The sequence below is a fragment of the Pholcus phalangioides genome, unplaced genomic scaffold (assembly GCF_987345545.1).
Source record: "Pholcus phalangioides strain wild (caught in Gottingen) unplaced genomic scaffold, Ppha-v1.0 ptg000009l_1, whole genome shotgun sequence".
NCBI classification, from domain to species: Eukaryota; Metazoa; Arthropoda; class Arachnida; order Araneae; family Pholcidae; genus Pholcus; species Pholcus phalangioides.
This window is the reverse complement of record NW_028301602.1, coordinates 39,977,305-40,099,200: the sequence shown is the minus strand read 5'-3', so window position 1 is coordinate 40,099,200 and position 121,896 is coordinate 39,977,305. Positions and strand designations below refer to the sequence as shown.

The following is a 121,896-nucleotide window of genomic DNA, read 5'->3' as shown; positions in this document are numbered from 1 at the left end:
CCACGGAAGAAAATGAAGAAAGGGGCCATGACATGTGGTTCGGAGGGCTGCAGAGAGCTGAGAAGAAAAATTAAGGTGTGAATAAATAAAGCTTTTATATTAGTGACTATACACTTAGAAGAAGAATCCAACAAAACCACCCGTAAAACCAGGGCCGTCTTAGGGCATGGACCCACCTGGGCTTCACTGCCTACATTTTACAGTAGGTTCCCTAGGATGGGGGTTTTCGCGATCCCCCGGCTAGATTTTTCACAGAACCCCCCCCCCCCATATTAAATTTATAAAGTGAAAAAACAAAAAATGATGAAAACCATATCAGGCCCCTTGCTGTAGCTCTGTCAGTCCCACTCTTGTGAGAGGTCATGCCCGGGGATCTCATGTCCATAAGTGATATTTTTTATAGTACAATAAATTTTGAAAGTAAGTAGAAAATATGTAGGCTGTTTTTATTTCCGGCTAAGTATGGGACTACCATAGCATCACTTTGCCTAGGGGCCCATGATGTTGAGACGGTCCTGAACAGAACTCAGACTAACGGGGAGCTCAATAAATTTTAGGCCAGTGGTCTAGAGGCCAATCTTCTTTACAAAATTTTCGTTCAGTATAAATTCACTGAAAAAATCAATTCAATACGTATAAAGGATCTTGCTTCTAGATGAGAGTTCAATACCCTGGGTAAGACAGGGGAGGGACGAGAAAAAAGATATGGTTCAAAGGGGGCCACGGACAAAAAAGGTTAAGAAACAAACACTGCTTTAAACTACCATATTTCAACCTGAGCACCCCTACCTTTCATCCGTTTAGATGAAGCCCGAGCTGAAAAGGGCGCTCATATTGAAATGTGGTTGTTTTATGCTACGCAATAACATTAATTATAACAATATTCATAAACATTAATTATAAATTGTTTACGTTGAATTTTACGTGTTATATCGAGTTTTTAGTTTGACAGCGCTACATGTGAAAGAAATTTGAATTTTGTTTTTAATTTATCCCCCAAAAAAAAACTCTAGGCCTTGATAAGTATTTTACTGCAAACGGCACTTATTTATGTCAATTAGCTGATTCGTTATTGATTTTTAAAATGTGTCCAGAACTTGTCCGCCGAAATGTTAATTCGAACCAGGAAATGACTCTGATGCACTCAGATACCCATGAGCACATCAAGCAGATTCCGATCTGATCTCAATGGTATTCAAATCATCTTAAGGGGGTGAATGATCTTGTAGACATCGAATAAAAATCGAGAAGAAAAAAAACATTGGTTTTTCTTTCTCTATTACTATTACTTGCATCAAAAAACCCACTGTAATAATATTAATAATGACGAAAACTTGGACGGCAGATGCTGATGATTGGAAAGGTCGTTGTTTTATTATCTATGATTAATATTAAAATAAATAAATCCCGTGGCTATTTTTGGTTGAGCGTATCTTAGTGTCTGGAATTCTCTTAGTTTAATGAATAAGATTGTTCTAACGTCTTTCTCATTTGATAATGCCCTGCTTCCAGCGAAACCAGCCATCGTCGTTATTAGGAATCATTGAGGTAGAGGTTGGATCGGGTAACCTGAGGAAAATTATATTAATTTTCACAGATGTGAAAGAGTGATAATAGATGCGTGAAATGATGGATTATTGATTTAAAAAAAAAAATTTCCTCCCGGTAATGGTTGAGTGGTCATATATATAGATACAAAAATGTTCAGTTTTGGCAATTTTTCTGTATCTGATTCACAGTAAGTAGTTTTTTTTTTTACTATTCATTTTTAATACTACGAATTCAAAGAGAAAATAAATGTGGGGATTTCCTACCGATGCAATAAATGGATATAAAAAAAAATAAAATACACAAATTTTTTAAATTTTTATTCAAAAATTAAATTATTCAAATATTTTAATTACTTAAATTTAGTTATTCCGGCTAAGGAACAACTTGGAAGAGATACGTTTTTTGAGTGCCTCTTGGATTTTTGGCATTTACTCAAAAAAGATTATGAAAGTTTAAGCAACGTGTTGAATCTAGACCTTCTTCTATGTAAACGTAAGCATCTATGTATGTGAACTTGGAAAATTGTGTGTATGTGATTTTTTTCCTTCTCCCTTTACATGTAATACATATGTGTATTTTTGATTTCCATTTAAAACCTTGATGACTGGAACTATTTAGTTAGGGGCCGTTCAAGTATTACGTCATCATCGATGGGGGGTTTCCGATTTGCTGACTTTTGATGACAAGGGGGGAGAGGGGGTTTGGATAATGACGTCAGCAACCACCCTTTATGAAAATATGAGTTAGGATTCAGAGGGGCAGAGCTGATGACGAAACTTTGCTGACGGGGGGGGGGGGGGGTCAAAAATGGCTAAAAATTTGCTTACGTAATACTTGAACGGCCCCTTACGTCACGATCTGATACTTCTGCTTGCCACCAACATGTATTACGAAACTTGATTTATTTCTATTTTTTTTCTTTGCCTCAATTCACTTTACTTTGTGTGCGTGCGTGTGTGATACTTCATGAAACTACATTTGTGTATTATACGTGTTTCGCGTGTTTGTGTATTTTTTGTTTTGTTTGCTTTTAGTTTTTGCATATTGACATGTTCAAACTGAATAATTTCTTGTAATCACCAACATGGTCCACGTGACGCCATGGTGATTCGAACAGTTATTGATGTACAATTATGTTATGATTCAGAGAAAAATAATAAAAGAACAGAATTAAAAGTGTAAATTAAATTAATGTTAATGCTAATTTGAAAATGTACGCATGTATCAAAAAGTAACAGACGATTTCCAAAATCCTTAGCAAAATAAATTTTTGCCTTTCAGCGAATGAAATTCTATTTCAAAATTGTATTTACCATTCGTTTCTATAAACATACAGGAAAATAACTGAATTTTTTTTTAATGCATCGGTTTAGATAATAATTTATTGTTCATTGATTGTAGCTTATCAGCTACAACAGCGTTTCTCAATCTTTCTGAACCCAAGGACGAACATATGATCAATTCAACGGACCACCAACTCCAGTATGAATAGTGTGACTGGGTGTCCAGTATTTTACGGGACATTTCACTTTTTTGTCTTTCCCTACTTTATTTATTTTTTATAAAAATGACCCTTTTTTTAATGAAGCTTATTCAAATTTATGATCTTTACTAAAATCGTGAATTAGAGACAACATTCATAATTCTTTTAAATTATATTATGACTATAAATATTCATCTCACATATTTGTCGTGTTCAACGTTTTTTCCCCTTAATTACATTGCAATTCACTGCGAGTTCCAGCGTTGTTTCATTTTCCGCTCATTTGTAATTTTCAGCATTTTCAACAATAATTATTGATTTTTGTCGGACTTACGGTAACGTTTTTGGTGACGATTTTGGCGATGCCCCCTTATTTTCCCAATTCCAGTTTTTCGTATTTTCTCAGTGAAACATTATCCCCGAGTCATAATGATTGTTAGTTCTTTCGTGAAATACATTTTTGTTTAATGCGATATTCGCAACAGTTCATTATTACCAAGGTTTCGACAGCTGGTTGATGCGAAGATGAATCGAGGAAAGAAAATTCAACTGACCTTGCGGGGAATCGAACCCACATCCACTCACCGGGTGAGCACCACTAGGCTACAAAGCCAATGAAGCCTCTTTTGTTAGAGTTCGTGTTGCGCTGAACGGGGCCGTACATGGACAACCAGACCTAACTCAGGCAAAAGCTCACATTTTCAGACATTGCCACCATATAGCAACTTGGGGGCCGTTCAAGTATTACGTCAGCAAATTTTTAGTCAATTTGACCCCATCCCCTTGTCATCAAAAGTCAGCAAGACGAATACCATCTAAAGCGGAGCACACTCTGATTTAGCTGGTGTTGGCAAAAACCCCGACTCCTTGTCAGCAAACGTTCTTCCCCTCTGCCTCCACCTCCTAATGCATATTGGTGGGATCAGAGATGTACAGGGGGGACCATCAGAAACTTATTTTTGTGATGCAAAAAAAAATATTTTTTTTAAATTGAAATTTCAGAAGAAAATATCTTTAATATGTTTTTATAATCAATTTCTGTTAATTTCAAAGCATATGGAATGGATCGAATATTTTATTAGGCTCATTACTACAATGTGGGAAATTTTTGAGGATTTGCAGTTTTGGATAACGAAAAACACAACCAAATGGGAGAAATAATTCCACCAACCTAACTTACGGTTAGGCCAGAAATGAAAACCAATGTAGAGGCGGTATAATGTTTAATGAAATCTGAAATTGTGTAATGGTTATTATGGAAATTCCGTAGAGGAATGTGTAAGAGGTACATGTATGGTTAAGTGGTAGTGGTTATATGAACTGGTAGAAATGTTTCGTGTACTGGCAAAAAAATCCCACTGACCGGCCTGAATCTGCGGACCATCGGTTGAAGAACACTGTTCTAAAAGGCCCATCTTATCTGATCGGATAAAGTGAACCAAATCTTCTTTTCCGAAATAAATTCGTAATAATGAGGCATTTCTGGAGACTACTACTACTAAGTTAACCGTACATACACCTCGTACACATTCCTGTGCGGAATTTCTAACGAATCACTACATGCCAGAACGGGTTGTGTGGGTATGCATATGGTGGCCCTAACGTATTTATATTGTCAGATTTGTGCTTGTATCGTTTTCTTGCCCCGATACTGCCATCTGGCTTTCATACTTCGAAGTGAAAATAATAAATACTTGAAATTTCATATTATGTTAGCATCGTGTTGAAGGCCTACTCTCTGAGGAGAGAAATTTTTGGATACCATAAAAAGTGTTTGTAGTCAACTTTGGCAACGGTATGAAACAGGGGTGCACAACCTTTTCAGTTCGCGGTCTAGATATACGATTTATGCCGCTCACGGGCCAGGAACTTGTACTTATATGTTCGGATGACCATATGACATTCGTGTGTGTGTGTGTGATTTCGTCCTTTCAACTTTTTTATGAAATGTCCCATTTTACTTTTTTCCAACGAGGCTTAGGGGCCGTATTAATACTATCGATGGGGGGAGAGGGGTTTCCGATTTTCTGACTTTTGATGACAAGAAGGGGGAGGGGTTGGATGATGCTTACGTCATCAGCCACCCTTTATGAAAATATGAGTTAGGATTCAGAGGGGCAGAGCTGATGACGAAATTTTGCTGACAAGGGGAAGGAGGGGTCAGTGTTTTGCTGACTTTTGCTGACAAGGGGGGGAGGGGGTCAAAAATGGCTAAAAATTTACTTACGTAATACTTGAACGGCCCCTTATTTGAATTTCTAAAATCAAGAATCAAAATTATTTTCATGACGTGGTAATTATGACTCACTATAAATATTTTAGTTTTATAATCAAAAAAATATATTCACCTCACGTATTTGTCAAGCACATACATTTTTAGTGAATTAAATTTCTACTCATTGCAACTTTCTTAGGCCTTTAATTCCGGCTATTGGCAATTTTTCAGCAATTTTAGCGATAATTGGCAAATTTACTTGCCTCTGACAGTTTTTTTTTTCTTCTTGAATCTGAAATCGACAGCTTCACTTGCATTTGAATTTTTTTTTTGTCGGTTTCTCGTATTTTTGCGAAGGAAATATTATCAACATAATATTTCCTTCCTAATAAAAAAATATTAAGTACTTTTTTTAGATTACTTTTCCTGGGTCGGACAAATGCGGCCCTTGGCGTGCCGGAGGTTGTGCACCCCCCCTCATATAAATGATCATAAAACACAAAACTGTCAAATCCTTGTTATCTCGATTGAAACCATCCACACAGCTTCAGGGTTAGAGGTCTTTTCCAGAGGAAAAAAATAACCATAGAAACGAATGTTGGTGAGCCATGTTGTTCATTGTTATTGTTTTGGTGCATGCTACCACCAATTATTCCGTCGGAACAGCACCGATGAGCCGATGAGATATACTAATGAACTTTCGTTACGGTTCGTGATCGTATTCACTTAAAATACCCATGAACATGTATAGAAAAAGAGAAGAAAACAATAAATGAACGAACAAAATTTCTAGAACTTTCGAATCAGATCTCTTAGATCAGTTGGTAAGCTTCACGTGTTTGAAAACAAAGGAATATAAAAGTGTTATCTACTGATGGCAAGATAACTCTAGAGATGCACTACGTATACACAGGCTTAAAAACAACACCTGTCTCATTAACTTACCTATACATCATCTAAGGAAAGAAATTAATTTTCAGATACAACGCATGAATTGTATAAATTAGATTCATGCTCATATCAGCAGAGGGTCACTGGAAATAATAATTGTGAAATGAAGAGATAAGTCCCGTAGTATGGAAAAAACAGCTTTTCAAAACATACAGCGGAAAAAAGGTGAAAAGTCCTAGACACGTTATAAAAATTAATTAAAAAATCAATTGACATAAAATGTTGTGGTTTGCAAGAAAATACTACATAGCGTCGAGTTTTTTCTACCCCTTTCAGACCCTGGTACCACAAACGTGTGTGTAGCTTTTCTCACATTCCTTTTTCCTCAGGAAGTCAACTCCAGACCTAAAGGAGTATGCACGTTTTGAGTTAGAAACATTAAACTTTTAAGGCTTTCATTAGAGGTCAGCCCTTTAATTTGATCTTTCAGGTGGGTGGGACGAGTTTAGCATGGCTTCCAGGAGAAAGTGCCTCGGGGGAAAAGGTGGTTCATTGCATAAAACTCAGCAATAAAATTCTGGGAAAAATTGTATGTAAAGATGAATATACCCTGCATCATCTAAACTGAAAAATATTGAACAAAAATAATTATTTATTCACAAAAAAAAATAGAAAAAAATAAAGATTTTCAGACACTTATGTTTTTTTGGCATAGATTTTCTTGAATTAAAAAAATGCCAAAATATTTTGAAATATCTGTAAAAGGAATGCTCTGTTCTGAAAGGGTTAAATAATAAAAATGTTTGAAATTTCACTCACAGATGGCTCTGTATCCCCCCCCCCCAAAAAAAAGTTGACGTATCACATGAAATGTGGCACAAAGAGTATATAATTACTGTTTATTACGATTTGTATTACATAAAACTAATCACATACCAATACGAGCACTCTTTTCAGCTCGGACTACACCTAAGCGAGTGAAAGGGTGCTCATATTTAAATGTGGTGGTTCTAGTTAACGTAAATCGTTATAAACATTAGTTAGGTATCGCATGTGTTATGTCGAGTTCTTTATGGTTGGTTCATCGCATCCTTGAGTGAAATTTTGAACTTTTTTATTATCCATTAAAAAAAAAAAAACTCTCTACCTCCTTGTGAGATGAGGATTTTGGTGTAAAATTGTGTCCTAAATTTCTCGTCCACTGTGAGTGCAATATGATTTGCGCCTTTCCTGAATAAACTTTTATTTTACGTTATTTCCACTTTTATTCTTGTATTCAACAAAGAAATATGTACTAGAAGTCCTTGTGCTAAACACGCAAAACGAATAGCTCAATTCTGAATACTTTCAATGCAAGTGAATTATTTAATAGTTCTTTTAATTTTTATAAGTTATATGGCTATATCCGTAATTAAATTTTTTATGAGTGTTTTTAAAAACGAAACTAATGTATGCTCGATAAGCTTTCTTCCGAAATCATATTAAAAAAAACAACTTATTGCAAGAAATATATTTGTTGTTTAGTTTCATTATGATAAATTTCAAGGATTTAAATAATTTTGTCTAAATTTTTTTTTGTATTTAAAAATTAACAAACCCTTTGGAAAGAGAAGAGAAGCAAAAACAACACTAGCATTCGAAAATAATAGAAGATCGAAGAAATTGCTCTTAAGACGTTTTTTCTTCTTCAAAATTCACCACTTTAGGAAATTAAAATTCTGTGAAACGTGATAAAACTCCTAGAGATTTATAGAATTCTCCTCATACGAACCAATGACATAAATATGGATTAGTTTTTCTTATTGGAAATGAAATTCTCTGCAAAATGCACATTATGATTTTTGATTAGCTTAAAAAAGAGTTTCTGAAAAATTCACGGTATTCACCCAACTTAACTTCGAGTCGCCAATACGAGCCGATCTCCCCTTTAAAGAATCTTGCCAACAGGCCTACAACGGTACAATTATTCAATTATTGCACTTCACTAATAGTTATAAAAATCGATGGCAGATGGCAGCACTGCGAATAACAAACATTACACAGTAAAAAACGTTACGCGTTATGTTCACATTACGTACATGCACATTCCAACATGTACCAATTCGTTAGAAATTCCGCAGATGAATGTGAACGAGGTGCATGTGGGGTTTAGTAGTAGTAACCCACCTTAAGAGTTTAAAATCCTATGGAACAGAGCATGAAATTTTCCCCTCATAAAATAGTTTTATAAAAATTGATGAACATAGCAAATGCAAATAAAAACAAACACAATAAAGTCATTAAATAACTTTTTTCTAGAAAACCTTAAATAAATGGAAAATTAAAGGACAATTATAATTTGAATACTTCACCAGGAATAAATACGCTGTTTTGACATGAGAATAATTGTTTTTTTCGGAAATTATTAGTGAACTCCTAATTCGAATGCTTAATATACATACACACACACTGTGTCTCACGAATAGTGTTTGAAAAAATATCCTACTGTTTATTCTGAAATTGAAATAAAATATGAAAAAATGTCAGCAAAAAGACTGAAATCGAACTGCGATTTTTTTTTCTCTCCCGTAAAATTATGCACAGTTGAGAGAAAATATAAAATCCAAAATTTTATACGGCCTTCAATCAAAAAATGCCAAATTGTGACAATTTGTACCTTCAGCGACCATACCAAAAGCAATTTACCACATAACAATCCAGTGAAAATTCTTGAATCATGGAATAAAGATTCTGCGATGATTAAAATCCATTATAACCATTATGCTTGATACTACTGTAGAACCTCTCGATAACGAACACCCAAGGGACCACAAATTTTGTCCGGTAAAGTATAGTGACCACTAACTCACAGTAAAATAATTGAGTCCTGCCGACTAATTCAAGAAAGTGTCCGTCAACCGGACGTGTGTCCGGTATGGGAGGTTCCGCTGTAATTAAAAAATGTTCAAGTCTCAAAAAGTAAAACCCATGGAAAAATGAAATCGGGAATTTGAAATATCCTATATCTGAAGGAATTTTCATTGAAATTTTTCGGGATGAATATTTTTCAGTAGATTACACAGAAGCTGTGAAATTTTTGACACATTCTTTTTGTTCGAGAGCCGTACATAAAAATGACAAATTTTATACTTCGTGCAATTGTAGTGTTGGCTTCATTACAGTAGATTTTTCTTATTATACTGATATTTTTCATCAGCTTTTTAATTAACGATAAAAAATCAAATTTTTTTCTCAAACGCTTTCGGGAAAACACCTCGTTGACTATCGAAAACCCGTCCTTTCGAACGGATCGGATAGGACTACATATTTATCCCATGAAATCGTTCTCTTATCTATAAAATACACTTGCAGAGCGGAAAAAAGACAAAGAAAAAGGAAAAAACCATATCAGCCACATGAACAAAAAATTTTACATAGTTGCAGTTTTTAACACATTTTCGTCGTCCAGCTGCTATTATTCTACTTTTATCAATGTCAGGGCTTTTCACCTGATAAAATAACGTTTATGTTTGCTGAGTATTCCCCTTTTGTTGATCTTTATTTGATCACATGTTTCCTACACAGACAGTCTCTTTGAGGTTCAAGCCCTTGCGTTTTTTATTACATATCACGACAGGTTCTACAACACTTTACACTGTGCGTCATTTGCTTAATACCAACACTTTTCGTTAAATCGTAATCATTTCCATTTTATAACTCTTCTGTAATAGCTCATGATCAGTCATTAGATAGAAAATCATGCATATATTCGGTTATAGTGATGCTTCTGTATCAGATTCACAGTGAGTAGCTTCCTATTCTTCTTTTTTTTTTAATTTAAATCTCATCAAGTTCACAATTCAAAACTAAGTTAGTAATTCAAAGACAATTATTAAAAAAATTATGTTAATAATGAATCGGGGAGTGAAAATTTGAATAAATATTTTCATAACATTTTTATTTGACTTTTTCAAAGTATTTATAACTGCTATTTAGAAAGGGGTTATGGTAAATAAGAAAAAATATTTGCAAATTATTAGAAACACATATACTATCCGTTAAACATTTATATGTAAAATATGTTTTAAACCGTATGTTGCTTTATATACTGACGTTTTTCTCTATAAATTAATTGTCTTTGATAACTAATATACAGGTGATTCAAAAGCCAGTTAACGTTTCAAAGTTCAATAACACATGGGATAATGTACATAAAGGGATAATTTTTTTTATCCCTTTACGTGCATTAATTATTTAGTTGAAACCTTAAATAAATAATTACGAAAATGGTCAACAGATGACACTTCATCCGATAACAAAAGGGGGAATTGCCATCAAAATGTATCTGTTAGCACAGATTAATTAATATATAGATAAAAAAAATCGGCCCCCATTTTTGTTACTATTTTCTAAAGCTCTCAATAAAACCCCCCATATCGTTTTCCAGCATGCGTTGCAATTTTTATCCCTCTACGTTCATTATTCCGCGAATTACTGAACTTTCAATATTAAATTACTTTTCTATCAACCTGCATATTATTAATGTTAATTGCACAATCACATTATAGAAACCATTTTTTTTTCTCTGTAAAGAGAGTGGCAACGCCTTTCCGTGTGAAACTTGTAGTTTTTCCTCAAATGTACATTTATTTATTTCTTTTTTGCAATAGGGTTACTAAAAATTCATGTTTCTCACGTGTTAAAATTTTTTATTTATTTCCATGTATGCATGCAGACATAAGGATAATAAAAAAATTGAATAACTTTGGAACTTTTTTAGCACTTTCAAATATATATTGCCGGTGCATATTACATAACATGCAAAGTTACTGCGTGCATTTTACGTAGAGTAAGTATAATGGTCACGACAAAATACGTATATCCAAAAAAAAAAAGAAAAAATACTAATAAGGATAAAATCAGTACATAATCACGACGGTTGGTATTCGGTTAGTAATCATGAAATTATTTAAATATTTCCCTGCACTTATTAAAATTACAAAAAAATGAGTCTTGATGTCTTTTTATGATTATAATTATGGAAATAATCTGCGACAAGTTATTTCCTGGTAATTTTCATTGAAATATACAGTTTTGACTCTGTATATTTGTAATAGAAGTGCATTCACAGTTATTACTTTTTATTCCATGCTTCAATATTTCTCTTTTTCTCCTATTTGTTTCTTTATTGTCAATTCTATTCCTCGTTCTATCTTTCTACAGAAGCTGAGAGAGGCCCTAAAAATATTTGGGCCCCAGAACGTTTTTGGGTCTCTGAAACTTGTTAAGACGGCCCTGGAAGAATACAAGTGCAATGCAATAGAAATTCCATCGATTTATTTGTTTTCCGTGAGCATGAAATACCTAAAATAACGCATGAGTATGAAAGAGTTGTCACCATTCGAGTTCTACGAATTTTTTCAGTTATACAGTTTACCATTTTGGACTCAAACCAATTTTTTTCGTGGTCAAGGTCACCATTGAGAGGATATTGGCAAAATATATAACATCAAAAACATATCGGGTTTCACATTCCAAATAGTTCTAGGTAATCCTTCTTATGCCATAAATCAATAGAAAAATTATTCCAGTGCCTGCATCCTTGAAGATGAGCATCTTTTCTCCCTCTATTTTCGTTCAGACGATGGCACAACGTAATTGAAAAAGTTACGCATTTTTCAACAACGAGATTGACATACGTCAGTGTGACTCAAATTTATGCAATATCAAAACTGAATCTTTATGAACTGTCAATATGAATAGAATATATTCAGGGCCTTACATTATTTTCTGAATGAAATTATTGGATAGATATTATACTAATTATATTTGCTGGGTGACAAAATGGCCCATGTTATGCAGTATCTACGTACCCGCTATATGGTGGTCGAGTGGTCATAGTGACGGACTCGCATCGCGAGGACCCGGGTTCGAACCCCGCCGTGATCTGCCGGTTAGAAAGTCTCGCCACACAGAGAGCAACAGACCTACGAACAGCACCAATTCAATCATAACACATTACTCATTTCACTTCTGAAATATAGATGACAGCACTGAAAAATCAAACACAATACTACATATGCACTCAGACTGTTAGGTACACACACAGTTACACCTCCGGCACAACTCACTAGGTAGTAAATCGCGCCCATAAATGGTGATAGACCTGAGTTGAGTGTGCTCGGTTTGAAAGAAAGTATCTACACAAATGCTTGGTTTTATTGAATATTGCTATAAACCAAAATTACACGTTTGAGTGATTATAATACAATATATATAATATGGACAATACGCATATCAGTACACATTGAAAATTATGTACGCTAAATGCCCTCTTTTATTTAGTTCGATGGTGATTACTTCGAGGTGATTTGGGAAGACCTTTACACCTGATATCCAAACATCCTGTGATCCTGTGAAATAGCTCATATTTCAAGGCTGGTGGTAGTCTTCGTTGAATTCGTGATTTACATCACCTACAAATTACGCGCAAATTTTTTTCTCATTCCCCCTAACCACAGTTGGCTACAGTGCAGTTTTCCAACGTCAATGCGTGAATGCTTGCCGGTCTTTCATTTAAAATACTGCCAGCACTGCCTGCTCTCTTCACATGGAGCAGGCAGACCTTCAATACAATATTTTCACAACACCCAAAATTCAGGCTTGCCATGTTCACTTTAGAACATGGAAGACAGATTACAGCAAAATAAGCACAATTCTGACAACTTAAATATTTTTTACCTACTTGGCAAAAGTTCCCACCTTTTTCCTCTTCTTGAACCCTCATAGCAAGAGAGATTTGTTGCCCGCTTCCGCTCTTTAGGGCCTCACATACATCTAGAACGCAGATTCCGGCATTTAACAATTTGAAGTTTTTTAACAGCTGGTTGATGCGAAGATTAAATTTAGGAAAGAAAGAAAATTCAACTGCCCTGGTAGGAGGAATTGAACCCACATCGTCTCACTTGCTGGGTGAGAGCCCTAGACCACAAGACTACAAAGGCAACAGACATCAATATTTCCTTAGAGCTCGTGTGCAGTTCACCTTCGCATTAAAAACTCGTATGAATAGCGGGGAGTGACATTTTCCTTGAATTTACAAATTCGTTAGAAATTCCCCAGTGGAATGTTTACAAGGTGCATGTGCAGTCAAGTAATAGGTAATGACCAGAAAGAACGTATTGAGAAACTGTCAAATGTTAAAATTTTATTGGGCAAATGAAATAACCAAGTGACAAATCGATAATAATCATTTGGAGAATCAGAAAACCAAACAGAATCTTACATTTCTCTGTAATTCCGGAATGATAAAAGTTTGCAACCTTTCGAAATAGGAATCAACATGCGCAGCTGCTCCGACGTCAGAAACTCAATCTGGCCTCGAAGTCTCACTAAAAAGTAATATCTGTATTGAGGATGGTATGTGAGCCGAAGTTTATTTTTCTCAAACTATTACTTATACAACGTCCATTATATGTATGCTTACATATACAATACACGTACAAAATATAACATATTTAGAATTTATAATTGTTGTATATCCATTATTTTTTCCTCAAAAAAAAAAAGTTTTTCGAACATTTTTATAGATATTTTTGTTCCAAAAACCACCATTGAACGGGGAAAAAAAAACAAAAATTAAAAACGAGAAAAACAATCAGCACTGAAAAATTGAAAACTTGTTATGATCAGCTGAACACAAAAATAAACCGCATCTTTATATGAAGCACCACATAATTACTTCGAGGAAACATGCAACTTGAATTGAAGACAACATGATTCTACTTGGAGTTATTTACCGAATTTTCAGTAACGGACGAAATATGTCCATGAAAAACGGCAATAGCAGATAAGAAAAATTTTATTCCTCAAAATTATTTCTTGCTTTTAAAAATAGAAGAAATGCCACCAAATCAAGAAAATGATGTAAAATATATTTTAACATACCGTAACCGGATAAACTTTGTTTTACAAATGACGACTTGAAAAGAGACTTTTATCTGGTCAACTTCTTCTAACTATTAATTCGTATTTATTAGCGTAAAAGAAAACTAAATTTGAGATCCATTTATAGATATTTCCTGTATAACGATAAATTTAAATTTTTGGGGAAAAAATTAAATTTTAAATGAAATTGAGGTAATTAAATTTCAATATTTTGCCTCGTTTGATAAGCCAAACAGTTTTTTTCCTAATTTTAATCAATTTTTATTCAGTTATATTGCCATGCTACTTTAACATTCAGGGTGTTATTAAAACATTTTTTTCTCTTTTTTTTTTAAAATTTACAAAAAAATAAACATTGGAGTTACATAAAACATTGTGTTGATTTTTATGGGTATCTTTTTCAGCTGCCTCGTTGGGAATTCTGTTTGTTGTGGCATTTGTATTTGTATTTGTATAAAATGTATTTGTATAAAACACAGCATGTACAATCAGAAATATATATGCACAAAATTCAAAATAAATCAATAGTTAAATAATATTTTTAATGATTTTTTTACCCCAGCACAGTTTTTGAGCTTTTAGGACCATGTTAAAGGATATAAGACGCTCTAATGGATTAGTTTCTTTTATTTTTATTATATATCATCTCTAAAGATTTTATTGAAACTTCTGTCCGCATCAGAGCAGATTCACCATTTGACTGTTCTGACGCCGTATGATCGAGTTTAAACTTATAAAATTATATGGGGCTACTTTTTTATCGAGTCTATACTGTCCTACCATAACCTGCTACTACTACTAAACCGCATATACCTCGTCCATATTCCTCTACGGAAATTCTAACGAATGAGTGCATATCGCAATGTGCGTGTGTGTGTGTTGTGAACGTAACTTGGTGTTTTTCTACGAGTACTTTATATGTGTTGCTTGTCAAGTGCTATTCCAAATTCCAAAGTCTTGGATCCAAATTCGGAAGCAGATGAATTGGTTGTTTATTTTTTGCTTGTGGCATGCGTAAAATTTTTTTAAATGTTGTAGGCCTGATTGCTTTCTGTGGATCAATAGAACAAGCTAAAGACATTACTTACTCACTTGTCCCAAACATCAACACCACCATGATATATACTTAATATACGCATGTAAAAATGTCTCTTTCTGTATCAACGAAAAATTATTTTCAGCAAAAAAAAGTTCTTAAATATGACAAAAAAGTAAAATAATTACGATTTTTTTGTGTTTAAATAATATATGAAAGATTATTTATACTAGAAATGACTTGGGACGTTTTTAAGAAATTAATACTGTTTACATGAGAAGATATTGATACATAATAAGAATCGGATAAGCAGGGAATGAATCTATAGAAAAATAGCTTGCACGCATGATAAAATAACCCGATATCGATGTAATTGAATAAAAATGTATTCAAAATAAAATAAATTGCATTATGATAGTGCAACCAATTAGGACCTGACACTGTCCGACAAAAAATGTTCAAATCAACCCGCACCTAACTTCATTTTCTTACACGGCCGAGAACCTCTATTGACATTCCCTCCCCCCCCATCACCACAACCCATCTGCTTCTTGGACCTTCATCACACAATCTGCTAGAGACAAAAGAAAGCGTTTCACTTTTTGTGATGAATTTCCGCTCCCTCAAAAAAATTCATTCTTATGTCCGTTTCACTGTTATGTCACTATAGACGTTTCACTTCAAAAATTATAGGCTTCCAACAAAGCTTTTGGTTGAAGAGAGAGGAAAGAAAACAGAAAAAACTTGTTTAAATTTATTCCACTGGCATTTGGGTGCAATATCATGTCCTTGATCGTAGAGTGGTAAAAGAAATTCAAATTTCTGTTTATAACATTTCTAAGAATTTCAGTTAAAAACAATGTGACATCAACTGGGAATAATGGAAGGTGTTTACGTGTTTACCTTTTTTTTTCAAGGTGAAGATTCAAGCCACAATAGATTGATTTCGATGATATTTCAATGGTTACCGGAGCAGCTGCAATACATAATTTTTTTTTATTGATAGATGCCTATAATCGTCAGTTTAACCAAAAAACAAGAGATTATGTCGTTCTTCTTTATATAATTTACAGTCATGTTTACACCGATAGAAATCCGCATGTTCCTCACCAAAAATAGAGGAAATTTTAAATACGATCATGGGATAAGGATAATCGTAACTTTCCTAAAACAACAGAATCTTCTTTTTCCATAGAGAGTAGAGATGAACAGAAATATATACTGTTCTCATTCTTTTTCTTTTCTAGTTTATGTAATTAGATGTTTTGGCTTTATTTGGTCATCGAGAAATGACCATTTCTCCATGTCAGAAATGAAACAATCTCCATGATTGTGACCCTGGTTATTCCTTTTTTTACAATTTGCCTTTTTTTTTAATGCTTCATTTTCTAGAATTATCTACGGTGTTTGTTTCGTTTATAATAAAAACTGTAAATATCCCAATTAGGGATGAGTTGATGAGTCATGTCAAACAGGGAAAGTAAAAGTGATTGAGAGAAAATATTCTTCACGAACTTTCTAAAGGAATTCTTTTTGTTTATGATAACTTTTAAAGGATATTTATAGAATAGAATAAGAAAATTATGGAAAATTTAATTTGGAGAAGAATTAGAATGATTTTCGTAATTAAAAAAACGCGGAAAATTTATTTTTTGTGTAAAGTTTACCGTGCTTATACATAATTGCCTTCGATGAAAACATAAATTATAAGGATTGACCGCAATTCATTATTTGATCGATTGCAACATTTGAAAAGACATCATATTAGTTCTATTTTGCAGAATATTTTAGAACAGATGGAAATAAATAATACGCAATTAGGAGTTGCGTATATTTGTATCAATAAATTATATTTATTAAATTAATAAATATTTAACTTTACCAATTATATAATTTTTATTAAATATTAGTTAAATAATAATTGAATATTTTTTATATAAGTATCCAGTATAAATATCAACAAAATACAGTAATAAAGGTTATTAACAAAACGTAATTTTGCATTGAATATGCAGTTACGGTTACATCAAATTTACATTTAATTTCATGCCATTTCCAGTTTTTCAAGGAATCTGTGAAGACGTGTGTCAATCATACAATTATTTATTCATTCATTGACCCTTACAGCTGCAATCCAGAGATATCTCGTTTAACTTGATCCGCTTTGTTTTGGAAATCCCGAAGTATCTCGGGTTCTTTAAATAAATACATAAATAAAAAACGCTCTTAATTCGTCAATCCCGGAGCCCAGATACCGTTGTAAGCTTTCTTCTCATGATAACATGTTTTTCTTCGCTCCCCCATTCTGCCAATCAACTGCCAGTGGGCGGATTCAGCCAACACCACCTATAGAACAAGGCCTCCGCACGACGCTCGTGACGTCACTGAATAAGGTCATCTCACCTATAGTCATTGGATACAGTAAAAAAAAGTAAAGACGGCGCATGCATCGGCCTGCTATATCCAATGGCTATAAGTAAGATGACCTTCTTCAGTGACGTCACAAGCTTCGTGCAGAGGCCTTCTTCTGAAGGTGGTGTTAAAATTCATCTTTTGTTCACAAGTCTGATTATAGAAGGGAAGAGAAAGGATGTTTTTCCTTTCCTTCGAGGTAGTATAGGATTACTACATACAGCAAAAATAACAGGAAAAACTATCGGGGTTTTTTGCTCTTCTTTATTTTCTTTCTATTATTGTGTTGGGGGGAAAGGAAAACATTTATCATCTCAAGCGATCGAAAAAATATATTGAAAATATGTGACAATTTCTAGATGGTTTAGTGATTTCGACTGTGGCAGTTGTAACGTTAATCAGGAAAAATTTTTAAAAACGCTTAAAGGGCTAATATACTAATCGAGTCATATGGACGGCTCGGAAGCCAATCAGTGTAAGTCAATTCTCTGAAAATGACTTTCGTGTTGCAAGTGCCTTTTCAATGTCAAAACTTTCAGTTGCTAAAGCATTCAAGTAGCGTTCTTCATATTGCCACAGCCGATAGTGCCACTTATACTGGACCACGGAATAAAATTATCTTCTGGAAAATACTTTTCTGGAAGATCATTTTTAATGTTTATTGTTCCATATTCTGGCCGACTTCTGAGCCACTCCATATGAAGTCGATTCGTTCCTTCGAAAAATATTGTTATAGAAAAAATATTTTCAATGTAGAAAAATTTAATGAAAATTTGACAGCGTCTGAAAAAATGCAGTTTTGTAGAATTCGTTGAAAGTTCATCATTATCAAGGTTATGAGAATTAGAATTTCAACGTATTTTGCTCCAGATGAAGTTCGTAGCATAAACAGTCATTAATTCAATAGATTCGGTACGCCCTAAGAAAATGCATCTACCTCAATCAGTCAGTCAGACAGTCATTAATACATAAACTGAAGGAACACGCACGTAAATTTATGTATTATGTCATTAATACGTAAATTTACTGAAGAATTCAGTGACAGAATATAAATGATGAAAAAAATTAGTATAATACTTACCTTTCTGTATGATTAAATTGAAAGAATAAATTGATTCAAAAAACTATATGCAGTATCACAGGAAGTTTTTTCTAGGAGTTATAAATGCATGGAAAGCTACCTTTTTTATCGTGTATTTCTTATGTAGTAGTTCTCAGCGTACAATGTCTGGCGTAAGTGCTGAAAATACGCTTATCCTGAGAACATAATATAAAATATCTCAAAAAATTACAGAAATATTTCAGAAAATGTATTGGATTTCTTTCTTTTATACAGTGTTGTGATTAAACCACACGTCTTGTAAACACCACAATGTTTAAAAAAAAAAAGAACAATGCCCCACACGTAGTCAGTTGCCTCTTCGGGGCAATGGCTGAAATTGTGTATCAGCCTGGGTTTTATTCGGTTCAAAAGTAAAAAAAAAGTCAGTTGCTTTAAATTTTAAATAATTTTACCCAGCACAACAGATGAAGGTAATGATATAACATTCGTTTTTCTTCAAACTAATAAATTAATATGAAATTGTATTTGATTATACGCTTAGAAGTCAATTTAATACGACAGAATCATGTTGTATAATCCATTTCTTGTTCAAAAAATAAAAACCGTTACGTAAAACTAAATGTCAAACATAAATCTCTCTTGGATAAAAAATTTTTGTCACGATAGGAGTGGAACTTGACCTTCATTTTTTTCTGTCTTATTATTACTTCCTGTACGTCATGGAACCTTTTTACAAGTTGAGCATAAGAGAGGACATTACTTTTGCACGAAAAAAAAAAAAAAAAGATGTCGCATTTCGAAGTTCACAGGTTTTTCCTGACGCTTAAATGAGAAAATGCATAGTAATTAGTCAACGGTCATAGTAAGAATGTGACTTCTTTGTAACATTTTGAAAGAGATTTACATCATCATGATCAGAGCATCATACCTTTATTTTTCATCTCGCTGGGCTTTACATCCTTTTTTACCTCTGTGTGCTCTCTCTCTCTCTCTCCCTCTCTCTCTCTTCTTTTCGCAAGGCCCTAATAGTCTTTCTTTCACTAGCCTTACCAACTTCTCCATCAGAATGAACGTTAATATCGTTGGTTTTTTTTTCCAATTGACTAGAATTTGACGTCATATCGTGACGTTTATTTTCGTTGATTTCTTTTATAGCTTAAGATTTTTCTTTTCGCTCTCTCTTGATGATGTCAAAGGTGCTAACCGGCCTTGCATTAACCGCGGTTGCGCGTGTAGGAGAGTATATATATATAACACCTGAAGGCAAAGCTTTCGATATAAGTTAACTGGAGGGTTTTCAGAAAAGACTCCGTGTTTCCATCGTTTCTTTTTAGTCTACGGAGATATTGTATCAATAGGTTACTGTTATAATCTCGAATATCATCTTGAGACATAGGCGACCTCTTTAGCCCGCTGTTCGTAATTTCACATAAGAACCCTTGAAACAATCATCACAGGTAAGTGACTATTTTTTTTCTCAGATTTATTTTAGAAAAACAATACTATTACTTCATTATTATTCCGTGTATCATGACATTAATGATTCGAATAAGAAATAGAACTGAAGTGGGCCAAAAAGGGGGAACGATTACCGATTAATTAGATTTAGTATATACGATAATGTAATATTCTGTTTTTTTATCTTGTAATAACTATTACCATAAGAATTTTTAACGGCTGTGTTTAGTTTTCGCATATCATGCTGATTATGGCCCACGGATTTGGACATAAGTATAATTGCTGTACGAGTCCACCGTATATTTAGCGATTCATTTATTCATCTTATGTTTATTTCTCATTTGCTAATACAATAATTTGGTAATTATCATGCATTCGGTTAGCCTGCTTTTTCTTCCCTTATCCTTGACCCTCAGTAGAGAGAGAGAAATAATATGTCAATCATTTAGTAAATATAGTTATGATAAAATATAATATCGCAGTAATTTTTCTATTATGTAGATTGTTATAGAGCAAAAGATTGTATAGCTTCTTTTTCTGCTTTGAAGGAAAATTTAAAAAAAAAAACAATTTTTTAACTTTCCTGTGAACGTTTTTAGAAAATTAATTCATGATATAATCATTCAGTTAAAAACTAAAATTGCTTTTTTTCTTGCATTGTTGTTCAATTGTCCCCCGAAGCTGGTATTTCCTCTATTCTCTAGAAACTTTTATGGCAATGTTTATGTACCCCTGAAATAATTGTTCGATCGGATCAGACAGATAGATCGAAGAGTTTCCTGGCGGTCAATTCGAAACAATGAACTGTCATCTCGTAAACTCCGGTATGATAGGATAAACGCAATTACAAATGCTTATTGTCTTTCGAACTTTCGATTTCATTGAGTCTTCAAATATTTATCAGAGCTAAGAAGGAATTAAAGTAATAGTTGTTTTAAGTATAATTTATGTATTTTTCATAACGCATCGTTTTATGTCTGTTTGATGACTGATAGTACAAAATTGTAACTGATAACGAAGGAACCCCATAAAGAAGGGTTTTCGTTAGACGTTGAATAAACGTTCGAAAAATGTTGTCAAACGTTATCAGTTTCACGTATTCCTCTTTTTGGGAATGATAAAGAGAAATTGAAAATTAAGAAAATTAAGTTTTCTTCCTTTATGAATCAGTTCCATTGCATATAATTTATTTTATTTCGTCCGATTATGAACTAATTTTAATGCATTAATTTTATCCTCTTTGATGTAACAGTTCTGAATTTGAATCTTAATACGAATGCAGGCCAGATTCCGATTTGAATTGGTTTTTTTTTATTTCCCCTTCTGATTCTTCAGTTTAGAGATGTCAACCAAAAAATCATTGAAAAAAAATCCTATATGTTTTATCGATTCACCCATATCCATAGAAAAACATTAAAATTAAAAACAAAAAATTTGAATTTTGTCTTTCCTTAAAAAAAGTGATAATTTAAAAATTTAAATTTATTGTATAAGTGCTGATCTCACGCCTTCAGGGGAAAACAATCAAGTGCTTGCATGAACGAAAAACATATTTTTCCAATTAAAAACCGATTTTCCGAATTGGGAAGATTGGCCGTTAACAGAATTTGTTTTCTTTTGAATATAAATTTTTTTTCATATTTTTAGTAAACGTTTATTTTCCCTGAAAATGAGTAGGGATGAATTTAAAATTATATAAAGCTCTTACATGACTAAAAATAGAAAATAATTAATACAAACAATTACGTAATGAAATATTCATACCCCAAGAAAAAAGTATCTCGTACTTTCTGAATGTTTTCAGAAATTCGCAGAAATTCAACAAAATAGTTGTGAACTGTTTCTTAGTGGATTAGGAATAACTTTTGAATCACAAAATTTAAAAATCATCAACTAAGAAAGCAAAAAACAGTAAAACTAAGAAATAAGTGAATTAAAAGTAAGGCTTGTCAGTATCACTTTGCAACTAGTAAAACTTGGTACAGGTGAATCGAATCTTTTTCGGGTGTTTTCTCGTTGATTTCGGAAATATATAGATTCATGTCGTGATCATTACTTACTCATCATTGGTTTTGATATTATAAGAAAATTAAAAACAGTTACATTGTTATGCTATGTATGTAACTGTGTGGAAGCTTTGTAAGCTAGATGAATAATCTTTGTAGCTTTTGTGGAGAATCTGTGATTAATTCGCGTGACAACAGAACAACAGCTTTGCATTTTTTTTCTCTAAATGAATCTTTGAATGTTCAGCTTCATAATGTGCAAACTCGTATTGCCGATACTACTTGTATAAATTTCTGATTTTGATCATACTTTTTGGAATAAGTTGCAGGAACAAAAAACAAGAAATACTACATAACATTTACACATTTATATATATCTTAACATTACAAAAAAGAAAATTGCTATGTTTTCCTTTTTAACAATTAAATTGATGGAATAATAACCAACAGAAAATAAAAACTTGAGTCTATGGTCCCGTGTATATTTGAATATGCATAACAAATGCATAGTCAAAAATCCCATTACACCAATTTTTTTCTCAACTTTCTTGTTTTTTTTGAAAGCATATCTTTTAGTGTCATTTTGATACAAAATACGCCTATATAAGTACAATACTCTTGTGTAGAAACAATATATTTCTTATCGGTGTCATTTTCTGAGAGCTGCTGAAATTTCTCGGGCTCAGAGATTTATAAAATCGTACCAAGTTGAGGGAAGTGTAAATAAAATTCAAGGTAACAACTATTCAACTTTGCTGAGCAAGATTTGATCTGTTTGTTGATAACATCAAAAAATCAAGGCAAGCTTTATACTGTATTTTATCCTAATTAGCATTTTAGCTAATTAAAAAATTCACTCTAATTAATTAGATTGCTTTGGTGATGTGTTGTTTAAATTTAAAATATGTTAATAGCACCAATTTACAACCGTTTCTGTAGAAAAAAAATTTTCAATACATTTTTAGGAGGTGAACCATAAAGGGTTAAAGGTTGAGAAAGAAATGGATGCGAATCTTCTAAGACCATCTTTCATCACTTAAATAGCGCACGTTGCATAAGAGTTACGCTTACGTTGTTGCGATCGGATAATATTATTTAAAATGGGGACGGATTTCTCTCTCTCTCTCTCCCGTTTTACTACCAACGGAAAAGTTGCCCGCCGAATAAATCGAAAAACGATAGGTAATAAAATTCGTAAGCATTACGTAGAAAATAGAGTAACGTCATTGCGAAACTCCCACCCCTTCGCCTATTTCTACTAAAGAGGCTAGTTAGTCTATATAAAAAGAATGTTCTAGTGCCTAGACTAGAGGATGGGGGAAAAAATAACAAAAAACAAATGCGCAATAAATAAGTACGTAAAACTGACGCCAGATGTTTTTTTTTTTCTTTTTCTTCGAGTTGGTTTTCCAAGAGGTGAAGGTTATTCAGTCTGGGACGAGGAACGAAAAATATAAGAAAAAAGGTAGAAAGAGAGAGAAAAACAAAACAGTGTAACTGGTGACCTCCATCTTTGCAAAGAAAGAGAAAGAGACGCGAACTGAATCCCAAAGTAGCATCACAAAATCTAAAAGCTATCCCAGACTGACCATGGCCTGGTGCCTTCCTGCTTATTACCAGCGTGAATTTCTGTACGGCATACGAGATGGTGATGACAGGTGAAATTGGTGATGATCCAAACTCTTAAAAAAAAACTCTTTTCGATGACCGAATTCTACAGCTTAGTTATCACAGTATCTTGATAATAGTGGTTGAACATTTTGCGTAATTGAATCTTGATCAACCTCAATAAAGTAAAAGACTAATGGTGAAATCATTATTTTGTTTGAATAAATAAATACAGGGTGAAAACTAAAATTCGCTTCAACTGAAATGACTCATAAACCGTTAGTTATAGAAACATACCTGCAATCAGAAAAGTATCCAGATCACGTGCTTACTTTAGTCGTTTCTTTTACTGGGGGTCGTATATGGATACCGAGATTAAACAATTCAATTTTTTATACTTCCCCACGTCCACTAATTCTCAACTGAAAAGTTGCTGCCCTGTCTTTGTGGAGCCCGTCGAAAAAGTTCCCTGTTTTCAAGTACAGCATTAGCTGAGATGGATATTTAAATTCAAAATAACTGAACATGAGGGAAATAACAGTATGTATTAAGGGAAAAGCGTGTTCCCATGCTGTTCTTTCCCTCATTTCAGTGGTTTCTGAATTCGAATATCTCGGCTAATATTGCGCTTAGAAGCATGGAATGGAATATTTTTATCGTCGGTCTGAGAAGTAACAGAGAAACAACTTACCGATTATTGGAAGTTAGTGGATACTGGGGACGTATGAAAAATTGGATTTCGTATCTCGGTACATGTACGCCTTTTGTGAAATGAATGGCATATTCAAAATTAGCACGTTATTTTTATTATTTTTCTAAAAGTATGTTTCTGTAGGGGGTCATTCAAGTATTACGTCAGCATCGGGGGGGGGGGGGTCGGATTTGCTGACTTTTGGTGACGGGGGGGGGGTTGAAGGTTGCTTACGTCATCAACCACCCTTTTTTGAAGATATGAAATATTCTATGCTGCTGACGAAATTTTGCTGACAGGGGGGGGGGGGGGTCAAAAATGGCCAAAAATCTGCTTACGTAATACTTGAATGGCCCCTAATCAACTGTTCACAAGTTGTTTGAGGTGAAACGGACTCAAGTTTCTTCCCCTTATCAAAAAAAAAAGTATTTTCGGTTTCGAGCAGCAATGGTGATTGAATGATTGGAACAGCACTCAATGGGTACCATAGCCACGAATATCAATGGCCTTTAATTATGCTGAGGTCATTTTTCGGTCAGAATGGTTCATTCGCTTGAATCCCATCCCCAAAGGCCACACAGCTAGAAACAATAGAATGTTTTCTTCTTCTTCTAGAAAGTTCACCGAAAAGGACCTTTTCCCTTGAGTTTGTTGATATTCGACGTGGAATAAACAGGGCAAAAATTTTTAGGTTATCATCTTTGTCCGTATATATATGTATCATTCAGCAAGACAAAGTTTCATTATATGTTCGTGAATGACGGAGAAAAAAAAATCTCCAGATAAAAAGAAAAATAGGACTTTTCCCTTGTTTATCGTTTTTTTCGTAGTGAATTCAGGTCAAGATGAGATTTTTTCGTAATTTTAGTTTGTGATGATGCTGGGACCTCTAATTTGTCAAATTTAGTTGCTATTTTACTTTGTGGACTTCCGATTTTTGTTCATTAATTTATCTACTCCCAACGGTAAGGCAATCCTACTAGTATTTATTTACGAGCTTATTTTGCTATTATATACCTCTTAGTATATTTTTATTTCCTAACTTCATGAATTTTTGTTCATGTTTCGAAATACTTTAGTCTGTAATTGATTTCATCAAATAAAAAAAATGACTGTAAAAAACAGAAATTTAAATATTTGTTTCTTTCAGATTAATTTTAGTTAATTATTATTAAAAAATTAAAACTTACTCGAAAATAATTAAGTAGTTTGGATAAAAAATTATGACCCATTTTGGATATTTCTAAAAATGCAAAAATGTAAAAGTCTCGACTAGAATTTTTGGTTTTCCTGTGTTATTTTTGATAATTTAAATCATGCGCGTTATGTTCCACTGCAAGTTAGACATTGAGCTTGAATAACTCAAGTGGACATTGAAAATAACTGAGGAAGTTTATTCCTGAACTAAAATTGATGTTATCTCATAATCATTTGTAGCTTTTATCATGTATCAATTTTTTTTTCGAATAATCGCACGAATTACTAGTAGCTAACACGAATTATTCCAAGATACCGAGATTTTTGCTTTCTCTCACATTAGAATATTTTTCGATACATTTCTTAGCATTTATGCTTTATGCATTATGCTTTATAAACGTTATTATTACCCTAATAGTATCACGTATAATTATTATCGATGGCCATAACCAAGAATGACTCATTTTGATGAGGACATTAGCTTGAATCGAAATAATTAGACTTTGCAAGAGAAAAAAAATTTAGCATGTGTGCTGAAAATTACTATAGACTAGATAGGTATGCACGTCACGTGACTGACCAGAACCCTGAATAGGTAAGTTGGTTACGTGATAATTGTATTCCTTCTCTACGTTTTCCTTTAACTCTATATCAGTAAATCATTTGTGTGTCGAGTTCGTATAAAACTGGGTTAAAGGTCTGTCCATTTTTCTTTTCTTCATATAATTGAATACATGGAGAAATAAACATTCAATCTGTGTCAGTTCTAGAACTTTCTCTGACTTTCGTCAAACGTTACATAAATAGCATGTATTATTAAAAAAACAACTTATTCACTTCTTTATTCTTTCTTACGTTTCAGTGATCTTGTAAAATGTGTAAATATGCAAGTGGGTGTGAGTACTGTACGTTTGATGGGAATTTTTGACGACTACGGGGGAAAAAATCCATCTGATACACACAAAAAACACACAAAATAAGAAATATTCCCATTCAAAATGCTTTCAGTACGTTGACGTCGGTTATTACCAAATAAAAAATTTCTAACTTCCTGGTAATTCTATTGTGTTCCTTAAATTTAGGTTCAAAAACATTTTTGCTCCCGATGGTCAGTGTAAAATCTCAAAAATATCTGTAATTACTGTTACATCAGGAAAACGAAATGCTTAATATTTTGCCTGCATATGCAGGCATAATATATATATAAGAGGAAGCAACTGAGGAGTATACAAAACAAAATTATACGGCGCTTTACGATTTCAAGAACATCAACCTCCGCTGTTTTGTTTTTCTCCATTCTATTCAAATTTGCATTCAGAAGAATGAACAAAAGAAAAATGAGATTATACCAACGTTTTTGAAACGCTTTCCAAATATTACTCAATAAATCACCTGCGGAACATGCAACTAAGATAAATTGCCGTACTATTTTTTCCGTTTAAAATTTTGCTGGCATATAAAAAAGAAAACTGTTTTCAAAAATAATTTATAAGTAATTGTAAGTAATTTCTAAGTATTAATAATACTTGAATATATTTTAGGAAAACACGCGTAAATTATTCAGAAAATGCATTCCAGTGAATAATAAAGTTGATTTACGCGTATTTGCAGTTATAATTACTTTTTGGTTAAATCAGGTCGTCTCAACTTCTCAGACATTGCCGGACAAAAAAAAAACGTCCATGAAACTCAAGGGCCAAAAAGTTATACTGCGGTATGTAGATTCACATAGTGGCGTCTTATCGGGTGTGTCAAATGGGGGTCCAGAGTAAGCAACGGGAATTTTATTCATTTTGAGATTATTTTTTCACTAATTATGTGAGTTTCTTTAAATTCTGAAATCACTTTACCTTTAAATATGGATCTTCATTAATTATGAAACGATTTCTTTTCGTAATTCTAGTAATATTTTTCAATAATTATGAAAATGAAAATTTCAATGTAATTCTGGAAATTGTTTCATTAATGAGAGGATTTCGTTTTAATAGTTCTGTAATTATTATTTTTTCATTAGTTCTAGAATAATTTCTTTCAATAATTCTGGAAATTTTTAAATTAATTATGAAATCATTTATTTTTCAAAAATTGTGAAACAACTCTTCTCATTAATTCTAAAATCAATTTTGACATTATTTCTCATTAATCCTGAAATTATTTATTTCATCAGTTCTAAAAATGTTTTTAAAACTAATTTTAAAATTATGTACTTGTTTCACCGATTCTGGAATAAATTTTTCCGTTGAGGTTTTTTTCCAGTATTTCTATGAATTCTGCAACTTTTTTTTGATAAAATGATCGTCACGTATTCCCAAGGGATCCGCATGATCCGTCCAGGGAAGAATGACTAAGAAGAATTTCCGTTGGCGGGCCACGTGAGACTCGCGGGCAATGCGTTGAGGACTCCAGGGTTAAAGCGTCAACCTTCGCGTTGGAAGGTCAGAAATTCCTGTATACTCGATCTCTCAAGGGAATTGTTCGAGGAAGTTACCAAGACATCCATGCCCAAAGCAGAACTCAAACCCAGACCTTCCCAGCCAAGGATCGGCACGCTATACACCCGACCAACAAAACGAATTGTGGAACCTGCTTCAATTTGTCGTGAAATAACCGTGTTGGTAACCTAAATAGAATACCTCTGAAGCAAAAAAAAAAAAAAAAAAAAGAATTAAAATTAATAATTAATCAAACCTTGGAATTTGATTATAATAATTTTATTGCAATTTATAATCCATGAAAGTATTTCGAAACACGTTTGTGTAACTTAAATGAGTAGCACTATGTGGAAGACCCGTACAGACTCATTTTAATATATGTTAGTAGTGATTCTTGGTGCTAAACGATTTTTATTTGCATAATGATCCCGATATATCCCGTGCAACTGCTAATATATGTATAGTTAAAAACAGTATTAAGATATCAGATTTTTTTTCTATCGGTGACATTCTGTGAAAATTATCTCATTATTTTATTCTATTCTAAGCAACCTTGACCATGTCAAGGACGTTTTATGTGTGTCATATGAGCTCTAGAGCGAGAATCCGTTATTTACAGTAAACTTTTTCCCCCCGTCGCATCTTCTGGTTCAAATACTACAGTAATCGTTTCAAGTGTAGTTGCCCCTCTTAAAAAAACCAAGAGTTTTTTCTCTATTATATGATCATCAGTTATCGTGCAAGTTACTCTGGTGAGAGCTGTTTGGCTTGAGAATGATTTTTATGTTCAAAACAAAAACATGTATGACGTACACAAACATGATAACAAATACATAGAACGCGAAACATTATTGCGACAAAAACTGTTTTTCTTCAGATTTGAAACTGCTATTTTGCTGCAAGTTCTTTTTTTCTCCCTTTTTAGTCTCTGAATTCCAAAAATGCGAGTCAGAAATGCCCTTCAACTCCTTTAAGATACGCATTGGTATGTGTGTGTGTGTGTATATATATATATATATATATATTTGTGTACAAACCGTGCGATTATGTGGAAAACTCTAATCAGTAGAAATCACATACTCATCACAACTCTGTCTGGAATCATTCTGGAAGAGTGTTTGTTTGAAAACAAATCGATCTTTCTCTGATAGTAGGCAAACAGCGAGAAAAAAGAGAATTTTTCGAAATACACTGCGTAAATAGAGAAGTTAACATTTTATTAACATCAATTCGCGTTTTTTATAACATTATTTACATACGTTCCTATTAAAAATACTTTCAGTAATTCGAATTTTCCCATATAAGTATTTTTTCACCTATGCGTTGCTTGCGTTTCTAAAAACATAATTTTTTTTTAAATTTTTTAACGCTTGAGATACTTACATTTATTTTCCAAAAACATAATCTACGAGAAATTAAATATGAAAATTTTTCATGGAATGAGCGTACGGAAAGGAGGGGTTTTGGGTTCAAATCCCTTCCTCGAGCAGAGATTGTGACGTTATTTTTTAGTGAAAAACGCAATCCCGGGGTCTTGCGGAAAGTCCTGCGTACCCCTATGGCCTCTCACATCTTGCAACGGAGACCTTGGATCATTGGCGGACCCCCAAGCCTTAATTTTTACGGATCCTCTTATACCGAATGTATAGTGTGATAGAACAAAAAATGATAATAATCATCCCGGTCTTCCGTGCTGAAGATTTGTCAGCCTTATGCTTGTGGGGCTACGACATTAACATACTACACTCAATTGTCAGTTAATTAAATTGTATTTTTCAACTCTTCAAAACTCGTTTCGAGTGTATTAAGACAACGTATTCTCATCGTATAGTATATATTCCCGACACAATCTCATATTCTATCAAGAAATATATGCTCGTAGAATACGAGAAGGCCGTGATTACATGAAATCTAAACGCTAAGCGTATTTTCATATATTCAAAGATGCGGCGCTTTCATTTGAGAATTATCATTATTATTATTTACAACGGTGCTTATGCCGAGAAATACTGCAATTTTAATCCATTATTTTTACTAGTTACATGACCGAAATAGATTTACGTTAAAAAAAAAATAGAGATGATTCAAATACTACATTAATGGCAAATTTATTCATTTAAGTTTGTGGTTCTTTCAAACATAGTGATTATAAATATTTTATTGTTATTATTATTTTTCCACATTGAAAAACGAATTTCACCTTTAATTCCAGACATTTCTCAGAAGAAGACGGTGAAGAAGCCCAGTCAATTCTTACAAATATGACTATTGAACAAGAAATCGAGGAAACTGTAGCATCGCATAAACTTGTACCTTTCGATTCGAAGGTTCTTACAGAAGAACTCAAGCAAAGAGCGAAAATTGAACTTCACGAGACTGAAGAGAAGAAGAAAGAGTATCTGAAGGAACTGAAAAATTTACTTAAAGGTAATTACTGATATCGTCTCAAATACAAGAATGCATTATTTGATAAAAGGAAATACAGTATTTCGAATATATATATATATATATATATATATATATTTCATATCTAGCATCTAAAACATCACAATCGCTAACATCTATCTCTACTTCATGGCATAGCAAGTAAACGCCTTTATATATAGACTATACAAATAAAGAGCTGACAACAACTTGAATAGTTGATGGAATTGTCCAATCTGTGGCAGTACTGCACACTTTGATATCTGTAGTAATAATACAGAACGCCCTCAGAGTCGAGGATAACTTCGAGGTAATAGTGGTGACCGCGACCTTCATTGCTATGGGGCGCCGGAATTCTCAGCCCATATCTCCATAGGTGATATTCCCTGTAATAAATTCCAAGATTGACGACGAAGCAAACTTTTCCTTTAGTAATATGCTGTGAAAAGTTTTTAGTCTCGTTTAAAAGGCGCCAAATTGAGAAGAAAAAAAAATTTTTTAGGAAGAGACGACATAGACGTAAGTCGAGGGGATGTAAGTGAGGGTTTTACCGTAGTGGTATATGATGTGGCACGCACAAGTAAGTACGAAATCGCGTGATTTGATTCCTATGCAAAAGAGTGCTCTGGAAAATGAAATCTTCAAATGCAAGCCGTATACACGTACAAATGAAACAACAGGCAAAACGCCCAACAAGGTGGCTGAATGTTTGACAAAATACATTAAGATCAAGTGACATCCTGAGTTTCTAGGTGAATGGTAATTTTGACATCATAGAAAACTGTAAACATGACCTTTCCAGCCAAAACAGATGAGTTTGCTTCATTTGCTCTTGGTGACGCTGACGGTATATACGAGACTCGTCCTCCTCGTGTCTGGTTCGACATGATGACAGCAGGATTCATCACTGGTTGCAAATATACACGTTGTACGCCCTCATACACTGCTTGCATTTAGCAAAGCATTTTGTTTGTTGGAGAACCTTCTTTGTATAGAAACTGATTACTCTACTTGTACTTGCTTGAAGGCATCCAGCACACACACACACTGCAAAAGCCGAAACTACAAACGAAAACTTACTCTATCCCCCAGGCTTGTATACATTTTGCCGAAAGCCTACCGTAACTTGGAATGAAAAAAAGAGTAAACCCATCGCCCTAGGCACCACGCCCCCTCCCAACCCTATCCTAGTCGTGGCCCCATGGGCGGAGATACGATGGGCCCCCCCCCCCAGCATCAAAGGTGAAGTCGACAGATCTAATGCATATATGTACAGATGAATCAACATCATCATCATCATCTTGCCCCCCACCAGCAATAATGACCGTGCCCCCCCCCCAGACTTCCAAGTCTATCTCCGCCTATGCGTGGCCCTACCACCACTGTTACTTACACGGGTGTCGGAAGCGTTTGGAACCTCTAAATGTTCTTCTTGAGCTCTATAAAGGAAATTTTGATTCCTGAATCAATTCTGAATGATTGGACCCTTGCTCCAGATTACTGTGAGCAGCAACTCCGGTTCCGACGCAACTGGTTACTTATATTCTCTACTCAGCTGACCACTGGCGTACACAAAGGGGGGTTTTGGGGTTCTAACCAACCCCCCCCCCTTCCCCCAAGCCGAGATTATAGTGTTATTTTGGAGGGGAAAACGTAAACCCCAACCCGGGGGTTACGAAACGTAAAGGAGAAAAAAATTGTTCTCTCCCTGAGAAAATTCTGCGTACGCATATATGCAGCTGACTCATTTCTCAGATTATTGACCGCGTTCTTTGCTGTCACTACAGGCACCAAACAATGTGGTGCTGCCATCTCTTGGTCAGATATTTACATGTTTATCTATATTTGATTTGAATAGCCCTGATACGTCACTTTTCGTCTTCATAACAGTTTATTCTGCTATTATTTTCATGGCACTCAACATCTCCACTGCGATATCGATGCAATATAAGTATATTCAACGAAATTTTCTCATTTGTTTTCAGAAGAGAAAGATCTTTTTCCTTGCTTAGACGACAACTTTCTCCTGGCTTTCCTACGAGCAAGGAAATTCGATTTGAAGAAGGCTTTTACTTTAGTCAAGCATTTCTACTCTACCAGGAAGAAATATTGGGAAGTTTACGATGATTTCGATTTCTCAACAGTTAAACATATGATGGATCTCAATCTCGTTGGATTCCTTCCTTACAGAGATGCAGATGGCAGTTTGATCCTAATCATACAAGCTGGTAAGAGCAATGATAAACATCATTCCATAAACTTAACATTACACTGAAACATTCGTAAATTTGTATGAGAAACGTATAAGTTCTTACCCGAATTAAAATAGGAATATTTTCCATGTGCAGGTCAATGGAACCCTATGGATGCGAACATGACACTAGTGATGCGAACCCTCACATCAGGACTCGTTCAGGCAATCACCTCAGAAGCAACTCAGATCGCAGGCTTCAAAGTCATTGTCGATTTTAAGGGTTTTGGAATGAAGCAACTCACCAGTATAGGAACCAGTTACTTATGGCTTTTTGCTGAAGCACTACAGGTAAATCTAACAAGGGTTTTTTTCTTCCATAAGCTGATACTGTATACAGGGCCTGTTTCTTGTATGTTCGGACCCTGGACAATTTCGGGAATGGGGGGGGGGGGGGGCCTTAAACATGTGTATGTAGTCTTCTTTGAGGCAAACGCATACGCGGGGGGGGGGGGGCATGCGGATTCTACCTAAGATACAAAAGGCAGCCAATTATGGGACTCTGAAAATTTGTGGGTCCTGAGCTGTTACTCTGTTTGCCTATGCTAGAAACAGGCCCTGACTGTATATTACACTGTAAGTTCTACGTTATGAAATAGTGGATATAATTTTCAGACAAAAGATAAATTATTTACCACAAATAAAAGATTCGAATTTACAAGTGCATCCCCTTAATTTTTGGTATTTTACGAACATATTGGTTTCAATGTATTGATAGTTGTGGTTTATGTTGCTTCTAGAACTGTTTTCCTGGAAGATTTCGAGGAGTTCATATCGTCAATGAAGGACCTCTCTTCACTTACATATGGGCAGTTCTCAAGGCTGTGCTTACCAAGAAACTGAAAGAAAGAGTAAGTGTCATTGAAATATCGAATGTTCTTCTAAATTGTTGATCCATCGTTGATGAAGATTCAATCAATTATCTTGTAAACATAAGTGCTGAAACTGTGGGGCTAAGATGTTTGAGCACCCCCCCCCCCCATAATGAACTTTGAGAGGGACCTGACCACCCTCCCATAAAATAATGAATGTACAATGCAATGCAACGCCCCCCCCCCTTCTCTTTCGCATGGGCTTGAGTCCCGTATATACAAGACGACTTACAATTTTGAACCCCCCTAAATATTTTCATCATGTCGGTGCCTCTGCTTGTCAATCGATTGGTTTCTACAAGTGGCTGTTACCAAACCAATGGTTGATAAATCGTTCTTTCGGTGAGCTGTTGATTAAGGAAATGCCGCTCTTATGCGGCCTTATCAGCGGAAGTGTATACTCGAAAGTCTGGAGGGGCACGATGATGCAAATTCATATATATGCATATACATTAGATCAGTCAGCTCCACCTTTCACGCTCGGGGGGAAGGGACATGTGTGGCCCCAAGAGCAATCCCTGACAAAAATGCTCCACCCGAGCTTAAGGGTTGCAAAAACCGTCCTTTTTTTTATGCCATTTCAAGCGTCCTTCTATGTTTTTGGAAAATTAGCCCTTTTGTCCTCCTTTTCAGTTTTCCGGAATTATTTCTCTGGGGAAATTTTTTTTCTCTTTGAAACATATATTTCTTCATTAGTTGAGTGTTTTCTTCCCCCAGCACGCATTCACCAACAGACGCCGAAGTTCCCATGTTTTTTCAGTTTCTGCTTTGTTTTTAGCAGTTCTGTTCAAATTATTTAAAAAATTATTGTTGTGGCCTGTTTTATTGTTCAGAATAGTGGCGCCATCTACTGTAAAAAATTTGGATACGTGACGTCACTAAGCGTCACTCCATTTCAGTTTTCGAGGCTGGTAACCCAACTCGAGCTAAGTTTGTGGATCCAAATAGATTTGCTTCCTCTACACTTCTATTAGTGCTGCCATCTATCTGTCAAATTATAATAATAAAGGGGCAATAAGTATTTCTACATACCGTATTCAAAATGCTATATATTAAAAATTTATTAACCGTCTTTTCTACAGCATTTCAACTCAATAATTTATTGTGAATTAAAGCATTGCCAAACAATTGTTTATTGTTTTGCAAATGCCAAATTAATAATAACAAATATGTATTTTTTCAAGCAGTGTAATATTGATCTCGACTTTCTTATTTCAGTTCTTTTTCCATGGCCGCAACATGAAAAGATTACACAAGCACATCATTCCAACTGTTCTACCAGAAGAGTACGGAGGTGACCTTGGCCCATGGAGTAACAGCGTCTGGGCAGAAAAGATGGAAGAATACGAGGATCACATATATGACACTTACATGAAGTACGGGTACAAGAAGAAGTGAAATCCATCAACTTGGAAAAACTTTTTTCATTCCGAATCTGGAAAGCTGGACTTTAGATTCGAGATTAATTAGAACTCATCGAGGCAGTAAACCTCGTTGTCTTGTGGCCGTGTATTACCTCAATTAGTTACTCCACTGAGCAATTAAGAAGGAAGGACTCCACAGAGAGAAGAGAAAACGTTAATATAGTGAATTTATGGTATACGAAAAATATATATAGGAACTTCATCCAAGATTGTGGATCCTAGACCGAGATATTTCGTACCATAGAATTTAACACTACAACGACGGAAGCGGTCATTTTGGCCGCAAACGTACTTGTAATGACATGCGAATATACCCGAACGGTTTATCTCAGGTACTTCAATATTCCATGACTTTTCTCATCTCGTTGAGGCTCTTAAATCCCTAAAGTATGGATATTCTAGGTTTCTTAGTTTTGTGGTAAAATGAAGCTCTGCCTAGAACGACAGTAGCGGTCATTTTGATCGCTATAGAGATATTTAACTATTATGATTGCAAAACATGATGAAATGGAATGGACTGTCTTCTAATACAAACGTTAAAATTGAGAGAACAAATGTTCTATCAGGGTGTTTCTCAAGTATCTATTTCGTACCTATTTGGTAGCATTGGAAGGTATACTTTTAAAAAAGCTAGTCGTCATCTTCGCGCGCTTCTACTGCATTGCATTCACTGGTACAATGTCGCACGACGAAAATAATATTTATTTTTCACTATTTTACCCATGGACAAGGCTCTAGCCCTGGGGCCGAGACGATCCGTATCATTTTTTTCTGGTTTTTCTTACACTATAAATTCTCTATAGAGGGGCTGTGGGTGGCCCCACCAATAATCCCAGTCTAGAGGCTCTGCTGAATGATGTGGGGAGCCAATATTTCACCCTGTATCATGCTTTCAACTGAGCAAAACAATAGCAGAGAAAATCGGTCTTGAGTATTATGCACTCATAAAGTTGACGTCGCAGACAAATGAAATTTCTGCCAGAAATTATGAAATTTTATTACTCTGCTAAAATGAGTGTCGTTGAAGTTTTCGACAAAATAAATTAATTCAGTGCACAATGCGATCGACATCGAAAAACGGTCTTATGTATTGTATTTTACATTGCTCAGGATTTGGCGGCTATTTAGTGTTTTTTTTTTTTTTTTTTCATTCTGCATATACAATTTATTCGCAAATTAATAGTTGATTTTTTTTCCTACCGTCGCTCTAAGCAATTCCCGTCGTTCTAGTGTTAAACATTTGCAATGTAAAAAAAACGAAGTTGGTTGTATGCTCACAGACTAGAACCTTGTCAGCCCTGAATATATGGCCCATGTAGATGAAAAGTTTTACAATGTGCAAGTAACTCCTCAGAATTGTTCATTAGATAAGTGCAAAAACGTACGTTCATATAATTACGTGCGTTTTTTATTCCCGTCTGAATATTTGTCTTTTTTTGGCTCCCACATCATGATTCGTTCAAAAATATTCACTGCTCTCTTGAGAAAATTGCGATTGAAAAAATTTAATTTTTCCTGCTTCGAAATGGATCTTATAATCTGTTGTATAATTAAGTAAAAGGGTGCATAGATGAACGTTACGGTTATCACTCACAGATGTGCTGTGAGTGCTGTCTGTTTGTATATATTTACGTATGTATTTATATGCCTGATTTTTCTCATCAAATGCCAAAAATATTTATTTATTTTTATTACTCTATTTTATCTGCTTTATCTAAGCGGATGTGTATGTATACTACTTGTTTCTGTGAAAACAAATAAACATTTTGTTTTTTACCAAAACGTATGTTGGGAAAAAATACTTGTGTTATATTTATTTATCTCTCGTATAAAACACTACACCTTGTTAATGTCGTCATGTGCAATAGTATCTGCTTCTAAATTTTAACAGTTGTTGTTAGCGTGTGGTAAACTAATGCTAGTAAAATGCGCAGAATATGGCCCTCCTTGATTTTTTGAAATTATAATCGAAATTAATATAGACCAGAATCGAACTGATTCTTGTCCATTTTCTTTGTGATTACAATTTGAAAAAAAGCCATGGGACCTTGAACCTTCACTCGTATATCGGGGTGACGTAAATGAGACTAATACCACCTTCATCATCGCTCTGCCAATTAAATGCAGTAGTGCATTGAAGCCATGGCTGGTATAACAGAATAGGGATGATGAAAATTCAAGAGTCATCTCACACCCTCTCTAAAAAAAAATGGCGAAATATTTAGAAATTTGGCTGGAAGTACATCTTCTCACCCCTGGAGTTACCAACCACTTCCACAGGAAATAATGGATATCGTATATTGATGGTGATTGATGCTAACTAATTATATGAGATAATATGATTTACGCTATATCAATATGATAACGAAGATAAAAATAATGATGATGATGAATATTTAACTTGAGGTTAAATAGGGAATATAATATGTGTAAGTCATGAAGTGTTCACAATGACATATGCAGCGTATCAATTCTGACAGTAGCAGAAGGGAAAAATTAGCCATATAATACAAGTACATGTTTAAGACCGGTAACATTAGGTCTGGACGTCTCGAGAAAATTTTTAGGCTTTTTGAGTCTGAAAGTATCAGTGATATTACAATAGAAGATTTCATGAAGATGTTCGTAGTCAGAGTTGTGAAGAGAATCATAGCAGTTTTTGGAGATCATTTTGCCATAATCCATTTTTTTTTATTGTTTCAATCATGATATGTTCAATCTGTGTATATGCTTATTTCTGGTGAACCAGGAAAACCTGGTAAAACTTCGGAGTGTTACGTTTCGGATACGTCCAAGAGCAATAATATTGGGATTTCTAGCATACATTCAGACAGGAGCTGCGTAAAGTAATGTAGGACGTATGATCAGTTTATACAAGATGAGTTAGAGTTTGTTGATAGAAAGGGGCATATGAAACCTGAAAATTTTTGCTAAGGGCACCTCTGGCTTGTTTGGCTTTTTTAATAACCGCAGAACAGTGATGGGCGAACGAAATACGCTTATTGAAAGTTACACCAAGATACATATGTGTATCAGATGAATGAATAATGTTTCCTTGCATATTTATAAATGCATTTGGGGGAAGCTCAATTTTTCCAGTTGCCCCGATGAAAACAGTTTCCTAAAATTCATTTGGGACGAGTTCGAAGACACCCACTCTTCAATTTTTTGATCATCTCTTGAAGATTTGATAAGGCTTTCGTTGCCTTTTTATCTGCACAAACTATGGAACTATCATCAGCATAAAAAAGTGGTGGCAATTCCTTTTGGTGCCACTGGGAAATCATACACGTACAAATTATGAAGCAGAGGGCCAAGGACACTACCCCGAGCAATTGAGGCTCTGATAAGTCTAGGATTAGATGTCGTATTGTTTGTCTGGACTCGAAAAATACGCGAGTCAAGATATAGAAAAGCTATAAGATACTTTCTGCGCGTTGTACTAATGTTATTTCAGCTTACACAAACAAAAACCGTTAAAATTTTGAGGTACACTTAACAATTTAATTAATATTATTTCTTATAAAATATATATTAATTTCATACAACATTCGATTTTCTTATGCGGCACATTAATGAGAAATCGGTTGCCAATTTAAATCGAAGAATGAAAACAGTTGTTTTGTTTATTTGATAGGTGACAGCAGGAGCTCTTGTTTAATGATGTTTCCTGCATGTAATATAATATTGTACTGTATACGTATTTTCAATATTTTGTAGAAGGCACATTTTTACTGTTAAAATTGTGTTTAACACGTTTATTAGTTATGGATAAGATTAAAAAGAAAGTCACAATTTTTTCACGGTGAATAAGTGTGAAAACATTTAGAGTCTGAGAATGAAGAAAAATGCTCCCTGTACACAGAGTTTTTGTTGAGCAGACAGACATTTCCTACTATCTGCTTAGCAAATATTGTATAAGATAGCATTTCTCCAGATGTCGGAATTCTGTATGCAGAGAAACAACAGGTCAGTGCAGGTGAGAGAGAATGTGTCCACTATCCGGAAAGCAACAGGATCCTCGTTTTCTACCGTAATTGTTTTTTTTTTATGCCACCGAAATAAATAAAAAAATTATTCATACACACACACAGCTCAGCCTGGTTTTTTGAGGAGGCTGATGTTTCGTATTTTTTTTATATTTCATAGATGGCAGCAGGGGCTCCAGTATAACGATATTATTTATTATTTACGTACCCAATATGCGAACGAAAGCATTAAAGTAGGGTTACGAGATATATATATTCCTAAAGTTGGACATGAGAACTCATGCGCACTCATTTTTGGCTGTTTTAGTAGCACGTGTTCACAATAGAAATCGCCGCTACACCAACAATCAACGACGATATTTTTCAATCGAAACAGAACTGCTTTTAATATGTATGCATTTTTATGGTGCTTTCCAATGGAAGTTATTTATTAATTTTCAGACTTGGGGTGTTGCTTCACCTATTTCGTTTGTTTCTGAATTGAAGAAGGAAGAGATTGATTATTTAACAAATTACACCATGACCGTCTAAACACCTGGGCCCGCCAGGCATGGCCACGGAGTGGGTGCTTCTCGGAGGCATAGGAGCACTCCACGATAATGAGATCAGATGCTATGATTAATAGCATGTGTCGCTTTGCAAAAATACCTCATTTTTCCACTTGGAAATTCGAGAAATTGACAAGGGGCACATAATTTTAGGGTCCTCCGATTAGGGCGTTTCCCAAGGCCCCCTTCGGAGGCTAATTTATAGTTTTCTTGCCTGTGGGCTACACCAATTCTGTCACCCTTCACCCATTCTAGTCTATTTTCCTTGACCCCTCTCATTCCTACAAAGTAGCCCCCTTAGCCCCACCCCACCTCCACTGTGCAAATATGTCTATGCGTCTAAGTCACTCTTTTGGTCGTTCACCCACCAGGTCACCCTTTTCGTTGTTCACCTACCAAATCATTCTTTTGGTTGCTCACGTGCTTGCACACTCTCTAGGTCCAGTGAAGTTTCCAATGTAAAACTTCTCGCGGAACAATTGATGATAATGAAGCTTTGACGTCACTGAAGTCGCCCATTTCACCTGTAGTCATTGGATATAGCAGGCCGATGTATGCGAAATCTTCACCTTTTTCGCAGTATATTCAATGACTACAGGTGAAATGGTTGACTTCAGTGACGTCACAAGCTTCTCGAGGAGGCTTTCTGCTATAGAAGGTGCTGGTAGGCCGTCTCATTCTAAGGTGTATATGCATCCTCGAATGTTCGATAGCACATATTGAAGCAAATATGTTTGAAAAATATGATAATGCATTTGTTTTTGGCAATGGGGGGGGGGGGGTTTCGAATGGTGATTACGTAAGCACTAGCTTATGAAAATATGAAATTGGGAAACGATATCCCAATCCTTCTAATTTACATACATACCAAGTACCTGGTACTTGGAATCATTTGGAGGGGGCCTCACAACATCCCTTGACCTGGGGAGCACCCCCGGATTCTGAAGCAAGTATGCAGCAGTCCTGGAATATGAAATCATTCCTCGGAAATAAACTTGATGAAGCATAACACATTAACACGGCACATCCCGACATAGACCAATTCGCTAGAAGTTTCACAGAGGAATGTTTACGAGATGCATGTGGATGGCATAACATAAGGTTCAGTGCGTGCTTAAGCTAACTAAATTCAAATCAGTGCAACTTATATTCATAAATAATCATGTGTTGTTCCCCCACAATAAGTTGTTAGTTTTGGATACCTTTCAGCCCGGACACCCTATATTACTGACCCAGGGGTAGCTGGATTAGAACGAGATAACTCGTTCCAACAAGAAAGTGGTCAGTCATATGCTAATCTTTTTCCCGTATCCACTGGATCACGAATTATTTCTTTCTGTGAATATTGATGATAAAGGGGTAGTCGGTAAGACAAACCTAGTGATTCGGTTCATAAAGCTGCTATTGGGATACGTTTTTCATGAGTTACAGTACATTCACGGAAGAATTTGTATGATCATCAACGATAAACATAAATTAAGAAATCGAAATCTAGTTTTATTTCACAGGACAAATCATCTGCAAATCAACTTAAATAACGACGGACGTACGTAAGATTAACCAAAAGATCGGTTCTATCAACGGAAATTTCTAATGCTAATTTTTTTGTTTGTTTTGGTCGATGTCCAAATTGTCCGATCGAAATGGGTGTAGGCAGACAGGAGATCCAATCACATGGCCGGTACGGCGGGCTTCTTCTTCTTGGCGGCCGTCTTCTTCTTCTTGCTGGCTTTCTTCTTGGCCTTGGTCTTCTTCTTGGACTTCTTAGCGGAAGCCTTCTTCTTTTTCTTGGCGGCAGAAGCCTTCGCCTTGGCCTGGGCCTTCGGGACTTTTGCAGCAGCAGGTTTAGTGACTGGTTTCGCGATCTTCGGGCCCGGAGCGACGACGATGTTACCTTGCTTCTGGGCTTCTCCGGCCGAGGACATTTTGATGATCTTCGGATCCATGATATTATGTCTCACTGCTTGGCGCTCGATTCCTGAAAGCGAATGGCTGATGAGACAGAGAGAGAGAGAGAGAGAGTTTTCTTCTCAAGCTTTTGATGAAGAGCTCCAACAGCCGATACTATTGAATGAATGAGACGATTTTAGAACGTCTGTTTATCTAGAATAACTTTCTTTCCCGGAGATCGAGATCACGTTCTCACGTTAATTCGTAATCCAGAGATCTCAGCCTTTTCAATGGACGCTGCGTTTCCATGATGACTTTAAATGAAAATTCGACAAAATGATTCCTGTATAGATGCCGGAACCAGATTGCTCAGGCTATTTGAACCCCCCCCCCCTCCCCCAATGGATTTTGTCAGGGGACTGAGCTCTCCAACCAAGAACTAATGAATTTACAATGCAACACACCATTCCATCTCCTACGTATGGGCTTGAGCCCCGTATATACGGGTCGAATAGAGATTTTCAGCCCCATCCCCGAAGTGTTTTCTTCATATCGGTGCCTCTGTCAACAAGTCTATTCAAGCGCGGATCCAGAGAGGGACGATCGCCCCTACTAATAGCCGAATAATATGTAGCAAATTTTTCTGCCCCGTAAAATACGGGATGATCTACACTATAAGTCGCATCTTCGACGTATTGCTCTGCATCCGCTTGTCTACGCTTCATTCGTTGCTCTGCCTTCATTCCATTCGTAGCTGAAGTTGACAGCCTTTGCTCCATTGGCAGCTGAAGATATCTGCTTTGGCTTCGTTTTGCAGCTGATGATGTGTGCCTTCACTCAGACGATTGAATCCAGTGTGTGTGTGGGGGAAGGGGGGGATACAAACGATCGCCCTTCCCAAGATCCGAATAATATGGGAAAATTTGTCTCTCCTGTAAATACGGGATGATTTGGAGAACTTACATAATTCAGTGCCACATCATCCTGTATCCTAAGTCTATTGAATAATTTGTATTAGGGTTGCCTTTTCGAATTTCCCGGTATTGATTTCGGTGTAATTATTATGCGATTCCAAATCACTACTGTACATGACACCTCGTAAGCATTCTATAAATTTCTAATAAATGGATACATGCCGTGTGTGCATGTGTATATATATATACGCACTCGGCAAACGTTTCGGGTCCTATTACCCGAATATCCCAAATATTTCCCCTCAATCTGTTCCGGGCGGCAAAATATAGGGTAGCGCAAATTTTTGGTTCAAACTCAAACACCGTCTAAACTCATCGAATTTTACAGTACTAAGCGGGAGTGAAAAAGTCGCTTGCCCTTCTTAAAAAAATCCTAGTTATCGCCCTGCGTCGTCCTAATGTATTTATGCTGTTAGAGTTGTTTGTTCCGTCTTAGACTGATGCCGCCACCTGTCTTGAAGTGAAATGAATGGTTTGCAATTCCCGACTCAGCCCTTAGGGGTAAACGGAGTAATGGAAAGCGACTCTGCAAGTACAAACTGGTAGGGCGAGACAGGTAAAAAAGCCTGAATCCAGAACCAGCGTTTAGCGTTTCGAGGTAGGTGCCGCTCTCTTAATGTGCCTCGGTCTGCCCTCGCGTACAATACTAATAATATACAAATAAGGTTGCCAGACTCCAATTAAAAAGCCACGTGAAAACTTCGTAGAAATGGGAAAATCATACAACACAAACTTGTGTGAGGTGACGAAAAAAAAATATTACAATGACTAAATGTCATTGTTTTAATTGCATTTAAATTTATTTTTTTTTAATATAAAAATCACGTTTGAGATAAAATGCTCACAAAATAAAAGTTTTCTAAAACGAAAAACCGATGTATGTATATGTTTTATATCAGCAGACCTCTACCCACCCAATGCTTTCATTGCTTGTTATACAGAGTGTCTCAGCACCAGGTTTACAAACTTCAGTGGTGGTTCCGGGCGTTTGATTCATTTCTACCTGTTCGATCGCCAAATCTATCACTCCTTGATTCCTTTTCGCGGAGTCCCCAGACTTGTATGACACCACTGTTGACAGTACTACTACTACTATTAAACCTCACATGCACCTCGTTCACATTCCTCTGCGGAATTTCCAACGAATTGACACATGCTGGAATGTGCGTGTACGTGTTGTGAATGTAACGTGCAGTTTGTTTCTGCGTAATGCTTGTTTTGTGTAGTGCTGGCATCTGCCATCAATTTTTCTAACTATGAGTGAAGGGTAATGATTGACTAATTGTTTCGTTGTGGCATTTGCTCTCTCTGTAGCGAGAAAATTTGGTGCGGGGGAGGGTTCGGATCGCAATCGTATTTCAAACTTAAGAACCACAGAAAACCAACTTCGGCCGACCCGTTGACAGCACTGAGAAACTTGTTGCCTGCATTGCAGGGAAGTCCTGGACATGGCCAGAATTTTCCAGAATGTTCGAAATTCAATGCATCTGTGATGTGAGACCCGTATACAGCTTGTGGATGACACTTCGACCTCTGTTACGTTTTTGATGCACATTTATAAACGCATGTTCACTTATGTGGTGTCCTTTCCCTTCTGGTGTTTTCTGTGCACCCCCTACAACATCAAGGAAGCATGGACGGAGATACTGGCGGAGGGGCATGAGGGGGCGTTGCCCCTCAGTCAAAAGTGAAGCGTACTGATCTAATGTATATGCATATATATGAATTGACATAATCATCATCATGCCCCCCACCCAGACTTTCACGGCTATATCCACCTCTCCACCTATGCAAAGCAGCATTTCCAACCATGCATTGTTGTATGATTCCGAGTCATCTAGGCGTACCCTACCCCTCCTAGAAGTGTGTAAACCTGGTGCTGAGACACCGTGCATATTTTACTAATGCTGCACACTGGTGTAAAATTAATGATCCTTAATTAGCTGTTACTATATTTGTACAGGGTTCATAGCTATCAGCTAGCACCACACTTTACTGGTGAATCGTTGATTCCAGAGGCCTACTTCCAATTAAAAAGAAGTATGAAGATAACGTGTGGACCTCAGATACGTCATTGATATTGCAAGGGTTGGGAAAAACTTGATTAATATGATTGAGAAACGTGAATGGAAAGGGTTGTAATAAATGAAAAGTTGTTGCCCTGTCACTCCTGAGGCCAACAAAAGAAATTTCACGTTTCTAAGTGCAATATTCGCCGAGATATTCATTTTCAAAAAACAGAGAAAAATTGAAGGAAAAACCCAACAATAAACTAACGAGAAATGCCCCCCCCCCCCAATTTTCTCTGTTTTTGAAGTCAAATATCCCAGCGAATATTGCTTAGAAACGCCGAATTTTTTGTTTGCGTTCATAGTACAACCCCTTGCAATATCAATGAAGTATCTTCATACCTTCATACTTTTTTGCTAACTGGAAGTACGATGCTAGAATCAACGGTTCCCAGTAAATAGTTGTGGCAGTTGTCAGCTAGGCACTTAGTATATTTTCCGCCGAATTTCTGCAACTAATTTTTGATATGCCAAATTGAACCGAATTTTTTTCCTAATCATCCTCCTCATCCCACGACAATGCATCTCCCCAATCACGTAGGAGCTTGAACAAGTTGTAATGTTTTAAAAAGAGGTTAAAGGGAGAAATTTATGCCCCCTCTGGGAGGCGCTTGGGGTACCAGACCCACCTTCTACCCCCCTCCCCCCCTCTCCTCGCACTCCTAGTTGCGTCTCTGCACGGACCAGAGGTTGAAGAACACCTGGTGTAGGATGTGAACATTTCAGTAGCATCCTAATACGCAGGGTTATCAAACCTGTATCTAATTCCCGTTTCCTCGCATGGAAAAATGAGGCACGTGCCCAGGGCCCAAGAATTGGCTGGTTTTTTTTTTTGTTTTTTTTATTTATTTAAGGCACAGCTCACGTGTCCTCCTTCCTCTGAGTACACCTCTGCCTCAAAGAGGACTACATAAAAGAGCCCTCACCCCCGCCCTCCAAAAAAAAAAATTCAAAGTTTTCACCATTGCTCAGCATCGGAAGGAAAGCACTCACATGGCAATTCTAGCATATACTTTAACTAAGACTAGCATAATGTGAATTATCAAATGCAATCTGAATCGGTGGATTTGACGAGGACCCACCGAGACCTGTGAGCAAATAAAATCAGTCACAAGCAGGAGGCACTTACTCGTGGGTGCTTCAACTAGTTGGAGATACCTGATATATTGCGTATTTGGAGTGAGAATGATCTTTTTCCCCACCAATGACGTCAGCGAAAGTAGGCTGAACATTTCGGGCCATTGACCACGAAGATGTAATAAATGAAGTTCAAGGGCGTATAATTGGTCTCTACCTTCTTTTCTTTTCTTTTTTGGGTGACTATTTTGGAACTACTGACCGAGTTTTTTTTTTTCTCAGGAAGAACTCGCGCGTCCTGAAACAAGAAGCTCGGCTCTTTCAGTTCCTTCGAAGTTAGTCTAGTCTTCAGAGATAGGGAGGAGAGAGGAAAAATAACGTGTACGCAACCATACTCTTTTTAAATATGGCTGCCAGATTTCCTGGTATTAGAAGTCTCGGTAAGTTCAGATATATATATTATTCATTCATTTATTTTTTTGAAGAACTCTGCCAATCACAATACCCCGAGTCAAGCGAACTTGAAGTAATTGGTAACGATTCGATTACCAAAGTATAATCAATAAGAATTAGAAATTAGAATTAGAATTAGAATCAATAAGAATTGTTTCGTCGAGCAGAGCAGTATATGTCTCTTGAATTATATAGCAGTATATGTTACGTTAAATATAAATGTGATAAATCACTTATTATACATAATAAACGGGTAATTATGCATACTTAGCAATCGTCTGGGTAAGTTTTATATATTTATTACTGATAAAATTGTTTCTTTTACCGACGATTATGCACAATAACTAAGTATCGTTGGTAAATTTGATAAATACTTGAAATTTATTGCCTTTATCTATGATTATGGGTAACACCCTAGTTTAATTGGTGAATATCAAATTGTTTTAACTATGAAAAAAATTCCAATTAAGTCTAGTATGTGTAAGGAATATAGTCGAACCCTGATATAATGGTAACACATTTTACGATCGTAACGCGATATAATGATACAATACGTGTATGAATTATTTGAATTGTCATGTATAGTATATCATATAGTATTTATCAACGACGCGATGCTTAGGTATTATGAATAATCACGGGTAAAAGTAATTTGTTTAGTACTTAATAAATTTACCAACGACGCTTGAGTACTATGCACAATCGCACGGTAAAAGCGATAAATTTAGGGAAATTTATCAAACTTACCAAGATTTTTGTCGAATATGCGAATATGCATAATAACCGCATTCATCACATTTACCACTCTGATTTTTTAGCTGGGAAAGTTGTTGAAGATGAATACTTTGCAGCGAGTCACAGACTGGTCACAATTACATCCCCGAAGTCAAACACTATTACCGAAGTTAGTAAATGCAATACAATACTCATCAATGAGTATTAAATTAATTAGCAATGCGATGCTCATCAATGATAATTCACCAAATCTGCAACTCTAAATTAATATTAATTAATTTATATTAACTCTATCTATCTATCTAATGAAATATCTGGTTTTTGTCAGTTGCCCTTTTAATGCATAATATATACACACACACACACACACACACACACAACACACACACACACAACACACACACACACACACACACACACACACACACACACACACACACACACACACACACACACACACAACACACACACACACACAATGAAAAACTTCAAAAGTCAGAGTATAGCGCCAAAAAAGGCTGCTTTATACACATAACTCGAAATCATAAAATAGATATCATGAAAAGGCGAAAAAATTAGAAGGAATTGAAAAATTGGAAATAGTAGGAAAAATTGAGAAATAAATGGAACAATGAGGAGGGCGTTATCAAGGGGGACCCCCCCCCCTCCACATTGTTCCAAACTGCAAAAATGTATCTAATGATGGTAAGCCTAATAGGCATAAAATTACCATCAGTTCCCCCAACATTTTTGCGATAAACAAGCTTTGGAAGTCAAATATGAGAATACACAATTACAACCAAAAGAAAACATGAAAATCATCGATCTCATATGATTTTCATGGTTTTTTTTGGTTATAATTCCTTCTAATTTTTTCGCCTTTTCATAATATATATTTTATATATACATATGTACAAATACAAATACAATACAAATACAACGCCACAACAGGCAAATTGCCCAACGAGGTGGCTGACTTAAGAACATCATGGATCCCCGAGCCCCTACCTACTACTGCTACACCACACATGCACCCCCCCTCCCGCGGAACCAACCAACGAATCGGTACATGCGGGAATGTGCGTGTACGTGTAGTGCAACCTGACGTAAAGTTTGTTTCTGTGTAAGTGTAGTGCTGTCATCTGCCCCCAGTTTTACTAACTATGAGTGAAGTGTTATGATTGAATGATTTATCGTTGTAGGACTGTTGCTCTCTGTGGCGAGACTTTTTAACGGGGAGATCGGCTCGCATTTGCGCCTTGAAGTTGGGAACCACAGAAAACCAACTTCAGCCGACCACCACTGTGGGGTTCGAACCCGGATCCTCGCATCACGAGTCCGGCACTATAACCACTCGACCACCACAGCGGCCCACTCGACCACCACAGCGGCATATATATAGTTCTATTGATTCTTTCTATTAATTTCAACCCACGAGTGAAATGTGTTTTCTCTCCTCCAAAACCAGTGCTTTATTAATAATTAATAATTATTTATTACATACATAACCAATGTTTACATTTGAAGCGTATTTGCAGAGATTTCAGGGAATGTGAACGTTTTTAAGGACCTGATTGTGGCCATCGTCGGCCATCAATGTTAAAAATGCCTTTATTTGACTATGATTATTTTAGATGATACCCCGGAGTGAATCGATAGGTGAGATCGATGATAACCAAAGCCCGAAGTGTGGCCAATTCGTGACTGGGCCGGCCATTTCGCGAATCGGCAAAGAGTTATGGCCAAAGTCCAAATTGCAGAAATGATTCGGACTTTTGCCGGCCATTCCGCGAAATGGCCGGAGTGGTCGAAGATCCCTGTGAAAATGTCAGACGACCCGGTAGAAGCCAATTTTTTTCGTGTGTAATCGCCAACGTGTGATACATGTCTATATAAATCAGCTGCATTACATTAGCTCCATGTGACGAGAGAGAAAGAGAGAAAAATAAGTGAAATTTGAGAGAAAAAAATGATTATCGCATCGTGACTGCGGTTCGATGGGTTGCCATAATTAACGTGGACATAATTATCGCGAAAAAATACGCCAATGTGACTATGATCTCGAATCATGTCTTTTGTTATCTTTCGCCGGGGATCACCAACACTTCGCGTTCCTTGCTTCATTATTTTACGTCGTGTCCCCAGTGATGGTAGCAAGCTTACCCGGTATTCAAGAGGGTCTGGGTTCCAATTCCGGCGGAGAAAAGATGACTTTCCTTTCTGAGTTCACCTCAGCTAAACGTCCAGAAAATATCTGTTTCTTTGCCACTCTACAGTGTTTGCTATTTCGATTCGACTACACATTGATTCCAAAAATGCTTGTTTAAGTGTGTTATATCAACTCTTAAAGTTTTTTCTCATGAATTTAGAATCACCCTGTACTTCGAAATTTTAATTCATTACACCTTCCAAATTTTTACACGTTCCAGTTTTTTCAGAGAAAGTTTTGAGTCTTCCTCAAGTAAAATCAAATTTTCGTAAGTCGGGTACGATTTTGCATACAAATACATATAAGTATTATTTAATTAGGACCAAAAATTTAGGAAGAACATATCTCTCTTTCTTAATATGGGTGTATGTTCCTAATACTTCATAAAATTCAACTTGCCTTATAATTTCAATGCGATCCTTGAAAAAAGCTGTTCCTTCAAATCTTTGCGAATCCGAGTCGCGTGTTAAACACCTTGGATGCTCGATAAAGCATCTTTTCCCATGAACCAAACTCATTGGTTCATCGAAAGAAATAAACTTTTGTTTTCGAGAGAAAAGAAAACAACTTTCACTCAAAAATGATAGACACCGTACAAGCCTTGGAATCAGATTTCTAAATCACGGAAAATATTTATGCACTGTATAACCCAGTGGTTCTTAACCTTTGGCCATATCAGCCTTTTATGGGGCTTGAATATTGTAAGGGGAACATGGACGAATGTTACATGAACAATACTAGATACGTATTCAGACTGTTAGGTGCGCACACACACACACGTGCGCACTCAGACTCTTAGGTGCCCACACACACTTACAGACACTTCCAGCGCAACTCAATCGGTAGTAAACTGTCTATGGAAATAGACCGGAGTTATGCTCAGTTTGGAAGAAAAAAAGATCTGGTACTATGTTTTTAAATAATGTAAGTATGTAAATATGCAAGATGTTACTTCCAGCTGAGTTTGGGCTCCCAGAACATCACTTTGCCCTGGGACATGGTCCGCACAAGGGAGGGGCTGACAGGATTCTAGCCCCGGGGTCGTGATAATTCTCATCATTTTTTTGCTTTTTTACGCTAGAAATTAATTATAGAAAGGGCCCGATAAAAGTCTGACCGGGGGCCCCGCAAAATATCTCAGTCTAGGGGCCCTGCACCAGCAGACCTATTTCTCCCGTATAATTCTGCTATAGGGAGAAACGATCTGTATCCATGCCTGGACCCAGGGTTGCAGTGATCGATCTTATTTATAAAATTTTAGCTTATTAATTGAGTTTTGATTAGACTCATTTCTATAAGTGGAAAAGATCTTGATCTTGGATGAAGGTGATGGAGAAGAGGGGGGGAAGAGGATTGACGCTATTGATTGACGTTAATTGAGACTTCTGTAGCTAGGATTTTCCGTGTGCAAAGCAGTGCCGTCCTAAGGCATGGGGCCCATCCGGCACGGCCCAGGAGCCTCAAGAGAAAAGGGGCCTCACAAAATGAGATCTGGTTGAGATTCCTGAGAATTTTCCTGGAAGGGCCTCAGAAAAATCACTTGGCTCGGGGGGGGGGGGGCCATGATGCTCTTAAGACGGCCCTGGTGCGAAGCACATTTTGACCGTGCACTGCAGGCCCGTCATTTAGGGGGGGGCAGGAGGGGCCGTTGCCCCCCCCCCCGCCTTTGAAAATACACTACAAATGGTATATATATATTCTCAACATTTGCCTGCTGTGGCGTTGTATTTGTATATGTATGCGTACCGTTAGTACATGCTCTTTGCCCCCCCCCCCCGGCAAAAGTTTGACCCCCTCCCTAGAAAAAGTTGAAATGACGGCCCTGGCGCACTCCGCATCTTTGTTGAACACAAACCCTTCCATATAAAATATAGACCCATACGGTGTATGGCCTATAATTCTACATTAATATTTTTTTAATGGAGATCGTTTATTTATTATTATTAAACATACGGTACTTTAAAATCACGTTTTCTCCCCTAAATTCATTCAGTGATGCGGAAAAACTGTTTTCGTCCCACTTTTCTTTCAGAAGTTTCTTACATTATTTCATCGTCATCAAATTGTAATAGTCGCGTTGTGTGTGAGAGAGAATGGCATATATATAAAGACATTTCTTACCTACACCACACAAACAGGTTTGGAAAGTTCATTCTGCGATTTTCTCTTTTCCGCATGACCTATTCAATAAACATTATTTGCTATTCACAACTCTTTCTTGCTTTACAGAAATGCTCGTGTTAATACGTTAAAATAATAAAATGATAAATCCGGAAAAGACTACATGCAGATGAACAGAAATGGCGTGTGCCAATTCTGCCACGCACATATGATGTTTATTATGCGAAAGCATTGTTTAACTCACTTACTAAAATAGAATAGCGAAATGCATTTACTTATAAAGACAATTCGAAAATCTATTTCCTGTTTCCTATTTTCGATTATTAATGTTAAGTGAAATTCAGTTTTATTCATTCGAGGTCGCCATGCAATCGGGTATCAAAAATTAAGATATCGAAAGAAATTACCTTCATAAATTTGTGCTTAATTAATTTCTGTTATTTAAATAATTCTTGAAGTGTAGTTACTCGAAATTTTTTTAGAAGACATTCCTCGTGCCTTCCCTACATCAAATATCGATCTTGTGCACGCTCCTGTTCCCTAGCGAAGCCTATAGAGTTTAGATAGTAGAGGTAGTTGACCCCAAAATTATTTTCGTACTAAGCCGCAAAATATTCATGTGAAAATCTCCAAGCCTATCGAGGTGGGGTCGTCTTAAGAGCATAGGCCGCCGGGCAAAGTGATTTTTTTCTGAAGACCCCACTCACTAAAAATGCCTTCTTACCAATTTACATGCTTGATATGGAAAATTTTACCCAGATCTCATTATCTTGAGGCCCTCTCTGCACTTGAGGCTCTGGGGCCGTGCCCAGGTAGGCTCATGCATTAAGACGGCACTGCCCTGAGGGCCAATTAGATCTGCTCTAAAATATTATCCTACCTAAAGCGATTTATAAATATTTAACAATATAGGAAGTGAAATTACATAAAAAACATTATATGAAATAAAAGGACAAAAATATACAAAAAATATTGATTGACGGTCATCAAGACTTCTCTGCAGCTAGAATTTTCCGTGTGCGGAAGCACATTTTGACTGCACTCCTGAATCTTTGTTCAACATAAACCCTTTTAGCCGTGGACCCCACATCCTTAAGCGGGGTGCTCAGGCTGAGCTCCACGGTGAGCTCCAAAACGAGATATTTTTAAGGATCCCTGTATAGTTAGTTTGTAGTACCTCTACGTGGTCGTGTGTGTATCGTGTTGGACTCTCATTTTGGGGGAAGTCTAGGTTCGAACCCCGTTGGCGCACCGTAAGTGGTGGTTGACTGAAGTTGGTTTACTGTGGTTTTCCAACTTCAAGGCGTGAATGCGAGCCGATCTTCCGTTCAAAAAAGTCTCTCCGGAGAGAATAGACAAGGCCTTGGACATGATGCTATCTCCTATGAAAAATTCAAGCCTTTATAATCTTCATTTAAAAATATTGAGGGAAAATGTCAGCACCAGCAAGAACGCGATACAAGCACAACTCTGAAAAAATAAATACGTTACGGGGCCTCACGTACATTCCGGCATATACCGATTCCTTAGAAATTTTTCAGAGGAATGCGTCCGATTAATACAAGTAAGTTATAAGTAGTAGTGAATTTATTGTGTGAAAGAACAAACAATAATAAGAATTGTCCTTGCTGGAGTCCTGTCAGCCAAACCCTTATGGTGGGCAGGGCCGTCTTAAGAGCATGATGGGCATCCGGACCAAGTGGTTTAACTGAGTCCCTACCTGGTAAATTCTAGAAAATGTTTACCCGATCTCCTTTTTGTGAGGCGCCCGGGCCGTGCCCGGGTTCGCCCATGCGTTTGGACGGCACTGATAGTGGAGGAGGGTCATGGCCATAGCCGAAGAAGATAAGATAAAAAAAACAGGATTTAGTTTAGTATAGCTCTCCAGAGGCGGATTTAACGGCGTGCGCGTGCCCGGGGCCCCAACTCCTAAAGGGCCCGAAAAAAACTCAAACTTCACACTTTTTTCCAATTTAAGGGGCCCATTATTTTCTTTTGTGCCTCGGGCGACTTTAATCAGCCACTCTCTCTCCCTTGCCCAGGACCATACTGGCAGGACCATGAGAGCAGTATTGGTCCCAGGGCCGTCTCAAGAGTATCATGGGCCCCCGGGCCAAGTGGTTTTTCGGAGGCCCTACCTGGTAAATCCTAGAAAATTTCAACCGGATCTCATTTTTGTGAGGCCCTCTTCTATTGAGGCCCCCGGACCGTGCCCGGGTGGGCCCATGCGTTAAGACGGCACTGATTGGTCCCCGTGCAAACAGATTTTTCTGAGCGTCCCCACCTGACTAGAATTATTGGTTGCAAATTTACAATCACGGTATCTCATTGTCACGACCTCCGATGTAAAATTGCTAGCTGCTTAATGAAGACGGATAAACAACTCAGACTCAGTTATGACATTTAAAAAATCAATTAGCAATAAATTAGTTATCAATTTGTATTCTCTGAATAACAATCAACTGAAACAAAAATCGTAATTTGAAATTCGAATTTTAATTTAATTTTCTATTTAATATTTGTTTTGATCCAAATTAATTTTTTTTGGAAGATATTTTCGTAGTTTCAATTTTTAATTTCTATAACTCCAGTATACGATAAGAGATGACGCTCTAACACCGTACATATGGTAGCTGTAGGTCACGGTCGTCTTGATTGGTGTGTTGTTTATGTGTATAATAGCTGTGGAAATTAGACAGTATGGTGAGAAGTCTTGCATTTCTTATGATATTGAATCGGAATTTAAGAGCGTATTATATTTGAATTGTTGTATTAAGTGAGTTTAATTGTTTACTATTCCTAAATCTTCGTTTTGAAGAAATAAAAAAAAACGCGATTTCTTTAATCATTCAATTAAAGGTAAATTAATTAAAAAAATAAAGAGATAATCATTGTGGATAAAAATAATAACCATACCTCTTGTGCTATTGTTTGATCAACTTGCATCATTTATATATAATTATGATGTTGAGTATCGTGTTTCAATAGTGTAAGTTTGCGAATGCTGAAATGTTTTATGGTTTGACCCTGGACAGATCATTACGTCAAGGGTCACTATTATGGATATTTGCATTGATTTCCCCCCCACCCATTTTATTGTGTTAGTTTTTCCCTATCCATGCTTTATCTTCTATCCGATTTTTATGTTTGTGTATAAATAAATAAATTTAATGAAATCAGTGTAATTATTCTCTCTCTTTCTTCAGTTAAAATCATGGACACATTTTGCAAACTTCTTGGTGGAGGTACAGATATCAATAACGTATGTGACAATGCTTCTCTCACCGATGAACTCATGGAGAAAGCCGAGAAGGAGTTGATGGAAAAGCCATCTTGGCGTGATAGAGATATCCAAGCTTTGAGAGATATGATTTCAGGTAACCTATTCAAATTTCAATCAACCTTTATCAGTGTGTCATTCACAACATGTTAATCACGCAGGTCGCAGATCTTACAATTCACTAACAGCCTTATCCTCATGCTCACTTTGGACATCTGATGTTTCATGATTAATTTGGAAGATTCATTTCATGATTTCATGATTCATTATAAAGAAAACTGACGCTCTTCCAAGATGTCATTTGGGTTTGAACACTCCGGCCATCTAACAAAAAAGCCTTGTACACGTGATGGTGTCATTTTCACTCTACTGGTATTTTAATATACAGGGAGGAAAAAGTAGAATAGGCACGGTAGCCCAGGTCGATAAGATATTCGCCTAAAGTACCAAAGGATGCTTAGAGGTGTCACGAGTTTGATACCTGGTTCGTCCTTGTCAGAAAACTTTTCTGACACGGGTACAACAAAAATGGCGACTTGACCGCAGCAAAAAATTGCTACCACAGGGAGTCCCCCATCAAGAGGTTAGCGCACCAACCTCTTGATGAGTATAAAAAACAAGTCTGCCGTTCGGAATCGACAACAAAATTGTAGGGTCCAGTCTAATTAGCCCTTGTGTGCAGAAAATGACTGTGGTGTGACAAAAATGATGAAATGAAAAAGTAGAATGACATCATAAATTGGTCAAACATGTGTAAACAACAAGCTTGAAAGGTACTGAAAATAAGATGGCCCAGATGCATTTGTTCCTCAAGTGGTGGTAAGACGAACAATGTGTAGGGTCGAGATGATCTCACCACACCAATTAAGCGTTGAGCAGATGTCAAGTTAGCGTGGTTTCATTTGATCTTACCCTCCCAATTTTTAAACATAATTGATGTCATGCACATGTAGGCCTACTTATAGATATAGGCAAACGATTCTCCATTCCATCATCTATAAATTAACAAAAAAAAAAAAATTATTTGAATTTTCAACGAAAAATTTCAGAATAATCTTTAATTCTGGTGAAAAAAGTGTAAGTGTATAAAAATATCTGTTATTTGCGAATAAGCAGTGCGATTGTCAGAAGTTAGGAAAACTTTCATTTTTTTAACATAAAAATTTCAGGTCTTATTCAACCATCTCCCGCTCAAAAATGTCAGATATCACCCATGCTTATTTGTGACTTTCCTAGTCCATAGATCAAGTTCGTTTTTTCTAAAAAAGTGAAAAATGACCCTATCACTAAGGTATGAAAAAGTATTTTCAACCACCAAATGACAAAAAACGAGAACGAATTGTTGAAATATAATGAGAAAAATGGCGTGAAAATTCATTGACTTGCCAATCCACGTATAATTTCAAAAAGTTAGTTGTGTTATCACAGTGTGAATTTTAGTTGACTTAAGTGGGGTATAGCTATCTTATGTTGAGTTAAAGAGGTTTCATCCCATGAAATTTAGTATTATGCCAACCATAAGAATAATAAATGTCAAGTTATATCTGGCTACTCAAGTTATCGGCATGTTGAGTTATCGAGATTCTACTGTTTTCTGCAAACATGCACACACAGTACTGGTTGGCTTATCAGGCTAATTGATGATGAAAAGAATCGGCCAATACTTATGTGGGAGTGTTTTGATGATTGAAAAATGCTTGCCGTTCGAATTACAAGTTTGAATAGGAATGCCAGGTCACCATCAAACCATGCACGACGTGTAAGTGAATAATGATAATAATAAAAAAATACTGTACTTTCTGCATTCTTTTGGTGAAGGTAATCAAGAAAGAATGAAATGTGAAAAATCACTTAAAGCACACAAATTTTCAGTCTGCAATTAACATATTATGTATAGAGAGTGTATATTATAGGCTATATGTTATGGTGGTGGCAAAATTCGTGCAAAAACTCTAGAAGGAAATGCTATTGAATCAATTTTTTTTATCCCAACACATTTTTTAATGAAATGTAATACTTTGACAGCCATTTATCTGCAACAAACTATAACTTATTGCACACATTTCAATGTTGAATAGTTATTCTTCCCAAAATGGCCAGCAGGCAACAGTATAAAGCTTTGTGGGCCACAGGCTGAAGATCCCTGGGGTTCTCTCAAAGCAGAATGTATATTGCAAAGCAATGTATTGCATTGCTCTGCAACGAGTCCTTGTTTCACTGTAAATGTTCTGCAGTAAAAATTCCTGCTGCTGTGCTGTCATGTGGGAATTGTACTGGACTCTAGTCCTGAGGATCCAGTTTCAATCCCTGTTGATGGCACAGAGTTGGCTGAAGTTTTGTCTGTGGTTTTCCAGCCTAGAGGCATGGATGGGAACCAGTCCCCCATTAGAAAAAATCTCTCTACAGGAAGCAAGAAAACCTACAACATGATACTGAGACTGACATAACATGAAAATTCAAGCATTTCCATCTTTACTTCAGAAAATGGAAGATAGATGTCAGCCAGAACATGAAACAACCACAACATGATAGCATAAATACATTAGGGCCACACATTCCAACATGTGACGATTCGTTAGGAATTCCATAGAAAAATGTGTACGAGAGATGCATATACTAGGTTAAGTAGCAGCAGTAGTAAAAATTCCCTACAATTTTCTGAAAATTCTTCTAGATTATTCTGCAGTAGCACTCATTGTTCTGCGATATAAGTCACAGATTTTGGCATATTCTGCTTTGGGGCCTGGATTGGGGTATTCTTCCAGTAGGTTTATGGAAATAGTATTTTGTGTTAGATCAATGGTAGCCATTATCAAAGGTGCCGGCATGAAGAAAACATTGGAGGGACTGAAAGTTGCTGGTCGTCCCATATGTACGGGACTCAAGCTCGTACGCTGGAGGAGGAAGGTGCATTGCATTGTTTTTTCAGAAATTATTGGAGGGGGAGGGCTAGAGATGTCCTCAGCCCCTAGGCTCCAGTGCCTATGACCATCATATATATCACAAAAATTTGTTAATTTGCGGTTAGGATTATAAGAAATAGATTTTTTGCATGACATTTTTTAAACATGAAATATCTCACTGAGTTAGTTAACAGGATTATAAAAAAGTGTTTACAGTCTATCTTATTTGTGTAATAAATATTGCACATACAACTACTTAATCAGTATAAAACATTTGAATATATATACTTATGGGAAAAATAAACAAAACAAAAATACCCATATAAACTTTGTGCACAGATTGTAAAAATTAACAGTATGCATAACATAAAATGGTCCAACTCCAAAAAGTCAGCGTTTTACAATACAGTCGAATCCCATTATAACGAACTCTAAAAGCCCGGAAAAATCACTTGGTTATAATGAGATTTTTTTATAAAGGAATCCTAGGTTTTTGCATTGTTCCTATGTAAACTTATGTGGGAGATTAGAAACGTGTTCGTTAAAACGAGATTATCGCTGTAACGGTATTCGACTGTATATATTATTTACACAATCATTTTAACCATGCCATTCAATTTCTAATATTGAATGTATTTTATATTAATTGTATATTTCATTGTTGCCTAACTTACAGAAGATCCGGAGCTTGTGTCCAGGACTGATGACGAGTTTCTGCTGAGGTTTTTGCGTGCAAGGAAGTTTGATTACAGTAGAGCATTCAGGCTTCTTCAAAACTACTACATGATGAGGGTTAAATATGCAAGTTTGTTCAAAGACTTTACGCCCTCTGCATTGCAGCATGTTCACAGACTCAATCTACAGGGATTCTTACCATATAGGGATGGAAAAGGACGTGCAATTTTTCTTTTTAAAGGAGGTTCGTAGACATATTATATACCTAAACACAATTTTTGTATTTCTGTTCCTCATTTTTTTCACATAAAAATACAATTTTAATTATGTTTTCGCCTCAAAAACATGGTATTCAAGTTTATTAGCTTCTCTGCAAGAGTGTTTTAGTTTTTCTACTTGTTTTCTCTTTCCTGATTTTTAGTTGGGGGTTCCGCGGGGGGGGGGGGGGTGCATGTGTGGTGTAGCAGTAGTAGATAGGGCCTCCAAAAAATGGCTCGGGATCCATGATGTTCTTAAGTCAGCCACCTCGTTGGGCAGTTTGCCTGTTGTGGCGTTGTATTTGTATCCTTTGTATAATGCTACTTATTTCGGTAGCTGTATAGAAAACATTTCGGACTCATCCTGCTAGTCATTCTAATGTAATGGTCGCTATAATTTAGTAATTTAGGGTTGTTATAATAAATTGACTATTACACTGTTGCTTAGTTGATCCGATGATATTACCCACTCCAAAAACATACTTATATACGTCACAATACTCATGAAAATACAAAAAACTGATTTTAAACAAAGAATAAAATGCATATAAGAATCTGTACATTGTGTCCTGATCATTCTTCATCAAATTCTTTCAGGAGACCTATACATTGAACACTGAAGGACCTGACACACCTCTCTTCCCAACCGAGATAGGTATTGAAGCGTTCCCAGAGGATAGGTGTATCCAGAAATTTATTAATTTATATGAAAGGAAACCTATACAACAGCAGTTGTTCCCAATCTTTGTATAGTGAAACCTATGTATAACAATACTGTCTATAATGATAAACCTGCTTAATCTGCCTATAATGATTTTTTTTATCCTGGTTGAATCCCTATTCAACAATAAAAAATAGTGCAAATGCTCAAACTGTATACAACAATAATATTTGTTGACAATATACTTATCAATAGTTTTTCTAGGTCCCTACAGTATCATTATAGACAGGTTTTACTGTGGTATGTTTTTGATGGGGAGGGTGGGGCACAAGTGACCGAATTTGTCCTTGTCATCAATAAATAGCTACTTCATAACTCTAACATAAGTGGTACAATTGTTGCGCACTAACTTTCATTTGTTCTCGGGCACCAAGTTGAGGACCATACTAAAGTTTTATTTTCTTCATTATATGAACATGAATTACAATTATATCCGATTCACTATTAAGATATACAGTGGAGTCTCAATAATTCAAATCTCGAATGGTTGAGGTTCCAGATAAGATGCTAGAACTTTTCGAAATTTTCCTTCTCAAAACTGTATTTCACCGAGAACAAGTTTCATTTCATTTTGGCTCAACTTTTCAATTTTTTCATTTAATTAATTATTTTTACAAATAGAAGTAATTCCAGCTTGAAGGTGGGGTTGGGGGGGGGGGGTCTTGATCTCTAGACTGCAATCCCCAGTTGATCTCCATTCCAGAATTTTTACTGGTACATCTGTAGTAAATTTATACTGTAAAAAAAAACATTTTCATATTGGGCTCTCAGGATCAAAGCCATTGCAGCCTCCCCTTTAAAAAGGTCATGGTAGCCCTAATCCGTAAAGAATTCAATCATTAAATTACGAACAAAACAGTTCAGAACAAGTATGAATATATAGGTCTGGAGCAGGCAAATTAAGGCAATTATACATTACCAAGTAAGGATGACAGGACTCCAACCCAGTGACACAGGGATGGGCATTCTACTTTCCTAATTTTTTTTACTATATATATTTTCTCCATGAAATCAATATAAGGAGTGCCCCCCCCCCCCCCCACACTTCAAAAATTTGTTTTATACAGCTAAACCTGTCTAAGATGGACACCGAATGAGATGGAAACCTGTCTTGAATGGAATCAAAAGATATCCTGTTCCATGATTAGTGCTTTGACACCTTTATGAAACAGAAATCTGTCTAAAACGAAATAATATTTCTCTTGATGTTCCATTTTGTACAGGTTTCACTGATAATTTGATCATTTTTGTCGCACCACTGTCATTTTCTGCACATGAGGGCTAATTAGACTGGGACCTACAATTTATTGCTGATTCCGAACGACAGGCTTGTTTTTTTATTCACCGAGAGATTGGTGCGTTAACTCATCGATGGGTTAGTGCACCAACTTGCTCCCTGTAATAGCAATTTTTTGCTGTGGTCAAGTCGCCACTTTTTTTGTTGTACCCCTGTGTCAGGAAAGTTTTTTGACAAGGATGAACCGGGTATCGAACTTGCGACACCTCTATCCATTCTTTGGTACTTTAGGCACGCATCTTATCGACCAGGCTACTGTGCCCACAGGTTTCACTGTATGAAAGGATTCACTTTAGTACTTTTTTTTTCAATCAATCTAAGTTTTCAGACATCTGAGGTTGTCTCCGTCCAGTTTATCTCAGATTATTAAGACTGTATTTTATGGGGCATCTTGGGGTTCCCATAGGGAATTTCATTGTTCTAAAGTCCCTCTTCTTGACTTGAAAGAACAGCATAATAACTCACATCCTTGCTCTCTAAAATCCTAGTTCCAGATTTAATTATCATGGAGGCTCTGGGCAGTGCTGAGATAGGCCCATTGGCCTTGACGGTATACATCCATATTTATATGACACATGTACATTAAATATACATTGCATATGCACTTGATGTTCACAACATACAAAATGTAAACCCATTTTTCATGCTATTTGATGAGCAACTAATACTTGTGGGTTCATGAATTTACCTGAACGCATTCTTCATGAAACATGATGGTAGAAAAAAATTTACACAAAAATATATACAATTTTTTAATATCTGACTGAAAAATGAATAATATAATTTTATAACCAGTTTTTTTTTTAGTTGCGTCTTCACATTTTCAGTTTTTGGCTCACGATAATTTAATAATGTACGAGTAATTTTCCTCATTGCCACACATATTGATTACCATAAATTTTGTTATGATGTTTATGTTCTGTCAATATGAGCTGATGGTATGGCATTGTTGTCTTGAAAGGTATGTGGGATCCTTCATCTTGTTCTGCTGATGAGCTGTTTCGTGCCAATGTCATTTGCTTAGAAAAGCAAGTGGAAGACCCATTAACTCAAATAAATGGAATTGTTGCCATCTTAGACATGAAATGTCTTGGTTTTCATCACATTCGTCATTTCACTCCAAATCATGCGTACAAAATTGTCTCACTTGTTCAGGTATGTGATTTTTTTTTTCTATAGTATTATATCATACATTGTTTTTTAGGTTTTTTCACTGTTTTGCGACAATTTTTCATTCATGGGCAAGAGAGTTAATAATAAGAGATTAATATTTTCCCTATTTCCTCTAAGCTGTTTGGCAGCTGAAGGAGAAAATGCTTCAGCACACATGCAAAATCACAGTGTAAAATTCACCATTGTCATACATAGAGTATTGACATACAATGCACAAAAAAAGAAAAAAAATTAGGACCATCTAGGTAAAACAAATTGGGGAACTTTTGATAACACTGTCTTCAAATTACTCAGCCACTGAAAGCATGCATTAAGAATTTCAATGCATGCAAAGTAAATTAAGAAGAAATGTAAATTAGATTTGAGTGAATGAGCTAGTGCATTTCAGGAATAAATATAAATATTTTTATACATATACAAGTGAAATTCCTATATAACTATATTCAAAGGGACTGGAAAACATATCCTTTTACCATATTCCCCCCTTACATTATCCAGCATGCGGAAATTTGAGTCACAGATTCCAGGTGATTCTTAAATATCTGGTCTGTAAGAATTCATTGAATTTGGCTGAATTGAGGCTTATCTGTTCTCTGCATTTCAGAATCTTTGGTGTTTCATGAATGATGGTGTGTTTGGTGGTGTTTTGAATTCCTGGTTTCCTTTTGATACCATAAATTTTCATTTATTGCAAATATTGGATACCAAGCATATCTGTTCCCATAGATTATATAAAGGTGAATGGTAAAAATTAGTAGACTGTAACATATTTTTCATTTTTTTGATCATGTGTTTAAAATTTAAAATACATAGAGAAAAGAATTGAACACTGCAAAACATGATGTTGTAATAATAAAACAACATCAAATTTCTTCAGTCTCTGAATATGCAAAAAAAAGCAAAACACAGTATTCTTATTTTGTATAAGGCTGTTGATAATTTGGTTAGAGTGATAAGTAAACGTTTAATTCTTATTATTGTTGTTGAATTCCTGGAAAAACATGTATACTAAAGGAGAAACTATTACTTTATTCTGATCCACATGTTTATTGAATCTTTAATATAGACCCCCCCCCCCCCCACCGGCAGTGCTGTCTTAAGGCAAGGGCCCACCCAGGCCTCAAGTGAAGAGGGGCCTCACAAAAATGAGATCTGGTTGAAATTTTCGAAAATTTGTTTGGTAGGGCCTCAGAAAAATCAATTGGCCCAGAGGCCCATGATACTCTTAAGATGGCCCTGCCCACCGGTGCCCGGCATTGGTACAAATCTTCAGTTATTACTCTTCACTCATAGTTCGAAAAATATATGACATGTGGCAGCTCTATAACAAGCATTACAGAAAAATAAACTTCATGTTAGGCTCACAGCACATATACGTAAATTCCAGCATGTACCAATTCCTTAAAGTTCTGCAGAGGGAAATGGAGAAGACGCATGTGTGGTTTGGTAAGTAAATATTTGATATGGATCAATATCATTCTTCTGAATGTATAATGAATCCTTATTGAACCTTGCTTTTCCCAGCATGTTGGGAACAGATCAGACTCCAACAATCAAAAAGTTGATGTCCAACAGTTTTTACACCATGCTGACTAAAAAAGGGGGATACAATGTATGGAATATATTAACACCATGAAACGAACATCAAGACCAGAGAATAATGCCTTTATTTTTGCAATTGTGGTTTTAAATGGTATCACAGGAGTTATACTGCATTTTAAATTTGTTTTTCTGCATTTTTTTTTTATGCTCAATTCAGCCTAAGCCATTTTTACATTTGCAGAAACATTGTATTATGTTTAATTACTGTAATATCCTGAGAATCTGCACATGAATATTTGGCTGTTTTGGAGGAAAAAAAGTGAGCCTGTAATCTACAGCTGCATGTAATCCGTGAATTTTTTGTTTGTATCTTTATCATAAATAATAAGACAACGAATGGAAGAGGTCGTTGGTCACATGGTTATTACAATTAAATCTTAATATGAATCCATAATATTTTGAAAAAGATGTGTAGGTGTGCCAAGTTATAGAATGCACTGGGGGAAGGGAAGGAGGGGGGAATCTAACCCACACACGCTATATTTCTATAGATATTATGGTGAACCTGGCAAACATTTGGCTCTCAGACCCATGAGCTCTATACAAGTTTATGGTCTTCATGGTACAGAATAACATTCTATAGACTAAAAATATCATTCGTCATATTCAAAGGTTGGACATTGCAGAGCTCAACTGTGATATCTGCCAAGAATAATTTATGCAGCCGACTTACTGGTATGCTTAGGTTATTAGGTTATGTTTTGCTTGTGTAAATAACTCATTGCTTATATTTGATGAAGAGGCTGTGATTTTGTTTTACATTTTGCATTTTGTAAAGGTATTTTTGAGTTATTTGTAGTATGACAAATTTTCTGATTAATACATTCCAGGATGCTTTTCCAGCACGTTTCAAAGCAGTCCATATAGTGAATGAACCAACTGTGTTCGATTTTGTTTTGGCTATTGTGAAGCCATTATTAAGCGAGAAGATCAAGGATAGGGTATTTAATTATTTTTTCACTATTGTTATCATAATTTTAGTGCTTTTTCCCTTCATAGATATTCATTTGCGAATTTGATAACGTGTTTCTAGAAAATATCATTTCAAGAAACATATCTGTATTCCCTCTCATGCATATACTAAGAACACATGCACTTACTTTTTGTATGAATGAAAACTTAATTATCAGTTAAAATAAACAGCAATAATACTAAACTGTTTATGCAACATAAACATAAGTTGGTCTTGAAAATGTGAAAAGCATAATGTTGATCTGCTTGCAAAATATCATTTGTAAAAACTGCCCTTTTCAGGAGATAAAAAAAAAACAGCAGCTGTTTCAATGCAGAGGAAAATTTGTAGACAACACTATAGGTGGTGCTTTAGTGGTCAGAAGCATACAACAGTTTTACAGAATATGGAAACACGTGTGAAGAAACTTTTAGTGACATAAAAAGAAATTGAGAATTTGACACATGTGACATTTTGCATGCACACCAACGATAAATATTCATCAATATAATATTCATAACAAAACGGAGTGATAGACAAACCTGCGTAGCATAAAATCTCACAGAAACTCTGTCCTATCTCCAACCGTTTCCAAATTATGGCAGATAGAAGGAAAATGCATCTGAAAAAAACAAATTAGCGAAGTTTTTGAAAGACCTACATGCAAACTAAACACATATTTTGAAAGAACAGAAAAATGCTGTAAGGTGACAACATTTTCATCAGAATATCTGGATTTAATGGCAAGCTACAAGTGCTGAGAGATTGACAAAGTACAAAATTTCTGTAAACACCAGATTTCACATGAAGATTTCAGTGATGCGTAACATACAAAAGACAAATTTCTCCTGAATTATAACACTGATATGGTTTATATAGGCTCTTCTAAAAGCTGGTAATGGATAAGTTTTTGGAAAATGTTACTGTTTGTAGCTAGAACAGTGTTTGCAGAATTGGCTGTCACACATTTTAGCGACAATTCAATTTCACATTTTGCCAATCAGTCAGCGCTTGCAGCTAATTAAATCCAGATATCCTGATGGAAATGTTACCTTATAGGATTTTTCTGTTCTTTCAAAATATGTGCTTAGTGTGTGTAGGTCTTTCAAAAACTTCATGAATTTGGGTTTATCAGACGTGACATATTTCCCCTTTTATCCACCATAACTCGAAAACAGTTGGAGATAATGCAGAAGTGCTGGGGTCTTTCATATTCCACATAGGCTTGTCTCTGTCCCCCCTCCCTTTTTCTTTGGGAAAATTAGGTGAAACTACCCCATATATCTTTATTTACAGCAATAATAAAAATCAAAGCAACTGCAGATAGCAGATAAGCATCTCACATAGCATTTAATATAGGGGTGCACACCTTCTGACCCCACTGGCTAAAGCACCAATGCACACAACTCGATAAATACACCGGTTTTCGATCCAGGAGTGGGTCCAAAAAAGATGTGTTGTTTGTTATGCCATGATCCCTACATCAGTTTGTTTGTACTTCAGAATTTTTTTGACTGTTTATGTCATGTCATCGCTTATAGCAGTAACCATCTGAAATTTTCTGGCTTATAAGTTGTGCGTGTCTGATTTAAACATGTATTTAAAAAGGAAAAACAGTTGAATGAATACATACAGCTATACTCTAGGAAGAAATTCAACTCCAAATAGGAATTCTAGAACTAATTTCTCCATCATTTAAAATAAAAGAAGGTGCACCCATTTTCAGTGAGAAAACATTTTTGAGCTGCAAAAAGGCCAAAGTAAAGAAATTTGAGGTTGATAAGGCTGAGATTTTTGGAAATTTTCTTGTTTTATTTATAGAATTTTACATAAGTCTAACAAAATTATATATAAACGTCACAAATGATATTCCCCAATTTCTTTTGTCACTGAACTCCCATACACCCTCTCAGCCCCCACAATATATAGTTGATTCCCATTTTAACAAATGCTGTTATAGCAAAAATCTTGTTGCAGGAAAACTTTCTAATCCCCAAATAGATTTACATAGAAAGAATGCATTGCAAATTTTGATATTACAAGATGAAAAATCTGTTGAAATGAATGTGAAAGCAGGTTTCTGAAAATCCACAAAATGCAGGGTGATTCTGATTATAATTAAAGTTGCAGTTTCAAAATGCTCTAAAATAAGAACCACTAGTCAGAATCACTCAATAATGAGTATGAATACCCTTGAAGCAATGGAATTTTATTTGGCTGAAGAAAAAAATTCTTCAAAATTTACAGATAGGCGGTGCTGTACTTAAGAAACCTGGGAAATTCACTCGCAAAAAGGAAATGATAGTCAGAAAGGACAAAAAATGAGAATTTAATCAACATTGTGTAAAATTTCATAATCTGTATTTACAGCATCTGAAGCCTTTCCTAGTTTGGAACCTTCCAGACTATTTGTTTGAACAAGTAAAAACAAATTATTTGACTGAAAAACTTTAAATGAGAAAAATTTATGCACAAAAATATTCAGTGCTTAATTGATTTGAGTGACTTCATGTTATTTTTGAGTTTTAACTTCATTCCTTTTATCATCTAGAATATAAATAAGTAATTTTTTTCCTTAGAATCAAATTCCACTACAACGAAATCATTTTAGCAAATGTTAAAATTCGTAAAATCTGAAATTCCTTTATAACGAAATTTCATTACACCGAAGTTATTTCTTCAGTTCATTGGAGTTCATTATAACAGGATTCGACTGTACTCATCGAGCTTATATTACTGGAGAAAGGAAAGAGAGCCACTGTGACAGCAGCAATATCAAATACAAGGATATCATGTGACCTGTTTAATACACAGTTCTCATTAGGCAATTTCTCCTGTACAGTTTAATCTTCAAATTTTACAATTAACTGTCTTCTGAAAATTAAAAAACGATAGAAAACCTCTAAAGATAAGAAAGATTATAATTTCTTTCATTAATTCTAAAATAATTTTTTTCATGAATGAGAAAATTGTTTCTTTCGTTAATGCTGGAATTATTTCCTTCATTAATTCTGGAATTATTTCCTTCATTAATTCTGGAATTATCTTTATTAATTCTGGAATAATTTCTTTCATTTATGCTATGCTAAAGTTGTATCTTTCATTAATTCTAGAATTTTTTCTTTCATTAATTCTGGAATAATTTTTTTCATCAATTCTGGAATTATTTCTTTCATTGATTCTGGAATTATCTTTCATTAAATCCGAATTATTATTTTTTCAGTAATTCTGAAATAATAATTGCATATCTTCAAAAAAATAATAATAAGCAGTCCCTTCCTCATTTTTCTTTAAACTCCTGCGGATACCATAAAAAATTAACTGGGATTACACTGACAGTAAACACGTCACGTGATCTTCCAACAAATGCTGTTTGGGACACCATTCTCAGCACTGCTGAGATATAGACTGCTGACATCATTCTCCCTCCAGTAGTATGAGCTCGATGACTGTACTTATTTATCAGTATGTACAAAGTAAAACCTCAACCTGATTGCTTCAGGTATGCTAGATTTTATTGTATCATCTTAATAATTGTTGATTTCACATCACAGGTAGTCATAGTTGTATATTTATTATGATATTTTTAATGCATTTCATTATTTGGAATAATTTGGTTACAGATACACACTCATGGAAGCAACATGGCTAGTCTTCATGAACACATACCTCTTGAAATTCTTCCTGAGGAGTATGGTGGCCAACTAGGACCATTTGACAATTCAGATTTTATTGAAAAACTCGCCGCCAAAGAAGAGTTTTTTGTCAATAATCAAACATACGGTTACGTTTCTCAGTCACAAGACAGAAAAGTGAAAAAAGCGGACAGTCTAGATGCCATTTTCTCATACCCAAGGGTCTGTATTAGATAAACTATATATTAAAAAAAATGTTAGAGATGTGATTTTAATCTTTGCCAAAAGCGAATGAAACTGTTGTATTTATATGTAGAGAAGAATTCTCTATAGGGGGGTCCCCCTTAAGCCTAGGTCGGGGGGTAATTTTGTTGAATAATTAATGTATATATAGAAATGCAAGTTTTTAAAATATATTAACTTGATAGCTTTGAAATATTCTTCCATATTATATTGTTTTTCCAAGAAAAACACATCAAAATTATTGCTTCTTATATATTTTATTTATGAACTTTTGTGAAAATGTTTGTGATATTTTCCAAACTTATTTTTAGCCCACTACATAACATGTACTAAGTTATCACTTGTGAATTTTTTTTAAACCTTTGTTTTTTTGTTGTATTGACTGGTCTATATTTGGGTGATTACTTATTTATTCAGTTTTTATCTTTTAAGGGATATGTGAGTTTTATTTATGTTTTCTATTTTTCTAGAATTTATTTATAATATAAAACTTTCATATTTTTTATATTGGTTTTTTTTTTAACTCAGGTTATCAAGTTCTATTTATTTTTCATACATATTTTTTTATGTATGTAATTAATTATTTTTGCCCATGATTTATTTTTGTTAACCCATATGAATGCATTTTTCTTAACATTTTGAACACTTAGATATTTACTGTGCAATCGTATATAAACTAAGCATAGAAGGTTTTTGTTTGTGTACTCATTCAAGAAGGTGTGCCAAGTCATGTTATAGGGTTAGGATCAGAATTTTTAGGCATTTAGTGGTTGGCCCTGCTGGGTAAGTTAGTATTTAATTACCTTTGTTCACAGCATCATGTTTGAATTTATATATTTAACCACATGTACATGATGCAAATTCTTGTGTTTGTATTGTTCTTATAGGTATATAACACACTCCTTGCCCAGTCCACACCTTAAGCAAACTACAAATTGTGCCCTTCTGTAAATTTTAATTTGCATTCTCCTATCACTTCTCATAATTAATATACATGATACCAATAGAAGGTGTCATTGGGAAATTTTCCGGCTTGCCCCTTTAGTTAAGAAACTCTGATCTGTACTCACATTTTAGTGTTAAAGAATTGTCTCAAATTATTGTTGTAAATTTGTTCTGTTCTGTGGTTTTTAATGAACATAAAGTGATAGATAATGAAATATTGAATGACTGATTGAGCAAGAAGATTTGTCCTAAGAATTTCCTAATCCTATATGTGTGTGTGTGTGTGTTTTGGAAAATATGATAAAAGATGGAAGAATTTTGAGAGTAGTGACAACCTCCTGATATAGTCTCAGTAGATAGTCGATTTGTGTAGCAATTCTGGTGGCATACTGAATGCATTGAAAATCATATTGCCCTCAACACACTTTTGTTAAATAATTGTCATATTCACTTATGCACTGTTGATGTTTCAATTAATTCTTTTTTTTTAATGTTGATTTACAATCAAATGATGACAATGAGGGGAATGCACTGACGAATATTTACTTATGATCAGTGTTTATCATATATTTAGTATTTTATGAGGTATCTACTTGCAATTATTACAATTTAATAGTTCCTGAAGTACTTTTTTTTTTTATTAAAAAAAGAACTAGTGATACTTTTAATAATTGAATCTGGGGAAACCACATTTCAGTTTCTTGATTGCTGATGAGATTGAATGTTTAGTTTTGATTTTCAGTGAAAAATCTAATTCAACACACAGTTGCAAAATTCAACATTTCACGAAGTTCAGAGGTTTAGCTGTTTTCACTTTAAAAAAGACAATAAAAGGAAGGAAGTTCAAAACATGAATTATTTAGATTTATTACGTTCATGTTTGGTGTTTTAGCGCATAGCCAATCTTTCTAAGTTTGGCCTTCTCTTGTATTTCTCATTGTTGAATGATTTAAAAAATTATTTTGAAAATGCAGATTTGCCTTTGAGATGCCCTTTGTTAATTACAAGTGCGGTACTAATTACTATTTCTATTTTGATTTATACAAAAAGAATATCCTCAGTCATGTTTTAGAATAAATTTCTTACATCCCATATTTTTTATTCACTTGGTATTATTCAATGATTGAAGTGACATAAATTGATGCTATAAGAATTTACTTATATTTTTTGGAGGTTTCAAATAACACTTTTGTGAGACTTTTTTCTAGTAGAATCTGAAAAATGTGAATGATCAATACTCCTAACGAAAAGGTTAATCATTGTGGGATACTCTGTTTTGTAAATTTTGAAAAGTTTTGTAATGTAGTCTATAATATTTTGATATCAAATAGCCATATCATCGCAAATTAAAAACAAAAATGTCAACATATACTTGTAAATAGAAGTACAGTAGATCCTTAGTGTAGTGATATCCTTGATTTAACGAAGTCACTGTTTTTATATTTGTGATCGTGTCAACCCTAACTTAACAATATCCTCCATTCAACAAATGAAAACCGTTTGTCCCGTCCTGTTTGTTATGTCAGGGTTCATCTGTTTTTGTTTTGTTTTTTTTTTGCTGAGGAGGATTTTTCTAAATTCAATAGATGGTTATGGTTCAAATTTGTATAAAAATTGTTACTAAAGTGAAAAATTTTATATAAACTTGTTATGATTAAAAAATTTGAATTTCTTTTATCTGAATCTTTGTTGATATATGCCATGTATAAGTGAATCAGTGAGAAGAAGAACAGTACAAATCCAAATTCTACCTTGTTTTATTTGTAACAATTTGTTCAATAAATCTATATAGAGTTTAAGAGTAGTAATATATACCAACATTCCCTCATTGGTTCGAGGCATGTTTTGAATTTCATTTAGTAAAAGAACAGTACCTGTTTCAAAACTTAAAACTCAATTATCTGGAATTAAAAATTTTGGGTTAGTACTAGTCGTCTTCTCTCCATGATTCAAATGTAATTGCAATGGTTTGAAACACGATATTTTTCTTCATATGTAAACAGTTTAGAAGGGGAAATATATCAAAATCACATCATGTGGTAGTTGTTGAAAGTGTTCTGTGTGTGCTGTAGTGTTTTGCTGACACATAACATTAAACCTTGTAAAATGAAATATAAAAAATTAATCAATATCTCATTTAATCAAAATCTCAATGTCTCCTAAAATTAACTAAATTGAATGTTAGTAGTTGAGTATTTCAGTGTGTCTTTTTTGAATTTTTGTAGTAATTATCGTTATAGTATGAAATTATCTTGAAATTTTTTGGTTAGAGAGGCAGAGTAATTAAAATAAATACTAATTTACCATTAGATGTTAATTTATGAATTTTCACAGAATTGCAAAATCCAAAATATATAGTTCTCAAATTGGCAATATGTATGAATGGAAATCTCAGTTATAAAATGATGTAAGAAGTCATTTATTTATGTATTCATGCTCATGGATAACTTTCTCAGTGCTATCAAAAACATGAATAGTTTCTAGAAATGTGTGTGAGGGTTATCGGGGTGGTTTATGGTGAGAAAGGTTTGATGTTTGTTCATGTGTTTTGTTCAACAAAACAAAAATAAAATTGATTATGTAAAGCCAATTCATGTGTCAATAAAATATGATTTAAACATCCATTTCCTTTTATTTTGATTACTTATTTTTTCCTCTGTTGTTTGATTTCTATGGCAAACTTTTAAAAATGTCTAATTGGAATGTTTTTTCAATGGTCATAATTAGTTTAAAATAGAATAATTTTGAATATTTGTGTAGAGCATGTTGGCAGGGCCACAACTAGATACTTTGTCACTGGAGGCAAATCAGCATTTTGGTACCCCTTACCATGTACAAGAAGCAGTTAAAGGGAGAATTCGGTGCCCCTTCTAGTCCAGCGCCCGGGTCACCAGACCCTCCTGTTCCACCCTGGTTGCAGCCATGCGTGTTGGCACCTTGAAGGGCTTTGATTTAAAGCTCTTTATTATTATTAGATCATTTCGAGATGGTCTAATAATAATGTATTTTGTTGTCCCAGAAGTTCCTTCCATTTTATTAACAAGTAGAACTTACTCAATATTTTGCATTTTGTTATATCATGTGGCTATATATGGCCTATTCAGATCTATTACCTTCATTTCTTCTCTCTCAAAACACATATCAACAATTTTTTTTAAATTTCTCTACCTAACTGTACACACACCTCGTACATATTCCTCTGCAGAATTTCTAACGAATCTGCACATGTATAAAGGTGTGTGTGTGCATGGCCCTAACTTATTTATATTGTCAGAGCTGTGTTTGTTGCATGCTCTTTCTGGTGCTGTCATCTGCCTTCCATATTTTAAAGTGAAGATTGTAAATGCTTGAATTTTCATGTTATGTAAGTATCATGTTGATCTGCCTGCGGAAGAACTTTTCGAAATGGGAGAACAGCTCTTATTTGTATGTGTACTGCTGTACACAATTAGTCTCTTTTTTTTTTTTAAATTAAAAAAAACCCAATTGCATTGAAAGGTTTAGTGTAATAAACGAAATAAAAATTTTATTTTTTTTAACAAAACAAAAGAGTTTTGGGAAGATGGCATTATGTGTAGCTTTTATAGAGAATGGTCTCCCATTTGAAAAAAAAAAAGTGTCTCTGCAGAGAGTAGTCAAACCTTCAACATGATACTCACATGAAAATTTAGATATTTCCTATTTTCACTTTAAAATATGATTGATGGCAGCAGCAGTTTAACACAAAACAATCATAACTCTGACAACATAAGTATGTTAGGGCCACACATAACATGTTCCTGCATGTTCCAATTTGTTAGAAATTCCCCAGAGGAGTAATAACAGCTTCTGGAGAGATAGAAAAAGGTGATAGAGCTAAAAATGGATGGTACAACTAAGTACAGTGTAGTAGATGGGATGCAGTACAACATGGGATATTTTGCACATGGTTGACTTACTAATAAGACAGTATAATAAAAGATATTTTAGGGATAACCTAATAGACTGAAATAAAAGAGTAAGAATACACTTGAAATTTAGGAGGCTTTAAATTTCCTTTTTTCCCCTTTCATATTTGTATGATAACTTTCAGTTTTTATGAAATTGAAAAAAGTGAACCCCAAAATCAGAAATTTCTTAAACTACAATTTTATACCCTTTTCAGACTCTGCATGCAGTAATGTGTGGGTTCTTTTTCCTACTGTAGATTTTATTTTACATTAAGGAATTAAGCCCTGACTTTTAAATTAAAGGCTTGCGTAAGTTTTGAATTAGAAATATGGTGAATATGAAATTTGGAGGCTTTCATCAGAAGTCAGCACTTGAAGTTGAACTTTCAGGAGGTTTTTTTAAGATGGCTTCCAGGAAAAAGTGCCTATGGGAAAAGTGTGATTTAAAACAAAAAAAATTAGCATTAAAATTGTGGAGAACATTTGTTTATGAAGATGCAATATACCCTGCATCATGGCCGGAACAGGGCCGTCCTAAGAGCATCATAGGACCCTCGGGAAAACTGGCTTTTCTGAGGCCCTACCTAGTAAATTCTATAAAATTTCAACTGGATCTCATTTTTTGAGGTCCTCTTCTCCTGAGGTGTTCGGGTAAGCGTTAAGAGACGGCACTGGGCTGGAAAAGTTTGAACGAAGTGAATTATTTCTTCACAAAAAAAAAATTGAAAAAGAGATTGAAAAAATAAAGATTTTATGATATATATATATATATATGTGCTTTTAATGCATTTTTTGAGTATCAAAAATTCAAAAACATCTTGAGAATTCCAACACATGAATGCTCGGGTCTGAAAGGGATATGACGTGTAGTCAATCTTATACAGTTATAACTTGCGTAGAGTGACTGATATTAGAAATCTCTACATCTTTTGAATAGATATTTCCGAAGTGTCAAATTTGTTTTTTAAAGCAAGAGTCATGATATAACTAATACAAATTTTGTGCTATTTCTCAGGTTTTTCTTCCTTAATGTAAATATAAATGTATCATTGATATTACCAGATGATGAAATTCATAATTCAATGATTAAACTACCTAGCACATGATTAGAGTCTCTGGGGTTCAGAGCTTCGTTTTAAACTAGCGTCTGGGATAAGCTCGCTCTGCAGTACGTTTTTATTTAGTCTATGAAAAAACTTTTAAGGACTTTTTCCCAGATTTTACGACGCATAAAAAGAAACCTCAGAGACACACAAACATCTCGGAGGAGTTATAAAAGTCTTCTCAGTTCAGCGTCAATCGAATCGGGAACCGCATCAAAGCGAAAAGAATCGTGAGGCGGGTGAAAATAATTCGTATGTCCTCGATCGTAAACTGAACAAGTTCTCTCTTTTCGTGTAGAAAAACTGTAAATTTTGTTGGAGGGGGAAAAAATATTACCAGCTTTAAACTCAATCAAATAGGTGTAAATTGTTTATCTCTTCGGTGCGAATTGATATGACCCTGGTCGCGTATTAATGGTCAATACATGTCACTGGAAAGACTGGTGGGAAAGGAAGATACAGTAGATATTCTGCTTCAGCAAATAGGGTGAAAGAAGTTGAATATGTGTACGTACAAAAAAATGTCTTTTGCATTTTCTACCATTTTTCACCGTACATACACCTCGCAAACATTTCTCTGGGTAATTTAACGAATTGGTACATGTATACAGTAGAACTGCTCGAGAAAGGACACTCAGGAGACCAAAATATTTGTCTGCTAATGGTGAGGTGCGATATACACTGAAACCGCGTTTATACGACTTTTGCATTCATATGAGGTTTGGCTGCTGGCGTAATTGGTTTGTATATGTTACCACCATATAGGTGGTGATTATAGGTGACATTGATTCACCACGTTCACATGAATAAACACTTAAACATGTGAACGTGATGAATCAATGCTACCCATAATCAAGCTAGCCAACCGATGTAGCTTCGGGAACGATGAAATTCTCCTATTTGCCCAGGAGAATTAAGATGTAGGATACTTGTGAAACAGAACTGTGTGCCTTAGAACGAGCTAAAACACCTGGGTGTCCGAGCATTGGCTGATTGGACCAGGACATGTGACGCAAACATGACATTTATTTGTCGTTGTACGGTCTACACGATTACAACTAGTGACATCCGACACACGCTGACGGACCGCCACTCAAGTGACCCGTACTCTCCTAAATCTTGAGCACCCCGCTGAAGAACGAAACTGTCCGTAAAAGAAATGGCGTTGAAGTGTAGCTTGAGAAGTTAGAAAATTCCTAATAAATCCTAATCTATACATAATCTCGTGGGTAAGGGCAAAAATTGCATGTCTCATTTGACGCCAAACGGCCAGGTCTAATATATATATATGTTGGGAAAATGTGTCTGATTTTTCAGATCACTTGGTCTAAAAACATGGAAGGAAACACTCTCCCATATATTGAAGAATTTTCTCAGTATTTCCACTAGAAAATGTGCTGCCTGAACAATATTCATTCGAAAAGTAGACGTAATGGAAGCACACAGAGTTGAGACTTTCGAGCACGGATATTGATATAATCTAGAAAGATTGGGGGATTCTAGACCAAGAAAATCGAAATAGGAAAAAGGAAGAGGCAAAGGATATATAGGAATTTATAGGGTCTTTGTAATTTCCTGTGCTTTTTCCAGTATAACCATCTCGTTACTGAATTTCTACTCTCGTTCCTAGACCTTTTATTCTTCTATCTTTCGAAAGTGCTTTTAACGTAAGATGGAGAAGTGTTTCTGGGACCCATTTTCTGGAAAAAAAAGAAAAAGAATAATGTTCTCGTATGAAATGTATAGGGATCAGAGCGTAGTTTTAAGAAATAAGTTCAGTTAGAGTCTATATATAACGTTTTCTCCTGCCATTGAACAGAAAATAAATACTCTAATACATCAGTGAAGAAAGTTCTTGTGATGAGTCGGAATGACTATTGACGGAATTTCCATCATTCTTTAGACTAAGTAAGTAGCAAGAAGAATCAATGAGCTCCGAAAGCATTCCTTTCTATGCTCATGGAAATAAGAAGGTACGCAGGTATGTGTGTGTACTCGGGTTCTCAATATAATGTGTAAAAAAAAGAGAGACACTCGGAAAAACCACATAACATTCTCAGCATCCGAATAATGATCAGCGAGTAACGGGAAATGAGCAAAAAAATATGTGTGAGAACCTAGAGGAATCGTAAAATAATACCTCGGGAATCATAAAAAGTCCAATAAAAATTCGGGTTTGATTTTTCAGGAGTGTTTCGTCCCCACCTCCTCCCTGCCGACGATGGCGTATAGAGATTACGATCCGAATCTTATGGCTTTTGCCATTCTCTTCTCTTACTTCCACTGAAATTTCTTTTTACGACCGACGCTTCATTATCCAAAAGAATCAAAGTTTACTTTTGCGATATTTGTATTTTTGTACGAGTCGATGAAAAAATGAATCTGAGAAAGTTCTAAGATAATCTTTAGTAGTATTGGAAGAATAGTTTTTCTCATGTTAGAAGATTTTGGGATTTGGGAATATAGGCAATACATGATGTATTTCTTGGACGAGTACTATTTTCTTCTGCCGAGAAAATTGATGGAAGGAATCGAAAATTATTGCACTAACTTTTGAGAAAGGCTTTGTATTGAAATTCATTTGTATTTTAAAAGAAGAGATGCTCTACACTCAGGTATGTATTTTCTGTAGATATTTTGCGAATTTGAAATTACTCTGAAAAATCTCTCGCTTATAAAATTAAATTTGGAAAAGTGCAAGAAGTCTTTTCTCTTGGAATTTTCAAAGTATTGAAAATTACTAACCATGGAATAGGCACTTCTCTGGTGTTTTTTTTTAACGTGTAAAATGATGAAAAAATTTTAACCCTTAAATGCGTAGCTGTGCATAATTATGTGCAAAGTATTCCATAATTATTATAAGGTAAAAGTTATCAGTCCAATGTGAGGACCCTTGCATGAATGTGTTAAACATTTATGGTGCTAAGTGCTACTGAGTGTTATCTGAAGAAAATATCAGAAATAAAGAAAGTTGTCATCAAATTTTGTTTCAAAACGAGCTTATAAGGCAACCATCATCCCCTAGGGAAGTTATATTTCATATAGTCAATGCAAATATTGGGGGTATGGGCAGTGTTCGCCAATGTGCATCTAGATGCATGATTCACGCATCGAAATACAATTTTACTCCAAATTTCATTTAGGAGTGGAAATACTCCTTTAAATTTCAGATGATTTTTTTTTTGGATAGAGTTATTTCTGTTTTCACAAAAAAAGAAATATATATTTATACTCCTCTTTTTACAAAATTACCTCTTAAAATTTTTGATGGGAGTGAAATTGCTATTGAAAATTATTTTTTCGGATAACTCTAGATGGGTTCTTAGATGGCATTTTTATAATTTTTTACAGTGTAATTTTTACTCTTTATACAGGGTGGTGCCCCGTAAATTCTTAAATAGTTAAAAAAATTCATAAAAAGGAAGCAATTGTTCGTTGAGTGCGGTTTGTGAAAAAGTTATCTCATGAAGTGGAATTTTTACTTTTTTTTTGGTACAAAAAAAAAATTGATTCAAACTTTCGTGGGAATATGGCGCTTCACGAAAGCAAATCAGGAGTAATTGGACCCGGACCTTTCTTCAATTTCTTCTGCGTTCGAAACATTTGTACAGCTTCAGCCGGTGATTCATGGCTGAGGTAAAACAACTTGACCGAAAAAAAATCTACCAATGTCAACACTGCAATAATACGTTATGTAAGCGTTAGTAACAGGAAAATTCAGTTACGAGCTGTTAATCGTATACCCTGCATTCCACAGGACTCTAATTAACATACACTGCTGGCCACCGTAAATGCAACACCCTGAAGGAAGCATGCAAATAATATGAAATTTACAACATGCATTAGCGGAGGTGAGATATGCAAATGATTAGAATTTCAGCGCAGACGCACATCACGCGCGCCTGTGGCGCCACTTCAAAGCGCTATTTAAGGTTTGGAGATTTCGACGATTTGAGGTACGGCAATTGTGTTTTTCTTGTGGTTTTTTCAAAAAAACGATCAATTATGCCTCGTAGAAAACAGCGATCATCTTTTGATCAAGTATCCGAGTTCGACAGAGGAAGGATAGTGGCCTACCGAGATTGTGGATTATCTATCAGGGAAATCGGTAGTCGTGTTGGACGAAACCAAACAACTGTAATGCGGATATGTGATCGTTGGATGCAGGAGGGTACGACGGACCGACGTGTTCGATCGCATCCACCTCAGTGCACCACTTCACGTGATGACAGGCGTATTGTGCGTATGGCAGTGACGGATCGCTCAGCCACATCACGAACCATAGCACAGCACATTCAGTCTGTACCGCATCATCCAGTGTCTGCGCGTACCATTCGACGCCGTTTACAGCAGAGTGGTCTGTCCGCAAGACGTCCATTGCTTCGTCTACCCTTGACGCAGAACCACAGACGTCTCCGCCGCCAATGGTGCGATGAAAGAAGGATGTGGACGGCACAATGGAATGAAATTGTCTTTACTGACGAGTCACGCTTCTGTCTGCAACACCACGATGGTCGGATTCGAGTCTGGAGACACCGTGGAGAGAGGATGCTAAACAGCTGCGCTATGCACCGCCACACTGGTCCTGCACCGGGTATTATGGTATGGGGCGGTATTGGATATCACTCTCGCACTCCTCTAGTACGCATTGCTGATACTTTAAAAAGCCAGCGCTACATCTCCGAGGTGTTGGAACCAGTTGTCCTTCCTTACCTTCAGGGCTTGCCCACAGCCATATTTCAACAGGATAATGCGCGACCACACGTGGCACGCATTGTCCAAAGGTTCTTCGTCAATCGCCAGATTGAATTGCTTCCCTGGCCAGCTCGCTCTCCGGATCTTTCGCCGATAGAAAACATGTGGTCCATGGTTGCTCAACGATTGACCCAGATTACATCCCCAGCTGCCACACCAGATCAACTTTGGCAACGCGTGGAAGCTGCTTGGTCTGCTGTACCCCAAGAACACATCCAAAGTCTCTTTGAATCAATGCCGAGGCGTGTGGCAGCGGTGATCTCCAACAATGGCGGCTACTCTGGCTACTGATTTTGGCAGGAACCACACTTCACAGAAGTCTATAAATTTAATCATTTGATGCTTGGTCAACATGTTATCTACAAAATAAATATTGTTGCGATATCTCTTGTCTTTCTTGGTGTTGCAATTTGGGTGGCCAGCAGTGTATTTCAGTGATTTGCGTTCATGCAACGCTCTCTAGTGACAAGAATTCAAACTATTAATTTGCTGTTAAAACAAAAGAAGCCCTCCTACGCGAGTACAACTTTTCTTCGCTAACCGCATTCGAATAACCAATTCCTTCGACTTTCCCGAATTTTCATACTTTTTACGGATTTATGGGACAACATCCTGTAAGTCGCAACAAATAATAATAGAGTCGAGAATCTTGCACATAGAAGGTTCAAGTAGTCATATATTATTTTTAAACATACATTTTATTTGAATTAACCACAATTTCACAATTTTTATACATCTTATACAAATGCGTATATATTTACGAATTTTCTACCGAAGTTCATTTCGATAAACATCAGCGATTTCATGAAAAAAAATTTCTGACGATATTTTTCTTCTCCCCATTTGTTCGAAATATTCAAATTTGGCGAATTTTCCGTGCACGCTTTCTTTGATCGTCATTGAATTGGATGGATGATCTTCGCCATTAAACAGATTTCGCAATTTAGTTTTTCTTTCTCGTCACTTCGCACTTAATATATTTCACTCTTCTATTTTTATTTGACACTCTTTAAAGAGAAGAGGAGAAAAAGTTATAAGTATGTGCTGTAAATGACACGAAGGATAAAAGGGGAATTTCTTTTTGTTTGCTATATCAAATATTTATACCATTTCTCACTGAAAAAAAACAACATCGAGATGATATTAAAGGCGCAGCTGCTTACAGTATATATTTTTTCCATCCCATCATCACTTGCTGAAGATTAAATTTTTTTTTTTCATCCTGGATGCCATGAGTTTTTGCCAGGTTTCGTGCGAATGCATGTGTGTGTGTGTGTGTGTGTATACGAACATATAAATATTTTGAAAGATGAGCAATATGATATTTACTTCAAACTGTAAACTAAAAAAAAACCGATCATTTCTTTGAACGTATTAAGGGAAATATTTCATACTAACCGTGAGATTTACGACCGTAATGTGCTTCAAATCGATTTTGTCTCACATTATATATATATTTGCGAAAGCATTTTCACGCGCTCCCTCTTCTACACGTGCTATCAATTTATATCTTGGAATTTTCTCGTAAATATCAACTCGTGAATCGAAAAGGGGAAATGTTTGTTTTATGTATAACTATATTATTGCACTTTGACGTTTCTCGGAATGCTGAATGCGCTCTTTTATGCTTTCTCTATATCGAAGTGTAACTTTTAAGGTTTTATTTGAAGTATTTCTCTTTTATAAGACGTGTTACTTTTGAGAAATAGCATCGCATTGCCTGACAGTCGATATATCCTGTAAAAATTTCTCGCAGTATACCCTTACGAGAAGACTCTTTCAAAGTGCGAAATCAACTGATGGTTTTCAATATGGTATTTAAAGGCAGTGTAATTCAATCAACGACTTGACGAGCCCTTACTTGTGTGATAAATGCATGGTCCTTTAATCAGCCACGTGCAATCTGTCGGAGAAATTTGACATAATTGGCATTCATAAAGAGTAGCACAAATCTTCATTTATATGTTACGAGTAAATAATAGAAAATGGAACAAATTTCACTAATAATTGATGTAAATTTTTTACTCCACTCTCTATTATTTATAAAAGTGTCAATGTTCATAAAATGTCATAATACATGATAAATGATAAAATATATTCATAAAAATATCATTTTTTTTAATTTCCATTATCGACAGTTTCTAATTAGGATAGAATTTTTTATTTTTATATCTCCCCTCCCACTGATTATCACTTTATAGCAGTGGTCCTAAACCAGGTGTCCTTGAATAGATTTAAACGGGTTCGTTAGCTTGCATGAGAAAACAACAAACTCATTGTTTTTAAATTTCTGTATACTTAATGGTATTTTGTAAAGGGGTCGGCGGTCTTCATTTTACTAGCCCATTGAACTTTATCTTATTAGTACGAAAGGTCCGGGGAAAACAAAAGGTTAAGAACCCCTGCTTCATAGGTATGAAATTATCTTCGCTTCGCTTTACGTCACTGTATTTGCTGATAGCTTTTTCCATACGCACTCGATGCCGCTTATTATAGTCACGAATAATGTTATCATTTGGGTATTTTTATCACTTTTGTAAGGAACGGACCAATACCATAACACGGAAGAAAATTCGTTTATCCGGGCAAATACCGGGACTTCGGATAATGCTATCAAATTGCTTTCCGTCGACATTTTTTTTTGCCAAGCTTAATTTTTTTTTCCCTGTAAATTATCGTTATCAAGATGCAAGATTATGTATGTTTTATGTTTTACGTGGCTAGAAGGTGTTCTTTTCCCCCTCCCATGTTGACATTTCCGTACTTAAAGTCGTATTCGATCCATAGTATTCGCTGTGATCCACATACGTGTGGAGCTGTTTTTGCAATGGGCCCTGTGGTAAAGAGAGATGTATGACGAAAAAAATTAGCTTTCCTCGAGTTCTTAATCAGGGTTTTTTTTGCAGTTGACCAGATTCAAATTTCTTTTTCCTAGAGACTTCCTCAAGGGATCTATGAAACGTATTGAATACATTAAAAAACAGTATCGTAAGTTGTGAAGCACATTAGATAGTAGATAGTTTCATTCTAATGCCTCATATGGCTGATTAATAAAAATGCAAAATTTTTGCCCAAAAGAGGGGGGGGGGGGGGGAAGAAGTATGGATTTAGAATAGAATTAAAAAAAAATGGAACGACTTAACATTTCGCAACCAATTGTATTGTGTTCTACAGTTAACTTAATCGTGGGAAAGAAAAACGGTTGTCCCGTTTTATCAATATCCGTTTACCATAAATCCCGTTCAATCGAATGAGATGTATGGTCATCGTACTTGAGAAAGGGACTTGTTTCGGATATACACTGCAGAGCCAAAAAAACTGGTTCACCTGCCTAATATCGTGTAGGGCCCCCGCGAGCCAGCAGAAGTGCCGCAACACGACGTGGCACGGACTCGACTTATGTCTGAAGTAGTGCTGGAGGTAATTGACACCATGAATCCTGCAGGGCTGCCCTTAAATCCGTAGGAGTAAGAGGGGGTGGAGATCTCTTCTGAACAGCACGTTGCAAGGCATCCCAGATATGTTCAATAATGTTCATGTCTGGGAATTTAGGTGGCCAGCGGAAGTGTCTAAAGTCAGAAGAGTGTTCCTGGAGCCACTTTGTAGCAATTCTGGACGTGTGGGGTGTCGCATTGTCCTGCTGAAATTGTCCAAGTCCGTCGGAATGCACAATGGACATGAATGGGTGCAGGTGATCAGACAGGATGCTTACGTACCTGTCACCTGTCAGAGTCGTATCTAGATGTATCTGGGGTCCCATATCACGCCAACTGCACACGCCCCATACCATCACAGAGCCTCCACCAGCTTGAACAGTCCCCTGTTGACATGTAGGGTCCATGGATTCACGAGGTTGTCTCCATACCCGTACACGTCCATTAGCTCGAAGCAATTGGAACCGAGACTTGTCAGACCAAGCAACGTGTTTCCAGTCCTCAACAGTCCAATGTCGGTGTTGTCGGGCCCAGGCGAGGCGTAAAGCTTTGTGTCGTGCAGTCATCAAGGGTACACGAGTGGGCCTTCGGATCCGAAAGCCCATATCGATGATGTTTCGTTGAATGGTTCGCACGCTGACACTTGTTGATGGCCCAGCATGGAAATCTGCAGCAATTTGCGGAAGGGTTGCACGTCTGTCACGTTTAATGATTCTCGTCAGTCGTCGTTGGTCCCGTTCTTGCATGATCTTTTTCCGGCCGCAGCGATGTCGTAGATTTAATTTTTTACCGGATTCCCGATATTCACGGTACACTCGTGAAATGGTCGTACGTGAAAATCCAAATTTCATCACTACCTCGGAGATGCTATGTCCCATCTCTCGTGCGCCGACTTTAACACCACGTTCAAACTCACTTAAATCTCGATAACCTGCCATTGTAGCAGCAGTAACCGATCTAACAACTATGCCAGACACTTGTTGTGTTATATAGGCGTTGACGACCGCAGCGCCGTACTCTGATTGGTTCCATATCTCTTTATTTGCATACGCATGCCTGCACCCGTTTTTTTGGCTCTTCAGTTTAGTTACCATTTGGTTATTGTTATTAGAAATCCCTAGTCCTGATGTGATCACATTAAGCGTTGTGCACTGTATTGTGTTCTACAGTTAACTTAATTTTAAAATTAACTATAGATTTTTTATTCTCTCCGGATTCTCTTCGTAACACATCCGGTACAATTCACCTGACAAAGAAAATTATTCATGTATCCTTAAAAAAAAAACCAAGATAGTATAATTTAGCCCATCCATTCATTTACTTTAAAGAAAAATCATTATTTATAAGAACCATTTAGTTACTAAAATAATGAATAATTCAACAGTTTAAATACTTCGTGCATATTAATTACTATCATTTCGATGATCTTGCGTCTTTTAGGTATGGCATTTTATCATCAGTCTCAATGTTACAACAGCAACCGTAGTTATCGGTATATGAGAGAACTGTTAGTTTTACCGTATTCGTTTCTGAACGATAACGTGGAATTAAAGTGTTTGTTTTAAGTCACCTGAATCAGCCATGATTACGAATTTCTTGTGATTAAGGCAGCTGTATAAACTTGAATTTAAAAAAATAATAGCAAAATCTTAATGTGTTTGGTTTGGAGATTTATCGACAAACAAAAAACAAAACTGAAATCCCAAATGAATGAGTTCACCACGTTGGCGTCGTCCGTGTTTTATAGAGCAGGAGTGCATAACCTTCTCGGTTCTGCGGGCAAGATATGCCAGATTTCTGGCAGTTGCGAGTCAGACATCTGTACAGTATATAAATAGAGGTCATAATGACCGGTATTTTATAGGATATCCTCGTAATTTCCGCTATACCAACAATTTTTACAAAAAAAAATGTCCCGTGTTTTTTACCTTTTTTTTTTTTTTCAACAAGGCTTAGTTGTTTTTTTTTGAAATCACAATCTCAAAGGTATTTTCATGATTTATTAATAAAATTATGATAATTATGACTCTAGCAAAATTCATCTCGCATGTTTTTCAAACATATTTAGTTTTTGGACAGATTTCAACTTTCCTTGCCTTTGACAATTTTTTTTAAACTGCAATTGGCAACTTTATTTGCACATCTTACATTTCTTTTGACTTCAGTTTGCAACTTTACTTGCCTTCGACAACTTTTTTACCATAACCGGCAATTTTAATTGCATTTGACCGGCAAATGTTTTGGCTGCAGTTGTCGATATGCCATATGGATCACGATTTCCCGTATCGTTATGAAGGAAATATAGTCGGGCTAGGTATTTATCATATTGTGTGTTATGATGCATTTCTACCGGAACACTTTTCGCGGGCTGGATGGAACCTCTTGGCGGGCCGAAGTTTGTGCTCCCCTGCTTTAGAAAAACTTTTCAGAATTCATAGATCGGCAATCTCTATACGCTTCAACGAGAGATTGTTAAAAAGTGATGAAGGGAAGATTCAAAACCGAAAGATTTATTTTTAGTAAATTATTAAGTAAATTTCTTTTGAGATTTTATTTTTTTGATTTTTAATAGAATTCTCATCATTCCAATTGTGAATAAAAATGTTTCTGACAATTTTTCGAGACTTGATTTTCAAAAAATAAAAGCCAAAGTAAATTGAAATAAAGTTTTGCTGCAACATCGAAAGACAGCGTGAAAGAGAAATATCACTTAAAGTTTCATGGTTTACGTGAATTATTCTTGTCATTTCCAATGATATCGTTCCGATTACATATCTGCGAACGCCATTTTCTTTTTCTTATTAATGTTGCGACTTGAAAAAAACCAAAAATTTATCCTTTTAAAATTTTATCCAAATATTTTTAATGCTGTTCTTTCTCTATTCAGAAATTTTCCTCAAAGAATTTCAAGCTTTTTCTTTTCTCTTTTTGTGTTTCCTACTGTAAAACAATAGATACATCATTTTCATTTCCGATACCCGTACTTGAAATTGTGGAAAGTATTTAATATAATAAAGGAAAAGAGAATCTACGGGACACTCTAAGACAAGAACAAAATTATTTTTATAGCAGACCGTCTTAGCGATGAAAGACGTTGCCTCTAAATGTTTGAGTGCTTTCTCAAGTTTCACTTCCATTCAGCAAGTACCTTACTTTAGATCAATACCTTGCAACGGCGAGAAACATTGTGCAATAAAGCCTAAAGTTTCATTGTCATTATGTGCTGAAATGTTTCGTTAGCTGATGATGAAATGAAGCCGAAGTACGTCGCTATAAAATAAATCTATTCATACGAACGTAGGATATATTCTTTTTTCAAAAAATATTGAAACAGGATATCGGAAGAGGCCTTTTCTATTTGGTCTTTTCATATACATCCTCCTTTACAGCTGGATTTTCGTAAATGGTATACCGAAAAGAGGATAAACTAATTCAGTGGATGGTTTTAATAGTCCGTCCCGTTTCCATACATTAATTGAGGAGAAAAAAAGGAATAAGTGGATATCGCGGCTTCAGTGGATTACGCCTAAATGTTTTTTCAGTCAGAAATCCAATCCCAACTTCGAGCCGATTTCCCCATTAAAATTTCTCGCCACAGATAGCAACAGTTCTACAACGGTACAATCACTCAATCATTATCCTTCACAGTTAGAAAAATTGATGACAGATGGCAGCACTACACATAACAAAAATGACAAAGAAACAGACTTCACGTTAGGTTCGCAACACCTGCACGCATATTCTTGCATGCGTGACCAAACTGTTCTCAAACTGTGCACCGTGACACACTGGTGCGCCCTGAACCAGAGAAAGGTTTTTCGCAGGGACGTAATTTCAACTTTTTCCGGGGGGGGGGGGGCAAAGAACATGTACTCAATGTATGTATATATATAACATTTTTAGTGTACTTTCAAAAGCCGGGGGGGGGGGTTATCCCCTGGTTCAAACATCGTTGACGGCACAATGGTGGTCGGCCGAAAACAAAAGGTTAGAAAAAACCCATGATAAATATGTGAGATAAATATTCATATTTATAATCATAATCACATTATAGTTTATAAGTTGGGGAAAATAATTCGTCTCGATTTCAGTGGGTAATAAAAATTCACATACGCTCAAAGGGAGAAATTTATCTCTTCTGTAGCTTAGTGGTTAGAGCACTCGTCCGGCAAACGGGGGTGCCCAAACTCGAGTGCCGGTAGAGATGAATTTAATCTTTCCAAAAAAAAAATCAGCATTTTCGCACATCCAGCTTTTTGTATATTTTGAATAAAAATTCAAAGAGGCATCGTTGAAAAATATGGGACATGCACATTTAAAAGGTCCATACACCCAAAATGACGGCAAACACACAAAATGACGGCAAAACATGGGGGGATATTCATGGAAATGCGGGTCATATGGTCACCCTTTGTAATGTAATAAAACCATGCTACTTATATTTATATCAGTTGTACCCGCCGTAACGCTCAGTAAGTGAGCGTTACGGCTCCTATGGGCGTCACGAGTCATGGGTGTACTGATTGTTCGCGGATTAAAAGGCCAAAGGAGCCGCAAGTGGAGAAAGTTTGAAAACCACAAATTTATATCGCTTAACCTTAATTGTTACTTTTTAAATTTTTAATGGTATTGATGACCAAAATCACATTGTCGCATCACATTATTTTATCCTTCCACTATAAGGCAGAAAACCGATACAATTGCAGACAAATTATTTTACTGATAAAAGAATTATTTAGAAGGAAAAAAAAAAACTCTCGTTATTTCCTATTAATTCATAACCATCAAAAACTAAAAAAGTACCATAAAAATGCCCCAAATTAAGAGGAGAAAAAACACTGGTGAAAGATATGTTAATTGAAATCTATCGAAAAGTAAGCGGGGGGGGGGGGGGAACGGAGCTACCAATTAACTGTAGTTTTTGAGTCACAAAAGGACAATTAATTATGATATCGGCAATGGAAATCGAAGATGTCGGGGGAAAAAAAAGTATAATTACTGTGTTTAGGAACAAAACAATTTTCAGATATATTAAGGGGAAAAAAACCACTACAAAAAGTTTCATTAATTGAAATTTGTTAAAACTGCCACAAAGAAAAAGAACTGCTATTAGCATATCAATGCACTTTTAATGATGTGATATCCGATCAATTAGAAAATGTAACCTTCCCCGCTATTATTATTTTTTCTTTTTTACGTTATTCGCGAAAAATCTTTCGATTGTATTTAGATATAGGAAAAAAAAAAAAATGGCTGACTAGATTTATTCGAATTGTTTTATAAGTCATTAAAAAACCTTCCAGATTTTATTTTTTGTTAAGTTATTCGCAATGAGCTCTTATTTTGAGTTTTAAAGTATCCGATAGATGACGTCAATTAGAATAATTTATTTTATTATTACAAAAATGTTTTCAACAAGGGGGTTAATTTATCAATTATTTCTTCTAAAAAAAATTAATCATTCGTTATCTGCTGATTAAGACAATAATAATTGGAATAAAAACTGGAGAATGATAATCAAGTGAAGTCAGGCTATTATCCAATTGAATGCGCGAACATAGATGATTCAGCTTGTTTTCATCACCACAATTCATAGAATGTAAAAAAAGTAATTTTTTTAATAATTATTTGTTATTATTATAATTATTTTGTTTTGATAGTAAAAAATATGTAAATATGACTAGCATCAATACAGAACATTTTTTTGTTTTGTATTACGCACATGATAATTATTTTTTGAATAGTGATACCAAGTATTTTTGTGTATCGAAATGCATATCAGGGGTTTACAATCGTAATTCTTCTCGCGTAAACCTTGATGATAATGAGGCTGTTCTATTTATCGCAAACAAATTTTTGAATATTTATCCAAACAAAAGTGTACCTACTGTTGTCTCAGCAGCATTATAGCCCAGGGCAAAAAGAAAGGGCTCCTTTAACACCACTGAAAGCACAAGGATTTATTGTCATAAATCATTGTGCCAGATCTTATCGTAAGTGCCCCTATGCGACTGAAGTCCCCGTATGGCACCCCCACAAGTGGTTAGGGGGGTTTGACAGGGCTCCATCCAGTAGGGCGAGATGATTCTCATAACTTTTTGTTTTTCATGCTATAAATTCATTATAGAGGGACCGCCTGACAAAAATTCGAATTCTATGAAGGAATGAATATCGTTTATTTATTTTAAATTGGACGTTTCCGCGTTCAAGAGAAATTTACAGGTTTGATAATGTTCTCGGCCACCTGTGAGAATTCTAATAAACTATTCTAAGATGGTATATTTTTTCCTTTGTTTTTGAAAATAAGAATTTTCAATAGTATTTTACAGAGTGATAAGCGAGGACTCTGGGTGCATTTTTTTCTCACGCATGGGTCTTATCCGGGAACTTCGGATCCACAGGAGGGTCTCATGACTATTTGAGATCCGGCAGTATGATTTTCGATGAGCGGTTATGAGACTGATTATGAGACTTAGCGATTATGAGACTCCTGTGGTTCCCAACTTCGAGGCGCAAATGCGAGCCGATCTCCCCATTGAAAAGTCTCACCACAGAGAGCAACAGTCCTACCACGATTAATTATTCAATCATTACACTTCACTCATAGTTAGAAAAACTGGTGGCAGATGGCAGCACTACACATAAGAAGCATTACCCCGAAACAAACTTCACGTCAAGTTTCACTACACGTACACACACATTCCCGCATGTACCAATTCGTTATAGGTTCCGCAGAGGAATATGGACGAGGTACATGTGTGCCTTAGTAGTAGAAGATTTTCGAGAGAAAGTATGTAAACTGGTAGCCTATGAATTTCAACCTATCTGGTTGGCAACCTATCAGAGGCACCTGTAGAAACACTTGACCGGGATACCCATGATGCTCTTAAGGTGGCCCTTAAGTTGATGTTTAACCACGAGGTGGGAGCCCCGCGAGTCTATTGGCTTATTGGGAGGCATATTCACGAATCAGGAATTTTGATTGTAACTATCACCAGAAGAAAAGCACCCGTACTAGAACTCTGGCTGAAATTGATTAAACATGATGCGAATCATTGAATCATAGGGTATTCATTTGAGTTATCGGTGAATATCTCCTGAATATAAAACCAAGTATCCATCCAAGAGTGAGCACCATGACCCTTTCCCCCATGGGTAGGCATGGCAGGGCTGTAGCACGGGGCTCCAGGACAAGTCGTATTATTATTATTATTTAACACTATAGAAGAGGCATACCGAAGATCTAGCTCGGTCTAGGGCCCAGGTTGAGAGGGTCATGGTAAGCAGCGAGATTCTAGCGGGAAAAACTTTATTTGTACATGACATGTGTCATCTAACTTTTTTCATAGATAGTGGGTACATTCCCTTTTATTTTCCCTGCACAGACCTGTTGTTTCTCTACGCACAGAATTTTGTATGTCTCAATATCTGTGCGACATGTCAAAATTAACCGCTACCTTTTACAATGTAGGGAATTTTTCTTTGCTCAGAAAAAAACTCTATGCGCAAGGAAGAATTCTCAGTCATTCTCAGACTCTAAATGTTCATATTTTGTAAACGTACTCGCGATGAAAAAAATGTGCCTTTGTTTATTACATCCTCCCATAAGCAATAAACTAGTAAAAAAAAGAATTTTATCAGTAAAAATCTACCTTCTAGAGGATATTGGAAAATAAGTATGCAGTACAGAACTATGGTATAATTATTGGAAAAAACCCATCAATGAACTGGAACCACTTCTGCCACCTATCAAATAAAACTGTTATAATTCTTGGTTTAAAATTGGTGACCAGTTTCTAATTAATGTACTGCATATAGAAAGTGAAAAAGTATGATAAATTTCAAATCCCGTTTTAACGAATACCGTTATAGCGAAATTCTCATTTTAACGAACACTTTTCTAATCCTCCAGATATAAGTTTACCTAAGAACAATGCATAAACATGGAATTCCTTTATAACGAAATTTCGTTGTAACGAAATGATTTCTCCGGTCTCTTGGAGTTCGTTATAACGGGATTCGACTGCATTAATAAATATTCATGAGCTATTAATATTAATTTAATTGTTACGTTTGCTTCAAAATTTTAACGGTTATTGTGTGTTGCAGTAAGTTAACGTTAGTAAGACACACAGAAATTAGCCCATAGATTTGTGGAATTGTAATCGAGAAGGATGTAGACTAGAATCGAGTTAGAACACACGCTGGCCTGTGAGGCAATGAGCAAGTTGACAGGCTGGCCAGACAAGCAATTAAAACGGGGAACAAAGAAACAACAATACTCCTACCCCAATCATCAGCTATGGCAGCAATCTGCAAAAACCTTTTGCTTGAATGGCAAAATGAATGGGATAATGAAGAAGCATCAAATAGGAAAGTTCACTGTATAGTTAAGACGGCAAAGGCAAAAATCCTGAACTGGAAAAGAGAGGTCATAATGTTCCTAACAGGACATAGTCCTTTTCCAGAGCACCTCCACCGCTGGGAAGTCCTCAAAAGCCCTAACTGTAGATGCGGAGAAATCGGAAACGAGTTGCATTACGCCACCAAATGTCCAGCAACTGCACCATGCCACCAACATGCTACAACAATTAGAAATATTGACAATTGGAGGAGACAGATACCAGAAAGGTAAACTCTAATAATGAGAATCACAAACTTGGTGAAATTTATGGAAGCAAATCCAAATCTGGTACAAAGAGACCCATAGACCATAACAGTCAAATCAAGCACAATCACAAGTCCCAGAAGATCAGCAAGAATTAGACGACCTGTTCTTTCATATGCTGAAGTGTCTGAGGACGAGGGGCTCTTGAGTGAATGATGCTTCGATTTAGGATTTAGTCGTTGCATCGCTATATCTCGTCCTTTGTCAAATTTTTCCTCCCTCTCGATGACACATTCTATTTCTGTGTGTATATATGTATTACTTTTTTGTACTTTTCCCTCTTTTGTGTTTTCTCAATCTATGCTAGATGTTTTAAGCATTTAATCTATGAATATATAGCCCCCCCACACACACACATATATATGTGTGGGGGGGATCACAATCAGCAACACATTTTTGCACTGTTTGTGCATTCTTGATTGTTTTTGTGCATTTGCATTCTTTTTGTATTTCTGTTTTTATTCATTGCGTTTTTTTTTTAATTTTCTCATTTTTGTGCCGAGTATTTTGTGTATGAGATTCTGTCTATGTACATTTGATTATGTATAATAAAGTTTCCTCCGACACGGTCCCACCCCTTACAAGCGCAATGGCCCGAAAGAACCTGGGCCGTGTTCGGTTTGAAAGAAAGAAAAGAAAGACTAGAATATATTTATATCGAGCTAATTCAGGTCACACACACACACAGAGACATTACTTTTGATTATAATTGGTGAAAATTAAAGGCAAAAGTAATTTGGCGCATTTTACTTATGTTAATTTACCGTACGAAAACATCAACCGTTAAAACTCTTCGCAAAAGTGCAGAAAACGAGTAAGATAATGTAAAGGAACTTAAGTCTGATGTTTTAGACATTTTTTGTACCTAAAGATATTAAAACTTAAAAAAAACATTTTTTACGGTCGATATTCAATGTGAATTCTAAAGATAACCATCGATTCGGAGAATCTAGATGCACATGAAAATAACCACCGAAAAAACATTTTAGAATTCCCCGATTTGAAAACTGGTTATAAAAATGACATTTTCAAGATTGGAAGAGGAATAGATGTCGTAAACGACATTCAAAGTTTACTTATTTTTTTGGTTTCGATGGAAATTTAAAATGAATAGTTTCTAAAAAAAAAAAAATCCAATGCGTGAATAAGAGCAGCATTTTCATCGCTGACGGGAAAAATAAAAGCTCCTCCTACCACCGAAGGAATAGAAATATAAAAATAAATAGAAATCCGGTCGTTTTCTCTTCTAAAGGAATAATAAGCATCTGTCACTTTCACAGCCATTTTCGGTCGAATTTAAATGTCAGATTCAATGCCGAAAAATCGTTTATTGCTCCACTGACTTTTAATGAGGTTCGTAAAGTTTTCCGGCGATGCTTTGGACCTTTTTTTCCTTTTTTTGAATAACGTTGAACCAACCTTAACGTTCGTCAAATTACTTCTCTGCTGGAGATGGAGAAAAAAAAAAAAAAAACAGGTAAATATATATATGTTTGAATAATTATTACTAACGGCTTTGTGTTAAATTCGATTTATAAAAGTTTTTAAACAATTCCCGACTTTTGTTTTATCGCATCGATAAGTTTGTACTTGTCTCTTTTACTGATCTTGCTTGAAGAAAAACATTTTTGCGTATATCACAAAAAAGTGATAAATATCCTCGAAGCAAGAATCAATAATGTTAGTATGAAGTATGATGGAAATAATATTTTCCCTCTCTTTAGACATATAATTATATAGGGTATGCATATAGTTGAAGAGTCAGCGTGTACTAAAAACTGTCAAAATCCCCTAACTATCAGTAAAATATGAAACTTTGGGGATATTTAACCTCTTTACGATCACGGGCGTAATACTCGCCCAAATACCAGTGGAACAAATCTGTCGCTGTGGTGGTCGAGTGATCATATGATCCGGGTTCGAACCCCACCGTCGCCGTAGTAGTGATCGGCTGAAGTTGGTTTCCTGTGTTTCCCAACTTCGAGCCGCAAATAAGAGGCGATCTCTCCATTGAAAAGTTTCGCCACAGAGAGCAACAGGCCTACAACGATATAATTATTCAATCAATACACTTCACTCGTAGTTAGAAAAAACTGGTGGCAGATGGCAGCACTAAAGATAGCCGCTGTGGTGGTCGAGTGGTCATAGTGACGGACTCGCATCGCGGGAACCGGGTTCGAGCCCCACCGTCACCACAGTGGTGGTCGGCTGAAGTTGGTTTTCTGTGGTTCCCAACTTCGAGGCGCAAATGCGAGCCGATCTCCCCGTTAAAAAGTCTCGCCACAGAGAGCAACAGTCCTACGAACAGTACAAATATTCAGTCACTACACATCACTCACTTCACTTCTGAGATATAGATGGCAGCATTGAAAAATCATACACAACACTAGATACGTACTCAGACTGTTAGGTACACGCACTTACACTTCCGGCACAACTCACTAGGTAGTAAATTGCCTATGGCAATAGACCTGAGTTGTACTCGGTTTGGAAAAAAAAAAAAAAAAAGCACTAAAGATAACAAGCGTTACACAGAAACAAACATCACGTACGTCAGGTTTCACTACACGCACATTCCAACCTGTAGCAATTCGTTAAAGGTTCCGCAGAGGAATATAGACGAGGTACATGTATGGTTTAATAGTAGTGGAACAAATTCAAACTAATTCTCTATCAAAAAATCAGTTCCTACCACTGGAGGGTATTTTCTATTGAAGTTTTGGTGCCGATTTTTTGCAACCACCTGGTGAAATTTTTCAAGCTTCATGGTGGGGGTATCTAAACATCTCCGTCAGAACTATTTTCATTCTTTTTTCATCACTTAAAAGTATGACATTCAGTTTTCAACAACGTGCTTTGCTGCTGATTGTACGAAAGCTATATATATGTATACATGGAAATTTTGTTTTCAAAAAGTATTTCAAAAATTCTCCCCAACATTTAACTCCTTCACGTAGAGACTTTTGACAACAAATTTGGATGATCTGATAATAGAAATATGAGGGGAAAAAATTAGTGACGGTAGATTTCATTTTCGCCCTCACTTTCTCTTTCTCATCCTCCTACATAATCCGCTCTATTTCACTTACTCTTATAATTACAAGGTAGAAAGATTCATTATAAGAGGGGGGATCACTCAACGGGAATATATAGAAAGAACCGGGTGTGGGGGAGGGGGAAGGAATTCTTCAGAGTTCAAATTCCATTCATAGAGTTACAATAAAACTTCGCGATTATGAGAAAAGACGCAAAAAAAAAAAAAAAAAATCAGGAAGAGCTGAGTGAATTTCTTCCATTTGCGTTTGGACAAGATATCTTGTCCCCGATCGTTAAGGGAATCAATCAAGATATTCTCAAAGTTCTATAATTTTCTGTTAGGTAGTGAAAGCAGATCAGAAAACGCCAGCTTAAATTGGAGACACCCTGCATTTCAAAGATGAAGTTCTAAAATTTTGAATCATTTTAATTGTTAATTAAATTTTAAACTGAAAAATGGGAAAAAATTATTTTTTAAAATTTCAAGCATAATTTTACGCAGAGAACTAAAAATTCGAGTCCACTTGTATGTTAACAAACCTTTTCAGAATGAAGAAAGAGTCAAGTTCTATGTTTTTCTATAAGGAATAAAATTTCCTATCGCAGTAAATATTAAAAAAATTACATTACCATCTACACCAATAATTAACTGCATTTTGTATAACTAAGATTTCGAAAAGGTCTGGGAAATATCTGAGGTGACAAAGAATGATAAATTTTATACGGAAACATTCATTGAATTTGAGAAATTAACTGCTGATTTATTCCCATCCATATTTTTATATGCAGTACTTACGGGCAGAGTTTTCAAAGCCGTTGAAGGTAAATTGAGAAAACAATTTGAATTACGATTTATATACTACATATGCTACAAATAAAATATAAAATATTTAAATATATTCACAAACATTATTTAAAATAAATTGAAATAAATATAATTATAATAATATTTAATTATATTCCAAATATTTAAATATTAAATTTAATTCGAATTGTAAAATATCAACTCGAAAAAAGAACGTATTTAGATCATTGTGTTCACATTTATTTTAAATTTCAAATTACGAATTATGACTATAGTTTAATTACATTACTTGTAAAAATAAGGTAGAAGCTGAAAAACTGCTCGTACTGTAATGGAAATAAATCGAGCAAAATATATTCTTAAATTATTCAAGAATCAAGCGAAAAATAATTTCCATTATAAGCATAACTGTATACGTAATATCCTGTTGTATTCGGGAGCTAATAAATAATTTTACATGAAATTTTAAAATAATTTTATTCCAAGTCCAACTTCACCGTCAAAGTTTATACATTAAATTTTCATTATTTAATATCGATTTAGTCATTGAACACGAAATGATTGTACATTCGTAAACATCATCCGAAACATTGATAAATTTTACCACCGTTTCTTTACGTGACTTTTAACATTTCTTGAAAACATACACAACTTTGGGAGCTTCATCACGATAAAATTATGCATTTATGTCAAGGATGCTTAACCTTTTGAAGAGTGCGGGTCACTTCATTGGTTTGGAAACGTGCTGCGGGCTGCTTGAACGATGTGGAAATGTGGTCGAAATAGCCCATTTCAGTGATCGGGAAATGCGCTTCGAGTCGCTCAAATGATCTGGAAATTCGCAGCGGGGAATAAGGGACCTATAAATGCGCTACCAGTAACTCAAGTGATCTGGGAACGCACTTCGAGTCACTCGGGTGATCTGAAAGTGTGCCGCAGGTCACTTTGGTGATTTGAAAATGTGCCAACTATGGCACTTCAAATGTTTTGAACTAAAATGAATTAATGCAAGATATACAGAAAACTGGATGCTGTGAAGATATTTATTTTTTGAAATGTTGATTTTTCAAGGAAAAAACTCATCCTAAAATTAGAGGGAAATCTCGATCTCCTCTGTAGCTTAGTGGTGACAGCGCTCGTCCGGCAACCATGGGACCCGGGCTAGACTCCCGGTAGAGATGAGTTTTTTTCCTTTCCTAAAAAAATCAACATTTCAAAAACTAAATATCTTCACAGTATCCAGTTTTCGGTATATCTTGCATTATCAAGTGGGAAGCGACATCGTCATATATAAAATGAATTAATCTTTTAAACGTGAACACTATATGTTGAAAGCAAGTTTTGATTCTCAGTTTATTACAAAAATTGAGAAAATATCTCAATTTCTTATAAATTCAATTTTTTCCCCTTCCCTATATAAGTCACTAGCTGATACCCGGCGACGTTGCCCGCCCTGTAAAAAATTTACATATATATATAGCTTATTAATTATTTCTGAATCAAATATTTCTGCATTAAGTAAAAAAAATTACTTTAATTTTTAAATATTTTAATTAAAAACTTCAGGCAATCGCTTGTGAATACACAATATTTTTGTTTGTCCATCTGGTGTGTAGATGTACAAACTTTTAGGATTACCAACACGCGACGTAAAGCTCTCCGTGTGAAAAACAGGGCTCAAGTAAGTTGATACCTGCCACTGGCCTAACGACTGGCCTTGCGCTTTGTTGATTGTCATGGCAAAAGCTAAACGAATCGGGAACTGTAATCGCTTGAAAGTGAATGACATTTCTCCAGTGATAATTGGGGTACGTGGAATGAAGACGTCTTCTTTTGGCACATCCAGTTAGAATCGTTGCTTCGATGATGTAATTGTGCAATTTCTTCACGCAGAGTCTGTTGCTATTGCAGAGCATTGGTGTTTCCAAATTTCTCAAAATCATTATAGGTGCTCCGACTTTGAGGGTCAAGTTGTGTGGTGGCACACCCGGAATATCCAAAGAGTTCAGAAATTCTGCAGGATACAGAACTGTCTGCGCTGTGTCTGTGACAGTGTCAACCGATTTGTAAGATGTGGAGTCTCCCGAAATAATTTTTAGGATTTTTCCGTTGATCTTGTTCACACTGCCATTTTTCGGTGCCAGAATCGCACTCTCACAAAGCCACTCATGGTTTCGGTGATTTTGTTGAATGTTTGGGAAAACGTGGTCTGCAAGTTCTTGAACTGAGTTTATATATATAATAACTGGCAAAATCCAGTTGGGAACGTTATCAGTCTAGTGCTTGGGTCTACGGGAATTCTTCCATTGCCAAGTTTGATCAACTGATGTGAAAATGATAGCAGTGCTGAGTCATTTTGCAGTTGAGCTCGCATGTTGGTGGATAATGATAATTTTTTAGCTTCATGCCAGAGTGTTGATGTCCTAACAAACTCGAGGCGACCACCGATAGACAGAACCTTCACTTCCAACCCATCTCACTAATGGCAGTAAATTGCAATGTAGCGATATGGCTAGAGTTGGTGTTTGGTGAAGTAGAGTGCTGATGATTTGAGGCAAGCATTGAGTTCATCAGCTGGCGTTTAACATTTTTATTCCCAGTTTTATCGCCGTAGTTGTTGTTTTCTGTTGTTAGTGACGCCATATGTCCAGCTTCTACAGCGAATATTATTCAAACTCCTTTTAAGCACTTTTTAAATTGAAACTATACCTCAACGATGGGTGGTTGATGAGATAAAGGCCACATTAGCACTTACAGGACACCCTGTATACATGCAAGCAAAAATATCTGGCGCTTCCAGGGTTTTTTTTTAATTACTGGGAGTATTGGAAAAGAGCCAAACCATTATAAAGGAATAAACTGTTATAATAACAGAATTAAAGGTGTGACAAACCATTGTAAAGGCATATACACATGTCTGAAACGCATTGTTGGGAACCACGGTAACCAAAGTAAACGTTCCGAAAGTGATTGTTGAGGCCCCCAAAACCATTGTTGCCCGACAGTTTTTTGCCCATTTCGGGCATTTGCCCAGCTCTGACGAACTTTTAAAGTAGCCTACGGCTCAATCCCGGACCTGTTTGGTATATATGCAAAATCTGGCGACGATCGGTCTAAAACTGTAGATTTGTATAAAGAGCATACATACATACATACATACATACATACATACTTTCACATTTATATATAAGATTAATCTTATATAGTTGGTTCAAATCAGTATCACCAATACTGACTTTAAAAAAATAAGGAAAAAATAAGAATTCTAATATCTACCAAAAAAAAGCTAATATTGAGCTTCTAAAGTAAAATTTATTGTTCTGTAAACAATAAAACTGAATTTTTTTTCGCATTTGAGAAAGCCATTTCTAACTTCTAAGGTTATTTAAAATTATAGAGAAGTCGTTTGCAAACAAGACTTCCCAAACATTTAACAAAAATGAGACCCAAAACACTCGAAAAACGAAAAAAAAGAGAGAAAATATATCATCCGTATCGCAATTTGCATGCTTAAAGAAAATTATTTTCTTTAAAAAAAATGCAAAAATTAAGGATCACTTGAAATTTTTAAACAATTTCATTGTCTTATAAAGAAGAAGATATTCTTTTAAAATGAGTTTCTAGAGTAGATCCTTGAGGAAAACATATATTTACACTTTTTTTCCCTCCTATTCACTAATTCCATTTCATATTAACGAAAGAAAAACTTTTAATTGAGCGGCGCTCCCATTTGAGACCTCTAATTAATTAACATTCAAAACTGGGTTTAAAATAAGGAAATATCACGTATTTTAGCCATTCTTAACTGAAAAAAAAACCCGTTAATATTCCAAAAATGAACCTGAATATCCCTTAACGATATAATATCGGATAAGACGTTGTACGAAACCAATTTCTAGTGGAAAAAACCAAAATAAATTGGATACAGAAGTAAATCATCGTAGTATGAATATGCTAATTTTATTTATGAAAATAGGATTTATGTTTTTATTCCTTAAAATTCTGAAAAGTATTTACGTATTCAATTTCTTAAAATATGAAAATTTTCAATAATTGAATAGTACTAATCGTTGCCTTAATATTTGTATGGATCTGTGTTTCCCCAACCTTTTTGATTTCGCGGACCCCTTGTTGCGGAGATGAATGCGCCAACGACCTCACTCCCGTAGTGACATGAGGTCAATTTCAACGCCAACCTCTCGTAAAATAAAAAAGGTATTGCTTTTTTATAATTTATAAATCACAAAATATTGAATTAATTAAAATTTCACAGTACAAAACGTGCCATTCTTGCAATGGTGGTGAATGAAAGAAAACGATCCCGTGGATCCCTTTCAAAGTACTCATGGACCCCCTGGGGTCCGCGGACCACAGTTTGAAAAACACTGGTATAGATTATGAATAGGGATAGTATTTAAATTTCACGAATAAAAATACAAAATTTCGCAAAAAAAGGTTTGAAATCGGAAATTTTGAATTTTTTCCGAAAAAAAACCATTAAAAATTTTGCAATTGTTAGCTAAAAACGGCGGAATTTTTTTTTTAAGTACAAGTATAATTACGGTTGTTTTTTAATCTCATGACATGTTTATAATTTAAATTAATAGGTGCCTCTTGAAAAGTTGAAGGAACAATATATATATGTTTTTTCGCATTTGAAGTCTACTACTACCACTTAACTAAATACCAGACCGATACCCACGTTAATATTCCTTGAGGAAACACTACTACTGAATTGCACATGCATTCCTCTGGAAAATTTCCAACGAATTGGTACATGCAGATTTATTATATTATACTGCTGACATTTGAAGACTCTTATGTCATAACTAAAAGTCCGTTTGGGTACCTCGCCGCCCCCATTCCCAGAACCACGAAGAAACAAGGAACCCCTGCCTGAAACCAAGACTGGCCTGAAACCAAGTGGTAGACTAACCTTTTGTTAGTCTACCACTAGAAGTAGCTGTTAATATGATCGTTTCCTCTCATCCCGTGTCACGTCTTTAGAAAAATATTTTTCGGAAAAGGCTTAAAGAAATAAATTTCGGTATAAAGATAATGGTGCTTTGTTGGCACTTCAGATGGAAAAAAATATCTAAATGTCTATATGCGTATGGGCGCATATACATTTAGATTCGTTTAGAATTCTGAAGAACGTGAAAAATGCTCTAAACTTACTGAAAATCGTGAGAAAATGTTCTATCGCGTAAAAATAGCGAAATATGCACAGTCATAAAGGAATCATTAGAAGATCTAGCCCTACTCATATATCTAGCCCTACTCAGTATATCTCCCTCGAGCAACATGCAAGTTAATATGCCATCTCGAAGAAAACCCAGCCAAATATTTTAACATTTGCTTTCAATGCCATTAATTTTTCAATCGCTTGTTCGCACTGTAAAAATCACGAATACCCTACCTATTTCTCCAATTTGTATCTTATATACATTTATATATGATATTCGTCCATCAGATTATGTTATCTATCAATTCTATTGCCCCTTTAAGTTCAAATAATCGTCATCGTAAAAGTACTGCAAACATCATCAAGTCTGAGCGTATTCTTTATACAAACTTATAAATTGCTTTTAGAATTTCCCGGCCTGCTGAAACAATTTTGCATACGATTTCTACTTTGCATCTATAAACTCTTTTGCATAGAAAATCAGGTTTCCCAATGTTTATATCCCATTAAAATGGGGGAACACTATTTGATAAGTATAGCAATTTAATATGGTTTGAGGAATAATACCTGTATGTAAAAATCGGAGGAATTTAAACGGGAGACAGTAATTTTAGACTCGGGAGAAGGATTCGTCCTGTCACGTAAACTACTGAAAAATTGTACACTGGAGGATTTAAATATTTATACAAATACGGTATATGCCTCATATGTAGGTATGTTTATGCCCGAAACTGTGCCAGCCGTAACATGTCAAATAAAATTGAATTTGCTATTCCTACTTGCCATTCCAACGGTACCTACGTTCAATGATATTCAGCCTTAGTCCCTTTAAAGATAAACTAAAACGAGTAAGGAATAAAAAGAAAAATAAATAAAAAACTTTATCTTCTGGCCATCATAATTTATTCTCACATCCCTCGCGTGCTATAACACTTTGTTTCGAAAGTAAATTCAACGTTTCTGTTATAAAGAGAGTTGCCGTCGACGGAAAATCCACTGCGTATTGTTATTATTACAACATGAGACTTTCAAACTATGAAACAAATTGTGAGAGGAATCTTAATCCTTTTTTTTCTTTAGATCCTGTGGGAATTATTTTTAAGTACGAACCGAGACGAGAGAAAAAATAAATGTTTTTCCTTGTAAGAAAAAAGCAAAGTACTACAGTATGAGAAAAAGTGCTGGACCAATGAATCACGCATCATATACTACTACTCCTTAACTATATTAACACGCACCTCTCGTACAGATGCTTATGAGAAATTTCTAACTATTCGGTACATAGGGGGTTCGGTACATAGAGGCCACATATACGCACAGCCGTGACGTGCCGGGCGTATATGTGGCCTCTGACGTATTCATGTTAGGGGTCATTCAAGTATTACGTCAGCATCGGGGGGGGGGGGGGGGGGGGTTCGGATTTGCTGACTTTTGATGACAAGGGGGCAGGCAGTGTCGTTTTAAGGCATGGGCCCACCCGGGCACGGACCGGGGGCCTCAAGCGAAGAGGAGGCCTCACAAAAATGAGATCTGGTTGAAATTTTCGAGAAGTTGTTTTGTAGGGCCCAAATCAATTGGCCCGGGGGCCCATGATACTCTTAAGACGGCCCTGGGGGAGGGGGTTTGAAGATTTCTTACGTCATCAACCACCCGTTTTTGAAGATATGAAATATTCTAAGCTGCTGACGAAATTTTGCTGACAAGGGGGGGGGGGGGGGTGGTCAGTGTTTTGCTGACTTTTGATGACAGGGGGGGGGGAGGGGGTCAAAAATGACTGAAAATCTGCTTACGTAATACTTGAATGGCCCCTTATCACAGTTGCGCTTGTTCCGTGTTCTTGCTGGTGCTGTGATCTGTCTTCTATATTTTGAAGTGAAGATGGTAAATGCTTGAGTTTTCATGTTGTGAAACTATCATGCGTGTTATAGAAATGTGTTTGAATATTACTCAAGATAGAGAATTCAAGCAATATTTGAGCGCATTTTTCTTTTACACAAAAATATCAGGAAAAATATCAATCACAAAAAGAAGGGCTTCCTACTGTCACCTATCTAATAAAAATATCGGTCATATTTTTTTAAAGTAAAATTAGTTTTTGGTTTTGAACCAGTATTCAGCATGAGAACAAACAAAATGCATTACATTAACGAACAAATGTAAATGTTATATTTTGAAATATATGACATCCGTATTTGTTATGGGCATCTTTTTCTCAGTCACCTCGTTGGGAATTTTGCCTGTTGTAGCCTTGTATTTGTATTATACCATATTTTTTTTATTTCACGCTACTACTTAAAGGGAACCACAGAAAACCAAATTAAGTCGACCACCACTGTGGCGACGTTGGGGTTCGAGCAGCCATTATTTATTTCATGCTGCACATTGGTGTAAATTTTATGCACCGGGGAACGTAAAACGTTTTTTCATATTAGTTTTCACAAGAAATCACGTGTGTAATTCTTTAGCAGCCGATAGTATCCGTCCTGTATATTTTTATAGCATCAATTATTATATTGTTACGACAAATATTCTATCAAAATTCGATTCATCAGTTGATAAACATATTAATGATTTTCGACTGAGCAGTTAAACAGTTTCAATCAACAATTTAATCGATTCTTAGCCTTGAAAACCATCATTGCAAAATCTGCTGGAATCGTAAAGTATGCTTCATGTTTTCATTTGCTTCTATGAGAACTTTAAGCATGTTATTGTCTCTCTCGTGAAGCTGGATAAGCGGTTTTTCGACCTACAAGTCAAGATAAGCTTCTTAATGGATAAATCTTCCTTTTAGGACTTTCCTACGAGACAACAACTCGGGAGACTTATATTCTTATGGTTCAGCAAGAAAATCTTTCATCTTCTAGCCATAGTGACGACAACAAAACATTCTTCTCGTCCGCTTCCGAAAACACAAAGACTCAGTAAATAAACGAGAAAGGCTAGACGTTACAAAGACACACGCTAGTCGTTTGTATTGTGTAATCAGTGGAGGTAATCCTGCTGTGAAATCTCGCTTTCAGGAAGGAGTTGATGGCAATGCTTCGGAGCTAATTAATACGATAAAACTTGGCCGAACGAAATGCAACTGATGATCGGTCATCTCTGCCTCGATTGTCCTACGAAATCTTACACATACAAATTAAGTTACAAAGTTTCAACTTTGCTTCAAAAATTACCCCGACCCTGAATCTTCTCTTATTTTCTTAGACAAAAGATCAAAGACTGAAACTTCAATTCCTAGAGTTGATCACATGATTTTTATTAGCAGTACGTTTGACTGACTGCTCTCGATTTCTCCTTTCCTGGTTGTTAAGATCTTTTCTCGCCCATTTCCTTAATTAAACGCACAGATATACAATTACAAGAACGCATCTTTTGTATACATACAATTATGATGCAATTACGTACGCAATTAGGATAGCATGCAATTACAGTAGAAGCCAGGGAGCTCACGATCACTTCTCGCGGTAAGCGAATTTTTTGCTCCGTCAGGTAATATCAAACCGGTAAAAATTCCTGCTGTAACTGCATTATAATTATTGTCTGTTGCATAATTTCATTCTAATATTAGCTAATGAACAGGACTACAAATACAAATACAAAGGCCACAACAGGCAAAATGCCCAACGAGGCGGCTAAAAAAATATGCCCGTAAAAATATGGTTGTCACATATATCTATAGTGCAGTAACCCAAAAATGGAAATTATCTCGAAGAAAACTAATAATTATGATAAAATTTAATGTACTGCCTATAAAAAATTATGGTTGTCTTAACTATAGCGCGAAATAGCTTCTGGATTTATCCCAACAGGAATATCGTATTGTTTTAAACGTTTCCATTGCATTAGAATCCACGATCTCCGTATGTAAGTTAGTCCGTATATTTAAAGCCCTACTTCAGAAAAATTCTCTGCGACACCACAATCGTGAGTTACCACTTACCAAACGATACTGGTGTCCAATTGTAACTCCTCCTCCTGACCAAATCATGGCCACCTCATTGCCTGAATGAAGACATTTTAGCAGGTGGTCGAGGAAGACCTACCTGGACCATGCTGAAAGCTATGCGTGTATGTGTTGTGAACTTAATGTGAAGTTTGTTTCTGTGTAATGCTTGTTATAGTGACTGCCACACATCTGCCATAATGTTTTCTAACTATGAGTGAAATGTAATGATTGAATTATTGTGCCGTTATAAGGATTGTTGTTCTCTGTGGCAAGACATTTTGACGAGGGAGATCGGCTCGCATTTGGCTCTCGAGAAGTTAGGGACCATAGAAAAACTTCAGCCGACCACTCTTTCGACGGTGGGGTTCGAATCTGGGTCCTCGCGATGCGAGTCTGCCACTGTAATCATTCGACCACCAGTGCGGCGTCCAGTAGAACTCGATTTTTGGTCTCACACCAGTTGATTCGATACATCTAAGATGTTTCTGCGTAAAATTTCGTATTTTTAAAACGATTAAACCAACACACATGCTTCATGGACACGTTAACCTTCTTTTAGCTAACCAGGAAAATAAGCTTAAGAGACCTCGTATGTAACTGGAAAAGTAACAGCTTACATATTTACATACTTACTCTCGAAAATCGTAGCATCGGATTTCATCAGAAAGGCCCTACATGGACCCTATGGGTTAAAGATAGCCTGGGATTTATGGGCTCTGAATGAATTCTACAAGATTTAAAAAGCAGTCACACTATTATCCCACTATACACTCACCATATTTCAATTTAATCCTCAACGCACTTCCATCATCCGCAGATGATGAGCGTAAAAGCCTGCTGTGATGATTTGCAATGTTTTTTGTTCAAGATTAAAATCTTAAAATGACAAGTAGATGGCGTACACATGTAAAAAAAAACCGTTTTTTTAATTATTTCTCTATTCTCTGATAGGTGTGTCTCTAATGTATGGGCTGGGTGTTCATAATGGTGTAGTCTGCCTCCAATTATATCGGTGATTGTATGTTCGAACCTAAATTTTGTATCAACTCTATTTTTCGATTGTATTGAATTTGCAACGTCTGTGAGTTTTGAATGTCATCTCTTTTACGAATAAAAACTAAAAAAAAGGATTTTTTTTACTTTTGCTCCAGTGGTGAGAGAAGCATTTCTCCGACTTTTCCCGCTGAAAAAGGGTTAAAAACCACATCCGAATCAATTTTTGTCATAACTTCTTAACCACCTGTCATAGCTCCTCTTCCAGTTGATTTTCACCTTGTGTGTCCCCCCAATTCCCGAATTTCCCAAAACCGCATGGGCTTTAAAATACTGAAATCAGAGATAAAGATAATTAGCATAGTCTACAAATTATATCATAAGAATATCATATTCTGGCATATTTGTGATGTAGAACTTTTTGTCTTAAAATAATTTCAAATTCCTTTGCCGATTTGCTTTAGCCCTATATTTCCAGCCAAGGGTTATTTATAGGCAATAGTTAGAGAGAGATTTCACTGAAGATTGGCGACATTTTTGGTGAGAATTAACGTTGTCAGTGTTTATGATTCCAATTTCTAGTAATTGTCTTTATAAAATATGGTCACCCCCCCCCCCCCACTAATCACAGTGAAAAAACTTCAGTTTTGTATTTGATTGCATCTGAGTGTATTTTTCATATTTAAAATGTCTTCAAAAGTTTCAATCCCGACTGGAACGACAAAATTTTAAGAAATTTTCCATGTCGTTATAATCGAGTTTGATTGTAATTTAAACTATAAACTTAGCATGTTAAATCGTCAGAAAATATATCTAAAAAATGTCCGAACATAAAAAGGAGTAAAAAACTGAATTTGTTTCATCCGTATAGGTATTACAAATTCAATACGTGGGAAATAATAATAACATACGAACGATAAGTAATCGAAGAAATAGAAATAAAAAATTCTAAATGATGATACAAACATATCTAAACAAAAAACAAACTGTAAGTAGTAAATATTTACGATTTCGCAAGACAAGAATCTAATCAAATTGTCAACGAAATGCCAGTACAAATGCATTAAAACCTCTCTTCTTTTATTTCCACTACTTCTATTTCGAAATTCCATTCATATCTTCCAAAGAGGCAGTGAAAAGAAAATTAAAAATAATCTCTTCATTGAATTCGACAAATTTCGTGAAATCCTATTTGGTTTAATTATGTGATTGAATGAATGCAATCGCTAAGACTTCGCGATTCGGAAAAATTGCTGAGTTCCAAACGAAAAAGTTCCATTTTTATTTACAATTCCATTTTCTTCTTCGATTCTGATAACCAATTGTATATTTCCAAATTAATTTCAATAACACGAATAATATCCGAATTCAATTAGCGAGTTTAACGATTATTATTCGATGTGTTGTTCTTTGTATGCACCTCATAATAATACCAATTAAAGAATACTTGCGCATCGCGTATTTTTCAGAAAGCTTAACGATCTCAGCGTCGTTGGGGCAACTATTTAATAAGAGATTGTTTGAATATCGCAATCAAAATAAAATAATAATAATGAAAAATTGTGGCTATATTGGTGTATTTCTACCATGTATATATATAAAATGAAAAATGCAGATTAAATCATGAAATTAAGTTGCCAGAAAAGAGGAAATACACAGCCGATTTCTAGAAAGCTGAAATATTTCTAGTGTAATTTGCGCGAGATAGTGGTACGTTGTTTAGGAGTAAGACGTTACAGCAGTTGTCCTCAAAGTGTGCATCGCGGCTCCAAGGGGGTGCACTCGAATTTTGCCAGAGGCTTTCGAAATAAGACTCCATCCAATTTTTAACGCCACGAGACGTCACGGGTATGCAATGGTTAGGACAGAAAAGCCATAGGTAACGGATTACCAGGGATGGGAATCCGCAGGTAAATAATCACTTGAGCAAGAGAAATAAGCGTATCTTACCGTTATGAAAAGGGAATATCGGATAAACGGTTTTTAGGACCAGGATCGCAGGACTATGCAGATTGGACTATGCAGAAGCAACGGAGGCAATCACTTGCGACCCCGAAATTCAGGCGACATCTGTAGGTAAGCATTCATATATAAAAATATTTGTATGAGGCCTCCGGATGTTTACCGGGCTGGAGCCCCAGCAGCCCATACTGTGGCTCTGATTGAGGCAAGGGTGCTATAGATAAATGACTATATGCCTAGCGGGTCAATTCGGCAAGTAACAAGCAGGTAAATGGAAAAATAGGTAAGAGAACCACGGGTAACGTGAGCAAACCTTATATAACCGTTACGGCAAGGAAACCACGGCTAACTACCGTACAACGTACATGCACCTCAGTTAATATATTCCTATGGAGAATTTTTATATCAAATTGGTTGCATGTAAGAACGTGTTGTGTGTGTATGTATATGCTACTGCCAAAGCCCAAAATTGGCCAATTCGCAACGGGGCCGGCCAGTTCGAGAATTGGCCGGTGATCCCTGGCCAAAGTCCGATAACAAAAAACATGTTTCGGGGGGTCATCGGGCCATCGCCAAGATTGGGTATTTTTTTTCGTGATAATTAATGTCCACTCAGTTATGGCAACCCATTAAACCGCAATTACGATAAGGTAATCATTTTTTCTCCCCAAAAATTTGCAGAAAAAAGAAAACTACATGTTTATATAATTATTTTTATAGCTTTTCGCTCAAATTTCGCATCTTGTTTTCTCGTCACATGGCACTAATGCAACACAGATGCCATCTATAGACATGTATCACATGTTGGCGATTAAAAAAAAATAGATTTGGCTCTTTCCGGGCCGTCTTACATCAGCACATCGAGCTTTGGTCAAGGATCTCCGGCCACTTCGTGAAATGGCCGGGCCCCTAGCAAATTGGCTGCACTTCGGGACATATGCTATATGTACTATGACACTAACCACTAACGACGTATTCATGGCGATGGAATTATGCTCATTACATTTTATACTGGTGCTGCCATCTGTGCTTCACAGATGGAAACGATAAATATTTCCTAACGTTATTTTTATCGAGGAGATACGGTCAACCGCCTAGGCATAGATCACATTGCCAATTTTCTATCGGAACACCTTGACGGGTCGCATTTGGCCCGTGGGCCGTAGGTTGTGCACCGCTGCATGAAGGCGATATTCCTTGATTAAACGCTGTCAAACAAAATCAATTACATTTAGTCAAACTAATTTATTAATCACCTTGTAACATAAGCTCCAACGCTTGTTTTTAAAATAAATGGATTTGGTATATTAACGCGTTTTAATTAGCCGCATGTTAATTCGTATACGAATAATAATTTCCGATTAGAAACTTTGGAAGCTTACGCATACGTCGAAACTTCGAATAAGAATCTAGGAAAAAGGGGGGGGGCTCTCTTCCCCCCCCCCCCATCTCTTCTCAAGGGTGCATTTACCATTAAAACCGTACGAGTTTCGTTAGTGACTTGTTCTCACGAAACTTTTCGAGACATCTTTGGGGAAATACCAAGAAACTTCTAGATCAAAACTATTTGCGGTAATGTTTTAAACACCCCAGCCATCAGATAGCACATCGCATGCTGAACGTAATTTATGAATTTTACGGTTAAACTATTTCACCGGGCATAACCCTCTCTCTTTCCCTCCTTTTGCTTATTTAAACCCTTTTAATGAGGAATATGATGTAGGAACTTTCGTCTTTGAGACGAGTCTTTGGAGCGTTATAATTCTTGAAGAAAAATCTTTATGTTCCAACAAAATTGGATTTGCTGCAGTATTACTCAACTAATACTTAGCTTAATTAATATCTTATTTTTTGGGAATAATGCGTGGTTGAGATTACTTTGTTTATATGTGTTTCCAATCGCATTATCATGTTAGGATCCAGGGCGACGTTTCGGAGAGGAGTGACTCATTGTATAGTAAAGATGATCGTACGGTGTTAGTTTATCCCATACAAATAGAAATTCTGAAGTGAAAACAGGCATATTGCCTAATAAAGTGGCTTCTAAGAAAAAGGAAGAAAGAAGGGTTTAAAAAAGAAATAAAAGAGGGGGGGGGAAATATATAGCTAATAAGCACAAATACAGGGTGGGCAAAAAGTCCGTAAAAACTTTAAAATGAATAAAAACCGGAAAAATAGCCAAAATAAAAAACGGTTTGCAAGGTTAGCATCACTAGGTCATAGGAATTTTTTTAAGACTGCAAAAAAAACAAAAAAAACAGCTGATAGGTAGCGCTGGTACGAGCGACTTCGGTGGAAATATGCAAATGAGACGGTTATAAGCACTTGCGCTCCTAATCCACAATCAACTCATAGTTGTAAACCGTGTATGTAGAGCTTCTGCACTCTACGGTTGCTGGATTTGTGACTTGCCTGCAATGTGTTATCCCTGTGGTGGTTATGTGGAATACATATTGCTGTAATAAAGAATTTGGAGGAATTCTGTTCATTATTTGCGTATCTTTTCCTTGACTTGTGAATGCCAGCGCCACCTTTCGGCTGTTTTTTTAGTTATTTTTTTCCGGTCTTAAAAAAATTCCCGTGACCTAACGATGCTAACCCTGCAAACCGTTTTTTCAGTTATTTTTCCGGTTTTTATGAATTTTTGAAGTTTAAACGGACTTTTTGCCCATCCTGTACAAAACAATTTAAAAAAAAACCAACAGATTAATGTTAAAAACAAAGTATAGAAGATTAAAAAATAAATAAAATACAGTGAAAGTCCATTATAACGAGCATAACTTATAACAAGAACCTCACTTGGTTGTTAAATAGCCAATGTTGAAGATGGAAAAAAAAAAATTTGGTTGCAGTGAACAACCCAAAATTAGAAATAATTCAGAAAAGTTAACTGTGTGTTAAGTTAACTTCAGTGTACTGAACGGGATAATGCACCGCCCTTAAAAAAATTATTATCATTCATTTTAGTGTTGATAGCTTCTCGATTACTCCCACATAGCTTATCCTATTTAATTTATACGTGTGTATCGGGGGGGGGGGGGGTTCACGATTACAGAAGATAAGCTATTCCATGTATTTACAACCCTTTTGAGGATTAGATGAAAAGCCACAAAAAAACTTGAATAATTGTTAGCCAACCGAAAATGGTGTACCCTGAGTCGAAAATGTCCTGGGTATAGCTTCAACGTCCAAATCGTATCTGTCTCATTATTTTTGTTGCAGGGTATTTGTCGGAAATAACAATAATTGTTGTCCTTTTTTACTCCCAGGCTCTTAAAGATACATGCCTGCACATGATTACAAACCACCAGGCGTCTAACTTGAAAATGGGCAATAATATGTTATATAACATTTGAAATAAACGGAATTAGAGACGAATGTGATAAGTTTAAAGGAGGTTGAGTTTTCTCTGTTATCAGCATCTTTCCATCAATGATTGCGTGCCATAATAATAAATTTTATCGATTTCTCATTGGTATTCGCATCGAAATCTGCCTATTGTGCATTTCTGTTACCGTTTAAAATGGAAAACAAAAAGGGGTAATCTAGATATCTTACGTCCAAGAAACTAACATTAAACATGTCTTGAATTTCTAAACAAATTATAGCACTTTGGCACCGTGAAACATGGAACTGCACATTTCATCTTAATTGCCAAGTCGTAAACTTCCGAACCCAGAAGTTAATTTAATGTTTCTCCCACCTCCCTTTTCTTTCCCCCTGGATAATCTGAATTGTGGTTGGTGGCTGTTGGGAGAAAACCAAGATTTTTCTACTAATGTCTATCATTATTAAAATGTCGTTTAGTATCAGCGGTTCCCCTTAATTGAGGTTTTTTAGTGAAAGCTGCATGTGTGTGTGTTGGTTAGTTGTGGTTTAATGACCCCACTTTATGAAATTCCTACGAAGAAAAAAAAATATATATATATACATAACCCTTTTGGCTGATTTAATATAATCTGCCTCATATAGCATTGAAAAAACTTCTCTTCAAAGTCCGCAAATCTTTCTCTGCGCTAAGAGAAACGCGTATCTTCACAGAATCTTTCGTATGTTTCAGCGTTGCGGTCGATTCTTGCAATGCATATCCGTATAATTAAGTTTTCTAAGCAGCTTTACGGCGAACAACGCTTGATATTCGGTTATTATAACTATTTTACGCTCCGTTTTTTTGCTAAAATGATTCCTTTTATTTGCCGCATTCATTGCTCCATATAAAATTCAATTTTTCTTACTTAACATAATCCCGTTTATTCTAATATCGTAGGGTATATTAGCGACGTGTAGCTGTGAGTCTTTATGACGACGCAAATTTTATAAATCATTTTCGGGTAAGAAATTCTATCATGTATATCAGCCCGTTTCTCGAGAGCACCACGGTGCTCCCCTGAAAGGCCCAGAGTGTTTAAACCTCGTGTCCGAGTTTGTGCTCGCGAGCACTTGTTCAACGTTCCAATTAAACACCTTGCAAAAATTGTACTCAAGGCATGCATTCGTACGTCAAACTTACCATAATGGTGCTCTTCTTTTGATGATTGGTACAGGCAGTGCTCGCGACAAAAAAAAAGGTTGAAAACAGCTGAATCACATGTTACGGTAAATGTGATAAATCCGTTAATCGCCGACCATTTTTCAAAGTTTCATTTTAAATTATAAGTGAACAGATATTTTCTGGATTTTTTATGCCGAGGTGAACTCGAAAAGCCAAATCACCTGGTTTTCTCCGGGACTCGAACACAGACCAGATGACATAAAGGGCAAGCATGCTTCATATACACCACTGGAGACACGACCCTTCCTTCTTTTTGCAAGAGGGCCTGGGTTTGATTTCCGGTAGAGACCAGATTACTTTTCTTTCCGAGTTCACCTCGGCAAAAATATCCAGAAAATATCTGTTCCCTTGATATAATGGGCTGAGAAAAAGCCGTCTGTCTTTAATAAATTATGTTCATATTTGAGAATTTATCAAATTCACTTGTTATTATTCTATGCATAATCTGTATTGGTCGTATTGGTAAATATGATAAATTTTCATAAAATTACTTAAATTCACAGGAACTTAAAATGCTAAACTTTGTGATTAAACTTTGGCCTAGGATGTAGGGCTATGGACAATTGTCCGAAAATTTAAATGCCCGTTTGGGCATCTAACTTAACATATGACGGAATTATATATTGTATTATCATATTATATATTAAAATATAGTATATAGCACAATACATCGAGAAATTGAATTTTCTGGATGTTATGCCGAAACTAATATTTGGAAAGAAAAGTGATTTGTCTCTTCCGGGAATCGCACCCAGGTCCCCTTGCATACCGGGCAAGCGCACTTGATGATGTCATGATGTCAGATGATGTCAGACTCGATTAATCGAACTGGAACCTCGCTAGCATTCCCCAGAATCCAACAAAGCAGCGCGTTATAACCCAGAACGACAGACATGACCGCCGACCACCCAGAAACCATCTTGGCGGTGGCTTGCGTAAAACATAAACACGCGCTGAAAAGTCACAGCACAGATCACTGTACCCCGCGGGTCTGCCAAATTTTCGGCTTCCTTTCTTCACTGTAATCTTATATAACATTCTGATACACGCGAAAAATAATTTTTATATGTTTTATCTTCTTTATCACTTATTTTCACTTAAATTATTGTTCATGGCAAAATACGCGAATTGTACGCATCACGTACGGACGAAACTATTAAACTCATTAAATGAAGAGAAGATAGAATAGGTAATGTTTTCCACATATTTATCACACTTACAAACTTTATTTGGAAAATATCCATAATCACCAGTAAAAGTGATAAATTTAGTTTGCCCATCACTGTGCTAGGGGATGATGGAATGCAACAGGCACAAATCCCCTACAACCCATGCGTAGAATTTAAGTAGTAAAGCTTTAGGGGAGGCTTTTGAGCTAACGCAATAAATAGGTCTATTAAACTGTTCACAGAAGCCGTCGTCAACCGTCATTTGTGCTGTGGATCACCGACGATATTGATGTGTACACGAATCAGGAGAAGGATGACATGCAGTACATGTACGGGCCTGCGGACGGCAGTGCAAGGAAAGCCCAAAGATTCTTACCAAGATAATGTAAAGTCTGCGTCAGTGTTCGGGGGTGCCACAGTTTTGAACAGCTACTGTGATGTCTCTGTGTAATTGTAAGTTGTTGAATATAAAACATTTTCCTTAAAATCATCGGTTTCTTTCATTCCGTCTCCGTCTGCCTTCTTTCTCATGATTTCATGATACAGCATGTACAACCCTCTAGAGCGGCGGTTCTGAATCGGTGCTCGGCGGAACCCTTAGGGCTCCTTGTGCACTCTCCAGGGGCTCCACGGCCGCTCGAGGAAAATGAAAAACCCAGTAAAATTAAAAAAAAAATAGTTATAAATATTTTTAAATAGTAAAAATAAATCAGTAACTTTGATCAATAATTAAAAAATTGGCCTATGGGGCTTCGACATAGAATTTTTTTACTAGAAAGGGCTCCGCGAGTCAAAAAGGTTGAGAACCGCTGCTCTAGAGCTTAACTACTTGAGGTCCGGGTATGGATTTTATGGGGATTTGTGCTCGCGCCTAGTTGTGTGCTATCACCTCCTACGGGCTGTTTAAAACGCTATGAGTTTTGAAACTACCCCGTATACGAGTCATGTATTTTTCTTGTTATTTGGATTGCGTGAATCCCAATCTTCGTTTTAAGCTAAAAGTCTAACGTCTGAGTCTAATTAGCTTTATGAGATAGCCTCAGTGCAAAAAATTATATGATCAAACTTACTGACACATATCAACAGTTGTTGATCAGTTTCATGATGAATATTTTTCTTAAGTTTTTTTTAAAGAATGAAAGGCATCAACATAATATCAACAATGCCGGATATATCAGCCAGTTATTGTTAGAATTATTGCAAAAAATATCTTAATTTTGTTTTCTTGTGTTACTGCAAACAATTTCTGTTCTTGAAATTCCATAGATAGCTACCAATTTGATTTCTATGGATGTTATTATATAGCTCTGAAAATCCAGTTTTCTTTTCCGAGGAAGCAATTTCCAAAGAAACGGCTCAAGCCACTTTATTCCTCGGTAGCGTTTAGCTTTTCCCATGAAAATCCCTACATCATCATGATATAAATCTCTTTTGTGAACGAAAGGTATAAAGAAAAGAAAAACACATAAAAAAAGAGAGATAGATATTGATACCAAGTTATCTTCCATTGTTATACCCTTCGAAGAAAATGCGTCGTCTATCAAGATATGTATTACGGGACAGTCCTTTGGGCTATTTATCATTTTCCAACTATTGGGATAGCGCGGCATTACCAGCAGCTTACACACCGGGACATAAATTTGCTACATATGCCACAGGAACGAATCGGCGAGATTATAGTTTCAGGAACTACAGCGATAGGAAAAAAAGTGAATGAAAGTAGAAAAGTCGAACTCAACTCTAAATTCACATAAGATTCTTGAATAAAATTTTATGCATATTGATAGAAGTAGCATTATGCATACATATTGGGAAAGAAACTGAATTATTTGAATAACCGTATTTTTTGGCTCAAACTTTTGTCACTCATGGCTCCCTTGCGCTATTCATGGATCAGCTGTGGTTCCCCAGAATATGTTTGGTAGATATTGTGTGCATTCATAATAGAACCACTTCAAAGCATAAGTAGACACTCGCATCAATATTTGCTCGTCGCGACGACCCTAACAAAGGTTGGCGACGCCCCTTACGAGCCGCGACGCACACTTTACTGTTTCGGCCTTTCCTCCGCGGCACTTAACGCGCTATTAATAAAATAATTTTCTATGCTCGAGGTGCCCACGTTAATTTTGTTTCCAAAAACGCAATCGGAATCTTGTTTCTTTTTTTAAATACCTGTACAGATGGCAGTACTAACTAACATGCGAAAGCGTGTGAATTACTCAGGAAATTTATTGAAATTCGTTTGAATTTCTCATTAACAGATGCACCACTGCAATGACCAAACTTCTCCTTCCCGTCTAGTGCTAATATATTAGTTTTTAATTCCATTGCATTTTTCTCTGGAATAAAACTATTCATTTCTAGTGAGTGTCTTGAGAGAGTTTACGCCGGTAAAAAATGTCTTCCTTTTTCTGAAAAGTAATACACGGGGGGTAAGCAATATTATTTTGAATATGGGACATTCCATATCCAGTGAAACGCTTATGTAACGATACTCGAAGGACCTCCAACGTATCATTATATAGGAGTTATCGTTATCGATGAAAAATATTAATACTATGGAAACTGCATTGAAAACGAAGGGTAATACCGTTATATAAGCGATTAACGTAAAAGAGCAAGGGTTCTTTCGTTCTTAACGAATCTTTTGTGCAAATGAGACGAATTTCAGGGACCCCCCCCCCCCTTCGCCAATAAGATGAAGGCCACGGACCGCTTCACAAAATAATATTCGGCATAGATAATTTTTTTTTTATCCAAGCTCGTGGAACTCCTAATACCTATCCAAAGACCCCGAAATGTTCCGTGGATCCTTGGTACATAACTACTGTTATAGAGGATGTCGATGTATAAGATTTTCGTGGAACATGGTACATCTAGCAACACAAGCCCTTCATGAAGTTTATGAAAGCCTCATTAGATGTGTAGTTTTTCCCCTGAAACCACACAGATGCAAAAAATATATATTTAACCGCTTCGCTTGCAAGAGATTGGCAAGAAATTTGGAAAATCTCTGTTTGACGAATCGGCAATAAATACGGTGCAAGTTTTGATAACCTTGTTCTGGAGTAATAACATGTTAGAAAAAAGATGAGAAAAAAAAGCAGAAAAGTAAGGAAAAAAAAAAACAAATGAAAGGAAAACAGTGTATTACTATACTAGTATACTAGTAGGTATGAAGTATATTTCTCTTTTCACTCTCACCTACCTGTTTCTTCCCCCCTTTTATGTACATATATATACAGTAGTAGAACCTATTTAACCTTAGAATACAAGGTTTTCCTCCTCATCACGGAGATGAAAAGAAATACTTTTTTTTCTTAGGGTTGCAACAAAGTTTCGTCGTGGTGAAGAGAGGGGAAAAAACAGATAGACTTGTTTGAATTTATTTCGCTTTTGGACGCAATATTACGTCATTGATCGTAAAGTGGTTAAATTAGAACTAAATATTTTTATGGGGCACTACAGATACATATTTTTAAACAAATATTATAATCACCGGATGATATGCACGATAACATGCGTCATTAATGTTTAGAGAGAACTGTATGAAATATATATCGAGGTATAATTTCTCAAATTCAAGCCGATTCCCTTGTTCAAAACAAAACTATTTCACCAATGTATCCCCATTACGTGATTCCATTGCAGCGCGCAATGCTGGGTACGGTTCACTAAAGGCAATCGCGTGCTATTGTCAGGGTCAGAGGTTAGCTTCAAGAAGAAATACCAATTGATCTTTTATTAGATAAGCTGCAATTTCGACGATGGTCGAAGGTGGCTTAAGGGGTTGAACGGGTCAAGTTCTTGGGATGAATTTTAGGCTGGACGAGGATTGGTTAGCTGTATGTGAAGAGGAACCAATGAAAGACAGGGGTAATTTTTAAGAGGAACATCAAGCCAGGAGATGGAAAAGTTCGGGAATTTTAGAAGTGGATTGAGGAGTGAGAGGTTTGGTAGGAGATTCTAAGTTGAACTGGTGTTCTCAGGAGTTCAGTAAGAGTAACGTAGGGATTAGCCGGACCAAAGGAATGGACCGAAACCAAAATATCAAGGAAGTGGTAAGTCTGGAGCATCCGTACTCTCTTTAGTTCTCTCTCTCTCTTATGCATATTGTGACAATGAAAACTCATAACTTTTAATTTCGTGAATGTTGTCGTAAACTGTTAATATCGCTCAATCAGAGTATTATCGCCTTGTCTAACAAGTGCAGCAGGCTAAATAAATATTCATATATTTTAATTTGAATTGGCGTTAATTGCTTCAGTGTTTGTTTCACTCGGGTGTTATGAGGTAGAACCTGGGCTACCTACATGTTTGGGGGAAAATATTGCGGCCACAACGCACACCTTGTTGCGAGCACCGTGACACCATAGGATGCAAAAAAGCACACTCATTTCCACATTACATCCACGCACACTGACAATTAGGAAAGATCGTACGTATCTGTAAACAAACCTACTTTCCAGACCGCAACTATTCAAAAAGAAAAAAAAATCTCATGCCCTTGTAAATTAATAGTTATGTGGTTTCTTCAATTAGTACAAAAAATCACGCATTATTGAACAATATGGGATGAATTTCTTTAATATACGTTCTCCTAAACAGTCGTTCTTCCGCTTTTCCGAGGATTAGTTCGTGAGTACGCCGTAAGGTTTTGGAGACCATACCTACAAAGGGATATAGATTTGGTTCAGGGGGTTCAAACCAGAGCGACGCGTGCTCTTGTTGGCACACAAGCTATGAAGAAAGACTTGATTTCTTGAATACGTTTACATTGGAGGAACGCAGGTGTCGCGGGGAGGGAGATATGTTCGAAGTGTTACACTTATATAAGACAACCGTAATTTTTTTTTATGTGCAGTGCATTTTATAGTATTAATTATTAGTTTTTTTTTTCTTTCGTGATACGTATATGCTTTTATATTAGGTTGCTGTGTATCTTATATTTGACATCCATATTTTTATGGGCATCTTTTTTTCAGTCATCCTGTCAGGCAATTCGCTTGTTGTGGCCTTTTTGTTGGTATTTGTATTTGAATTTCAGGTAGAAGTATGAGAGATAAAGTTTAAAACTACATTTCTTTTAATGACAATTACAAAAATTCATGCGCCTCATCCATTCTCACCACCAGGTGAATCAAAGAAATACCCAAAATATCGAGAAAATCTCTAAAATTATATCTCCCAAAATAATTCTTTATTTATACTTTTTTCCCCCGAATTTATGGATGTGATGTTTAGAAGCTTAGTGTTCGAGAAAATTATTTTCTTCCTCATTCAATTCGAAACTAATATATGGTATATCCACCGAGGAAAAGTCGTGAAAGTATGATGTGCGTCAAGGAATAAAGCTATAACATAAGTCACGTTGTCAAGATGACGAACGTCTTTCGTTCGTGGACGTATACGAAAAAGATCTTCTGTGACGTAAGTTTCTGGACCGGAAATCCCTTTCAAAGTTCTCATTCGCAGCTTTGATGAGGTCATTTCCGTTCCGTAAGCGATTTATAACGCAGTCCTTGGCAAATACATCATGTCATCGACGAGACACGCGAAAACGCTTCAAAAAACGCATAGAAATAATAAAGTAAAAAAATTCAAAAGTTCACGACGTCTTCGACAGTATTATGTTCGCAAAAAGAAGTTTTCCTTGTATAATATCTGTGTTATTTCGCGTATCCATTTTACAATATTCGAAAAAAATGGGTTTTTTTTCAATTTTCCTAAAACAGTGAAGAAATACAAATCCAGTGAACTTTGTAACCTCGACATTGTAGGTAAAATTATCATCTTCGCTGACGATACAGTCATACTTTATTCAAAAACGGAATATTTGGCACTCACTGACATTATTAACAATGATTTCATTGAAATCGAAAATTAGTTTCATTGCAATGATCTACAAATAAATGCAACAAAAAGTAAAAATTCATTAATTTTTCCCTTCAATCCATTCCTCTAATCAACTGTAATATAACTTTCCATGACCCTGTCTGTTCTCATTGTTCTCGCCTCATTTCATTTTCACCTCATGTATGTGTCAACGTCTTCAAAAAGTGGCATCCATTAAATACCTACACGTTCACATTGATAAAAATTTAAAATGCAAACCGCATATTAAATACCTTGAAACTCGGCTTCGTTCCGTTTTATATAAGCTTTATCATCTGAAACGGTACATTAATAATCACTTTCTCATAACATTCTATTATTCAATGTTTCATTCATATTTAATGCACGGTCTTTCAGTTTGGGGAGGAGATTATCTAACTAATATTAAGCCCATTATTTCTCTCCGAAACAAAGCTATCAGATGCATCACTAATGATTATGATACTCCGTTCATTCACCAATTTCATTAATTAAGAATTCTCCCAGAGCCGTTACCTCTATTTTTATAAATCCTTATTAATAATAAAAAAAACTGCAAGAATCCTTACACCTTAGCTCATCTCGTACATCTGCTCATCTAAATGCCATCTACTCACTGCCATTAGTGTTCATAAAAATATTCTTAAAAAGCACTTCATCTTTCTAATTCCGCGAAATTCTATAATAATCTACCCGGAGAAATCATTGAAACTTCTTCTTTTACTCACTTTAAAAAACATCTGAAACTTTATCTGCTGAAATCTAACATATTGAATCGCATTTCTAATTTCATCCTCTAACACATGCATAATTAAATCGTGTCTTTAAATTACCGTCTATAAATTCTGTACAAATTCTTATGTGTTAGCTCCATATTTATTATGTGCTAGCTATAATATCCGGCGCTGCCCGGGTTTTCTTCAATGAGGCTTTTTGGATCACGTGATATCTCGCTCTTTCTTTGAGGGACATACAAACTGTGTAAGCGTAAAACAATATGAAGACTTCCTGCGTGACTCGTGAAATAAACAAATCTAGATTTAAAGAAACATAGAAATGAATATATATATTTTTTTTCCTTTTTCGAGGGACGCTAGGTATTTCGATTCGCCCCCAACGCGAACTTCAAGTTATCCATTATCCTATTTTCATCTTCCAAAAATGCTTAGTTAAAGCTGTGGACTTTCTTCGATGCACTTTATGGGTCCATAATTAATTTTAAAAAACCTGAACTATATGAATTTATGCAGTTGAAGTATTAAAAGACAATACAGACACATTTTCATTTTCGAGCTTGAGGAGATGTAAATAAAAAGTTGAAATCAATGTTATTGCATGGATATCCAACTCAAAAGTATAGGTCCGGCTAATTACTTCATATTTTATCTCCTGGGCTTCGTATATCTCTAAGCAAACTAAATGTTTCAAAAATCGAGAATTCAATACAATTTTTCAAATTATTGATAAGGCGGAAAACCCCACTAAATTTCCGCATTTCTAAAGTTTAGAATCGGTAATTTTAACACTGATTTCTATGGGAAATCATCCTTTTCCTGTCCCTCAAATTGATGCTGATAATGATTCTGACGTCTATTCAAAGAGCCTCATTACTGGGAGGATTGAAAAAGTGGCAACCCATTGTGAAGGCATATACACGTCTGAAACGCATTGCTGGGGAACCACGGTAACCAAATTAAACGCTCCGAAAGTAATTGTTGGGGCCCAAAAACCATTGTTGCACGACATTTTTTTTGCCCATTTGGGGCATTGACTGACGAACGACCGAAAGATAGTTATACATAGACATATTTACGGTATGGAGGGCGGGGGGGGGGGGGGTGCTAAGCAGGATATAGTCCGGGACGGCTAATTTATGGAAATGAAAAGTGGTCAGGAAAATTAGACTAAAAATAGATGAATGAATTGCGGCAAAGTTTGTATAGCCGGCCACAAAAGTCTCTGTTGTATTGGTTAGCGCACTTGCCCGGTATGCGAGGGGGGGGGGGAAACCCGGGTTCGATTTCCGGAAGAGACTACTAATTTTTCTTTCCAAATATCAGTTTCGGCTTAACATCCAGAAAATTCAATTTCTCAGTAAAATTGATTTTGAATTTTTCCCTGTGAAACGAATAAAATTAATTTGCTTTAATAATTTCATATATTACGTAGTAAAATTTAATAGGTAAAACCATTGATTTAACCTCAAATCGATCTCTAACACTTAAAATCAAGTAAGGATTTTTCGAGTGACGTCTGAAATAATTTGATCGACCTGTGAGTATAATGTTGTACTTCATATTATAATTCTTGCTAATGGACAATTTGACTTTCATCCAGGAGTCTTGAACGTATCGTGACTCCAAGAGTGACTTTATATAATTTTACTGTCATAATTATTTTTCAGCATTTTCTTTATACATAGATCGAAAAAAAAAACCACTATTTGGGTAAAAAAAAAATCAAATGAAATATGAAAAAATATTTTTGGGAATGTTTCTACGTAAAAAAAAATTGTTAAATTTATTTTTATACAGTATAATAATATTTTTCACTTAAAACAGTAAACACAAGAGAAGCTCAGGCACAAAAGAAAAATGCATTTTATTCAAAAGAGCGCTTATCGTTTTGTATCTCTTCTTCTAACATCAATCTTTTGTCTACATAAAAGAAAGTTTTGAAGATAAGAAAAGGAGATTCTCAAAACAAAAAAGAAAAAAAAAAGAGATTTTTCAAGTGGCGCAATCGTTGTGTGAAAATCATTATAAATAATGGAGATGTTCAAGAGACTCTCTTGTGAATAGTTTTGTGAATTCAAGAAACAGAACAATCTCGAAAGATAAATAATAATAAAAAAAATGCTATTACCTTACAAATCTGCGAGTTCATATTTTTCATCTTGCTTTCGGGTGCGAAACTTTTCTTTTGAACATAAATTTAATATTTGTTTCTTTTATTTCGAAGAGAAGTGGGAAATAAACCAGAAACATCGTTTCATGTTTTTTTTTCTTCTCCCGTTTAAAACATTCTAAAGCTTTTTACATTATTTTATACTTATCTCTGTGGAATTCTAAACCGTATCAAAAACCAAATATTACAGCTTATTGAAAATCATTTACAAAATATTTAGAGTAAACACACATTCCGGTACATTCAAGTTAATTCAATCAAAATGTTGCATTTTATTCATTTTAACAAAATATTAATCAAGTTCAGTTTTTTTAATTTTAATTAATTATTCATACGACGCTTTGTACCATTAATGATGAGAAATATGCTACGTTTTATAGCATCGATATATCTTTTATGTAGTCATGTAGATAGAATTGTTTTTCATTATTTTTTGGATAGTTTTTAACCTATGGTCCGGTGTATATTTGAATCACACCACAAATAAATGGTCAAAAAACCTATTATACCATTTTCTTTTAATTTGCTCTGATATTTTAGAAAGTATATTTTTTGGTGTCATTTCAGTACAAAATGCGGCTATATATATATATATATATATATCTCTATCGAATTAACAGAGAACAAAAATAAAATAATTAATTCTGCGTATTGAAGCCAAAACTTGAATACTTATATAGAGGCCGGTACCTACTCTTTCTCTCTCAAATGCGTTTTTTTTCTTTAATTTTAACATAGTAACATACTTTTCATTAATTCCAAAAATGTTTCATTCAATAAAAACATTGTGTATGTGTATAGGGGTTAATGTGTATTTAGCTTCTCAGTGTTGTGGAGTGTTTACAGGAAGCTAGAATTGACAAAGATGCAGCAGCAGTTGC

The 121,896-nt window shown here is 35.7% G+C and overlaps 2 protein-coding genes across 7 annotated transcripts; both read left to right on the top strand.

The window, feature by feature from the left end:
- The first annotated feature begins 9,698 nt into the window (after positions 1-9,698).
- LOC149083057 (alpha-tocopherol transfer protein-like) lies at positions 9,699-36,726 on the top strand. 4 transcript variants are annotated; one of them, XM_089236179.1, is made up of 7 exons: positions 25,083-25,305; positions 28,895-28,954; positions 30,182-30,396; positions 32,379-32,621; positions 32,742-32,935; positions 33,385-33,495; positions 34,735-36,726. In XM_089236179.1, the coding sequence occupies exons 3-7, from the start codon at positions 30,231-30,233 to the stop codon at positions 34,912-34,914; spliced, it is 894 nt and encodes a 297-aa protein (XP_089092305.1). In that variant the 5' UTR covers positions 25,083-25,305; positions 28,895-28,954; positions 30,182-30,230; the 3' UTR covers positions 34,915-36,726. The 4 variants fall into 4 exon arrangements, with proteins under 4 accessions (XP_089092302.1, XP_089092303.1, XP_089092305.1 ...); XM_089236176.1 differs by lacking the exons at positions 25,083-25,305; positions 28,895-28,954 and adding an exon at positions 9,699-9,922; XM_089236177.1 differs by lacking the exons at positions 25,083-25,305; positions 28,895-28,954 and adding an exon at positions 19,852-20,034.
- A 9,067-nt stretch (positions 36,727-45,793) lies between these two features.
- LOC149083056 (alpha-tocopherol transfer protein-like) lies at positions 45,794-71,312 on the top strand. 3 transcript variants are annotated; one of them, XM_089236173.1, is made up of 6 exons: positions 45,794-45,927; positions 54,212-54,382; positions 57,865-58,107; positions 61,100-61,293; positions 63,744-63,854; positions 67,489-67,855. In XM_089236173.1, exons 1-6 carry the CDS (start codon positions 45,894-45,896, stop codon positions 67,735-67,737), a joined length of 1,002 nt encoding a protein of 333 aa, XP_089092299.1. In that variant the 5' UTR covers positions 45,794-45,893; the 3' UTR covers positions 67,738-67,855. The 3 variants fall into 3 exon arrangements, with proteins under 3 accessions (XP_089092299.1, XP_089092300.1, XP_089092301.1); XM_089236174.1 differs by lacking the exon at positions 45,794-45,927 and adding an exon at positions 53,651-53,708 and having other exon boundaries at positions 67,489-71,312; XM_089236175.1 differs by lacking the exon at positions 45,794-45,927 and adding an exon at positions 53,672-53,781 and having other exon boundaries at positions 67,489-71,312.
- The last annotated feature ends 50,584 nt before the right edge of the window (positions 71,313-121,896 follow it).

What these genes read in the sequence shown, in the direction of transcription:
- LOC149083057 (XM_089236176.1), top strand. Translation starts at nt 9,879, where the DNA reads ATGCATATATTCGGTTATAGTGATGCTTCTGTATCAGATTCACA. An exon ending in GATCCTAATCATACAAGCTG is followed by an intron (nt 32,622 to 32,741) that starts GTAAGAGCAATG and finishes TTCCATGTGCAG; the next exon opens with GTCAATGGAACCCTATGGAT. An exon ending in TTTTTGCTGAAGCACTACAG is followed by an intron (nt 32,936 to 33,384) that starts GTAAATCTAACA and finishes TGTTGCTTCTAG; the next exon opens with AACTGTTTTCCTGGAAGATT.
- LOC149083056 (XM_089236174.1), top strand. Translation starts at nt 53,675, where the DNA reads ATGTGTATAATAGCTGTGGAAATTAGACAGTATG. An exon ending in TTTGAGAGATATGATTTCAG is followed by an intron (nt 54,383 to 57,864) that starts GTAACCTATTCA and finishes CCTAACTTACAG; the next exon opens with AAGATCCGGAGCTTGTGTCC. An exon ending in AAATTGTCTCACTTGTTCAG is followed by an intron (nt 61,294 to 63,743) that starts GTATGTGATTTT and finishes AATACATTCCAG; the next exon opens with GATGCTTTTCCAGCACGTTT.